Below are 101,381 nucleotides of genomic sequence, written 5' to 3'. Positions count from 1 at the left end.
ACACATGGAATGTACCTATATAGATATATATAAACCGGTAAACTCCAATAGTGCCTTTATCAAGAGCATCTTAAGGCATTCAAACACTTTACTATGACACTGACCCAATCTATTGTCTTTTTCTTCAGCTGAATTAAAGCAAACGGATTAAAGGTCTGATCTGAAACACCAGACATCTGAAACCGAAGCCCATCTTGGGTGACAGCAGAGAACCCATCCCCTACACTGCCTATTAGCTGAATAATATTTTAAAGGAATCTAAATAAATCATTCCCACTCACAGCTTTGCAACAGCAGAAGATAACATCAGTCTCAAAGAGACTTTCTAGCCATCTATTTTATAGATTCTATCACAAGTTGAAGATAGAAAAGGTACAGCAAGAGGGCCTGCCTTAGGATAGAATACCACGGAATATCAAATAGTATTTACAGTACAGCTATAGGATAATAGAACATCTTATAAACACAATTAATATGTGTACAAGGGCACATAAAAGATAAATTTATTTTCATGCTTTACAAAATGAAAGTAACCTGAACTAAAACTTACAGCAGAATTCCACCGCTGCTGGTTAAGGAGCCTCTGCTCAACTGCCCGTACAAACCAGTCCCCACCACAGGTCACCAGTGGAACACCCACGTGTGAAGCAGCAGCTATGAAGGACCTCAGTAAGACTCTGAATCTACCTATGAAACGTGAAGTTTCAAAACATGGGCAAGGCAAACCATGTTGGAAAGTTCTGACAACATTTACGTATGAGTAACTTCCTCAGATAACCTGGACTGTGACTCGCTGCATTTTTGCAAAGAAATATATAATACTGCAGCATATAGGCGGCAAAATTCAAACAAGGTGTATTACAACTTCTAACACAAGATAACAGAAAATGCCAGAAATGTCTACCAAATTCTAAAGATGTGAGCCCTTCCTGTATTTGTTTCAAAATAGCAAAATAATATTTAATATTTCAGTAACTTGCACATGTCCTTAAAAGACTGTATATTTTCCTTTAATAAAAGAAATTGGGTTTGCTTGTATAGAAGTATGGTGCCCTACAGGACTTTTTTTTTTTTTTTTTTTTAAAACACACTGGCCAGTTAGTGTTAAACAGGAATATAACATAATACAATGCAGGCAGAGGAGAAATATACTCAGATAAAAAGGCAATTTTAACAGTCAATTTAATGAAGAATTGACATTATTTTCTCTGCACACTTCACAAATGGTAGGGCAGGCTTGATTAAATTACCTTTAACCAGTAATATATTATACTTTACTCCAAGACAAGTAGACCAGTTTTACTGGGATACTTACTATGAAGGAGGATAATCTTTAAAGATTTATTTACATGGAAAACAATCTTTTTTACATAATATATAAAATGGAGTAGTTATACACTGCAGCCATTTTATAATATTTAAGCTAAATGAAACTAATCTTAAACTAAGCTTTTCTATTTCAACAGCCGTGAAACAAGCAGACAGAACACAAACTGTTTGATTAAGCTACAAGCCCATTTTCATTATAGAAAGTAATTAACTACTTGCTGGAGAAAACAATTTTTCATAACCATCATCTAACCATGACAAGCATTTCACAGGAGAGGGGTGAACTTGCACAAACATTCTCTTCCATGAAAAAGTCCATTTAAGAAGTTTCCATGCTGCCAACCCTCTTTACTGCAGTTCTCTCCTTCCTCATTTATGCCAATATAAATAATTTTTTGGACCACACTAGAAACTGGATCACGCAAATGTGCCTGCTTACAAGAAAGAAACCTCCAAATGCTGAACACCAGGCAGCTTTGTCACTGATCCAGTATTTAGCCCAGTACTGCAGACAGTGGCGCTGGCACAGAGAGACACTGAACTGGAGCACAGAAAGGGAACAAACGGCTAGAAGTGCACAAGAATTTCTGAAACCATCTTGGTGAGAAAAATAAACTAGTAACTGGCGCTTGCTGAAAGAACAGCTATGACCACCAGTTCCATGATGTTTAGACAGCCAACAATGCCAGTGCAACGGCACAAGTAATAACTTAAGAAAGCAGTAATGCTTACAGGCACATTATTAGACTATCCATTGGAATTCAATTCCAAGGAGGAGGAAATGTTTTAAAAGACATGAAGTTTACTAAAAATAGTGCATTTTCTTTACCATTGTGTTTAGCTTCAGGAGAAAGGAGAGACAGAAAAACCGTAATTCTTTCTGCCTCTCACCTGTAAGGCCCTGGTCTTGTCTCACGGAAGCTACCTATAGGGTTGCCCCCCTCCCTGCTCCCAGTAACCTCAACAGGCTCAACACCCTCCCACCACGAGACCCAAGGAGATGCCTGCTCACCTGCTGCGGGAAATTATGAGAACAGTCATGCAGAAGGCAGCAGACACAGCTGTAAGTTCCTAACTCTGTTCTGAACTGGGCTGTGAGAGGCGGCCCACTGAAACTGTACTGACAGCTCAGAGGGGCTGGGGCAGGACATTTCCTCTCTGTCCCTGGGCGTAACTAAGAGGAAAACCATTACAGGCGAGTGAAACTGGTCTCCACAACAACTGTCTCAAAAGATATAATTTATAAACTTTTCCCATTACTACCTCAAACATATAATAAAGAAACTATTTAAAATTTATTTTTCAAACTAAAAATTCCAACAAAAGCAGAACTGTACACACTTTACAGTTGGATTGTAGTGAGAAAATTAAACTAGATTTCAGAAAGCGTTTTTCCTGCAACTCTTTTCCTCTCCTAAGAACTGATGACAGGAGACAATCAAGTTGTTTCTGAGTGAGCAGTCCTTCTGCTTAGAGAGTACCAGTCACACGCTACCGTATTACTAATGCCAAATTCAATTACGATTTAATAAAATGCTCATTCTAGTGCTTCATCACTTTACAGTCATACTATAGCCAAGACTGACACTTTCTTATTCTAAAGCTGAGAATGATGCCACTACTGCAGCAGCTGGAAACACTTCACCAGATAGATGGTTCTGTTTTTCCAATACTCTGAATAATTAGGATAAATGCAGTGAGAAGTGACGGTACAGCAGCCTTTTTTTTTTTTTTCTCTTCAGAAATGTATCAGAGAGCTTTATTAGTGTAAAGTAGATTTTATATTTGGTCAATGCAAGGAAAAAACCGTAATTAGAAATTCTGGAGCAGAGCTTTGTTTTCTAAAATTATTCAGTATATGTACAAATAGATACCAGGCATCATCTTAGGGGGAAAAAAAAATAATAATAAAAAAAAAAAATCACTATTTCCTATTTTGAGTACTTAGAGTACAGAGAACCGATAATAAAATTCAAGTGATTTTTCACCTAACATCAAATCTCTTCTAAATTAAACAATTAACAATGCTGGAATAAATTAATATTTGAGAAGGATTTCCCTGTATTCTGGGGAAACAAAATGTACAGAGAGGGAAAGAGAAGACACAATTTTCTTAGTGTTTTAAAAAAAAAAAGCATGTATTTACTCTAGCAATCTTCTCTTGGTCCTCAAGAGAAGAGACTTTTCAAAAACTGCAGCTGCAAAATAAGTTTATTTAGCTTTTCATCTTTATTCCTCTACTAAACATAAACCAGGTCACGATTTTGGACCCCTCTGCCTGCCTGTTCATCATCATCATCATCATCATCTGACTGCTGTTCTGAGCTGTGGGAATTACTGTACTCATACTCAATGGGCTTTGGATTGTTGTATGGGTAGCCATTGTCATCAAAAAACCTTCGGAAGGTGAACTCATAAAAAGCATGTTCAGGATGTTTTCCATTTTTGTACCACCCATTAAGTGTATCATTTCTGTTCCCTTCCTTATCATCATCACTCCACAATTTATCTGGATCAACTGGATCAAAGTTTGACGTGTCCGTAGGATGAGCAATTTTGGGAATATAGAAAGCAGACTGTCGCCGTAGATCGCTTGAAAAATCAATTGTTTTAAAAAAGGGATGAGCTTTTATTTCATCTGCACCATTTTTGCCTAAACGATCTTCTGGCCCTCGGCAGAGTTTAATAATAAGGTCGGAGGCCTCTGGAGTCAATTTAGCTTGAGGTGGAATATGAAGTGCAGTTTGCCAGTTGATAACCTTTAAAGCAAAAAGAGGTGTTACTTTATTTACAATTTCATAAAAAGGAAAAAACACAGTGAAAATTAGAAGAAAACAAATTAAAAACCCAAACAGCCACAAAGCAATCATTCAATATGTGTGTTTTCACACTAGAGAGGGGAAAACATGAAGCTGCTTTTTCAGAAAATACAAGAAATATTTTGTCTGGAAATCTGGCAAGATCCAGGTAAAGTTTATTCACATTCCAAATCTAAACTAGAGTCTGGCACCGAATACCCCCGCTATAAACCAACAAAGATACCATTAAAAACAGTGCCTGAAAACTGAGATCAGACACTTGGTTTACAATCTTAAAAAGAGATTAATTAAGTTTTGATTTATTTGATGCACTGGGAAGAATAACAGATTTAAAGTTAAAAAAATCAATACTGCTCTACATTTGAGCCAACTAGTATCTTGCAGTCTGAATGCAGTTTTGGCAGGTGCCGTTTTCTGCATCGACTGCCCCGGTGGCTTCTCTGAAACAGCTGGGGCTCAGAAAGAAAGGGACCAGGGCCTCTGAGCTGCCAGTAACCCTGAGCAGCCACGGTCATCTGCTGCATCTCCACCTTTGCGTGCACCTGCATGTCCACCTGCAGACAGGTCACCAAAGGGAATCTTCCGCAAGTAAGCGGGCATGGAAACCAAGTGGTTTGGAAGGAGAAGAAAAGAAAGTGGAAATAAAAACTGGACAGATGCAGGAAGTGAAAGGGAACGGCTGAGATCTGATATGTGATTTTTAGTTGGCATTTTTACTGTATGACCAGCTATAAGATATGAACGTGATCCTTGAAGTCCCTTTACAAATGAAGTGCACTGCCACAGCAATGTGAAGTTTAAAATCTTGCTAATTTAGAACACGCCTGGATAAAGCAGTACTCTCAAAAATCACCTTCGATTCCATAACAGATTAGAAAGACTAAATTTCAAGCCTGCTTTTTCAGACTGTTAATACGAGCCTATTAAAGTTACCTTCATTTGTGTTTCCAGTGGTGTTTGTGCCAGGAATGGAGGCTGCCCCACTAACATTTCAAAGAGAATTACTCCAACGCTCCACCAGTCACACAGCTGTGTGTAACCTGAAATGAAGTCAAAACAAAGTAGTCAAAGCTTTAGTATAATTTTAATCTTGTATTTCTAAGAATAAAAAGGGTTCACAAGAGAATTCTATTCAATATTTAAGATTTCCATGTTAACAACCATTTATTTTTTGTCAAAATATATAATATTTGGGAAAGGTGCAGAAAGGTACCTGAATATCAGTTACTCTGCCGTGAGATTACAGTGCGAGAAGGCATTACCTGTTCGTAACAATACTTCTGGCGCGATGTAATTGGGGGTGCCCACAAGGGAATGGGCCAGACAGCGCTGATGCTGACGCGCAGCCCTTCGCTCAAGCGGCTTCAGCCTATCTCCACACCTGCAATTTGCTGGGTCACCCCATTCGTTGCTGAAATCCATACTGTCTTGACGTGCATGATCACCTACAATTGAGCGAGAAAGATGACAAAATTGAGGAAGATTCCTTCAGTTCTTAACTAGTACAAAATCTTCTTTACCCGTTAACAATTCTTGTAAGACAGAACCTTTCAATTTCAACACTCAACTAAAGAGCTAAAAAGGTCATCAACATCAGGATTTTGACTTTTTGCTTATGATATAAAATACCAACTTTTGAGGACATTGGTGTTTTAAGTTACTTTCTCATAGTCATGTCAAAAATTGAGTTTGACCTTTTCTCAGTTTTTCCTTAACATAACTGCATTGGGGATACAAGGTGCATATTGTTCTGGTTCTTATATAAACAGAAAAAAGCCAATATTTAAAGCATCAAAAAATAAGATCGAATTTTAAATCTTCAACTTCTCTCCAGAGACTGCGTAACAGTCTGGCCTAAGATACATGATATTTTGATAGAAACAAGTCAAAAGTAATTTAAAAATTGTTTTTGAAGATATGGTCTTATTTTTGAAAATTAAAAATGTTAGTAAAAAATCCATATTTTACCACTCTCAGAACTGTGAAAATATTTTTTTTTTTGCTCTAACTTTTTTTTAGCTGTTGTTTTAAGTAAACAAGTAGGATTTTTAAAAGCCTACTTAAATCTTTTTCAGAAATCAAAGGTTACACTAAAAGGAAGTACACGAGACACTCAGAACTTGGGGTAAGGTTTCCAAGAACAATTAAATTTAAAACATCAGTCCTATCTTCAAAATGTCTATGTAATTATCTTGCTACCACTGTGATTTTCTCTCTCCAAATTTCAGAAGCCACTAACGGGACAAACTTACAGCAGCATAGCTCATGCCTTCTCCCTTAAGGAATCAATGCTCATACTTACAAACTCTCTAACTAAACGTTGCTTTCTATAATTTGAGTGATGCACAGGCATATTGTTAGATGCATTATTATTCAGAAAAGCAGCAGCACAGTCATCTTTCTACTCATTTATTATTTAATTCCTTGCAAAAAAAATGACACATCAGCAAAATAACAAAGAAACCTTTTCTATTTCTCTTACCACTCTGGTAGTATTTTGAATCGTGGGTCCATCGAAAACCTGTACAGAGCCCGAAGTCGGTCAATTTAATATGACCATCGCGGTCTATCAAGATATTATCAGGTTTAATATCTCTGTGGATGAAGCCCATTTTATGAACACTTTCCACTGCGCAGGTCAGTTCTGCTGTGTAGAACCGTGCCAGATTTTCTGGAAAGACACCCATTCTAATTAGGAGACTCATCATATCACCTCCTGGAATGTAGTCCATTACAAAGTACAAATTGTCCTTATCTTGGAATGAATAGTACAGGCGAACCACCCATTCATTATCAGCTTCTGCAAGGATATCCCGCTCAGCTTTAACATGAGCAACTTGATTTCTAAGCAATACATCTTTTTTCCTCAGAGTTTTTGTTGCATATAAAGCATTAGTATCCACTTTTCTTGCTAGGCAAACTTCTCCAAATGCACCAACTCCCAGGGTTTTAATTTTTACAAACATCGACTTGTCCATTTTAGCTCTTCTTAGCCGAATATAATTAGACTCTTTCTGGCACAACATTTTCCTCATTTGATCTCGGGCTTCGGGTGACAATCCAACCTGTGCAGCAAACAGAATTAAATCCAAGAATGAACGGTACTCGTAATTTTTGGTGATCTTCTTATAATTACAAGGCTTAGGCATAACAAACCAAATACTCATATACAGCATGGGAAAGGGCTTTTGTTTTGCTTTTTTTTTTTTTAAAATTTATACATTAGGACTCTATGAAAACATATAGGAGTGATACAAAACAAAATGTGATCACTTTCAACAGCAAGATGCATGAGGTGCCATGCACCAGAAGGTTCTTGAGAAAGGAGCATGTTCTCAAGGGCAGAAAGGGTAATTTACAAACTACTGATAAAACCCACTGCAAGTAACACTTATCTGAGTAAGTCTGCATCGTCTCCCTGATTCTCTTTGCAGAGTTAAAGGAAGCCAAGACCTGCCTCAGAGCCGTAAGACGCTGAGGGCTAAGCTAGGGAGCTGCAGTGGGAAAGGCTTCCAGTCTCTAGACTAGTTAGAGCAGAAGTCACTACGCTTCCTGACCATGACCGTGGACTTTCAGCTGCAGAAGGGAGTACACGACTCTCTCGCGCTTCCCTGCGTAGCTACACAAACCAGATCCACACGCCACTGCCTCCTACTGTCCACCCACACCAAGCACATCTCTGCCACAAGCCAAGACCTGATCTTCCCTCTTACCACAGAACCCACCTCTCTCTAACAGGACTTCAGCCACACTCTCTCCACTGCTCCCCACTCGACATACCAACAAGCTGAGCAGAGCAATTTTGTTGAAGCGGCTCACTCCTCCCCATGGTATCAGCTCTTGGCTCCCGTCTGTGTACATATCCTTATCTTGAACGAACATGCCTGGAGTTGTGGCCACCACCACTAGCATTCTGACAGCTGAAACACTCACAGGCCACACGAAACTCATCACCTACAGGGTGGAAACCCTTATCTACAAGAACCACACTGAGCATTCTCAGAGTATTCCAACCTGGGTTCCTCCTAGTGTATTTTTCCTGGCTTCAATCCCTTTGAAGTGTCATTCAACTTCAGTGCCATCTTTCTTGGCAAATTTCAGGCCCTGGAATCAGAATATCCCTTCTTTTTGGTTTTAATATGAGCAGGATCTTTAATTTTTTTGTGTTCTTTTCTCTGTGACGCTACACCCACATAGCTTTATGTTCATTGTTTGTTTTCTGTCAGCACTTTCAAAACCTTATGTTTCCTTTTTCATAGCATCTCAATTATTTTATCTGCCTACCTGGCTTGAAATCACCGTCCTGCAGCACTGATTTTCAAGTTCAACCTACAGTATATTTCCTTATTTTCTCCTGGATGTTCTGATTGAACATGGCCAAATTGACTCCCTGAAAACACCACAACCATTACTCAAGCACTACTCTAGAAATCTTCTATTTCTTACTGTTACATCTTACTGATTCCTGATACCAAATCTTGCTGCTTCCATCTCCTTAATGTTTCAAATGTTTAAGATACTGTGTAGCAGTACTCAGGACCATCATCAGGATTAGGCAACGACTAGTCTAGGCCTGTATGAACTGCATGTCAATAGAAGATTTCTACTTTGCCCAACTTACAACATAACTTGGAACAAAATATAACAGATGTGACAGAGAAAAAGGGTGAGAAGAGATTAATTAGATATCATTCAGTATCTTAAAAATGCTTTCAGGATACTATACATCACCTATTAAAAGAAAATACTGTTAGAACACAGAAAATTTCTTACAGGCATCATAACAAAAATGGACCCAAAGGAGATGCAATTAGGAAAACGCATACAAAATGCTTGTCTACGCGAACAAACTTCACAAGGAATATCAACTCAGTAAGATTTAAATGGGAAAGGCTGTCTCAAACTTGAGACAACATTTTTTGTTTACATCAGGCAGGCAATAACTAGGACTAGGTAGCAGTAGTTTCAAGACTGGGTGTGGGAAATAGATAATTTCCTGATTTGCAGTAGGGAGCTGAACCTTTCTCAACACATTACTGCAGGAATACCCAGGCACTCTCTTCCGGGACAAAAACATCTTAATTCTTCTGTGAATGAACATGCTTAAGGCATGCTTCAAGGCAGAAGGAGGGATTTTTGAAGACTTACAAATGTCAAGATGACATTTGAAGACCTGATTACCATAAGTAATGAGCTAGTTTCCCTTTCTCCTTCTCATGAAGGCCCAAACTATACTTCATTATTGTGAGATTCCTCTCCTATACCCTGATGAAAAAGGAGAGGTCTGCTGCAGCATGATAGCCCATTTTCCACCCTTCACCCTGTAATTAAACATCCCAGCTTTAAATCTAGTATAAATATTGTAAATTGCATTTCATGTAAGAAAAGACATTTACTAGGGTCCTTAAATGCACAAGAAAATATCAAGAAAAGTTATATCAGTGCATTCATATAAGTAATACTTATGCTCGCAACACTATGGAACACAACACAGTAGGAAGGGAAAGTGAAGTTTGCAAATCAACATTAATTATAATACATTTAAAATACTCAAAAATAGTCAAAATAAATTCATGCTTAATGTTGATGCAGGATTGCATGCAAAGCCCTCTAAAAAGGGATCATGCTATTCTTAATAAATACTGTTTCTCCAAAAATCTTACTTGTCTACACAGGGATGGAGGCTACAGAGTTCAGGAAAGCTTCCCACACCTTAACAGTTTAAATCAGCTGTTAGTGGAAGTGAAAAGGAAAGAGAGAAGACTAAGAATAAAGATCTAGAAAGAGTTCCAGGAAGAAATCTTGCTAACATTTTATATATTCATTATTAAGAAAACACTTACAAAACACTACAGCTTACAGTAAGAATTTTCAAAGAGTAAGAAAACATAAATTTAAAAAACAGCACTTCAAGAAAAAGTGGCATACGCCAAATACATTCTTCCATAGAATAAATTGAGGTACATATACTTATGTCAAATTTCCAACAACAATTGTTAAGAAATATATATAAGTAATCCGCCTTAAATTTCCATTTCTGCAAATCTTATTTACACTACTTCTCACTATTTTCTCTTTTGAAATGACATATCCATACACCAGCTCCAGTTTTTACCTTTTTGATTTGTTTTAGTAAAATACTGAAATCCCAGAAATAGACCACTGACTTCACGTAGGCACAAAGAAGTTGATTTTACATGTTTTTGTTGAAGTATGTTTTTTGTTATCCCATTCAATTACCCCTTGTTTAAACAGATGCCCTTACAGTCTGGATTATACAATACTTAGGCAAAGAGTACCATGTCTCTTTCATTCTAAAAATGTAACTTTTAAATATTGATTTTATTTTTTTTTATGTGAACTTAAAACCCTGTATCACTACTGGAAATGAAGTGCAGAATGTAAAAGGTATTGCTGTTTGGGTGACTATACAAATGCACTAACCAGCTTACGACTCGTCCCCATTTTGCTACTTGAACTTGCAGCGTTTATTTTAAAAAAAAAAGTATTTTAAAAATCATTAAAATATTGAACATTACTCAAGAATTAAGATAAAATAGAACCCATAACAAAAACCTACGAGCCATGTAGTTAAATCTCAGTTCATGCAACAATGGTTTTGCATCTGCTGCCTTATCATATGAGCCAGATGAACTATTTAGACACACAAAAATCTTACTTAAAAAAAATAATTTCTGAGAAGACAATGAAGTATGTAAACAAAGCAACGAAGAACTTGCCACATCTTAAACATAAAAACTAAAAATAAGACTTCAATACCACTATGTTCTAATTATCTGTGCTATTTAAATATATTTCTTAAAATTCATACAGGAATAGTTCTAGTCATAGATTTAGAAAGAAGGAAGAGTTTACCCGCATCATTTCATTCTCTAGTTGTTTTTTCCGATGCAAACGCTGCTGATGTGACTTAAGTATATTCTCCACATGCTGCTCCATGAAGAATTTAAAGGCCTGAGGGGAATAGCTTTGAATGCGGGACTCTCTTCTTTCTTCATCTTTCTTGTTTTTTCTAACAGGAACAGGTGATGTTGTAATTTGTTTCTTTTCTTTATCTGTTGAATCAACACATTCATAATTCTTCTCATTCTCATCCTCCTTGGACAAAATAGGCGGTTCCTCCTTGTTGAGTTTGGGTCCCGTCTCATACAGATTGACAGAAGGGTTCTGGTGTAACAAGTGTTTTGGGTAAGGTGGTGGGGGACCCTGGTAATTTGGAGCCTCTGCAACAGGAGACATAACTGCCATATTTGCAGAGGGACTCTCAGAGAAGGGAATGGTCTGAACGGTTTGCACCGGTTGCGGCATCCAGGAAGGGTGAGTGGGTGCTAAGGCAGTCTGTAGCTCTGGTTTTAACACACGCATACTTTTTACCGGTTGCTGAATGGGAGCTGGCGTTATAGCTGTTACTGTCGTAGCCGAAGGCTGAGAGCTGCTTGAGTGACTCTGCCTGTTTCCATGATGGTTGTTGAAAGAATTTGACCGTACGGGAACGTTGGGTTGCCATGTAGGCATGTCGTGCCCATTGCCAGGTGAAGACTGCGGTTGAACAGGGGAGGGCTGTGACCAGGACGCAGGTATTCCAGCTACATTTGTATTATAGAGTTCCATGTTGTGACTATTTCTATTTGGCACCATCATTGCCTGAGGAAGATTCCCATTGGTGTATGCCGAAGGAGGAGCAGATCCTCCTGCCTGCATCTGTAGTGCTGTGGGACTTTGCCTGTTGGTTGGATTCATGGGGTATGGGGGTGGCTGGCGACTCACCGAGTTCCCAGACACCACATTCTGGTGAACTATGAATTCTGTCTGACAATTGCCGTTTTGCATTCCAGCTCTTCCTGTGGGAAAGCTATATTTGCTGTTGGCAGAACTCTGCATGATTATTGGCTGCCGGCCAATGGGGACAGCACTCATACCTCTCTGACCCTGCGTGGAAGAATTTATGGGTGGAGGATTCATAGGTGGAGGTGGATAACCATCCTGCCACGCTCCTGGTGGCACTGGAGAAATACGGGAGATCACATATTCCATGTTCCCAGAGTAACGCTTTGTTTGAGAGTTTGGTTCCCAGGAAGGAGGTGGAGGAGTAGTTCCCCTTGGAGGGGGTGTCTGTCCTCGAGGAGGTGGAGGAGGAGGAGTGACACTCCTTATCTGCGGTAGAGGTGGGGGATTCACTCTTTGTCCGTTGCCAGGATGAGCCTGAGCAAACGCTGCAACGCCCGATCCAGATAAAGGCCTTCCTACATCAGGCTGAGAGCTGGGACTTTCTGAGCGATAAACTACACCATCTCCCAGGGAAGGGCCATGCCGCTGAGGAACCAGGGACTCCTTAGAACCCTTCCAGCTCTGCTTGCGGTTAACTGATTGCTGTACAGCCCCTGCTTTTACAAGAAAACACAGCATTTATATTATTAGAAATTATTTCCATTTACTGCTTTGAATATTTTATTCTTCTGCGCTAACTACCACAGAAATAGAACAAGAATTCTCCAACAGCACAATCCACTGTACTTCACATAAAAAAATTTATCTCTGTCTAGTAAGACACAGCATGCAACGGCAATATGCTCGGTACACTGTATAAGAGCAATAAAATGCAATGAAAATACAGTATCACAGTTTTCAGAATCACTTTTCTGAAGATGCATTTTGCTTGAATACAGATGCACTCAATTATTAATTGAAAAAAATGGTAATATGCAAAATTATTAGGCAGACTAGGTATTTTTAATCATGCATACAAGCAACACTCAGAAGATATTCATTCAGTACAAATGCAAAAGCAATAGCACAGAAAAATACGTTTAGTCATGTTGCTATTCCTTTCAGTTTAACACTTATAAAGACTTACAAAACTATCCTTAAACTAGAATTTAATTGAATGCTGTAAAATCAATCTGCCTGCTTACATCCTTGTACGTCTACAGTTCATCCAAACTTGTTATATTCCAAACATGTTATATTCCTTGTTATATTCCAACATTTGATTAAGTACTTTAATTTTTAAAGTCATGTATTTATGAGTAGAAGTGTTGTATAGAAGCAAGAATTATAACTGTATGAAAGCAAAACTTACGGAGCCAAACTCTGCAACATATTTACTTCATAGATATTATTTTGCATCATATAAACAAAATAATATGCAAGGAACTGATAGTGCACACAGTCTTATTGTGCTTTTTACAATGTTATTACTGAGTTACTTGTAAACACATCCAGTACCGCAACTGCTGAAAGTCACTGTGTGCTCAGTAAAAGAATATGTTAATTACTGTATCTTTGCAAGTAACAATGAAAATCATGGCTAAATGGTGGTATTTAGCTAGCAGCTTCATACAAGCACTGACTAAGCCTGCTTCAGAGACTAAATAAAAATAATGCTGTATTCTGCTACTCTTGCCTACTAATTTTTCCTCAAACCTATACAGTCAATTAAAAATGTAACTTTACAGTGCTAGCAGCTCAGCACTCAACTTTGGTCAAATAAAAGTTCAGTACTTCTGCTGCGTTTAAAAGTTATCATTTGTTTAGCTGTATGCTACTAGAACCTGTTCAAAAAAAAGAAAGCATTAAGATGTATTAAAAATGTACTTGCATGTGTTAAAATACCAATAATAGCAAGTGGCAAAATTCTGACTCTGTTGCTATTAAAGCTATAGTCTGTCTCCCAAAATCTATAAAAACCATGAAGTCTGTCTTGAAAACCATCCAAACAACATCTGGAACCAAGTGAAAAACAAAGCTGAGAGAGGGACCTTGAAACAGGACATCCTAAAATACAAATATTGTAGCCATATGATATATAAATATATATATGTGTACATATATACACACACAAAAATACACATACGTAGTGCTGCTGTGTGGGAGACTGTGGGAAGAGAGACAAAACATTAAATAAGAATTCAGTGCTCCCCGCTGACTTCTAAATGGCACCCGACACCAAGAACAAAATATGGGCATCACCCAGCAATGAGAGACAAAAATTACTGAAACGAGATCCGAATGCCATTCCTTGTATAAAATACTTACATACAATACTAAAGGTATGCCATTATAAAAAGAAACATTTAAGAAATTCACGTCAAATGAATGTCAGAAGAATTCATGAATTCTTGAAGAAGAATTACATTCAGAAGAGTTACATTATATACTTTACATGCTATTTTTAAAAGCAAAAAACTCCTGTATCTCAACATTTCCTCTGTCCCATTGTGAGCACATGTGAGCTATTTTATATTTTTCACCTGTAGGAACACACTCAGTGAGTTACTGTGTTACCGTGGATACACCTACCTGGTGGTTTCATACCTGCATTGACAGGTCTTGCTGCTGCTGCAACCATCTGTTCCCGGCGAGGATCCTGGTAGCTCATTTTACTTATAAATTCGATGGCAGCTTCTATACTACGGTTGTTAGTTTGTCTAAGAGCTTGTATAACCATATCCTAAAGAAAAAAATTATATGCAAAAAATAATTTACAAGAAAATGGCAAAAATACAAAAAGTCATGATTATTTAGCCAAATGCCCTCCAGTAATTTTACCGAAGTACATAACTGATTTCCGCCAGGAGATTTAAAACTAACTTTAAAATGTTTTCTCCACAATAGATCTTCCAAAACACTGAAACACAGTCTGGATCCTCAATAAAAAAAGTTAACTTGTTGAAGCATTGTACTTTGATGTAAGTTGTGTCATCTTGCTATTGGTACAAACAGTTTGCTTACATAAGCATTTATTACTGATACGCAATCCCCATGTAACAGCTAATTACATGATCACTAGAGGCCCCTTCCAACCTAAATTATTCTATGAAAGATACCCTAATGTGAAATGCAGAACCTTGGGGTTTGCTCATGTTCCTTCAACTCAGCATGACTTTTTGTCAACAAATATCCATTATTTTCTCCCTAAGAATTCTTCCTGATGAAGACAACATTACTGGTAGAAATTCTATTATTTTTGTGGTAGATTTAGGGTCTGTGTTCTTAGAGATTCAAACACAAGTTTTGATCTGATGGCCAGCCCCAGCTCTGTCAATGGAAAATGTATTATGGACCAGGGTTTTTTCCACTGACTTGATGAGATCAAGGTCAAGCAACAGAGGCAGAGTTCTAGAGACAGCTAAAAGTCAGGCGCTGCTCTCCCAGTTATATTGAAGGAGATTTGCGCAGCTGACTCAACAAGTTTGAAACAGATCCACAGCATAACTCTCTATAATCAAGCATGCTGTCTGTAGTGATTTGTTATGGCCATGCTTTGTCATATCGAAGCAATCATTTCAGTTCACGTTATGTTTGAACAGGTTACCTACGCAGACAGCATTCACCTCCTACTAAAATCAACGGCACAACAGAGAGCTCAGATTTCAAATTCAAACCCACATTTATACTTTCAGCATGCCTATATACATTTTTAACACTACAAACATACAAAATTACACACATCCTTCACAAACAATGATAAAATTCAGTGAACAAAGCAGAATCTTAAAAAAGGATTTTAAAATAATAAAAAACCCCAGATATAATAAGGTGCTCACAATCCTTACAGACCAGACTACATTATCAGAAAAAGCAGATACAACTTTTGACCTCATAGTTCCTTCACAAGACAGTTACTTCAGCAACAACAATACTGTTATAGACAAGACCGATCTGTTACATTCTCAGCACCAGTATGCTATTTGATCATTGTGTAAAGAGAAGGTTAAGTCATCCAGAGTATTTAATTTCCAATTTGAATATACTTTTATAGGACCATAGGATTCATTTCTACCTACAGACTTTAATTAATTTTCTTCTTAATCTGTTTCAAATCCAATTTTACTGTCCTTTTAGGCAAGTAATTCTACAATATAGAAACCTAAATCCACATGTTCACATCACCAAGCCATAAAGACACAGAATCTCAGCAATATTTTAAGAGATGAAATTTAGATCCCTCTCCGCTAACCAGAGGACCTGAGTAAGGATCTCTCTCCCCTCTAGCTGAAGAAGAAAAAAAATGGTCACCGATGTGACATTAAGTATTCAGTGCCTTGAAGACTATCACCTTACAAAGAACATAGGAGGACTGAACTTGAATCCTAATAAGCAAGACGGATCTCCTGTAAATTATTTAGGATTAAAAAACAAACAAACAAAACACCCCCAAAAAAACCCAAAACACCACCAAAAAAAACCCCACATACGGGTTTTCTCCCATAATTACTATACATATAGATATACATATACTATATATACTATACATATATATAATATATATATAACTATCTATATACATACACCTGATACTGATATCTATCTTTATGTTCAGCTTTAACTCTAATACTACCTACTACTTGATGGATGGTGGGAATAACCAGAATGTTTGTGACATTCAATATATTTTTTAAAAAAGTAAAAACTATATTCATTATGTTTCCAAACTTCAAGTGGTGACTGAGTCACCAAGCGGCAATTCCACAATATGGCAAATTTGTATTGTTACTTTAAATCCATTTTCAACACCTTAAGGAAATATCATTAAAAGCTGAGATGAGGAAACAGTACTTATACAGACAGGTCCAAATCAGAGCAAATTAAAACAAAAAATGGACTTGGTACCTAGTAGCTCTAGTTAGCCTCTAGTATAGACAGATTAGGTAGGTTAGTCTCTACAGAAAGCCAGTAATGCACCTGAGCTCATGAAATTAAAAAGTTCTACATGTGATCTGCTAAATCACAAACATGCCTGATGGAAGTCAGAAACAGCCCAGCCCAGCCGCTTACAGCTGGCCAACACACCCCAGCTATGATCCAGTCCATGAAACAATCCCAGCTCAAAATACATTCTCATTTCATTCCTACCTGCTGTCTCGAATACCCCCCACCAAGAGAAATGCTTTCTGTTCCCGGTGGTGTTCCCGGGCCAAAGCCATATGGACTATTGTGGCAACACAACTGTGGCTTAACACATGGCAGAAATGGCTGATGCTGGCACTCTGCCTGAAAAAAGGTCCATATAATCCCAAGTGTCCTGGGAATTCTCAGTTGTATTCAAGAACAAAAGGTAGGAGCAAAAGGCTTCAAGATACAAAGGATGTAAAAAAAATACCAATTCGAGATAATTTTTTACTTTGTTACCCAGCCACAAACTATTATTCAGTTTGCAAAAATGACTGCAGGTTCAATCTGTAAAAAAGGATCTGAGAACCTATCTACTTTAAAATAAAAAAAAAAAAGAACAAAAACACGCAAAAAAACCCACACACAAAAAATTAACCTCAGCAACAAACCACAGAGCAGGAGCAAATTATTACAAAATCATTTACCATCATAAAATCCTTCCACTCTTACTGAAAACACAGCCTGGACTGTGTATTTGAGCAAGCGAAAGGAACACAAAAAAACACTATGAGCACCTGACACTGGGACATGGCTGAGGAAAAGTCAGTTGATAGTTTTGGAGAAGCTCACCCTTGGTAGAGCAATCCCTGTTGTGGTACTGTGCCTTTTTCCTCTGGAAAACATGAGTAGCTTGCTAGCTTTTTTTTTTTTTAAAACCTGCTTTTGTACTCAGGTTTACAGGTGTAATTTACTTTGATGTGCAAGTCTCAGTAAAAACACAGAAGCTGTAAGTGTATTCATTTTTTTTATTCCTGGAAACCATGTTTCAGACTCTTTTCACTTATTAAAATGAATGAATGGAAATAAGTTTAGTCGATAATTTAAAAAAAAATAATAAATTGAACTACTATTTAGTTCCCTGTTCTTATAATGAAAACAGCAGAATAATTACTTATGTCCAAGATTTTCAAGGGACTTGACATTTTTGTCTTGAGAATATACCAGAGAGAAGACACCCTGCAACTCGTTTTGTCAGATACTTCCTTATTTTATCTGTATTTGACAAAGTGCTTAAGTCAGTCAAATTTCTTTCTGCACAAAGATTGAGTTTCTATTAGCCAGAGATGTAAAAAGCATATTAAAATTAATTTCTGAAAAATTTGGTACTTTCAATTTAGAATGGCCATATTTTATCAACATATTTTAATGGAGTACAATCCAAAATTCCGTTGAGTATCACAGGCAAAATCCATATCCTAGAGTGCCCATTTATCTCTGCCTAAAATTACATAAATAATTAAAACCTTCCCCTATCACATAAGAACTGCACAATAAGCTTAAAAGAAGAAAAACAAAAACAAAACCAAGCCTCTCTAAATCCTTCTATTCCTCTTCATTCCCCACTATTAGCAGTTTCATATGCTAATTAGAAACCTACCAGATTTTGAAGAAACTATTTTGCTTATCATATGCTGTTCAAACATTCCATGACCAATACCCCCTCCAACACGCACTAGTAGCTTATAGTTAGCAGAACACCAAATCTTGAAAATAAAACATTTCACCTCATCAAAGCCAGCAGCTTGTAAGTCTTGCAGCATTTGTCGATTAACTTCCGATGTTCCTTTGACAGCTGAGGTTGTTTCGTTTGCAAAAGGCAGAAGTGAGTTTCTTATTTCCTGCAAAACTTTATGATATGTTACAAATTTAGGGGGATTTCGGCCTTGCCTAGGATCTTCAGATAACATTTTGCCCATGCTGTGATCGGCTTTAGCAGCATCTGAGGGTTTAGGTAAATTCCTGAGGCTCTCTCGTATTTCCTGTAGCATCTGCTGGCTGCTGCCAGTATAGTTACTGGCAGGAAAAGTCTTAGGCCTCATCTGTCTATAACCTTCTGGCTTCTCACTTCTCTTCATGAAAACATGTATATATGCAACCTCCACCAAGGACTCGCACAAACCAAAACTGAAGGAAGACTGGCTGGTAGTTTCAGAATTTGTGACAGCAGTGCCTCTTCACTGTGAAACTGTGGTTCCCGTAGTGCTGGAGTTCGTCACAACCCAAACCAGGTACCCTGTTAACGACAACAAAAAAATCCCGTTATACATACAGCAGTGAGGAAGTTCACAATGTAGCATCGGTGGCAGTGAAATGTTCCCATGCAGCACTGCCTTCACAGTCACTAATAGCACGCTAAGCAACTTCTTCAGGCAGTCTTTACTCAACCTAAATCATAAACTGTCCTGGGCTTCTAACAGTCCGTTAACAAAAAAACGTTTGAGGTGTCTCAAGTCCAAACAGCCCTGAATCGCAAAGGACGTGGACAGAGCAAGGAGGAACTCAGTGTGGCGGACAAAGCTTTCAAGAGCAGATATGAACTGCTGTGTGTGCTACCCCATCACTGCTGCTTTGCCTTCCCTCTCTGCTGGGTGCTACCTCCCTTCATCACCCACCTTCTCTCCATCAACACTTTTATGGCTGAAGGTGCCGACTCTACTATCCCGTTAGGTAGGATATGGACCAAATATCCTAGCTGTGCAACAATTCTGACATCAAGCTCCACAAATAAACAGACGGAAGTGAGAAGCACAAAGTACGCCCGTAAGAGTACATAATTACCATGATTTTATCCATCCTTTAGCAGTCACAGATGTAAAAAGTAAACACCTGCCTAGCTCATCGCATGCAACTGTGTGATTTCTTGTACCGTCTGCCACTTAATCCGCTTTCAGGGTTCAATTTCCTAAGGCTGTCAGAGTCTCTTGAACCAGTCTTTGTCAATAGTTCAGTAATTTTTTTAATTTATTTTACATAAGGGAAAATGAGAGCAGAGGGGAGAAGAAAAGAAAGAAAATTTAATCGAACTTTTTTACCGTAAAATTGTTTAACAGCTCAAGCATCAAATTCACTGAGAGCACAGCTGTGACATTTGGTAAGGGAAACAGAACTTTCTGCCAAAAACAAATAAATAACATTTGCATTTTGAAGGAGCTGACTCATCAGGGAAAGAACCCTGTGTCTGCAGAGAACTCAAATCTCTGCACTCGGGCTGGGCACTAGTTAGCACTGTAACTACTGTACCTGGTATGGTAAAGGATAGCAACTGAAGTCAAACACTGAAGAAATTACAGAGCATTTGCCCCTTTGCGGTATCATGAAATAAAACTTTTGCAGTCGCTACTGCTCCAAGGAGGAAGATCACTTACAAAGGTAACGCAAGATATAAAAATTCCTTATTTTAGCACTGTCTTTTCTTCACAGGCAACTAGAAGAATGTTAGAGCTCAACTCACCCTGTTCCTTTACTATAATGCAATGTGTAACAGTAGCAATACTGAAATGTTCTTATTTTCTTGCTTCTGTTTCACAAAGTGTTAAAAATTTGCATTCCTACTTTTCTGAAGGATTATTTTTGAGGATTCAGATGTCTGTAAGCATCTTTTGTCTCTTAGAAAGTAGTGTATAGGTAAGTGTTTCTCGTATTAGAGGTGAATTAAACAGGTGTCTAAGTTTTACGCAGTACACATAAAAGTCACTCTTTCTTCATCCAGGTTTCAGTTCTACAATATTTACACTGTCATAAACCAATTAATGATTCCACTATTGCAGAAGATTATGACAAAAAGTTAATAGGAAAAAGAATCCTCTAATACACATGCAAATTATTTGAATTAAATACACATGCTAACCATACATGAATAAAGCCTGAAAGCTTGAGGTAATACATAAATAAGAACTTCACTTTATCACATTCTCCTTGTGATTCTCACTTAATATAGTTTCTCTAATAGAACTATCTAACTCTTAGGTGCTATAACTGTACCTACAAGCTTTCTTTGCCTTGTGACAGGTTTGAAACCTTAAATAAATGTAAATTGGTAGTTATATTAAAACTTTTTTTCCTGCAGTCTGAGAGCATTCAATTCTTCAATGGTCACTGAATAAGGAAAAGATCATCAGACTTGTAGGTGAATTTTAATAATAAACAGAGAAGTTTGGCCCAAAGTATTAAGAAATCTAGATTCAGCAGAAAGGACGGCCCGAGAACAATTAAAACGTAATTTAATTTTGGCCACTTTCAAAATCTTTTTCAAAACATGCCATATTTAAGACCACATTGAAAATACTTTGTCAAAAACACTCTTTCCAAAGAAAATGGAGTAACTATATTTAGACCATTTTACTAGTTCTACTATGGATGTTCTTTTTCTTTCCAAGAGACCTGCTTCAAAAAACACATGCTGGATACCCAAGTTCGAGGATATATGCTAATAGCACTCCACCTCCAGAAAAGTGAAACCTCTAGCATAAACTCATCCCAAAACATGGGACAACAAGGCTAAATATCTTACAGTTTTAGTAATGTAGATTACTTGTTCAAATTCAGTCGAAATTAGGAGTAATGGCAGTTCTCCCCTACCTCAAGGGGTAACCTAGATAAAACCAAGTTAGTATTGACCTTGTGTCACACATACTAATGAGAAAAGGAGAAAATGTCCATACATGTTCCAAAGGCCTGGAATTCTGGAGAAAACAGTTGTTTTGCACCTATGCATTTTACCATAATTTAATCTGGTATTTCAATATTCACTTTATGGTTACACCACAGGTAGCTGAGATAAACAAAGGTAACACCCCCAAGAGAAATCAAGGTTAAATTAACAGGACACTTAAACCATAAATCAGGAGACCTAGAGTCTACCACCTGGTGGGGGTGAAAATCAGCTGGTGCTCCCATTTCTTTAGGTGCAAAACTGAGATAATTGTATTTCTTTCTAAAGTGCTTTGAGAGCTTTAAGACAAGGGATGCTGTTAAGTGTTTCATAGCTATTATTTTGCTGGCAACTGCAGCATCGCAGGATATGGACTAAGCAGTCTTGGAAAATAAAGCTGCACTTTCACATAAACGTGTAGCAGAAGCAGAGCTTTACCAGTGTAAACCAGCCAGTCCACTTATCTCCCACCACTTGCTAGCGCCAGCACAACTGTTTGCAAGGCCACACAGAGCAAATCAAGCTCCGGAACTTACCCAGATAAATAGTAACTTTTTTGGTGGTTTGTTTCTTTCCGCAGAAGCGATGTGTAACAGCAGTTGGATGTGTATGTGAAAACTACAGTCTTAATCGCTCAGAAACTCAGTTAAATTGGTCCTCCGGTTTAATGAAGTACGAGAAACCAAGCATCACTACAGTTCACCTTGCTTTATGTATGAACCTCAAAATTCAGGAGTCAACTCCTCTTACAGACATTTATATACATTTTAAATCAAGAAAGTTTTGACTGCTCAGTAAGAAACCTATCTCAATTTTGTACTTTGATACAGTTAGTGTATCCAAGGGAACTGACATCTATTCCCCCTTGCAGTTTTGTGTCATTAAATGTAAACGATAGATCTGTTTGTTAATGCAGCTCTTTCTGCTGATGAAGTTCTCCACTTCCCTAAAGGAGTTAAGAAATAGTTTTTCCTTTCTTTTCAAAATATGGGGATTTTAAAAAGGGGATATTTTTTAATGGGGATGAAGTATTTTCCTCTACAGGTCAAACTGTAAGGAAAAAATACTTGCCTTTCTAAGTATAGTTGTGAAAGATCTGACTTTAAAATAGGCATTTGAATGAAAACACAGAATGGTTGGATGCAACTGGCAATGACTTCCAAGTGTTTCTGGGGAAAAAAGACACAGCTTTGCAATAGATCTGTAATATTTCTTGTCTCTAAAAGTTCTGAACATACTTTTAAGTACCTATATTTCCCAATAAGCATTCAACGCCACATATTAATCTATTTCGGTTCCCTCTATCATGTACCTATTCTAATAAACTTATTTTATACATAATTGCAACACTTTATCGCTAGGAAAAAATATGAAATCAAGAATTACGTTTGATGGAGCTTTGTTCAAAGCAACAAAAGGAAGCTGTTCTTCAGATAACAGGTCACTGAGCCGTAAAGCAGTTTGTCAAAGAATATGTTTCCAATGCTAAAAGTTTCCATAAAATGAGGAGAAAAGCAGACCCTGAAATTAGTAAATAAACACAACTACACATGTTCGGGGAAGACGAAGCTGGAAATGACCAGAGGGTAGCTGCACACTGGGAACATTGTGCATTCGCTCCGCTTGTTTCCATTCTTACGCTCTGCGATCTCCTTTAGCAGGATACAGCTCTTCTTACGCACATATTCCCAGTTGTTCTCGGGAGCAGCAGTGGTTGTTTCCAAGAGATCTTTATGGCTACCAGCAGGACAGCCACCGAGGACCAAAGCGTAACCTGCCCTGGCACAGAGAGGTGCGAGGGAATTCCTACAGCACGGCGGGACCCGCCGCTTCACGGACCCCCCCCACCCCAGACCCGGCGGGTTTCAGCGCCGGGATGAGCGCTGGGTACGCGACAGCCACGATTATCCCGACTCCATCCCACCACACCGCGACACCTGCGCTCCTGTCGCCCGGCCAGCCCCAGGCCCTGACCCGAGCTCGGCCTTGTGCAAGCGCCGCCAGTCCCCCCAGCACCACCGGTCCCCCCCCGCGCCGGCCGGCGGGCCGATAGCAACCGAGCACCACCGCGGGGGCGGCGGGACCCTCGCCCGGCGCAAGGGCCCAACCGGCCGCGCCGGGGGAGCGGGTGGCGCGGGCTCCATCTCCCCTCCCCGAGGAGCCCGTTCCCCGGCGAGCGAGAAGCCGCCCTGGGAGGCGCCAACCGCCGGCGGGGGAACCGGAGCCGGCAACGTCTCCCGCGGCCGCGTCCCGCCCGCTCCCAGCGGGGCGAGAAGCGCCCAGAAGCCCCCAGTCGGCCGTACCGGAGAGGGCTCGTTATCGTCCCCGCGCCGCAGCCGCGCCTCGGCTTCTCGCCGTCCCCCCCCTCCGTCACCGCGGCACAGCAGACCTACCTGTGGCGAGAAGGCGGCGGCGGCAGCAGCGCCCCGGGCCCGGGCGCCCGGAGCTCGGTCCCGCCCGCGCGGCGACGACGACGACCGCCGCGGCCCTCCGCGATTGCCGGCAGCGGCTCCTCAGTCCCTCCGCCAGCGCCCGCCGCCGCCGCCAGGGGCCCCTCAGTTCGGCGCCGCCATTTTGTCGGTGTCTCCGCCGCGGAGGGCTTCCCGGATATGGGCAGCTCCCGGCCTGCCTTGCGCGCCCGGCGCTCCCCCCGCCACCCCGACCCGGATGGAGCTCGGGCGGCCGGGCCCTGCCCCTGCCCCGGGGTATGGGGGGAGCTCGGGTGGAGCAGGCCCCGGCGACGGCGGCGGGCTGCTGGCCTGAGCGGGGAACCACAAAAACCAGGCGCCCCTGCCTTTCCTTTCTGTGGCATATTCGATGGATAAATACCGATACATTTCTAATGGGGAAAGGAGTTTTGCCGAGCCTCCGTGGTCCCCGGACTTGTTATTGACCAAGGTGTGTAAGTGGCCAGGAAAAAAGAGGAAAAAAAAAAAATCAGTTATCACTCAGAGATGCATCTTGACCATGTCTTTTCTGGCAGAGCATTGCATTTCAAACGATTTTGGAAGCAAAATTTAAGATGCTCGTACATTGCAGTTGGAAAGGAGGAGAGCCCTGTCCCATCCCGTCACCATCCGCCTCCTCCAGCCATACACACAAGAAGTTCAGGCCAAGTACAATGTTCTTACCACAACACATTAAGAAGGCTTTTTGCCAACATGGAAGTAAATTACACTCTAAAGTGGGTTTGATATAAAATATCATGTAAAAACCTTATAACTTAAATCTGCTGCTGCCCAAATCCAGAGGTTTCCCTCCATCCTTCAGATTGCATTCCCAGGATCAGTCCAAGTAACTTCAAGTTACTTGCCTTCCTGCAAAGATGAGTACATCTGTTCAAACTAATTTAGTAAGTCAGACCAGTATTCTTGTGCAAAACTTTTTATTAAAAAGAGAAAGGGTCCTCTGCAACAAAAGGTAGATACAACACTAATCATGAAATTTAACTTTTCAAAGATTGAAACAGACCAGATGTGAAATTTTGATTGTGACAAAGACTATGTCTCAAGGTTAGAAAGTTATTCTCACACCTGAAAACACAGCCAACGCATCTGTCAATTATGACATCTTAACTATAAAAAACACTTTTCTGTTGAGCGTTAACAAGTCTTAACATGCAGTGTTGATGATGATGATGTCAGTAATCCAAAATAATGTTACTAAAATGCTAAGATTCCTAGAGAACCTTTCACATTTCACAGCTTTAGCAGTTTTCCTTTCCAAGTCTCATGAATTAACATAAAAAGTTATGTCCCCCTAAATATATAAAAAATTTGGCTTAAAAAAAAAAACCCTCTCTCTTAGGTGACATAAAAAGCATTTCAAAGAACCCCACAGTTTGGTCTTGGAATTAATACTTGAAAAATACCTTTGGGGATGAGAAAATGAAAATCAGGGGTTTACTTTCTCTTCCCTTTGCATGCGTGTATTATGGACATCAGTTTTATCTTGCCTTAGTGACTACCTTCCTGCTTACCAAAACCAAACCAGTACTGAGGAAGAAGCAAGAGCAAGCTTACATGTAAGTTTGTTCAGTTACCCATCCCGGAGCATCAATAATGACATCAACAACAAGTGACAGCTGTCAGAATCTGCGGCACCTTACATTTCTTCTGCAGTACCAGCACCAAGCTGTAGGCTTCTCCCCCGCACACCGATAACAGACTAAGAGTCATTAAGGATGAATCTGACATTTCCTTGTAGTTCAAGGCGTTCAGTACTTCAAAGGGATACCGGAGTGGTTTTCATGCAAAAAGTTGTCTGTTCACGTAAATAGCCTCTGCGTCAGTACCATATACTAGGCATGGTCCTAAAACATCTAAACTATTCACAGACAAAGTCTGATTTGGAATTAAGTTGGTGATTTCCATGCGGTCTTTGGTAGGATCATTGCTTAGCCAGGCACTTACTACAGACTGGTTAACGGTATTGTGGGGAAAATAGGTAGTACTTCTTCCTCCTGAAAGAAGGAGAGGGGAAAGAGGGAAGAGAGGGAATTAAGTTCCTATTTAGTTTATATATTCTCAGATTTTGGAGAAACATGGTAGGTATGGGACAGGCATAATGGGAATATCATTTTACATTTAAGTCAGTTTTCAGACTAGTTAACAGATGTTGTCATCTCTTTGGTAAATGAAGGAAAAAAATAGCTTTAAAAAAAAAAAAACAAACACACAAGTACTTGAAATGATTACAAGAAACCTGCTACCAGCTCTGTCCTCAGTTAAGACAAACAGGTCAGTACAGCTGTGAACTTATCTTGCTGAACAAACAGCCTAACTATCTACAAGTTTTTCTAGGCAGAGACTAAAGCAAGGACAGAAGAACGAAAGTCTGTTCATACAGTGTCTTGCTATATTTGGGGCATCAGCTTTGCTTTAGTAACACTTATTCCCTACCATCCCTTCTCCCTACTTACTCTGCAGTAAGGGATATACCTGGATTTTTGAATTATTTTTTTCCATGTAACATTTTACATTCAAACTGAAGTCTCAGTTTGAGAACCATCATTCAGCATAAAATTAACAAGTGACTGAAAAGGTCCCAAAGGTTTTATGTACCGGAAAACATGCAGAGTGGAACTTGAATTGGTTGTCCTGTTGTTTCCTTACATAGAACTGAGCTTTGAATGGCAGCTTTGAGGCCAAAGGCAGCAGATGGCATCTGAAAGTTCCCCCACTGTTTACAGTCTGAAGTGACAAGCAATTAAACAGTCTTTGTGACTAGAATGTGAAAATGACTGTTTATATTAAGTCAGTATCCTATCTTTAATTAAAATTCTGCTATGATATAAAGGGATCTAATTTCATTCATTGAAAGTTCCAATTATGACCTTGAATAGTAAATTCATAATTCCACTATCTTACTAAGGTATAAATTATTTTGGTACTATAACATTTTGTATATCTCCCTTAGAGACTCAAATAGTAATGTGTCATTTAGGCTGCCTCCATGTCTTTTCTATATACAGGTGATTTCTAAGTGAACACGATCTATCTTTGAAATACTGGATGTGCCCTTTCACACTCTGGACAGAGTACATCAAATTAAAAAACCCACAAAACAGACCACAAGAAACTCACACAACTGTTAACCTCATAAGTAGTTTTCCTGAAATGCCTATCAGGGCTTTCTTCCTAAGCAAAGAAACCAGCTTTTAATTATTCTGTATTAGGATTGTGTTATTAATTGGGTCATGTGAGAACATCAACCTTAATTATGTTGCCAACTGACAAATTCAGTGCAGGCTATTTCAAACATCCTTACCTTGATGAAGAAAAGACGGTTTTTCAGACACATCTGTGGAAGTATCCCAATGCCAAAGAGATCCATCTTCAGAACACGTAAATAAGTGATCGGGGTTGGAGGGATGGAAATGAACTTCCCACACTGGAAGTATCAAACCAAAACCAGATAAAAACACTTCAGAACAAGTATCAAGTACTTTGCTCAGAGCACTTTGGCAGTATGATGTGGATGCGCACTTACAAGAACCCAGGCCCCAACCAAAACCTTCCGTTCTTAAGCATGTGTGGGTAGGAGACCCAAAACCCCACCCTTAGTTATTTACTGTAGTTTTCCCTCCCCTGGGAGAGAAAAGAGAGACTATTTTGTTGCATTTTCAATACTGTGAAAATTGTTAAAGGTTAAAATCTTATCAGAATTCAGGCATTCCTTCCCAGCACACACATTATTATTTTGTGTCTAAATACCACAACTGTGAAAAAGATGTTTAAGTCAGTAAAACTTAACATCTCAAAAAATATTTTTACTCCTTAAATATAATTGTGGCATCAAGTCAAGAAATTTTCAGCACAAAACGAATTGCCATCTTGTTCATACAAAGTTACCAGGAAAGTGAGCTGTTTCAGCATTGTGGAGGCACCAAATGGATCTGTATTATCTTCATTTTCCCCCTCTTTCCTCATGTTTTCAAGTTTGTTAGTAACTGCATTCTGACTTTACTATACCTGCACACCACAGCATCAATTTCTATGACTATATTCCTACCCTTCTAGACGAAGTCTGATTAAAAGCATCTAATGACTCATTAAAGAACTGCTTACTAAGTCTAGCTTTAGTTTAGACAGAGTTGGCTTTTATTTAAGAATAGTCTTATATACAGAGAAGGAACAAACTGAAGCCAACTGAATGAAAACACATTAAGTACCAACTACGCGATTGTTTTCTATTATAGTTACAACACCTAATTTATTTTATTTTTTCCTCTCTCTTTTTTTTGCTTCTCTAAAAGGCTACCTTATCCTCCCCCCTCCATTCCAGATACTTACTTTCTGCTTCATGAGCGTTCAGCAGGGACACTGGTACGGTGCCTTGCCTGATGTCCCATATACTCAGCATCCCATCCTGGCCCCCCGTGGCCACGATGTACTGCTGGTTGGGGTGCCTGTCCACACAGTGCAGTGGAACTCGGCCACCTGTCCTGCAAGGGAGAAATGAAAAAAAAAAAAAAAAAACCAACTGAAACATTAATTCTTTATTCAGCCTGGTCACTACAGGCTGAAGCCACATGACATCTACTGGAAGTGAGAGGTATGGCAGCAACATACTGCCATACATGCTCTGGGCAATCCTGCTTTGGCAGGGGAGTTGGACTAGATGATCTTTATGGTCCCTTCCAACTCTAAAAATTCAGTGAAATTCAGTGAAATATGAAGCTGCAGTTGGATGAGCATCAGGTTCTGTGCTGTATGGTATACGGGCACCTACACTGTATCTGACAGCTTTACAGGAGTGAGAAAACAATAACACTCTAAATATACGTATAATAATAATAAAGTTACCCTGAAATTCATGTTATAATTACAGTTTCAACATTTACTAAGAATTACAAAAGGGAGACCAGACACTACGAAAAACAGGTACCTCAAACACAAACTATTAACAGCAATGGGAATTATTCCACAGACAACAACAGGACCCAAATCTAGCTCAGTTTGTTCTCTCACAATACCTTCTAAGGCACAAAATTACCATTCAAATGCCACAAAAATGATATTAGGCCTGTTGAGATAAACAGATGTGAAGTATATTTAATTAGGGAAAGTGAAAGAGATCTGGGTTGAAGGTTAGTCTTTTTTTTTATTATTTAAAAAAAAAGCAAGTGTACAGGTGCGATACTGTCCTTCAAGAGTTAAATCACAGAACAGAGCACTTAAATACATTTAACACTTGGCCACAACAGTAATTCAGCCATTAAGCAGAGTCTGCTTTCAGTTATTTAAATACCATAGAAGTTAAAAGCCTTCTAAAAAAATAATCAATCATTTATCATCCCATTGTCAAGAAGGTATCAGGAAAGACTTAAATCAGATCATACCAAGTAGCACATGCTTCTCAGTAAATATGCAAAAAAGAAAAAGGTCTTACAACGAAAATATTTGAGACGGCTCATTTTTCTGCTGTCTGAAGTCCCATATTTTTAACTGTCCAATTGAATTTACTGTCAAGATCTCGGTTGTGCGAAGGAAAGTCACTGCATGGAGCGTACTGCTGTCTGCATTGTCTGCAAGAGAGAGATGAGGAAAGCATTCATGTAAGCCTATAGAAATGCTAGTCTCTGTTTAATTACAACAAAACAAACTTTTTAGAAAATAGAACACAGCTGCTTAAACATGGTTACAACCTCTGCATTTTCAGAGGCAGAGACAGAACAGCGTCACGTGAAATTTTAAGTGCTGCAAGGGTACCCTGTGAAAAAGGAGCCCTTGCTTCCTATATCAAACATTACTGAGACAAATCTGTAAGATGCTATATTTAATTAATTCCGCTGCTTACAGAACCACCTATTGATCTATAAGATTTCTTTCTATAGTTCCTAAGAGGAGGAATCAATTTAGTCAGGTCCGTGGTTTATGAGTGTTCTTTATAGGCACTGCCCCTATTGACGCGAGGCAAGCTATGGAGCTTCACATAATGCAGTTCTTTTCAACACAAGAAACTAACTCCAGCTGAGAACATTAAGCAGTGGTACACAGAAGCACTTAATTCACCAACTTTCCTTAGACCTTTTCCAAGAACTATCAATGTGACATCCATCCCTGCCCCTGAGGCCAAACCAGAATTATGCTTTGCTCGTTAATCTTAGTAACTAAATGGCAAAGCTCTTTTTTCAGGTCCTTTTCTCCGGTGCTTCTTTTGGTCAGAATAATTTACAGTGTCAAACATTTCACAGCATGGAGGAGAAACCTTTAAGGCTTCAGGAGAGAATATACTTATATTTTGATTCTGATACTATATATAAACTTTTCATCTTGATTATGACAGGGTAACATTGTTACATCTACTTTCACCTCAAGTGTTTTAATATTCTTTGTTTAAGTCCATACTGAAAACACAGGTGATTTTTTTTTTTTTCCCCTGCATAAGATGCAAACCTTTTCTGTTATTGAGGCAGACAAGTTACACTGATGCCTGGTTACAGAAATTTGAATGAGTTTTCTTATCTGCCTACTATTTAAATGAAAGCTGAGGGGAAGGAAAAAAACAAACCACAACCAAAACCTCTTGAAAAAAAAAAAAAGATTACTGAACGCTGAAGTTCTAAATGATTTAAAATTTTGTGACAGAATAACAGTAAGTGATTTAGCAATGATACATCTTTTGGCTCCAAAAGATTTTTACATCTTCTCTAACCTTGGAGATTTTTTTCCTACTACAACTGACTATAAAGATATACTTTGTATATTAGTCTTAAATATTTCATAAGGTACAAGAGTTCTATCTTCATGCTAAAACATGTTGAGGGTTCAGCTCACCGCCTGGAAAATGTCAAGGTGTCATTGAACTGGGAACCAGTACAAAGCATTGCTTACACTATAGAACTCCATCCTGAAGAACCTGAAAGCATCTTCCAAGATGTTCTCTCCCCTTCTCCAACTTTTACTGCAGAATAAGCTCTAGTCAATGAATTCGTGCTAGTCCCTCCCACATAACTCCAGGTAAGCTTCACTTACTAGGTCATAGGCATGATTGACTTATTTATGGACCATTCCTATTTTAACATTTCCCTTCCAAAATGAAATTTCTCAATTAATTCACATGTAATTTCTTAAATGTTTATGCACCAGCAGATCTCAGTGCAAAGTCTTACCACAGCGTAACACTGGCTGATGCTACCACTACAAAGCAAGCATTTTTACGTAGTGCTATCAAGGGAGCACTAAGAAAAATAACAACTTGCATCCTGCACATTATTACATCTGTGTGTAAGCATCTGAGCAATTGCCCAGAGAAAAATACAGATTTTTTTGGTGGACATCTGCTTCCTGTGAGTCAGCAAAACATTCTCTTTATCAAATTTATATACAAATATTAACACAGAGTATTCTGGTACAAGTAAAAATTTTACAATAAAATAATCCTTTTTAGCTAGTTAATGTTCTCACCCCTCAAAGGGGAAGTGGCTGTGCTTTGTGGGCATCTGCTAATAAAATCTGCCTCAGGCCCCGCTATCCCCCCCCCGCCTTTTTTTTTTTTTAAGGCATAGAAAGGTTTCCTACCTGAATTCTCAAGGAGCTTCTCATGCCCTGCTACTCCCTTTTATTATTTTTTTTGTTTAGGCATCGGAAGGTTTCCTACGTGAATTCTCAAGGAGCCTCAGTAAAGGACTGTATGCAATTAATAGGATTTATCTTGTGTGTGTATATACAGCCATGCACACATAAGCATCCCCTCTAGAAATCCCAGAGTACTTCCTTCCTTAATTGGCTTATCACTGTGCAAATTCCTTCATCTGTTAAGAGGCAAGACTTTGCTTGGGGAGAAACACAGGTGCTGTGTCAAACTGAAGTTTCCCGGAGAAAGTCACATTTCAATAATGCCACTATAAAACATCGTGTTACTGTCCTTTAAATTACTTCTGCTGTTATGTTTCATTTTCAACAGATGCTACAGACTTGTATTCTCTTTCCATGAGACTAGCATGACAGAAGAGCTGAGAATAACCAGGTTTTGACATCTTTCACAAACATCTTACTCTATCACATGATCTATTAGTCTAGGAAATGTGGAGCTTTTTCACTAAGGGAGAAATGATCATTATAAGCCACGATACCTGGCAGAAGAACAGGGTACAAACAGTGGCTTCTGGTTCTTGGTGTTCCTTTAGACACAGAGAATGATGTGTTTCTGAACATGGACACCATGAGGGTTAATCTTAATACAAATAGTGAATTGAAATGACCGTTTCACTGACCTCCAGTTATGAAGAACCTGGGACACAATACTTCTTGAAATCTAACCATATTTCTTGTACACTGTCATAGCATTTAACAGCTCTAGATGAAACAGAAGCCTACAGAGAACATTAGGCTTGAAACTTCTCCATCAGTTAAAAGACTAACTTGCAAATACCTGAATGAATATAGAAATATACCTGAAACACAATTCATGTATTTTAAGCGTGGAGAAATATAGGAATAATCCAGAGCGAACACATTCAACTTGGAATATTTAATTCAATTCTCAACTGACTTCCTACCTTTTTTTTTTGGTTATCATTTGAGAAGCTATAAACCAAACAAACTACTCCAAACTAAAATAACTTGAACAGTTAATTGGCATACCTATAGTTCTTACTGCATCCTTTTGGTCAACTCTGAAGAGATTAATTCTACCATCTTCTCCCACGGTGACAATTTCTGGTTTGTTGCAGATGACTCCGGTACATGCTGCTCCACCGCAAGATGTGTCTTGATCCACATGGTAATGGGCTTTCTCCCACCGATGGTTGGCAGATAAAGTCTAAATAGCAACAAGACATGAAATTCTGCTGTTAAATAATGATCCTGATAGACCAAAGCTTCCAGAGTACTCACAAAACCAGGAACAAGCTCCAGGAAAGTCACACTACCTCACAGGAACAAGAATCTCCTATACAAATAAGAATCAGAGATCTAAATTTTCCTCAACTCTTGAGCATGTAACCCTTCAATGAAACACTGATTATTTCTTCTCTGAACCAGTTTTTTCAAATGAGCAAAAAACAGAAAGAACACACTTTATTTACGAACTGTGAAATGTCTTTCACTAGTGTTATCCATTCAGTTTTTCCCCAGGACAAGGGAAAAGAGCTGAGACCCTTATGAAGTACATGGTCAGATTGAGATTTTGATTGCCAAGAATTCAGTTTATTTCAGGTACCGTATCAAACTACTATCAGATTTTAGCCTTTACTGTGTTGTTGTGAATATATAAAGAAGTCATTACCATTTATTTTCAGCGATTTATAATTAAAGCAAAAGACTTGAGAGTTTGCATATCTTCCCTCACACGACACTTGTGAGAAGAAATTCAACACAAGTCATTTAGTTCAAAAATGCAAAAACTCTATTAAGGCAGGCACAAGTCCATAAATATCTGGTGCCTCAAAACAATCTAAACTCTTGAAGTATGTTTTCAGTGAATGGACTATTTGGCTACAGATATATACTAGCAGATACCCCAGTCTATCAGGCTCTGGAATCTAATTTATGTCATATGTGTGCAAAATGCTTTTTTCTTTCCTTGTATATATAAAGCCAATACCTTTTCTAACAGACTTAAAAAAAAGTCATTTTGGTATGCAGATGTTTCTTGCTCTGGCAGTTTTGAGAAATCTTATGCTAAGATCAAAGTGACCTGTGTTACACAGAATAGCAGCTTAAAGCAAGCTACTTACCTGGTTATTTTGATGATGACGGAATACAGTTACAGTTCCTGTTGATGAAGCCACCAGAATTCTCTCTTGATCCAAAAACTAAAGAGAGATAATAAGCATGCTATTAGTTGATGTCAGTACCATTCTGATTTTAGAGTAATCTAAATTATTGGTAACTATAGTAAAAACAAAACAAGCAAAAACCCAACAAACCCACAAACTGATACTGGTTTGTTTTGCCCTTCTTCTTCCCAAGTATTTCTTTTTGGCAATCTCAGCATTTTGACAGCTCACTATCACTTAATTTATCTTAATATGAATCTGTTCAGCACAGATATTTTACCTGCATGTCCATAACATCACCGTTGTGCCTGATGTCACACAGCAGCTGAGGCTCTCCTTGATATTCACCACTGAGGCCTGCATTTCCAAGGTCTCCAACAGACCAAACGGAGATCCTGTTATCCTGTATGGGAATGACACCACCAGCTTTACTCGAAAACGCTTTTCAAAGTATCTAACAAGCAGCCAGCACAGATGTCACGACCTTCTCGCTACAGCCGCGGAAAGCAACAGGCTGCAGGCTCCGCACCGCTCCGGAGGAAGCCGCCGCCGGACGGAGAAGGGGGGGGGGGGGGATGCGGGATAACCCTGCCCAGCAGCGGGCCGGCCCCCCACCTTCCACCGAGACGCGAGCAAAGCACAGTGAAGCGACGGCCGGGACGGGCAGCTCTCACGGCGGCCTCCGGCCCCGCTCTCCCAGGCCGAACTGAGGGGGCCGAGGGGGCGGAGGGCGGCGCCGCCGCCTGTCCCACACCCCAACGGGAAAGACGCGCCGCGCCTCCGAGCCGGCCCGCCCGCTACCTCGTTGTCCCAGGAGCCGGTGGCGAAGACGTCGGGGGTGTGGAGCGCGGCGGCGGGCAGCGGCCGCCAGCGGGTCTTGCTGATCTTCTGCGAGACGAACTTGGCGCACACCTCCTCCATGGCCGCCCCCGCCGCGCGCCGGCTCCCGCCCGCCCCGCGCCGCGCCTGCTGATTGGCTGCGGAGCGACGGCGAGCGCGGAGGGACAAGGTTGGGGCGCGGAGGTGAGCGGAGGCGCGGGCGGGGCGGGAGGGGACGGTACCGGGCATGGCGGGGAGCGGGGAGGCGTCCTGCCCGGCACCGCCCTATGTGGCAGCCGCGCGGCACCAGCTGCCGGCGTTTACCGGCAGTCCCGAGCGTTCGGTCACCGGTAAGGCCGCAGGGGGCCGCGGCGGGGGGTGCCCGGCCCGGCCCGGCGGGCTCGGGCCTCGCCATCACGGAGATCAAAGCGCTACACCGGCGCGCATCGCCCGGGCGTTATTAGCGGAATCGGGTGCGGGAGAGGAAGAAATAAAGAAGTGGGTTTGCCGGTGTCCTTACCGGTCCGCTCAGCCTGGCCGTCTCCCCCCCCCGAGAGCGTTAGGTGTCTATCATTTCTGTAAGGTCGCCAACTTTTCATTTTCTCAAAATCAATGACTTTTACGGCAACTCATCGTCTCTGCTCTAGATTTGCTTTTAAATATCTGCGAGTGATGCTCTCCTCCCTCCGTCAGATTCCTGCCTGTACGGAAAGAAGTACAACAGTAATTTATTTTTTTTTTCTCTTCCAAATAGCGCATTAAACCAAACAAGAGCACACATGTACTTTCTTTATCGTATTTCACTCGAGACCTTAAACAAGTGTGCAATTAAAAGTTCAGAGGTTAGTTGTAAAACGAGCTAAAGGCTGTCATTTCAGAGGATTCGGTCACTGCAGTGCAGCAAGGGACGTTCTCACAAGCATCACCCTATTTTTAACAACCTGATTTTTTGCTGCATTTTTTTTTCAAAGCTGCCGCTGCCAGCTCTCCGTCAGGGGGACTCAACCAGCATCAGCAGCAGTGGCTTGGTCAAACCTTCACCCCTGTTATTGCGGTTTGCCTGCCAGAGCCATCTGTCAGATTTTTTCTCTAGAGCATTCTTGAGTTCCTCACCAAGTCCGGTGTGCCATCTTGTAATCTTTCAGATGTGATACCAAATCGTATCGGAATGTGATACCATAATATTTTATATGCTTTATGCATCATTTGAACTTCAATTGCGAGGAGGAACTTTTATTTTCAGCTACAGCAGAATCCAACACTGAAAGTATTCAAAAAGCTGGATGCTATTGTAGCCTGCCATACTGCAAGCCTTAAAAGAGCTTTGTTGCATGCCGCAGTAGCATTATTATTGTACGGAAGCCAATACCTCTGGCTCCCTGTATTAAGCTGCTAACAGCAATCCTGCAAGTCACTGTCAGCTCCAAGGGTATTTTCAGCTAATTCTCATAACACTTGTGAGACAGGTCAATAGACAGCTTCAAAATGCAGCTCAGCTACAGACCAGATAGCTAAAAGTGGAAGAGATAACACTGTAGGATTACTGAAATGTTTTATTAGGCAAACCTTTTTAATTATTATTTTGGTTACCGTATGATTTCTGTGTGTATTTTTTCTCTTGTGCTCTTGGATGCTTGCTTTCTTTGCTCAGGATTGCTTGCTCAAAAGCATTTGGGAAGTATCAAGGGGAGTAGGTTGGACATAGAGGCTTATTTTCATTAAGAGGGAAAGAAGAATCACAATTTTCCTTCCCCGTCTTACACTTTTTCAAAGAAAATGTTGGCAGCATGTAATGTGATGGAGGTGAGAGCTGTGATGGATTTAGGGCTGCTCTCTAAAGCTATAAATATATTCTCTGTGTTTGATCACTATGAAAGACATGTAGTGTGTTAGTTTCAGTGTAACATAATAAAAGGAGAAAACAAACACTGGGAGAAAATATGCCTCATCGAGTATTTCTGAGGTTGTCAAAAAGGATGTTAAGTTTAGAGGAAGCTGACTCTGGGCATTGGGTCCAAACACATTGGCTGAGTCAACAAGAAGTATCTATGAATTATGTTTAAATGTGGCTAAAGCCGGGAGTGTGAGTGAAAGGGAAGAAAACTGAAAGTGTGCTTCTCCCTCTGCCAGAGGTTAGGGGGCCTGGGAATGAAGGCACTTACTGGATCAGTGGATGTACTAGGGCAGGGTAAAGCTAATTCTGAACCCTATTCGCTTGTCATCTGTTTTCCTCCAATTATCACTGAAGAATATTTTAAGAAAGTTATTTGGAGACGCCATATTTACTGCTGCTCATAACTGCTGGAGTTGGGCCCTGTTCCATCCCTTGCACAAGCGCGGTTGCTGTGCAGGGCACTGCAGAGCAGATTTAAGAGCAGAGTGCCAGTTCATCAGCCTTACTTGCCCTCCCCTAGGGCTCCCACCTGGGCTGGGGCACCAGCTCCTGGCCTGAGCTGTGTTGTAGGAGGGTCTGTGCCCAGCCACGTCCCTGCCCTGGTGACTGGCTTGACTCGGGGCCTGACTTATCACTTTGCTTTTTCTTGATGGCAAAATCATTACCGTCCCCAGCCCTGCTCTGCTTGCCTTGCTCGGACACTGCGGGATGGTGTCCTGCTGTGTGGCACTGTCATCCCTGGCTCCAGGCTCACCTGCTCTCACGAAGGGGTCCCAGCCCTGCTGCTCCCTAATGCGGGGAGTAACTGATGTGCCTGGGTCCTTCTCACCTCCCCTTTGAGTGCAGGGCTGGGAAAAGAGGGATGCCGAGTTCAAAACAACGTGAGCTTCTGAAATGGAAATACAAAATGAAGGCACACACCAAACTGGCTTGAGATTGCAGGAAAAGAGATGAGATGAAGGAGAGTGATTAAGTTAAAAACAGAATGGGGGCAGGGAGAGGAGTGACTGTAGGTGTAGAAGCCAATTAGTGTGGGGTTTGGGACATAACTGCGGAAATGTTCAGCAGGAATATTTCACAAGGAAATTTCTGCTTGTGGTATGTATATGCAGAAGCAGATGGGATCAGACAGTGATGATCAACTTTTCATAAGCGTTTTAAATTCAAAGCATTTATAAAATCTAATGGGTTCATGAGGTGGGAGGGAAAGGATGAAACAGAAATAGTAGCGTGGAGGGGTTTATATATAAATGTATGTAAGTACTGCTAAGGGATTGAGATGTGGGTGAATGTGCGGAAAAGGAGAGAGATCCGACATGTGCTTAAAATTAGTGGGATCTCCATGTCAGAACAATCAAGTGACGGCCCACTCTAGCTGCTGGCATTCTCATGCCTCTTCCCTAACGGGGCTGTCCGTGCACCAGCACGGACCTGGAGAGTCCAGGGAGATGGCTGTACCCGTGGTAGATGGAGGTGCCTGCAACTGGCAGTGGGGATCCAGGGACCAAAGTGCTCAGGCCAGTTTGGACAAGTGAGGGGGAAGAGGATACAGGAATGCTGAGTGTCAGAGCAGATGGTACGGTTGCACGCGAATGCTGATGGCCAGAAATCACTTTTTTTTAAAAAAAAAATTCTGCTTGTCTTTTACTCTACTGTAGAATGTTTATGTTCCTTTTAGTTTTATCTTAATGGCTATGCTCCTAATAAGTTTAAGAAATGCAGTCATGGCCTGGGGTTATAGAGCAGAAAGAGCTAGGGACCCTCATGCTCGTTTACTGCGCTGATGGGTGCATCCTGCCACTACTGGTGCATGTTAGTTTCTCAGGGCCCTTTGAGGCGACTTGGCTTGTCTTAAAGCTCCCGAAAACGTGCAGAGCCAAATGCTGTTTCCTTCTCACATGCCTGGTATCCATCCAGGACACCCCAGCTATCGCTTAGGAAGGCTCACACTCGTGTTCTTGTCATTCCCTTGAGCAGTCATGCCAAGAATGTAGCCAAGAGATGAACAATAGGTACATTCAGTCCAAAAGCGCCTGGGCAAGTCTGCAAGTTCCTGGGAGATAAAGGTGGGCTCTTTCACTGTGCTCTGTGACGAGCTTAACCCTAGTTCAGGCTGGTGCTGGTCAGCAGCGTCAGTTCCTGTGTAAATGGTTTCTCTTGTGTTTCTGGTCTCCCAAGGGGGTAAGTATCCCTGGAATGCTTTTAAACATGAGCCAGCTCATTTCTTGCCAACAGCCTCTCTATGTGAGAGCAATGCAGTTTGCTTGCATCTGACAACAGAAAATGTCTTTTGCCTTTAAAACAATGAAGTATTTTTGTGTGTGTATTTTTACAATGTCTGCCTGTTCTCTGTATTTGCTGCTCTTTGGGAATTCCTCTGACTCCACGGCTTCTTTCCTTCTCTCCCAGCCCACTGGATATAACAGGGAAACTTTTTATATTCTGGGGCAGGCTGGGAGCCTCTCACAGACTGTAGAGCAGTTGCCAGATCATGCTTAGGAGAAGTTAGATGGAGAATACAGAATGAAGCAGTGGTTCTGTCTCCAGGATTAAAAGTCCCAGATGGGAAAGGTCTGGGAATTCCATGGATGGGACCTGGTGTATGCATTGGGCAACCCCCAGATTTGCTCTGGGTTGACCGCTAGCCCGAAAAACAGATGCCCACCTTCACCTCACGTTCTGCAGCTGAACCAGTGCTGATGGGATGGAGTATATGTGTTGTGTGCAACTGGAAAAGGCTCGTCCCTCCCAGGATGTGTTCTCGCACAGGAGACGATGTTCTCTCTGTCTCCCATGGTGGTACGTTAGGCTGTGTGCGTCCTTGTACCAGGAAGGCTTTCAAGAAACAATATAATATTTTAATTTATATCTACTGGATGGTACCTTGTTTTCTCTAATGTTTACACAACGTACTATTGATAGGGGATATCCATTCATAGTTACGTATTGCTCTTCTCATGTTTCAAAAGAAAAGAACCAAAACCCGTGCTGTCTGGTACCCAGCAGATGACATACCTGCACTGCTGCGTCTGGTTAAGAGAGGAAAGGCTGTAGGGTTGGGTGTGGAAGCTCCTGCCCGCAGGGACCAGAAGGGGCCACAAACGCAGAAGTCACAGCGCTGACAGGAGGTTCCCCAAAATCAGCTGCAATAATGGAATTTGCTTTCCCTTCAAAAAAAAAAAAAACAAAACAACTACCAATGGAAAACACGTATAAATATCAGGTGGTAAATGAATTTTGGTGGCAAAATTAATCATGAAGGAGTTCAGGAGTACCAGGAACACCACAGGACTGTAGGAAATTAATTCTCCGCTTTTCTGCATTGATGCCACGGGCTGTGGGAGGAACCAGAGGTGCTACTTTTCCCTTAAGATTGCTATTTCATCGTGTGCCTACGCTGGGACAGAGCAAAGGCCACGTCGGAAGCGTCACTTGGGCATTTATTAAATTCTGAGTCACTGATTTTATGACCTCGACACCTTTTAAAAGGAATTTTAATTTGTAACTTTGCCCTACCACAGCCTCGCGCTCCTAACAGACCGTTGGTGCCCTGGCAGCGTTCAGCTACACACTCGGGTGTGCCAACTCCCATAACCTCCCACCCATCCCCATTTTTTAATATTTTTTGGTGTTGTTTTCCTGGGGTTCGGTCACATCCTTCCCTCACACACCCCTCCCCCCCCCCACCCCCCCACCCCCAATGACTGCCGCCTGCGGGGCGGGGGCGCGGCGACCGGCCCGGGGCTGGCCAATGGCAGCCTCCGACACGTAGGCCTGGCCCGCGCGGGCTGGCGGCGGCCAATAGGCGCGCCGCATGCAAAACACCACGCCGCGGGACGGCGGTAATTGGCTCCGTCGCAAGGGCCCGCGCTGGGCCGCGGCGGCGGAGGGGAGGGGGGCTGGTGGCGGCGCCGCCGCCGTAACCGACAGGCAGGGCCCGGCGGCCCCTAGCCCCCCGCGCCCCCCCCCCACTCGGTACACGGCGTCTGCCGGTTCATTTCACGACACGCTAAAGCTCGGGGGAAGGAGGGGTGCGTGCCGTTTACCCTAGCTCCATTCATTAACGGAGGTCCTCAGCCGACACAAAACCCGCGCCCGCAGCCCCCGGACACCGGGAGGGGAGAGGAGGGGGGGGTGGGGAACGGCAGACCAACAGCCGCCCCCGCCGCGCGCGCGGGGATCTCCCCACGCGCGGCCCCGGGGGCGCATGCGCGGGAGGGGGGTGCAGCGCGGGCCGGCGGAGCGGCGGCGACGACGACGGGAGGATGTCGGGCGCGCGGGGCGGTGGGCGCGTGGCCCCTCCCCTCGGCGGGCGCGCGGCAGCCGCAGCGGCGGCGGGAGGGGGAGGCGGTGGCGGCGGCGGGGAGGAGGCGGCGCCTGTGTCGGCGCTGGAGGTTGTGTCCTTCCTGGGGAAGCTGCTGTGCGCAGTCGCGGCGCTGAAGGCGGCTCTGTACCTGCTCCGCAGAGCGTGTCTAGCCATGGCCTGGAAGTCGGGCGGCGCCAGCCACTCCGAGCTCATCCACAACCTCCGCAGTGAGTCCCGGGGGGGAAGGGCGGCGGGCGGCCCGGGCGGGGGCCCCCTCTCGCCTCAGCCGCGGCGGGAGGGGGGACGGACCGCTTACCGGCCGCACGCACTTGGCGTTCCCGCGGCGCCCGCCCAGCCGCCAACTGTCAAGGAGCGGCGCCGGCGGGGGGAGGAGGCGAAGGCGGCGCCCAGGCGGGGGGTGTGTGTGTCTGGGTGTCCGTCCGCGTCCCTCCCGTGTGAGGGAGCGGCGAGCAGCCCCGCCGCCGTCCCGCGGGCGGTCGGCCGGTCGGAGGGCGGCGGCCGCTGGCGCAGGGCGGGCCCGGGCTGTTGTTGCGGGAGGAGATGCGGTGGGAGGGGCGGCGCCGATGGCGGTCCCGAAGGGGAAGCGCCGTGCGGCGGCCGTGGCTGTTGTCAGCCCGCCGCCAACCCACTCCTCCCCCCTTTACCCGGCCCCCTTCCCGCCTGCCCGTAGCGCTCTTGGTGCGAGCTGAGGCGGGGCCGCGGCGGCAGCTCCGGAGGGCCCGTGATCCTCCTCACGCAGCGGGCTCGGCGTCCCCTCTGGCTTGGCTCCGGCCACCTCCGCCGGTCGGGGGGGAGCGACCCCCGAGGCCCCTCGCAGTGCGGGCGGGCGGGCGGGGGGGGGAACGGTGGTGTCGGCGGGCGCGCGGCGACCGTCCTCCGGTCCCTCAGGCCCCGGTTAAACGCAGTAGGAGCTGCCCGGGTTTGGGAGAACGCGCCGAGGTAGTTTTCGTTGGGCTGAAGGAGCGTGTGGCAGCAGTCCACTCCTGAGGTCCGAAAGGCTCGGGTTTGGCCCCAATCCCGAGTTGCTCCCTTCGAAGGGGTGGGCTGGGACCGCTGGGAGCGGAGAGGAGCTGCCGAGGCTACGGACTCATGCTGTCGCCCAACTTTTCGGTGACTGCCCGGGACTTGGCGTTCCTTGTTCCTACGGAAGGTTTGCGCTGTCCCCCTGCTGCGGGTGGAAGGTGTCGGGTGGAAGGTGTCGGGTGGGTGCTCTTCACTGATGTTCTTCGGCCCGAGTCTGCAGGGTCACTTACATCTGATCCAGGCTGAGAGGACAGGGTAGTAAAACCTTCCCTATTCAGTTTCCATTTTTTCTAGTAGTCTCGGATTAATCTGTATTAGATACGCTTGTAGCATCTCTTTTCTTTACTCCTGGTCTTTCTCTCCTCAAGCTCCTGTCCTAGGCATAAAAGGATGTAGATTTGGAGCCTGTATGATGGCATTTGTCTCCTATTTCAGTGGTGCTGCAAGACCACAGACAACTTCACCTGTTTTGGCGTCCTCGTTTTTTTTGAGACCTAGAAGAATCATCCTTGTTGTTTTCTCCAGTCTGCTTACGTTAGATCCTCTGATCCTGCGGTCTTTTCCAGTATTTTCTTTTGCCGCTCTTTTGAGAACACTTCTGTCCAGTAGAGCAATATATGCTGAAGTGATTTTCAGGTTCACTGTAAAAACTACCTGTTTATCAAATAGATAATGATTTTTCTAGTTACGAGAGTTGCAGTGCATTTTTTTTTTGTTTTGTTTTGCAACTATAAGGGCAAATACTGTTTTAGAGAGATTCTGTTCCCTTACACAGCGGGGGAAAGCTTTCTGACGTAAAAAAGAATGTCAAGCTCCGAAATATATCCAAAAAGTGATTATTGCCAGAATTGTCTATGGCTTGCAGAACCTGAAGGCAAAACGGATTTCTTTGTTGAGGAAAGCAATGACAGTGTTTTTCAACACATGGAAACTGTTGAGGGCTTTGCAAATAATAATAATGGAAAATCTAAAATCTGTTATAGTACATAAGAATATTAGTATAGGAAGAGGAAAGTAAACTGGAGTGTTTAGTACTGTAATCTCAAAATACACAGTGATGGTAATTAGTTGGAAAAGAATAGTCTGTAACTTTCTCCCCCCTCTGTTTTGCGTACCTATGCCAAAATATTTTGAGGAGTGTTAAGTAGCGAATTAGAAATAAAATGTTGCAAAAGCACGGATGCTTTTGATCTTGCAGCAAGATTGCGTTGTTGACCTCCGTGGGACTCCAGTGATGTCGTAGGGCTTTATCAGTGCAGAGCAGTTGCAGGATTAAGACCATAACTTTTAAATAAGAGTTCTCCAGGTAAGATGATAGCTGGTTGCTGAAGTTGTGAGCAAGTTTAGAAGAAAGTACCATTTTATATGATATATAATTCTCTTGTGTATGTTTTTAACAAAATTAAAAATAATTGGTTACAGAAAGACTAAAATGTTCTAGAGAATTCCTTTTGAGTAGTAGATCCCTCAATGTATTTAACTTTTTTTTTCTATAAAACAGCTAAGTGGCATAGTATTTCTAGCATGTTTATGCTAGAAGTAAGAATGCAGGCAAGATGAGGTTAATTTGCTGTTGTCTGAGTGTTTATCTTGCATGTAACTTAGTATGTTATTTAGTGTGTAATTGTCACTACTTAAAGGAAATAACGCAGGTTGTAGTGACACAGTGTATTTTCTTCTGCAGGGAAGCCTGGTTGAGAGGTTCTTGCTCCTACCCTTGTGCCACAAGTCTAATAGAACTAGGACTGCTTGTGAGGGAGGCTGTGTTGTAAGACTGGATCACTTTCTTATTACTCCCCATAGGAAACATGGAGTTTTAAACTCCTCAGTATCTGTAAGATGTTGTACTACTGTGGTTAGAGAAGCAGTGAGCTTTGTTATGGGTATAAGTGGACTGGGGAGAATGGAAGCTTCTTAAACTGGTTTTGCTTCCAAATAAAAACATAAATGGAAAAATCCTGAGGCTACATATTCTTTTCCTTTAAAAACAGCTATAAAACCTTATTTTTCTTTGTAAGTTTTTATTGACAGTTACTAACAGTATTCACAGTTACTAACACTTCTATTTTGTGGCAATAAAGTGCTCTAATTTCATGAAACTATATTAACATATGCTCATTGCTCATTTCATTGTTGCCTTGACTATAGAATTAACCTTTCTATAAAGGAAACGATCATTGTGTTAGAGCAGTGGTAAATGCTTTTGTGTATTTGCATGCAGATTTAGGCAAGTATTCTTCACAGTATCTTATCTTTGCTTTCATGGCTTAAAAGGCACAAACTAATGAAGAGGGCCTGGGAACTCTGTATATTTTTCAGTGCATACTTTAGAGACAAGTGACTGAAGGATGTTGCGTGACTCTTGTTTTGATTTTTAGCTGCTTGTTACATTGTAAACATGTTCTTGCACCATTAATTTAAGGCATCATAAATGCATAACTTGTCACCTATACAAAATAAACTTGCTTGAAAGTTGAAGCTTTGTTTTCCAGTGATTCTTGAAACTACTTTAAAAAATTTTTTTTTTCTTCTGTGAATTCTTGAAGTATTAGAGCTATTTAAAGAAATTCTTTTCACATTTACAGAATACTTATTTCAATCTTCACTTCTTCCTAAATGAAAATAGTTGAACACGTGCCTTCAAACTTGAACAAACTTTTCCCCTAAAAATATTTAAATGAAGATCTTTTAGCAGACAATGCTTCTAGGAAGCTATCTAAATGCAGGTTACTGTAGGATTTTAAATTGTGCTAAACGTAGAAATAATTGACTGTGTTTAAATACATAATTGTGACTGGAATTTCTTTTTGTTGTAACTTACCATAGAGGGATGCTGAGAAAACAGTAAATAAGCCACCAATTACCCAGTCTTTTCCCTGCTATCTTGCTTGACTGAAGATCTTTGGATTCTAAATCTGTATCTTTTTTTTCTCCCTCTCTTTATCTTCAGTTATCCACTGTTCTCTCAGCTCACAATTGGGTCATTTTGATCTCCTTCTGTCTTTCATACTTGGGCTCTTGCCAGGTCTCCTGTTACTTTACACACCAACATCTTAGAAATTAGCTTTTCTTCCCCACCTGCAGAACTGAAAAATTGGTCCCTGTCCAATTCACAGTTCATCAAAGTTAATTAAGTTTCCTTATCACACCTCTCTTTCTCTCCTCCAATCAGTATGGTATGCTGCCATATGACAATCTGTCTTTGCTTATTTCTCTGATCATGTTGTGCTGATGGTGTTATAACCACATACACATGCTTTTGAATCCCCGTTTCCAGGTGAAAGTGAAGGTGAATTAACTTGACTGTGGCTAAAGTGCTGCATAATGTTGTTAACCATCTGTGGGCTTGTTTGCTGCTACACTGTTTTTCTCTTCCTCATCTAATAAACTTGTATCACAAAAGTCAGCAACTGTAATTTATGAGATGCCACAAATTTCATAGAATTTTGTGCTTCGATTGAGACCAGATCTCTAGTTTTTCAGTGCAAATGGTGTTGCGAATCAGTATATATTCAAATATTGTCAGGCTTTGCGGATTCTATTCTTAGACACGCTAAAGGTATTTCTCGGAGTGTTTTATTACTTAGATGTTAAATAATTAAAAATGATGTCTTGGCAAGTGTCATCATGGTGAAGGCTTATCTACAGTGAATCTGCACCTTTATTGCGGGTTTCTGATTGCTGAGGACAAACCTCTTTGAGAACTGCCATGAATGTGAAGGCATTGAATGTGGCATTGCGAAGCCTAAGCTAGGTTCAGCAAGAACTAAACGTTGGTTTGGTTTTGGTTTTATTTTCTCCTGCTGTGCCATTTTCCTTGGTTTATCCAAATCGCTTCTACATCTGGCTAGTTTTGCTCAGTAAGGAGGAGTGAGGTAACTTGGATGAACATGAAAAAGCAAAATAGCAATAGAAAATCACAGTAATAAAAAATGAGTGACCCAAATTTAATACTTCCACTGTACAAGCCGTTACACTGCCTGTTGTGTGAATTCAGTGAATAAACTTTCCTTCAACCTGTATGTTGTATTGGGGCTTGAGTGGCTAAGGATTGTAACTCATGGCCAGACAGTGAAACAGTTGAAAATTGAACTGTATTTTTTAATTAAAAATTATCACATCTGCTGATATGTTAGTTTAAGAATATCTAAATTTTCTTAAATTTAGTTAATGTCGCAGGTGGCATAGAGTTGAAATCCGTGATGCTATTTTTTGGAGCATCAAGGGTTTTTTTATTTTGTTAGCAAGTAATTAAAATAATTGCCTAAAAAAGTTGCCACAAGATTTTTTCTTTATGATTAATATATATATTAGTGATTTGCCCATTTCAGTGAAATGTTTTGAGGGAATTTCTATACCCTTTACCATTTTAACAGGGAGGTCTTCAAGTAAAACAAGACAACTTAACATCCAAAAAAATAAGAAATGTTAACAGAAAGGAAAAATAACTTCAAAAACATTCACCACATTTTATCTGTGTATAAACTAGGATTGTGTTCCTAACTGGTTCTTTGTTGTTGGCATTTATTTTTTTCACTTAATGTTAGACAAGGTGTCAATGTAATACTAAAACCATACCCATTCTTTCCCACAACAGCCCCAAAATTTAATGCAACAAAGTCCTCAGTCATCCAGGGGAAAAAAAAAAAGAGTACATGATTTTGGCTACTTACTTATATCACAACACTTTATAATTAGTCATTTTAATTTTAAAAAGTGTTTAGTTCTTTTGCTTGATTGAAGTTTTTTGTTTGGTTTTTGGGTTGTAGGGTTTTTTTTTTTGTCTCTGGTTGGGTTGAATGGCGTAATACTGCTTTTCTGGTAGTCTGAAGCTGCCTAATAATCCATAGTAACATGGAAATAATTTTGCAAAGCTGTCCCTTACAGGTGATTACTGTTGCTTGTGGGTGTATTAAAAAGAGGGAATCTCATATGTTTTAGTTTCAATATAACTCTAAGCTTTTCTTTCAATATTAGTTTCTTTCTGTACTGCATCCTGATGTCATACTAACAGCTACTGGTAAGCTTGGAAAGAAATGCATAGTGTTCGTGCTCTTTTGAATGAATGTTTCTGTGAATATAATACTTCAAAGTCATGTTTTTAGTGTTATGATAATACTTTTTCAGTAAAAATTTTTCTGAAGACTGTTACAAGATGAGGTTCATTTTACTTGTTTCTAAAACTTTGATTTAAATTACCAAATTTTGGCAAAAATGCAGTAAACACTCTCAGAGCTTGAGACCATTAAGTTTTTGGAATGATATCTTTCCTGGATTGGTTGACTTGTGAGTTATGTTTTAAGACTTCACAGCCTGAGTACTGCAACATTGGACTTGAGCACAAAATAGTTTTAAATGCCTGCACTGTCAAAATGTGAAGGAGATGGTCAGACAAGTAAAACTTCAGAAATTCTTCTTTATTTCTGCTACTATGACAGCTTTCTGTCATTTTACCCTAAGAGTCAGGGTCATGGTTTGATGATCTCTTGATCTTCCTCAGCTTTTGCGTAGTACTAGTGCGTGTTTTAAGGAAACCACCTTCTTAATACCAGGCTGTTCATGTGGTCTGGCTGCTGGTGGTGACAGCATTGGCTTTTCTGAAAATGGATCAGCAAAGTGGTTGCAGGGGATCTGCTCAGTAAGGTGTAAGATGTGCAGCATCTGCCTTTCTTTAGAGATCTGCTAAAACTATTGAAGTCATCTTGCCTCAGGCTTTAATGTGAGGAGGTTTGCTTATCTATCTGTCCTATCCAGCTAAGTTTGTCTTAACCACTGCAGCAGTTCTTATTTATTACTGATGATTGTTTCCACTTTGTATTGAAGTGTTCTGTTTTGACATTCCATGTCATTTCTAAGTGAAGCTCAGCCCTCTCAAATGTAGAGGGATCAAGGTGTGCTCAGAGATGAAATCTTCTTTGTCTGCACACAGGCATTAAAGTTTATTGGAAAGTGTAGTTCTATGTTCCTGCAGGCTGAACCCAACCTTGAAGTCACTTCCTTCTTTCATGTACTTCCCAAAGTTTCTTCGGTCAACTGCGGATACAAATTTAGACAAAATCAACATAACTGTTTCAATAAATGTGTGTATGTTATGGACCTAACACAGCTTTTGTGATAAAGATATGTGCTGTAGGACTATGAGGCTTTCTCCGCCCCCAGAGAAAAGAAAATGGTTAATACCAACTTTGCAATATTGGCTTAGAGTATGAGGGAGCAATACAGCTGTGGTTAAATATGTCTAAATTAGTGATCTACAGACTTTCAGATCCATGAAAATGAAAGGAGCACTCTTATCCATTATACCAAAATGGACAGGTTGTTTTTGAAGTTGGTCATTATTAAACAGGGAAGGAGTACTCCCTTAAAATAGAAGTGAAATTTTGGAAGGTAAGTTTGTATTTAACTGTATTCTAGTTTGTTATATTGAACCTAGTTTTTGGTTCCATGAGGTTTTACCTCTGCATATTTTGAGTAGCATTTAGATGCTGATTTAATATTTTAAGTTTTTTTTTTTTTTTAATTTCTGCCTCTCTGGGATTTTCATGGGATTCAATCTTTGTAATTAATTTCTGGACTCTTAATATTAATTCTGATGGACCCTTACTTTCCTCGGTCTTTCTGTTGTTGTGTTTCCGAACGACAGACTCTCAACTAATCCCTTCCAGATAGCTGTATACAACATCCTGTTTGAGTAATGTGTTGTTGTAAATCCAAATTGTAGTGATAACCTATGTGCAGCTGAATGTTTGAGGCAGATACTCTTAAATTATCAGGAAAGCACAAGAGGTTTGTAAGTATGAGTGGTTTAAAAACCACTTGTTTGCAAACACCTACTTTCAGTTTCTTTAGCACAAATAACTTTGTGTGTTTTGGGGTCAAATGTCCTTTATTGGATCTTGGGATGCTGATCCATCACTTTTTGTTCAAAGTGTTTTCTTTGTGTTCATGGTTTGGAGTGAAGTTTTCCCATGCTTGTTAAATAAAATTCTGTTAACTGAATTGCTTGCATTCCTGTCTTTTTTCCTTCCTCTCCCCACACAAAAAGACCCTGACCATAAAAACATAATTTGATCAGCTGCTTTAAACCAACTAACTTCATGTTGCTTGAAAAATCAAGATGTGGTTCTGTTCCAGCCCACTTTCCTCTTGAAAGTTGCTGGCTGGTTTGTGTGGGTCAGGTGGAGACGTCTGGCAACTGTTACTTGTCATTTAAGTGATTTTAACCTACTTGTTTTCATCTTTTGTAATATAGAGCTGCTGTTTGTGCTTTGCATCATGCTTTAAGACCTCTGTATGATTTTAAAAATATCACTGTTTTGCTGAAAAGTCATCTCCGTAAGTGAAATACTCAGCAGTGGTTATGGAGAAAGTAATCTGGGGAGAAACTGAACTATGTGGATGCTGAAATAGTCACACAGTAAATGGTTTTGGGATCTGCTTGAGCATTTTGTTTATGTAAAGCCAACAACAGGGAGTGTTTGAGTAGCTGTTTATAGTTTGTATAGTAAGCTTGTGTGCTGGATTTTATCATGTGGCAATGAGACATCCTTTTTTCTGATCTGGAAGCTAGTGTTGGTGTAAGTGTTGACTGCTAGTGTTTTATGGTTTGGTTTGGTTAGGAACTTGTTTGATCAACAGTCAGGATACCATCAGTGATGTAGGCAGTTCTTTGAAAGATAAGCACTTCAGTAATGTATAACTAGTAAACATCCTCTCTTATTATTTATTTGTTGCAAGTCCATGGTGTCTTTTCAGACTTCAGGTCTTTCTTCCTTGCTCTGACAGCCAACTGCCCAGTTTCCCAGGTTGCATTTAACAGTGTTGTATTTCCATGTTCAAATCCAGGGACTGCTCTGTGAGCAGTTTTCCTGTTTTCATGGTGTTATTTGTGGAAAAGAAGCAGACGAGTGAGTTTTCAAAACATGCTCCAATTATGTCAAGTCATCATTGCCACAGCCTCTGCACAAAGTAACTCTTGAACTCCGCGGGCCCTGCTCTGCTCCTCAGTGGTGACTTTGCGGCTTCAGCCCTTTGAGGCTCAGGAGTTGTGCCGATACAACTCTATTTATTAGAGTTTAGTTTTGATTTTAAGTTCTAAGGTAGTGTCTTTGTGCATTAGCCTTTGCTTGCAAACACTTCATAATTTAGCATCTGATTTGTTTGCACTACTGATTATCAGAATTTTGAAACCCAGCAGTCTCCTGAAGGAGTTCACGTTATCATTAGAAAGGATAATCAACTTATATTTAATTGTGAATTATTTTCTTGTGATATATAGATTCTGATTTAGAAAATGTTTTCATTGGCATTTTATTAACAAGACAATAAAAAAAATTTTTTTTTTTTTGGCACTGAGAGATGGCATGAAATTAGAATGTCTTCTTTGCAATATAAACTCATATTATTGGCCTTTTCAGGGGATATACTTGTTTTCTGGACTTCAGAATCTGACAGACCTTTGTTCGAGACAGAATTAAGACCCTGGCAGTTGGTCGTCTTGGGACTGACTGCTGTAGGGAGGAAAGGACTTTCATTGGAGTTCTGTACCGTGCAGTTGCTGTGTTTCTCTCTATTCAACCATGAGACTAAGAAAAATTCTCTTTGTTATCAATGCAGAGAAAATTACTACAAAGTCAGTAATGTTTTTACTGTTTAGGGCTTGATTGCCTTTCTTAATTTCCACCTAAAATTTGTTTGTTTTACTTAGGACTGAATAGCACTAGTATTCTAAGAGTTCTTTTTTTTTTTTTTTTTTTTTTATTCTGGCGCTCTCCATTTTATAATGAGCAAATCTGAAAAGCAGACAATCTATGGGGGAATAATGTGATGCCCTGTAATTCCACATTCATAGCTGAGAGGGTGTATTTTTTATGAAAAAGGAGCATTATTCAATAATTGCAGTACGTGGCCGAGACACAAGCTCTAGCTTCCCCCCTGGTTTCTGCTGGGAACTCTGAGTATGGGTAACTTGCTTAACTTCTCATTCACTGATGAAAAAGATGACACTGATCAAAAAGTACAACGTTCAGCAAATCTCAGGAGTGTTTGCTGAATGAGAGCATCCTGAATGCTCAGGATCTGTATAATATTAGTAGCTACTGTTTCCAATTTTGGGGGGCCATTTGCTTTTAGCATAAGCATCATACTTGGTAAAGTTACATGTACTTTGGCTGAAACAAAGTTTTGTGCTTTGTTTTGCACAGACATCCACAGACAATCTCTGCCGTGATGGTCTTATACTCTGATTAAACAAGTTGGGGGAATACTGGGTAAAATACATAAGTAAAGTAATAGGATGGAGACAGAATAAAATCTTTAAATGCTGTGAGGTGAATTTACTGATACTCTAAGTAGAAAGCTGACAGGAGTGGATGAGAGAGTAGTGTGAAAAAAGAGGTTTGGAAGAAGCCTATAGTCACAGCAGCATAGAGGAGGTCCCCTGAAAAGTAGGGGAGATTCTCGGCCTTACCATAGAGCCCTGCAGTTGTTCTTTCAAGCTGGAAGCTTGATCTGTGTATTCTCTGCACGTTTTTTTCCCCAAGGCACAAAAGGAAAGAGCAGATGGCTAACTATAGCTTCTAGAATGTATGCATCTGTCTGCACAATACACGTTCTTGAGCAATAAATGACTATTTTAGATCTTTCCTGAGTGCTTCTCAGCTACTGCTTTTTGACCCCTCTTCTGTCCCCCATAATGTCTATTTTTTTTCATTCTTGTTATAATCAGCTTTGCTTATTCTCCTGACTCTTTTTTTTTTTTCTTTAAAGTACATTTATTTAAGAGATACTAATTTCTTGGTGATACCTAATGAGAATCTAACAGTAGAATTTTGATATTTTTTTGTTTGTTTGTTTGTTTCTATGCCTTGTTCATAGAACTGATACACAACTTTTTTTACTATGTTGTTGCTCAGTAAGTAAACTTAGGAACTGCTGCAACTCCCTGCTGTCTCAGAAAAAAACTTGCATTGAAGTGAAGAGTTTCCTCTAACTGGGACTGTAGCATACAGTTCCAAATGAAGTCAAAGACAGGATATCTGTAATATGTGTGGTCTGTGAAGGGAGTATATGTGTTTTTCTGGGACTTACCAGGTATAGAAATAATTTTAAAAAAGAATTTTCTTTTAAAAGAATTGTTCTTTTCCTTAATAATCGGGCAGTATATTCCCATTGCAGTTCTATTTGATACTTTATTTTCAGACTGAAAATCAAAATGTTTTGGGGGGATTATTTTGCTCTCTGAATTCAAGCCTATGTTATATAGGATAATTAAATCCTGGAAACAGGTAGTAGGTAAGAAAAAAAAAAAAAGGTAAGAAAATCCATAATTGATAAGAGTAGTTGGGAGAACACTGTAAAGAGTCAGGGAAGCCTCTGCAGAAGTTAACACACCTGTGCCCAGGACTGGGCTATTGTTGGTGGTACTTTAAAAAAACGTTGGTGCGACTTCAGTTAGGACAATCTTACAGATTTTTATGTTACTTCATTTTGGGATTTTGGGTTAGATTTTAAAAGTAGTCAAATTATATAGTTTTTTCCTTTTAAGTATAATTTTCTAAATAAATCTTCCTTGTTTAAAGTAAGTAGTTCAATGAAGAAATCCGTTGTTGAAACTTCAGTTATTTGTAGCTTATACTGTATCTTTTAAAGCAAGTGGTTAATCAATTTCTTCCATTTGTTTTATAAAGTTTTCTGCTACTTGTACTCAGATCTTTAAAAAAATAATTATCAGCATTAAAAAACTTCAATAAAATTGCAAGGAAAAATGGCTGCACTGCAGAGGGATTCTGATGTTTTACATGCATGTGCATTTATGTTTTATTTTGAAAAGTGAACAAAAATTCAAAGTATTTTGATATGAAAGCTCTTCGGCCTCAGAATTCTGATTCTCTAGGATTTTCTTTACAAAAGGATTTTTTTTCTTTTGCCAACACAAAAGAGAAACAGATCTTGAAAATAAAATAGTGACCAAGGATGCTGCAGCTTCACATTTCTAGCCTGCTGTTATATGTTTTTCAAGAATTACTCACTTACACTTCCATATTTCTAAGAAGCTCTATATCTCGTTAGGTGTGTAGAGTAATATCGGTTTCTTACCGACTATGTTTTCAAGAATATCAAAGGTGTGCATGAAATTGATTATTTTTTTTTCTAAGGGATAGGTCTTTGCAAACGGTATCTACTGTTTCAGAAAAGCATCTGTAACTGCCAGGAAAGTCTTGTTCCAAGTTCAGTGGCTTAAGCATTGTTTGATTTATGGAACACAGTTTAAATTCTAGTATGATGAGGGTTAAAATGTTAGGTAAGTAGCATGGTTTCTCACACTATTAGGTATATATTCATGTATTTCACATGCTCTTGCATTGCAGAAGAGAAACAATGCCTTCAATTTTATTTATTTATTTATAGAAAATGGAATAATCAAATCAGACAAGGTATTTGAAGTTATGCTGGCTACAGACCGTTGCCACTATGCAAAATACAACCCTTACATGGATTCTCCACAGTCTATAGGTAAGAGCATCTTGTAAAAATGATTGAGATTGTTCTAATTTGCATAACTGACTGCTTTTGTCATATATGTTAAGAATGTAAATATAGTTTTTGAAATTTGGAAGGGTGTTTAGTTCCTTATCAGTTTATTCAACACCTTTTAACTAAGTTTCAATTTGTTAGGGAATGCAATTGGCATACTTGGGTATGTCAAGTACATGTCCTTTAGTCCTTATTACTATTTGTAAATATGTATTTATTAAACCACAGCATTTTGTGTTGGTGCAGCTGATGTTTAAGTACTTAAAAATTACTTGTATTCAGTTTACGTCAGAAACAGTCTTTCTTTACAGAAATGATTCTGTTGAGATCAGTGAGGAGTTCCTCAAACTTTTAAATGAGATTTATTTATTTATTTATTTTAATATGAAGATAGGCTTTACATGGGAAGATCTGCTCATAGGACAGTTGTTCACCATCCATATCCCAATTTTGTCTTTCTAAGACAGGAGAATGAATTATGCGAAAGAACTAATTTCTTTTTTCTTGATTTTTTTTTTTTTTCTTTAATAGTGGGTGGTGAGAACTATGAATTGTAGTGGGATTTTATTATTTGTACAGGAAAATGCTTTTTTTTTCTCAATAGTGGGAGGTGAGAATTATGAATTGTAATAGGATTTTATTAGTTGTATAGGAAAAATCAAAAAAATCTTTTAAGATACATACTCAAAAGCTTATGTCTCTCAAGAAACAAGTATAGGTGAGTGTTCCTCCATGTTTTCTCATAGGTGTGTGCTGTTTGCAAAGTAGATGAGGTTATTGTCTCCAGAAGTTCTATGGTCCTCACCACAGAATCACATGGGGTTGGAAGGGACCTCCGGAGATCATCTAGTCCAACCCCCAGCCAAAGCAGGTCCACCTAAAGCAGGTTGCACAGGAACTTGTCCAGGCGGGTTTTGAATGTCTCCAGAGAAGGAGACTCCACCACCACCCTGGGCAGCCTGTTCCAGTCCTCTGCCACCCTCAAAGTAAAGAAGTTCCTCCTCATGTTTAGGTGGAACTTCTTATCACCACATCAAACTCAAACTAACAAATCCAGATTTTTACATAGGGACCGAGTGAAAAAGGCGTTAGGTTATTCTGGGAGACATTACTCTTCTGAATTCAACATACTTGATCAAGCTAAGGCTATATAGTGGCAAAATGGAGATTGTATCTAAGTCAAGGATAGACCCCCTTTTTTTTTTTTTTTTTTTTTTTTTTTTTTTTTTTTTTTTCCCTGTCCAGAGTTGGCATGACATAGCTTTCAGATGATGTATCTTAACTCACTTCTGAAGGAAGAGTACCTGTGTAACCATTGGGGGGTGTGTGTGTAGTGTCCTGAACAAGGGTGGCAGTTAAGGTATTGCATTATACAGTCAAGGTAATAAAGATGGCAAGGTTGCTGTCTGCACAATGATCAACATGTTCTTCCATTCTCTTGTTTTACAGGTTTCCAAGCAACAATCAGTGCTCCACATATGGTAAGCTTTAAACCTATGTGATTGGTATAGATGATTTTATAAACATCCAAAAGGTTCTGAAATAAAATATTTATCCTAGCAAATTTAATTAATAGTTTATTGCAGTGATGCTGTTGTGAAATGCCTAGCGGGAGGGCACAGGCAAGGCTGAGCCAGACTTTCCTTGGAGGTACGCAGTGATAGGATGAGGGGTAGTGGACAAAAAAATGCAACATGGGAAATTCTAATTAGTCGCTAGGTTAAAAAAAAAAATCCCATTGAGTGTAGTTAAGCCCTAGAACAGATTTTGTGGATTGTGGAAATTCTGTTCTTTGTACAAAGAATCTGACTGGACAGGACTCTAAGCAGCCTAATTTAAATTGCTCCTGTCTTGAAAGAGGGTTGGACCACAGGATTTCCAGAGATCCTTTCCAAGCTAAATTACTCTGACTCTGTAATTTATAAAAATATAAGTATTCAGGAGTAGCTAACAGTGATTTCTATGGTATGATGTTGTAAAATAGACACTTAAAAATATTTTGAAATTTTCTGTCATCTTCTCTTAGCATGCATATGCTCTTGAACTTCTGTCTGATCAGTTACATGAAGGAGCCAAAGCACTTGATGTAGGATCTGGAAGTGGAATCCTTACAGCATGCTTTTCGCGAATGGTGAGATACTTAGTTTAATCACTTGATTGTCAGAACTGCTTGAACTGTAGCATAACTCTGAATTAAAGGGGGGACGGGAGAGCATCCTTTGTACAGTGGACTGATATATATTATACAGAAAATAATTTACTCTCCTGGGTGTGGTTAGTACCCATTTCTTACCCTAACTGGTACTAGATGGATGAGTTAAAGGGTTTGGTAAATCATGTGGTGGTGAAGAAACTGCCTAGAGGGAAAGTTTTTTTGGTTTTTTTTTTTTTCTTGATTAATTTTAGTGGTTCCTTTTTAGCTTGAAGGAAGGAGGTGTTTGTCTTGTCCAGCCCAATCTTTACATTATCTTGTGCGGCTGTGAATGTGATCGATTGTCATGCCTTCCTGCTATGATGAGAGTTTACTGAGACCTAAAAGAATCCTATTTCTACAGGAAAATATGTGGTCTTTATGTAAATTGTCTTTGAATTTAACTTTTTTTTTCTTGTTACTATATTGTGTGAGCATCACTATAAGTATCCATTTAATCTTTCCTAAGATATTAATTTATTTTCTCTTCACATTCTTCAAGTAATTTAATCTCTGTACATAAGGAATTCTCTGTGGTTCCACCCTATCTTACATCAGGAAGATAAGATGAAAAAAGTTGTTTTATGATGGTTGTAACTACACTACTGTTAGACGAATTTATGGAGTTGAATATAATCAGTTCTTCCTTCTCTGTTCCAGGACTTTATCATTGCTTTATAACTAGCAGAGACCTTCATTAAACTGCCAACTAGACTTTTTGTCTTTCTGATAAGTTAATTTGGAATATGGTGATGCATATGATAAATTCTCATATGAGTTTTTTTTGCTACTTAGTTTTCTGTTTTCAAATACTGATCTGTTGAGTCTGCGATCACTTCTGGTTTCCTGTGTTAAGAATTAGAGAAGAATGTTTAGGACTGGGCAATGCACAAGCAAAAAAATATTTAGTTGTTTTAAGTGCTAGCTGCAAAATCAAAAATAAAAAAATTGAAATAAGTTAACCAAAGTGCAGTTTAGAGGAAATCTTAAATGTCACTTGTTCAACTTTCTGCCTTTTTTTTGGGGGTCTAATTTGTAGTCAATAATCAAGTGCTAGTAGCACTTGGAGTGGGAACTCCAATCCTACAGTGCTAAAACTTTTGTCAAAGTGTAGCGTATTTCTCACTAAAAAGTTACGAATGCATAGAGGAATAGCCATTTTTGTTAAAGTGTGGTTCTGCCCTTTTTTCTTTTAAAACATCTATGGAAGAAAAGCTGAAAACATCTGCATAGATGTCGGAATTACCACAAAAATGAAATCTCTTTCCAATTTTGCTGAGGTTAATCACACTATCTTTTTATTGCTATATCAATGTCATGTTCCTCTTCTGAATCCTCCTTGGTGCTATGCTGTGGAATGCCTTACAGACTTTTGTGAAATATTGGATAAATGCTTTTGTTCTCTTTGATAGCATTACTTCTGTGCAATATGGAACTTGCTTCATCCACCTGAATGAATGTAGATAAGACAATATGTACTGGTCTGACTTTCTTTCTCTGTAAAGTTGTTTCTAACAGTAACAAAAGCTTGAAATATATTTATGGGCAATGATGGGAAAGTGTTTTGCTATCAAAATTCAGTTGGGGATGTGCTTACTGGATCATATAGATGTTGTTTCTCAGTCTACTTGAGTTCTGGAACAAATAGCTCCCATTTGTGGCTCAAGTGCCTGAGTGCATGTGGATGTCACGATAGCTTTACTACTATGATGATCTCATTTATGGTACTTCTGGGAAAGCTTTATGTTCACTTAGACTAGTAAAGCATCTTTAAGATTTTTTGGTTTTCATATTAAACGGCTGTGATAAACTTATCTACATAACATACAAACGTAAGTTTATCTACTTTTAAAGATTGCTGGCAAATTAAATGAATTGTAGTTTTAATCCTGTAAGTACTGGAATTATAAAAAGAGTGGGGTATATTTTTATTCCAAACAAACCGTGGCAATACCAAAAATTTTATCATTTTGCTATTGTCTCGATTGTGCACACTTCAAAGTTCCAGAGCAATAGATAGAGATAACTGAGGACTTGGAAGTAACCTAAGGGACTGTGCCATGCAGCAGGAGGTTCACTTACTTTTATATCAGGCTATTTCATGCTATGACCACTTTGCTAAATTTTAATTTCTGTGACATTACGCTTTGTTGAACTACACTGGATCTTTTGCCAGCTTCTAGTACAACTGACTGTTGGGCATTCCTCCAGATAGCAACCTGTGGTTGTCATAGAGAAAACTTGCTATGTGTCTTGCTCTGTTTCAAAGGCTAGGCTGGTGGTCTTCCCCTTGAAAAAGAAGAGATAACACTGCTCTTTTGATGTTTCTAGCATAGGACTTGTCCATAATAAAACAGGAAAAAAAAAATAATCCCCATTGTAGCAATAACCAGTTATTAATTTCCATGTCTTAGCAACATTAAAATGTAAGATACAGAAAAATGTGTCCAAAGACTAAGTTGTATGACAACATGGGCTGCTAGGACATAATCTGCCATTGTGTTCTTTGAGCTGGATCCTGTTAAAAATGGTCAGATTTTAAGATTTGAATTCTTTCTCCTCTCTCCAAAATTGGAATAATTTTTCTGGAATAAAGACACGATTCCAGAAGAAATCCCTATAATGGAGAAGGCTTTGTTAGTAAGCCTTTTTTTTTCACTCAGAATACACAGATTTTTTTGTGATCTTTTGTGAGTTATGAGCTCTCAAAAGTTCCACTCTTCCTGTGGAAGAGAGCTATAAATCTGAAAGGAGATTCATGAATGCAAGGGTAGGTGGGAAGTAGTTTATCCCTAACCATTAATTGCTGCATTTGCTTCTGAAAGAATTGGATTCTTGAGATAACTTAGAATAAAATGCACGACTTAGTATTTTCCTTGAAGTAAGGTCTTCTCTAGAAAGATCTTGATCTCTAAGTAAGTTTTTTCAAATTGAAATGAGATTAGTTCTAGTATTTGTCCTTGAAGTTGTTACTTTCTACTGCAGGTAATGCAAACACGATCAAATTCAACTACTAAAAATTCAGGGAAAAAATCTCCGCTAATAGCATAACTTAACTGAATCACATCTCAAAAAGATGGCTCTAACAAGCATTTATAAGATTGTACTGACAAACTTGAATTACCAGTTACTTCTACCAGTCAGGATGTGTTATTTCAAGCAGTAGTTCTAATAACATTGGGAAAATATACTACCACTTCACTGGTTTTGTTTTTATTTTAGAGAAATGGGATCAGGAGATAGAAATACTCATTCTATAAATAAATCAAAACTAGTAGAAATTATTCAACTGTATATTTTTATTCCAGGTTGGTCCCAAAGGACAAGTTGTAGGAATTGATCATATCAAAGAACTAGTAGATGACTCAATAAATAATGTCAAAAAAGATGATCCCACATTGCTGTCTTCAGGAAGAGTGAAACTGATTGGTGAGCATCAGACCGATATACTTACTAATTAAACTGATATTCTTTCTAGCAGCTGGTTGAAAATGACTGGAATTGGATGTGATTAAAAATTCTAATATAAGAAGTTAAACCAAAGAAAGAAGAGCCAAATGAAATTTTTAAAATCCAAGTCATCTTTAGGCCTCTGAAAAATGTCATTGTCACACAGTTTTGAGAATATGACTTCTGGTAATCTTAAAGAATATGTAATCATTCTGTTAGAGAAGCTTAACAAGGAAGTGTTTTCTGGTGAAAATACATGCTGAAAGTCTGTCATGTTAACTTTGCTATTTAAAATTGTGTTTGAACGCATGACTTTTCATGAGTTAAATGTACTGTTATCTAAACTCAAGCGTTTTAACAAAGCCTTCGTACTTCTGATATAGTAATTGAGAAAGCTGCACATAGTTGAGAGAAAAAGTACTGGACTGGCAGTATGCATCACTGAAGTTGCTTTCACTTGTTTTTAAAATCAACAATATTTGTATGTTAGGGAAGTGATTAATTGACACCAAACTACTTTAATTCAGTCAGTGTTACTGAGGGGAAATAATGCAAAAATTATACAAGGACAGTGAATTGGTTTTTTAACTAAAAAGAAAAAGAAGTTTGGTGTTTTTTTGTTTGGTTGGGGTTTTTTTTTTGTTAGAAGATGGAAAGCTGACAGGAGGAAAGCTTTCCCTTCATTATTATTCTATTTGTTCAGTTTAAGAAGAAGTTGAAAGTCTGGATTATTTTGAGGCTTCTTACAAGAGCACTTGGAAAAATGATTATTATGTGATGTTTGGCTCTTAGCTTAATCACCATTTTGATTCTTGGTCTTTTTTTTGCGGATGAGGGAGTCTTCTAAATCTTTTTAAAATAAGCCAATCAACACATGTACAAGTACAAGTGTATAAAATGCAGCGTCACTCACTGAGAACACTTATGCCTTAAACTTTCTTGGAAAAGGACTTATACTGAGACTGTTTGGGCTGGAGAGGGGGAATGAGGGGATAATTTCTATTGTTCCTGTACAAGAGCAATTTGGACTTACGCCTTTGGTTGTACCTGAAACAAAATCTGATGCTCTTGGGGGTCTAAAATTCTGAGTAAACATCATAATCTATATTATGTTTGGCTGTGTAGCAGGGTGACTAAGAGACTTCTATTGTGAGGTACACTTAAAAAAACTACAGATGGATGAGTAGCACTTCTGTGAATTAGGTGGAGAAGAAGAATGTTTCAACTCTGCTGGATTCCTGGGTGCTCTTTGATGTGGAGCTAGAATCCAGACAGAGCTGTTTTTTAAAACAAAACAAAACAAAAACCCCCAACACCCCCCTCCCCAACACACATACAAAAAACCCTGAAAACCCAGGGTTGATTGGTGATGGGAACTCTATGACAGCTCCTGGCTTTTCACAAGTAGGCTTCAAACATTCTCCATTGCTTTGTCACACCTCAGGTATGCCATAACTGCATTTCAGAAGCATCAATATTATTTCAGGGTGAATTAGTAGTAGAACTGCACTGAGAATTTGGGAATAGGTATACGAAGGGTGTCTATTTTAGTTTGTTGGGGGTTTTTGCTTTTTTGTGTGTGTGTGGTTTGTTTCGTTTTTAATTTAAATCAGGAAGGTGCCTTTGAGGTCAGTCTCTCAACTGCTTCCACTTACCATGCTTTGGCTCACATGAGAGTACTCCCGGAGAGCACAAACTTTGATTTCTTTTGGATGAAGCTAGACTGGATTATGTGCTCTGAGAAGCAACCAAATATTTTTGATACGTTAATGGGTATTAAGCCAATAAGACTAGAACTGGACCAGAGTGATCATTCTGAAATGCGCATGTTGCATGGACATCAAGTTCTCAGCAAAAACTGATCTGCTGTACAGATCTGCTTCTATTGTACTGTACATTTGCTGATGCAGATGTAGCCAGAGGGGATGAGGGCATTCTAACCACAGCAAACTAGTTTTCTTCTGGTTCTGTGCTCATGCTACAACTCTGTGTGAAACAGGTCTGCCTAGACACACCGAAGGCTTGAGTACCATGATCAGCTTATCGGGTCTAGGTTCAAAAACAAGCTGCAAAACCCTTTTACATCAGAAAGTCCTGACACTACTTTCCTCAGTCATCACCAGCCACTGCCATGGTTGCTTCATTAAGAGGCTGCATGTAACTGGAGATCTGAGTAGGGTGGGTGATGTTATTCAGGATGCAAGTACAAGCTCAAAATTTGGACTGATGTTTCCCCTTGGACATTGAATAATATAGTAACTTGTATCCCGTTGAATGTATGAATGCTGCTTTAACTTTTTTTTTTTTTAAACCTTCTGGATATTTAAAAGTGTGTTCCCATTGTGGGTGGATACATACCTGACTGCTGTAGCCAGGAGAATTTTTGTGAATATTAAAAGGGAAGAGCCATGCTGTGCTTGATGCATATAAAGGAGAATAAATTTAAAAATAAATAATTAAAAAAAAAAAAAATCAATCTTTTGTGTGTGTGTGGAGGTGCACTGATTCTGAAGATGGTAGCTTTGGTTTGGACTGTTGATTCTAAGAGCAAAAGGTTTAGATGTTTTGTGTCCTTTTCACCACTGTCAGCAAAATTATAAGATGCGGAAGTCGCATTCAGACTTCTCTGGACAGTGCACAAGGTGCGTTTAAGTCTCAGAATACATGTGTTCTTCAGAAGACAACAGCAGTTTCTTTCACACTGTTTCTTCAACTTAGCAATCTGTTCTTCTTTTGCTAGCAGTACTGGAGATCACTCCTTTTAATGCCCACTGCTGCATCTTAGGGAATGAGGGTCTGTCTGCCCATGTAACGTCATTCTAAGCATTATTTGTATTTTTGAGCTGAAGAGGTCTTTCTCCATTGCCTTCTCTAATAGAATAGTGGCTTGATACGGCTTGATACGGTAACACATCACTGCTTTCTCTTTAAAGGAGGTTTATAGTGCTACTAAGATATAAGCAAATATAAATTATACACTTGACTGCATTGAGATAGTTGTTCCAGCAGAACCTACTTTGGAAAAGTCAGAGAGATTAAGCCCTGGAAATACTGGAACTTTCATCTTCATTACTGGCAATAGTAATAAAAGCTGGCTTATTGGAATTGGTGATTGATAGCACGGAGTCTTTTGAAGCACTGGTAGTTCTTGCTTGGCAGCTTCTGCCTGTGGCCCTTAGTTGGAGCTTGTCCTGATGTTGTGGTTTGGGCACCTGGTCAGAATTGATGGTACAAGGAAGTCACTGAGCTTTAAGGGGCTTCTCAGCTACTGGGGAAATGTGCTTTCTTATAGACCTTAAGCTTTGGGTGTAGAAAGTCCTTGCAGGGTCTTGTTTCGGGACCTAATATGAAAGATGACAAACTGCCTAATTTTAGTTGTTTCAAGGAGCTATCCAGATCTTTCTGTACACTCTTGGATACTTCTGTGTGTTGTTACTGTCCAGGTGGCCCTCCCTGTCACTGGAGTCAAAGTGAAACCTGCTATGGCTACCATGTATTTTTTTCCTGCCTTGTGAGTTGTTGGAAGGGAAAAAGTTCACAAATTTTCAGCCTTTGGCAGAGGCTTAGAACTTCTTTTGACTCATTCAGCCTTTTAATTAACCTGTGGTAATAATGATTGCACAGAAGTTGAAGCTCAGTCTGAAGACAGGAAACCCCAAACGTCTGCTTGTGCTGAGAGAAGACTATGTTCATTAACCTCCTTGCTTTTTCTTCTTGACTGATTACTGGGACTTTTGCACTTACTGAGTACAAATTTATGGATGGTTTAGCCTCATTCACTACTTTTGTTTCTAAGTAACTCCAGAGAGCACTTACCTAACTTGCTCTGAATTTCCTGTTGGTTTCCTGTAAATACTGTGATGCCACATTCACACCATCTTCTTTCAAAACTTATCTCAGGGTCTAGTTTAGTTTGCAACATTTCAGTAGCTTAAATGCAATCTGTTCACCTTTCATCCTGCATGACTGGGATGGTATGAGATGTCTGTAATAGGGTGCTTCTCAGTTCTCCACCAAAGCTGAAGCTGTGTCGGTAGCCCTCTGAAGAACTTAATTACTCCTAACATCTTCAGGCAGCCACCTGGAGCTTTAGCTTAGAGCTTTAGCCACAGGTCTGACCTGGTTATCTGTGTTAGTCGTGCAACTGTCTGCAGGAAAGGTAGCGAGACCCATCTGGCAAAGGGGGATGCGTGGGACCACTGTGGTGCTGCATTAATGTATGAATGTAGGTGTGGACTTTGATTCCAACCCGTAGTGCAGCTATAGGTGTATAGTCCATGTGAATACTTGCTTTGTCTTTTCCTCACCTTGGAAGTCTTCTGATGCGCGCTTCTGAGATTTAATGCCTTAGATTTATGGTTTGCATTATATTTAGGGATGGTCTACATGAAAGCAAGGCAAAGTAAAGCGTTAACAGGCTAAATAAGAGGAAAAGTCACCTGCATTGGAATGGCAGGGCACAAAATTATTAAGTGTCTTTTCTGGGTGGACCCTGTGTCTCCAAGAACTTTTGGTATAAATCCATGCTTTGTAATTTCAGGCGCTTCAGTAATATTTCGTATCTTCTGTAAGTGTGTGTATGTACCTATGAAGGTGTTTTGTTCCATCTGTTTTACAATTGTGTTATTTTTAAACTGACTTCATCATGCTATTACTGCTCAGCAATTTTAGTTGAAATTTGAGGATAGCTTTTTATCTACCTATAGATATGGCAGATCAGCTGTTTTGTCCACTCCTTTTGAAAACGTTAAAAAAAAGAAAGTGTTTTCTTGCAGTGGGAGATGGAAGAATGGGATATGCAGAAGAAGCTCCCTATGATGCGATTCATGTAGGAGCTGCAGCACCAGTTGTGCCCCAAGCAGTAAGCCTTTATGTTTTATGTGTGTGATTCAGTGATCTCTAAGCTGTAAAGAACATTTTACATACATATATATGTAGACTTGCACTGCTGGGAGTATCAGAGGGCTGGGTGGTATTTCTCTATGGTATGGGCTTTTTTTGTTTCTGTAATAATTGGGCTTCCTGTTGGTTTGCAAAAGTTACATGTTCTAATAACTCTACTCTAAATAAACATATCTTAAAATGACTTGTGCACAGCCCTCTCCTATGACAATTAACTGGAGCATTTTATCTAACAAATGAATTTGGGTTTATCAAACATCGAAATGCAAAATTGAAGTATTTGTTTCCCAGGTTCCAAGGCATTGAGCCTGCTGGAAAAGTGATACGCTCAGCTGGAAATACAGACAATGCCATGTGTTGGTAGCTTTCAGAGTGGATACAGGGCAGTTCTTACTAGAAAAGCTGAGGAGTAACTTGGGACTTCAGAGTGTGCATACATGAAGTCCATTCTTGCAGATAGTATTTTTTTTCTCTTCCGTTCATCGGGTAAATGGGAATATTTAATATGATTTTGATATGCTAGTTACCAGTGAAGTTGTGTTTTTTTAAATGAGGAATAGTGAAGAACTGGAGATTTGAGGTGCTATAGACACATTAAACATTTCCAGACATTGGCCATTGTTTTATATTTTTTAAATTTTATTTTGGGGTGGTTCGGTGTGTGTTCCCAGCAAAGCGTTGACAGATGACAATTAAAAAGGTAACTTAAAGCCTTATTAGTGAGCAAAACAGTTCTTAATTATAACTTCTGTTAGTAAGAGGGCTTAAGATTTTATTTTTTTTATGGGGGCTGGGAAATACTGAATTTTCCTTAAGACTACTGTGATTAGCCACCTTCTTCAATTATGAAAGCAAACCCAAAAATAAATCCAAACATTTCTCTTGTACTCTGTTACATGTCTTTTATCTTACTCATAATGATATATTTTAGACTAGTTTCATAAAATGCTGTTCCATTTACAGAATGAAAGAGGAGCTGTTGAGTAGGGAGTGTATTCAAACAACTAAAATTATTCCAGGAAGATAAATTTTAAAAAGTCACAAATCTCAAATCTTATCCTGAGGGCTCTAGGGGAGCCCAAAAATGTTAGACAATAGGCCTGTACTGATGCACAATAAGTATCAAAACAATTAAAACTGGCAGTTTAAAAAGGTTGAACCTACTGTAAAAATTATTTGTAATTTATGTGTTTTTCCCCCTCTTAGGTAGGAACTAAAACTGCAACCAACCCAGTTAATCCAATTACTATTTTACCTTCTTTTGGAATTATATGAAATTATTGTGAATGTTTCTATAATACCAGTTGTTGTACCATGTTGTTGTGATACTCTTATTTTTGCATTTTTTATTTTTCCTAGTTGGTTACCTAGTCCATAACAGTAGATAGAAAAATTGTGGCAAAATTATTAATCTAATATAACGAACTTTGTATCCAGCTTGTCTGAAGTGGCTGGTTACATTCTAATTTCTGTGTTGTGTTCTAGCTTATAGACCAGTTAAAACCCGGCGGAAGATTGATATTACCAGTTGGTCCTGCAGGGGGAAACCAGATGCTCGAACAGTATGACAAACTAGAAGATGGCAGTGTCAAAATGAAGCCTCTGATGGGAGTGATATATGTGCCTTTAACAGATAAAGAGAAGCAGTGGTCCAGGTGGAAGTGATTTTCTGTTCCACTTACTTCTTCCACACACATGCAAGGTGAAAGGGTGTGAATTTTAAAGCAGATAGACTGCAAAGCCTGCCTTTGCTGCTGTCATTGCTTTCTGCTCCTCCATACCGTGAAAAGTGACTCGGTCTGCATTACTGCATCACCACAAGGAGGTTATGCTAAGTTTGAGTTAATTTAAAAGCAGAAGAAAAATATTGCATGGGTTGCACTTTGTCTCTTCTGGACATGTTTTCTTTAGTCTTTGGTGTGTTGAAGTTTCTTATTTGTTGTTTTGAACACAGTATTTTCTAAATTTAAACATCCCTTCTAATAAACCTTTTATAACTAGCTTGCCCAGTAATGAGGGTAAAGTGTAAAATGCTACTTAAGCATAATTAATAAATATTATTTTGTCCTGTAAGTTAGTGGTAATTCTGTGTTCATTTTTTAATTTTTCTGAAATGTCACCAATGAAGAAAAATCTTTGTAAAATCCTTTGTGGGAAATATAGATAATCTTGCAAGCACTTTTCTCTCAGCCTTCAAGTATCAGGAAGTGGAGAAGATAATCCCTTCTTTTCTGAAGTATAAATGTGATTGAGTAGAGTTCAGAAAATTCTCAGCCATGTTATTAAAAGTCTGTCATCTGTCTCTGATGGGGACATATTTGTGTTTGCCAACAAACTCTAAAAGCCTTTCTAGAGGTAGTAACCCTTCCAGTTTGCTGAACTGAATGGCCAGTAACATAGACATAACACAGCTGCTGGCTTAAACCCTACTAGGCATTAGTGTGTCAATGAACAAAGCAGCAGTCCTGGTTTGCTTCCTGGCAGAAAATGCTTGTGAATGTATTATCTACATTAATGAAGTGCACAGATGTGTATTGAGTTCTGAAAACAATGTTTGAGCTTTATAACTCCTAAATCTAGATTTTTGAGTTTATTCTGGAATATAGCTTGTGATTTGGACACATGAACACTTAGAGTTTAAGCTATGAAAATGTCCGTAAAAAGTCTAAATAAAGCAATTTGTGTTACTGCTGCTTCCTGAAACCTTATTTCAGTGTTTCTTGGATTGCTGTATAGCCACCATGTACAAATTACTCTTAGAACTACTTTAATGAGTTACTGCTTAGTTCAAAGCTTGTGAAGCGTGCTGTTTTGTATTTGTTATGTAAATTAATACTTTGTCCTCGAATATTGCCAGTATTCCCTTAGTGTGGTACTCAGGGTTTCCTGCCTCTTGTAAGGCTTTGGAAGTCTTGCTTTGTGGTCAGTTTCCTCCGCTGGCAAGTGTGGTGGACTTAGACAAGTTTGGAGTCCATGCTCTGCTTACTCTACAAAAGAGAAAGAAGTGTTCTTCTTAAGCCTTCCTTTTTGCCTAGAAGTTTTATAGATTTTTCTGCATTTCCACCTGATCTGATTATAGTAGCAATTACGGGGTTTTTTTTTGTAGCAGCAATGTGTGTTCTTATAAATAGTGTTTATGGAAGGCTTTCTGGAATGACAGTGGTTATCCTGTGCTGCTAGTGAAGGTGGAGGGGTGTATTAAGGACTAGAATTCTAAGGTCTTTGCACCTCTTCTGTGCAGTTTTGTACTCTGATCTCTTTACTAGCTCAGGAAGAAGTCATAGATTGTTTTTGGGCCTTCTGCAGTCCAGAGTATTGTGCAGTTCTCTTCCCCAGGTTTTCTTAGCAGTTTCTGTTCTTTTCTGAAATACTTTGATTTTATTTAGTTAGTTTAAATTTAAGTGTTAAGAATATACATTGGTGTTATCAGAAAAGTTAAGTGCTTAGCCTGAAGGGTTACCTTGATCACTACAGTAGCATAGACACTGTTCCTTGCTACATATATTTAAATTTGGTTCAGACTTGGAAATCTCTGTTAAAGGAAATCTCAGAGGTCCACTTTTTGTAATGTTTTTTCTTTAATTGTTCTTTTTGTGATCTGAAGAAAATTCCCATTCCCTTCTCAAGGATAACTGCCAATGAACTGCTACCCTTACAGGAGGCTGAATCTGTCTTTTTTGTAATTTTTCTTTATTGGTGATTCCAAAGTCTGTGGTCAGCCAGCTGCTGCTAAGGAAACTCCTAATTATAAATCAGCATTTGTTATCTATGATAGCATCAAAGATGAAAGATATTTTTTTTTCTGCACTTCCTAGATTTCAGTTTACTTTTCTGAACTTGTTGAAGAGCTGTGAGCAGAGATCAATCAGAGACTCCTCTGAAAGAGCATCTTTAAGTTTTTCTATAATAAAAGCTGTAGTGCATGAGAGACTGTTGTAAATCTAAAATCCATTGGACAACTTGTTTTTAGAGCAGCTCAAGAATCCTGTGTGTATAGCTTGCCATTCTCTTAGTTTACATTATGTTATGCAGTTTCATTTCCTAATGCAGGTAACTGTTTCATCACTTTAAGAATTGGCATCCCTTCACAAAATACAATCGATAGGCCAGTAGCATTTTCCTAGGCTATCAGACCTTCCAGTTGGCAAGAAACCCCTTGAATTTTTGCTTAGCCATTCGCGAATTGGAGAAGTTAGTGCAGTTCCTTACTAGGGCTGCACAACAGTGAGTTGATCTCTAAGTGGTATTTGAGGTCAAACCTACCTTCAGATGTTTTGCATCATTCTTCACTGTGTAAAACTGGAACTGCTAGCAAAAGAAAATCTGGGCTAGCTGGAAGGAAAAGACTCCTGGATTTTGATTAAATTGGTGTTGTGGTACTAAATAAAGAATCTTATTTTGTGAATATTGTTGGATTTCCTTAAATTTAGTCAATAATTTTCAAGTTTTTGTTCAGCTGCAGTAGTATTTTTAAGCTCCAAATATTAGTGGGAATCTTCTCTAAATGTGACTCCATGGGACCTTTGGAAGGAGAATATACACAGGAACCCTCTCTCTGGTACAAAATGAAATGCATTAGTGTGCCAGAGATCCAGCAGTAGGTGCCCACTTATGTCATTAAGCTGGCAAGGATGTTTATCTTTTCACATAAAACTTCCTAATTACTAATGTTTTTTTTTCTTACTGATAAGTAGGGAGGAGAGAAGGCTTCTTGTGCCGCACGGTTGAGAACACAGCTTATTGGCTACCGTATTGGCAGTTCTTGTGTAAATTAGGATCTCTCTGGTTTTACTTCTCTCTGAGAGTTCACTTGCATGTGGAGAGATGATTTAAAGAGAATAACAATGTAAGGAATGCTTAGAAGTGAGTCTCTTGCAATCATGCATTTTATCTCTGAACAGGCAGCTGTTTTTAAAAAGTTAACAAATTTTTTTTTTAACTTAAATAATTTCCACTAATGCAGTATTTTATAAATGACATGCTAAATTCATACTTGCTGATATACTGTCATTATAATTCTGCATTTTAACATTTCTGAGCAAAAACTGCAGTGACTAGACCTCGGCTGTTACTGTATCCTGCTTACCTGTACATACAACATGATGAAGCACCCTTTTGGAAATAATATTTATTAGGAAATATTTTAATATGTTTCTGCTTATAAACTCTTATTCAGTGTTTCAAATGCCCCTGACAAGCTAGTTGTCCAATTTCAGTTGAAATGAGCAGGAATTGTTTGCCCAGAAGTCCTTAGGCTATACAGCCTAATGATTATGGTTAAAGTTTCTATTTTACTTTGGCAGAAAGAATCTCTGCGCAAAATATTTTAGGTTAAATTTAAAATCTATGTATTATGCAAAAATGCATGTGTTGTAACTGATATAATAGGTTGCAGAGATAATTCCTTTTCTTAGTCATTTTAACCTCCTCTCTCAATTTGATGATTGATCATAGCAAATAATAAATACTTTATAACAGCACCTTTCCAGATTAAAATGCCACAACTCCAAGTTACATTTAAAATGTTAGTTACATTTAAAATTACGAAGGGAGGAATAATTGGCTGCTGAAACACTGAGTGGATACTGAAATTCAGAGTTTAGCCTTATACCAATTAGAAATACAGTATCAGTAATGACAGCATATTTTTCATAGATGAATGGTGTATCAAAAAGGGAAAGTCAAATGCTGCCTAATGACAAGAAAATTGAAGTGGATCAAGAAGAGCGAGTTACAGATTTCAGATAAATTTATAAATGCTCATTCAAATACTTAGTATGAATGCCTTCCACCAAAGAGATAGAGACAGACCTCAAAACGTCATGACTTACCTGTATCCCAACTTCTATTATTGCTTATTGTTGATAAGATTTGGGATTTTTTTTTCCTCCCGATAATGAACTCTGACATTTACCTGAAATGCTACCTATTAGATTTTTCTGAGAATGTTTTTTAGTTAGATACTCCCAATGTGAAATGTGCAGTATGTTTTCCCTAATAGTAAGGCAAAATTTTTCAAGCTTTCTTAACTTTATTTTTAGACTGGTAATTTTGAGCTAATGACTTCTGACATTTGCTTTAACTTGAATTTAAAGTTGCTTTGATGCCTCAATTGACAATATTGGATGAGTGATTCTCTTGTTAGAATTTCAAGGGCCTGAGAAGGACTATCGTGATGACTTAGAACCTAAATATATATATTGCTTACTAAGCAGGAGCTAGTAAGTAGATTGGAAGGAAGGAGTGCATATATGGAGATAGAGGGAACTTAGGTGAGTTGTTTAAGAATCACAGCAAATAGTTGTGGCCTGAAAAAGGGAGAAAAATACAAATTAGTTAGTACATCCTTCCTATGGCTCTAGAGGACAACAGGGTATTTTTAACAGGGAAATAGCAGTTGTCTTTGAATATGCTTTTAAGCTTTGTAGCAGCACAGATTTCTTTTTTTTTTTACCGCTGGGAGAATAGGCCAGTATCCTGGGTTTTACCAGCAGTTGAACCCTGGTAGATTTCATAGCTTGGCAGCTTCTGATCCCTACAACTGAAATTCATATCAACTGATGCTGTTTTGCAATGTATATTTAAGTCTGCAACCTGTTGGCGTTAGGTGGAAAGCTGAGAAGTGTTGCCTACTTGATGATTTATTTAAGACTTTTCTGTAACTTCCTAATATATATAGTACTATAGTGCACATACAAGCTCAGCTTCTCATAACAGTAGAAAATAAATGCTGTGTAATTTTAACAAATACATCCCATTGTTTCGGGCTGGCATGCTGCTATTAGAATAACAAGTAGCAAAGAGCGAGTGAAAAATCTCTTGAGGGAAGCTGATCCCCTTAATACAGTAAACGTTCTAATAAGCAGAATATGAAAATCTTTACTTTGAAAGTTACATCTAGGGATATACATAACTTACAGGAACATTATTTGCTCAGGAATAGCTTAAAGCAATGCAAAATACTAACAATTAAAATATTGGCATGTTATTATCACATATTTGAATTCTTAAGTACAAATACTGTTTTGTAAAAGAAAAAAAACCCCACATTTCAAATACGTTAAGTGTCTCAGCAACATTATGCAAAAACCTTGCCAGTGTCTGCAGTTGGACAAAATTACCGTGTTTAATAGTTTCAGAATAAATACGGAGTTTTTCTTAGGCTCACAATTTCTTGAGGATCTAGCTCGGGTTTAAAGGATTAAGAATTACTTGTCACAGTAGAAGGCCAGGCTTTTACAAAGCTGTGAGAGTATATGGTAGGAATCAGGATGAAGATCACATCAGCAATTGGGCATATGAGACCAAACCATCAATAGCAGTAGTCGTTCCTTACATATGCTTTTTGAAGTTGTAAATATTAACTGATAATGCAGCTCCTAAAAGCATTAAGGATGAATGAAGTCCTTGTCCTAAATTCACCAGCACTGCATTTTAAACCGAGTATCAGATGTTCATTTATTTTTATCTGCTTAAAGTAAGCAAATACCCATTCTTGAAATAGGCAGATAGGGAGAACTTCCAAACCTTTGGCTATAAACGTATATAAACATATTCTTTACCCCTGCCAAGATGTTTTCTTCCCCCTTCTGCTTTTTTCTGCTTTCTGTAATTACCGCAACACTCTGAAGCTGTCTGATTAGTACCTCACTATTAGAAGGCAGTGCAAAGTGCAAAGAATGCAAATATTTATCACTAGCAAATCATACGGTTTGCATCCCAGCTGCAGTAGATAGAAAACTAGTCATTTAAGCACTAGTTGCAGCAGCCTTTTCATTGCTTTTAGAATGTTTTGCATGCTGTCGTTCCATGCTGTGTGATTACTGAAGGATAATGCCTTTGTAACCTTAAAGCTTTTGCTTGTGTGCATGTAGAACTATATTTTTGTGGGTTAGTTTTGCATGATAGCTGGAAATATTATTGTGTATTGAGCCAGCAGTCACATTAGTGAAGTTAATTCAGACAGTGTTTGCTTTGGCTAACGAGGGTGATGCACCTACTTAAAGAAAAATTGCAGCAAACTCATTGTGAGTTTGTAGATCGCTTGTGCCTTGGGGGGAAAAAAAAAAGCAGACACTTCTGTTTGAATTTTCCAGTATTCATAATGGCACGGTGCACAGCTTTCAGATTTGATGGACATTTTGCATTAAAGTTATTGCTTTACAAATGTTTAAACAAATCACTAATATATGATAATTTCACTGATGGAATATGGGTTCTGTGGGTTTCCTGCTTCAATGTGGTTTAAATGTCCTGCAGGAACAAAACCCTGCATTTTCTAGATTCCTCGCAGTGATTTAGAGAGGATCCTTGATGCATCCTTTCTCCTTCCTGAATCTCCTTTTAACACACAGACCCCCACCCTTTCCATAACCTAACCCTGATTTTGCATAGTTCCTTCAGGAACTAATCAAGTTCCCCTGCGAAGTAGATAAAATAGGTAGTACAAACTGCATGACGTCGAGGCGAGATTGTGTTCCTAGCTTTCTTGAGAGACTGCAGCTGAAGCTAAACTTGCCTTTTTGGCAGCTACAGAGGATGTTTTTTGCCAATACTCTGTCTAGTAAGTTGGCTCTGTTCCTTGCCAGCCTGTAGCCAACAGAGTTTGGATGACAGGTAGCTGTGTAACTAGCTGTGTGGTGCAGGGGATGATCATTAAATGAAATGATCCATTAAATGTAAAATAGAAGGACCCATATTTCACAATACCTCACTTAATAGTATGAGATGATACAGGATCGCTGTTGTCCTTGGGGTTTTTTTTTTAAATGCTTGAAGAGTTTTCTAAAGTTTTTCTGATGTGCTCAAGCACTTAAGCATAATGTGATTCAGAAACTTTTCAAATTTGATTTTCAAGGGGAGAAGAAATATAACTGCATGTGTTTTTTCTTTCTGCAGGGATGAATTGTAAAAGCTACATCATCTTGACCCAAACATAGTGTTACAGTGGACTGCTCATCTCCAGTTCTAAAAGCTTTTTGAAAACCAACAGCATTGCAGCTTGTTTTGGACTTCGTTATACTGTTGTTATCAGCATGGAAAAGCGTGGTGTTTGTTTTATTTTTTTAGATGCTCAAGGCAAATCTGATAAAGAAATGGTGGAAAGTTTTATGTGGGCACTGTTTTATTTAACATGCCTTTATTTTACTTTCATCTGTTCAAAGTGAATTTCTGCAAAACTGCAGATGAAGACCTATAGCTTGTGAACTCTAATTTTGATGGGGGTACTTGAACACTCACTTCTCTCGGCTCCTGTGTCCCTTGGTAAAACTGCTTCTGTGCACCTTACGACACTACGTAGGTAATACCAGGTTTTCTGTGTTCCGATGTCTGCTAGATGCTACTAAAAGGAGATGAACTTCCTTTTTAAGCTTTTGACATGGTGTCATAGACTAGCATGTAGTAGATACAATCAGCTGCTTTATTACCTTAAAACCAGGCATTTGTATATATTAAACTTCAAGACATCGGAGGTGGGTGGCCGCTCTTATCAAGCATTGCTGTTCAAGTTGGACATAACAGACATGGTTTTCCCTTTCCTTCCAAAATTAATTAACGGAGTCATGAAATTCTGTTTTGGTTTATAGCTTGCTACTGATGTGATACGCATGGATTTAACTCCGTAAATATGATGTTAGCTGTGTCCCAGTCACTGAACAGTTTATGCAATGCTGCTTTGCCAAACAACGTTAAAAGCAAAAGGGGGGTTGTGTGTTTGTGTGGAAGATTAGCATCAGTGTGTAGTGAGATACAGATAGCTAGATTCTTTAAAAAAATGTATCCAGTTTGGTTCTAAAAGAAAGTTGCTTTTGGCAAAGCCACTTGCTGTATTAACATTCTCATTTTTTCTAACTGTGGGCACCCAGGAGAAACTCTGGCTTTTTAGAAGATGAATTGTTAATTGCTATACAAGGAGAACATGATGCATGCAGAAGGAATAACGAATTCTGGACTCTTAAGTACAGTTAGAGATGCAATTGTTAAATTTTTATATAGAAGAGTAGTTGGAAGGCTATACACCTTTTTGCTGCCCCAGGTTTTCTTTTTCGGTACTGTAAAATGTCAACAGCAAACGGCAAAGCCGTACAGTGAGGTGAGCTGCTTTGCACAGGGAGGAAGTATATCTTGAGTCATTTTGCTCAGATTTGAGCAACAAGGAATTAAAGTAAACAGCATGTTATCATTGTTTCCTTTTTTATGGTAAAAAGGATTATAGAATAAAGTAACTTGTCTAAAAACAACCCATAGTGATCACTGCAAAAACATATTTGACTTTTTATGGTGGAACAACAATAGTTTTGTGATAGGATTGATCCCTGAAAGTATAAATGTTAAAATTCAAAGGCCTCTGAATATGAAAGAGGAACATTTTAAATAACCTTCCTTTTGCAGGTCAGCCCCATCTTATTCCTATGTAAGAGATGTATATCACTTAATTTATTCAGATGTTTTGAAGTTAATGTACCACCTCCTGATCTGACTGCAGCCTGGGAGCACATACACAAAGATTAATCTTATAAAGGAATTAATATAGCGTGTATTCTAGAAAATACAATTCAGAAAAACCCACTTGCGTCTGACAAATTTGTACTAACCCACAATCAACTGTGAATCTAGTTCTTGGTGTTGAAGTGAAATATCTTTAAATGATGCATGCTAATGTTCAACCTTTTGGTCACTGTATCATTCAGTTTGAGTTCAGCTTTATTTACATCTTCTCACTAATTTAATCAGTTAAATGAAAGATATGAGCTCAACTGTATCCAAATTCTTGTCTCTGGACACAGTGTAATAAGCTAGCCTAACTTGGAAGAAATGATCAAGCTGAGACCCGGCAACAACTTTTTTTGGGGAGAGCCACTTCAGGAGGTGTAAGACTTCAGGGACCAAGGCTGTTGGGATTAGTGCACCCATTCCACTGAAGGGGTTGGTGACAGTCAAGGTACTCGGACAGAAAGGACTATCCAGGAGTAGCATTTAGGAATTGGAAAATGAAGACCCCGCCATGATGGAGCAATGGTTCTGAAGTAAAAACTTCTTGGAGAAGGGGACAAGTAGAAATGCAGAAGATTTGAAGAGCTTGAATAAGTGCTGTGTGAACTGTCTGAATTGCTACTTTGCCAAATAAATTGAGAGGAAGCTGTATCTAGGTGTCTGATTGGTTTTGTGGGGTTTTTTAACCTTCCCATGACTTCACATATCCAAAAAGAATGAAAGCACATACAGATACTGTATGACCAGATCTGTGTGTCCATTTGCAGTTAATATATTGCAGCAGTTACCAAGCCTGCTAATACCGTGTGGAATGCAAGCGGAGTTTTACTTGGCTGTTTGGAATTTCTTTCAGTTCACATCCGTGTGTTTTGGGGAACAGGCTGTGTGCACGGTGTATGAACCCTGCCTACCATCCGTGGTTGAACCCCGCTGGCTGGGAGTGTGTGATCTGCCACTTGCAAGGATTAAAGCTTATCTTTTTATAAGCGATGTTTCACTGGATTGTTAGGATCCCCTCTAAGCCAGAACAAGTTGGGAGGACAGATTGGCTTAACCGGTAAGAATCACTTGTCCAGTTGTTTCCAGGGATCAGGCAGTAGGAGACCTCCAGAGTCTGAGTGGAGGAACCAAGAGCCCACAGCTGCATCTCGAAAGCCCACAAACAGCTGTGGGTGCTGGCAGAGAAGAGCAGTTTGGTGTGCCATGTGGGTACTTTCTCTCTACGTAGCAGGAATTACCTGTTTTTTCACTACTTCCATTCAGGCTGGCCAGATGAGTTGAGGGCATAGAGACCATTACGTGACCTTTTTTTTTGAGGGGAAACTAGGGCAGAGAGAGTGCGCACCAGCACTGCTGACCGAAGCCACCTGGATGATTCCCGAAACGTTCTGCAGTCAGCGAGTTTGAAAGGGGCGCTAAGTCCTGGAGCAGGGAGGCTCTGGAGCGTCCAGCTGGCAGCGGTTCTCTCCGCGTGTGCAGTGTCTTTGTGACAGGGTGACAAGCTCCGGGGTGTTTGAGTGCGGAGGGACTGTGGAATTAACCGTCAGCACAATGAGGTAAACTAAAATGCCCAGAGGAATTTTACTCTGGACTAATACTGTCGCTCCTGCCAGAAATAGGGGTTTTAACCCATTCTTACAACAGCAGGGTTTTCTTCGTTTTACTCGTTAACGTACCCTGGGATGTGCTGCATTTAATTTAAATGCAGTTCACAGAAAGAGGATATGGTTGCAATCCCTTCCTGATTCTCACATGATGCTAAAGGTGAGTAACGCAAACTAAGCTTGTGATTTGTGTCTCTGCTTCCATTTACCTGATTTTGAACACATCATGATGCAGTTAGAAAGATCAGTAGATCTTTACGGAAGCCTTGTTCTTTGCCCCAACTGATGTGGAAGAGGTGTTCTGCTGAAGTGAATGAGCAGTGGTCCCAGCCTAGGAGAAAAGCACGATGAAGTCCTGCAAGCACATTGTTGCCAAACAAAACAACAACAACCAAACAAAAAACCATGGGAGGGGGAAGTGGTGCCCAAAAGGAGGTCTGAAGTTGGTCTCTTGCGTTTGAGGACGTCCAGACTTTACACATTAGGAAGTGTAAATTAGAGTTTAAGTGCTGTGGTATACAATAGATGGATTCAAGCACGGGGTTTAAACTGGTTTCATGGGCTCATACAGTTTGCCTTTGTTGGCTCGATTTTGACTTTCTGTCCTGCTTATAACTGTGAAAGGTTGAAAACCAATTGGAAGTGCTCAGACACACCTCATGTATCATAAAGCCCTTTTGCCTTTGCTGTGATGGATACACACTTGTGTGCTCAGCGCCCGGTGGCAGGGTATGGGTTTCCGGGCCTGAGGAAATCAGCTTGGGCTCAAACTCAGCCTCATGCAGGCAGAGACACTATAAACTTTCCTCTACCTGTCCCGTTTGCCTCCCACATGTCATCCTTGACGGACGGGGCTGCTTTCTGCCCCGGGTGGTAGTTTTACACACTGCACAATCTCGTAACGCAGCTGATGCCTTCCCAGTTTTCCCATGAAAGGCCGTTACTGTCCTCTCGTGCTCTTGGCAGGGTGTTAATGAGATGCTCGGCAGAATGTGCTCAGGAACTAAAATCATGTTTCTTCAAATTATGAATTGAATGGGTGTAGTTATTGCTGAAATACCTATGGAGGAGCTCCAGCCGCCCATTGAAAATGGCCAGAAAGCTTCAGGAAGGAGAGATGGAAAGAACCCACTTTGCATCTCATCACACCAAACTTGAAAACTGGAAGGACTTAAACCTGTGCCTTTTTCACAAAGCTCGGTTTTAGCAACAACAGATTATATTCGTGAAGGCTGTTGATGGAGTTTCTCTGAGATCTCGCTTCAATCTTTCAATGTTTCTTTGTACTCCAGCCGTTTTCGTCATGCGCTTCTGAGGAACTGACCTGATCGATACTCTGATGCTACTGAGAAGCTGAAGTCCTTTTTTTTAGCCATATTTAGGCATATGTTTGCATCTTAGGTGTCTTTATTATGAACAGATGAAGTATCTTGTTTACTGTGTTCTGCCAAATCTTTTTTTTTTTTTTTTTTTTTTTGGCTATAATGGAGAAGGGGTGTCTGAGGTTAATGAGCAACTTTTTTTTTCAGGTGCCTTATGGACTGGGAGGTACTCTCAAAGGCCTTTGTTTATGGAAATGGGTGATTCAGAGCATCTGCCTGGGCTAAAGCTCTGGTCAGAGCTCTGGAGAAGCTCATCTCCTCTGGCTATAGAGGCAGCCTCAGGAAAGTCATCTCTTGTGTGTGGAATTAGCTTTCAGAGATGCTTTCCCCATCGTCCTTACTTTCCACTGTGCTGCCCACTTTTAGGTCATTTCCAGTCCTGCACCCATTCAGGTTTCCTGCTTCCTCTGTACCCGTCTTGTTCAGTCATTTGTTTTGAATTTAGATATCTTTAATGGGTCTCTTTTGTGCATTAGGAGCTGGTAGTTGTGAAGAACTATGTTAAAATTTCTTGCTCCATCCTCTTTAAAATGGGATTAAACATTTCTGTTGGCCAAACAGCTGAGGACATCCTTGCAAACTGAGACCCTCAGTCCCTCACAGCACTGAACCTTTCTGCCTTGTCTGCTGTCTTTCCGCCTGCTCAAAATACACTTTCCATTGATTTACGAGTGGTTTATAATATACTGTCAGCCAGGAGCCTCGCAAATGCAAAACTTAAAATTCTAGCAGGTATCCTTAAAAACTTGTTTCTGAACTGGCTTTTTGCGTTGATTCAGTCCTGGTAGACTTCTCTTTGTTCGTATTTTAGAGCTCCAGTGCAGAGGGCAGTGTTCAGCTGGTGTTTCTGTTGTGTTACAAACATATTTGTAGCGTTACATTCCCACTTTCTGACTTGTTTTAAGTAATTCTTAGTTGAAAAATATATAGCAAAGGTACTTCTACACATGTGGTTTTTTTTTTCCTCTAAATATTCCCTCTTTACAGCATGTTTTCTTTTTCTTACTCCGGTCAAGCCTATTGTTCCCTGGGCTCTTTTCTTTCATACCATGTGCTTGTTGCCTCCATCTGGTCTTTATGTCTATCATCTCTCTCCGAATCTTTTCTAGCTTTTCCCTTTGCTTTCTACTCTTTCAGCTTTTGCCATTAGAAACCAAAAAGTCCCAATTGCTGATGCTCACAAAAGCGGCAGGCACAGACCTCAGGGATGCGTGACTGTGAGTTCTGTTGGGGCTTACTAGAGCGGCTTCTCTCTTTGTTTGGGGTGGCCTGTTTGGGTTGCTACGGGTTCCTGCCGCTGGCTCGCTCTGTGGAGTTTGGAATTGAAACTCTTCTGCTTTATCTAGGATTTAAAAAGCAAATGGAGCATCACACTGACCTATTTCAGCCTTTTTGTTTTGCAAACGCGCCTTTGGAACTGCCCCTGCTATAATCCTGCAGTGCTATGGAAAGGCTACAGCCGGGATGTTCAGTCTAGGATCCCCTGCAAAAGGGGGCAGCAAGCAACCCACATTATGGGAAAAAACCCTGACTTCTAACTATGGATAAAACCCAGGTAAGTACTGCCTGTTACTTTGAAATAACTTACACCCTTAAATGTATGTAAGTTGGTCTGAAGGGCAAAGCCATTGGAAATATAAAAAGCAGTCTAACTGAAATACATATTTCACTGAATTTCACTGAATTTTTTTTTAGAGTTGGAAGGGACCATATAGATCATCTAGTCCAACTCCCCTGCTGAAGCAGGATTGCTTAGAGAATGCTACTCAGGACTGCATCCAGGCGGATGATATCTTGATCAACATTAAAATACACTGACAAAACAAATTGTGATGACCTTTCCCAATACAGGGAGGAGTAATATCCATGGGTATATGCTCTAGGAGCAATCAATATTCTCTGCTTATCTGTCTCAAGCATGCTGGTAGTAAAAGGAGGCGGACTGAGCATACTCTGAGATAAGTGGATAGACACATATCAGCGTTTAGGACAGGAAAAACAGATCTGACAGACTAGTGGTGGTGATACAGTTGGGTTTTCACACAGACTATCTCCCTTCTGCTGCAGTATAACCACTGTATAAAACTCCCTAGCTCCTAAAGGTTGCATGAGAAGCCATGGGAGCAGTTAGCAACGCAACCATGAAGATGGGGTAGAAGCAGCGCCTGCTCTGAGCGCTCCTTTGCGATCGGCGAGGGAGCCCCATCCTTGGGAGCAGCTACAGAAGGGGTGTCAGCAGGAGGCGACGGCTGGGAGCAGCCTGGGGAGATGGGGCAGCACCCCCAGCATCTCAACAAGAGTGTCTTGACACAGCTTTTTCTGCAGTGCTCAGAGGCGCTCTGGCTCAGTGGTTCAGGATCACTAATTTAAAGTCAAATAGCATGTTATTGAGCCATGCTATCGAGACCACTGTCTCTTAATGGCAGGAGCTGCCAAGACAGCCTGTTATTTTGCTAACTTTGTCTTGCTCTTCATCTGGCTGAAAGCTGCCCAGGCTTCCTGGTAAGATGCAAACTTTTTAAAAAACTCCAGCTATGGAGGTTGCAATTCCCCGAGAAGTACCAGGCCTGAGGCTGGTGGTCTGCACAGCACCGACTCCCACCATCCCCCCCCAAAAAGAAGAGTCCCCGGGACTCTGGCACAGGTCCCTGGGAGGACTGTGACAACCACAACACGGGGACAGCCTAGACTCCTGTGCTACGCTTGCTGGCTGCTGCTGTAGCTCCAGCTCCGCTTGGGGGTGTTTATTCCTGGCTGTCTGTCGTGGTTTCGGCCGAATTTACCAAAACCGGACCGACAGATGGCCCTTCCCCCTCCCTTCTCCCCCCCCCCAAAAAAGGAGAGAGGAGGAGAAAGAGATAAGGAGATTCAGAAGTTTAGAATGAACTAAACTACTTTAATGAAGAATTAATATTAAAATAAAAATAAAGAAGAAAATAATGAAATAGATACAATATATACAAAACCATATCAAGCTCCCAGGATGACAGTCACATCACCGGCAGGCACTGGGGAAGTCCCAGACTGGACTCAGTGACAAATGGGAACTGGATTCCAGCTCTGGAGTCAGGAACACACGGATCGGGATCAAAGGCAGATGAACAGACATCGGCCTCTCTGGACATCGGCCATCGCAGGAAGGGGGCTGACCCTTTGATCCCTCAGCCTTTATACTGAGCATGGGGCAGATGGGATGGAATACCCCAGTTGGTCAGGTTTGGGTCACCTGTCCTGTCCACTCCTCCCCACTGATGTGACCCCTTTACGTTTTTTCCATTTCCGACCCTCTAAGGGGCAAATAACGAAATTGGCTGACCTTGGTTGTTATGGCAATAAGTATAAGCAAGGGCCTCCCTGCATATCGTTCCTTGGCACGGAGCACAAACATTGGTCTTATCATTCTGAGAACGAGCAGTTTTCTCCACAATATGCCGTTAATTTCAGAGAGTTAGAGGAGGCCTAGCTAGGATGTAAAGTTACAGAACAGAAAATTGGTTCGGTTTTACTTCAAACCGGGACACTGTCACAGGTGAAACCCGTGAAGGCTGATTCCACTCGTGGCAGCACAGCAACACAGCCTGCTGTTGGGCAAAGCCACTGGAAAGCCGAGCAGCTTCTCGCACCGTGGCTGTAAGGGTTTGTGTTCCGTGCGGGATCTCACTGTTTTCCTGCCTGGAAGAACAAAAAACAACCACTTTTTGTTCCTCTGCTGGCTGCATGCTGGGGTAATGGGTTTTGGTAATAGGAGCACTATGGGCATAGTGAGAAAAGACTACTTTTCTTTCTGCTATGGTAAGATGGTGAAGGAGAATTAGATATTTAATTAAAACCCCAAATTTCAGTGCTGGGAAATAACACCCCAACCAGATGGGCAGGGCATCTTTCCTAGGGGGCTGTATTTAAAATGTGGTCTTTCAGGTCTTGCGCTATTTGCCGTGCCTGCCATAGGCTGGGGTGGAAGAGAGGTCATGCTCCCAAGTTAGAAACGGGCAGCACTGGCAAAAGGTCTCCTAGACCCAATGTAGCGCTGAAGCACGAACAACCAGACTTTGGTTAACGTGGCAGGAGGGCTCTGAGCAAGCAGCACTGGCAACTGGATTCCCCGCGAGGTTGTCACAGGCAGCTCTGCGACTGCTGTCCTGCTAAGCTGAAGTACTGCTCGAGAGACAGGTCGTGGAGGGAGATGGCCTGTTCTTCTCAGTCTTCCTACAACAAAATATCTCAATGATTTCCCCCACCGTACACATTCCAGCTTCTTTTAAGGCTGTTTCACAGAGAGGAGGAATGTACTTCTGTTGACAAAATTGAGCTGGTAGCTGAAAATCACAGCAATGCAAGAAATATAAGAATAAAATAGGTTTATTAGAGCTATTTTACATAAAGTAATCAAGACTGAGCAACTTGAAGAACTATTTGTATACCATGGCAATATTCTCGCTGACTTGAAGTTACTGAAGTACAAAAGACGACATACAAAAAGATGCATGCCTCATCTGCCTCTGTTTTTATTGGGACCCGAGATGAATGTGACATCCTTGGACAGTCAGACAAGATAGACAGCACGGTGTGTGCATATATATATATATGTATATATAACATGTACTGTACACATTTTACTGTTAAACACATCTGAAGTTCACTCACACATATCAATTACTTGCTCTAATTCTAGGAGAACTTCGCTGGGGTGGGGGCAGGTCACCGAAGCTTTCAAGCTTTGCAGGGAGCTACGGGACAACTGGCGGGAATCTTACGCTCCGGCGTCTCGGGTAAAAGTCGCTACGTGCTGCCCTCTCCTGCTGTGGAGGGTGTGGAGCCGGGGGTGGACGAGGCTGAAGAAGCCCTGAGCTCTTGGGGAGAGGATCCCTGAGCTCTGGGGTGGCATGGGACTGCTGTGGAGCACTGGTAAGTCCCAACTCCTCCGCTGAGGACTTGTGTTTTTATATTTTGGCATTTGGTAAGCATGACTCTCCGCCAGCTGCAGAGAGGCTTAAACTACGAATGAAAACAAGATGTTTAGTTCCTTAAACCCCAAATTTCATTACAAAAGCTGGTGCTTAGATAGCAATTGCTTTTAATTAACAAAGCAAGACAAATTCTTTAAGGAAAATACTCCCAGTGCATCAGGTGGAAAGTCCACAAATCTCTCTCTGCTGGACAGGGAAGTAATGGGTTGGTCTGGAGCATCCCGGTCCCCAGAGCGGTGGTGGTGCCAAGAAGAGCAGGGTGGCACAGGCTTCCCTCTATGCCTCGGCTAGCGTGGCCGGGGCCACTGAACTCAGGCTGCTCCGATGCCGTGGGCCCGGGGCACGCTCTGCCACGGCCGGGACCCCAGCTGCTGCAGGGGGGGCAAGGGCAGCCCACATCCAGTTTGGGGTGTCCCCACCTTGCAGTGTCTTCTGCGCAAGAGCCAAGCGGTGCTACTCCCTGGAGCCTGAACGCTTCTTGTTTTCTGAGCACAGGCATCTACCCAGTTTTTTATTTTATCACCGAAGGGGAAGAACACGTTCCTCATCTCACGGGCTTCTTCTACACTTGAAACTTAGCTAAAGGTTTCGGTCCTTTTATAGAGGCAGAGGTTCATGGACACAGGAGAAAGGGGAGAAAACAACTGACCTAAATCCAATTTTCAGAGATACATCCCATTGATGAGGTAATCGGATTCTTCAGATGTAATGGGTCGAGCTTTTTTAAGCTTCTGTCTCACTAAACGCAGTCTGCAAGCAACCATAAGCAGCAGTAAAGCAGTGATGGCCAAGCCTAAGGCTAAGGGTAACACAGCACCTACAATGAGGTTAAGAGAAATTAAACTTTATTTAATATGGTGAGAAATCAGTAGAGAAAATCCGAAATTCTTCTTTAAAAATATAGCCAGTCTATCACTTAGGTGCTAATATTTGGAGCAACTCATGCTGAGAAACTGAACTAAGCAAGTTAGGAACTGTTCAGAATAAGGAAGTACATTATTCATAGAGATATATATATTAATTTCTTGATATTATTCATAGATATATAGATTCATTTCTGGACCTAGAGCACCTGACTGAAAAACTAACATAATTCAAAAGGAATTCATATGACTGGTCTTACCTGTTTCTGGGACTGGACGACCACCTCCAAGCTGATCTCTCTTTGGCACAATTATGCCATTCCCATTTTTATCATCTGTTCTTTTCCCTGAGGAACTGTTATCTGCACAAAGTCAAGGAAGATAAAGGAATAATTAAGTTCAGTGACTTAGGAAGACTTATCTGTAGCACACTAGAACGAAAAAAGGTGAAAGTGCTTAAATTTAGGAAAAAAAAAAAGTTTAAGAACTTCTGACTCCTATTGTATAACTGGAATTTTTGAAATAATGTGAAACTAAAGCTAAAACATAAATGCAGTTTTGCATCGCAAACCACAATGCATCTCAACCAAAGCCAAGTGGATCATTTTCCACGGGATAAAAAAGATGGAAATAAATTCTCTTTTACAAAGTTCCCTAATGGGGTATAGAGCAATCTGGGCTAAAACATTACTGAACCAGTTATCTATAGGTGAAAATGAGGCCATTTCAAGTTATGTTGATCTCCGCCCTTGGAACTTGTAAAACGGGAAGCACACAGGTGGGCTACACAAATTACCTTAATTTTGCCCGTTACCTGACACAGACTGATGCACAACTTAGGTATTTGGAAGACAAAAAAATACGTGGGGAAAACATTTCAAAGAGGATGACTTGGAGTCGCTTCAGCTTTGTGTAGTACAGGAGTCATAGCAGAACACCGTAACTACAGAAGAAGAAACCACGCGTAGTTTGCTGCCAAGAAGTGTCCAGCCTGGGGGTGTGGGCGGCTGCAGTTTTGCCCCACGGGAGCAAGGAGTAACTCAGGTGGGACCCCCTCCTCCTGCCCTCCTGCTAAAGTCCTACACCGATAGCTATGGGGAGACTTCGTACAAGAGTGCCAGCTTAATCACACACCCTCAGAAAAATCAGAAATAAGCCTACGTTTTCAAATGTAATGACTGTATTTGTTTTTTACGGGTAAATATTGAAGAGCACTTTGACTGTGCTGTGATGTATTTTCTGGCAGCTGTCGGAACTGTGGCAATGCCAGTGGAAACGTACTATGCTGCAAGATCTGTAAAATATAAATGTGAAACGTTGTAATTGGGATTACATATCGTGGTGGGCGTTAAGGAAGTGTTTTGAATCAATTAGCTTGGAAGACGCAGCACGCGCAGCCCCCACCCACCACCACCACCAGCAGAACGCATCCCTGTCAGCGGCAGCAGCAAATACACACCACCGTTAATTAAAGCTTAAATTGTTTCGTTGATACTGGTATGGGTTTAGTGCTAATGGTCCCCACTCTAAGGCACAGCACAGCCTTCCAAGCTCTGGCTTTATTGCCAGGGGTGCACAAACACTAACTTCACCCTAGAAAGGAGCCCCAGCCCCTCCCCGTCTCCTTTGGGCTCCGTAAGTTGTCCTGGCACGTAAAGGGGACTTCAGGCAACCCTAAGTGTAAACCATGCTGGCTTTAAGGCACCTGTATGGTATCAGAGCTGTGCAAAATAACCAGAACGTAAATGAGACCAAACCTAGCAGCTGTTTTCTGCTTCTGTCTTCCCTAAGTGAAATTAAATGAGTATTTGTCTTTATTTTGGAAATATCCAAAAGACATTGGCTCTTCTTAGAGCTGTTCCAGCCTTTATGACAAGGCTGGATCTAAAGGCCTGTTTGATAAATTTGTTTCCCTGCCCTTTGAGTAAAGGGAATATTTAGGAAAGCTGCTTGTAAAGACATTTGGCAAATGTATCTGAATATGAAGGGAAGTTCAGCGGGAAAATTTTGGAAGGAATCTTTTCAATAAAGGGCAGGGGGGTTGGAACTTGATGATCTTTAAAGGTCCTTTCCAACTCTAACCATTCTATGATTCTATAAAAGCTTGTAGGGTTTCGTTAAGACTTGTGGCTGTTCTTACAGGACTGGAGAGGCTATCGGAGTCAATACTGCTCAACATCTAATCTGTTATCAACCAGAAAACAGACATTTCCCCAAACAATTTTAGGAGCCCGACATAAAGCATGTTATGTGGGTTTTGTTTTATTTTCACTTTCTCTTCATCTTCTAGTCTGTGCTTAGGAAATTGCAATTTATAGCCCTTCCCAGTTACTCTAAATCAGATATGCAGGTAATGGCCCGTGCTGTTGATGCCTCCCCAGCAAAAACATGACGAAGGGTTGGGTGCGCAGTCAAACGTCGGAATCCCACGACAGCTGGGGCGGGCAGCCCGGGGAGGGAGAGGCAGAGACCCCGTGCCAGGGGAATGCAGGGCTGTTACGGTGATTTATAGACTCCAGTTGGCTACGCCGGGGAGCACAAATCTTCAGGCTGCTGGTGGAGTCAGCCGGCTCCCGCGACCGTGGCTTCTAGACTGGCTACTGCCGCTCAGAAACCAGCCCGTCGCTGGCTCCGGCGTGCTTTGCTGCAGCCGTATTTTTGCTATATTCATTTACAAGCGCAGCAGTGTGAAGAATAGGCAGCTGGGCTTGAGAGCTTCCCTGGAAAGAGATGCCGGGGCACGTTAGCAACAGCCCTGCAGAATGTTGTGCTGGTCTTTGGAGGTGCTGTTTGCTGCTTTTTTGGTTAAAAGTATTGGGCTTCCGGGTCACAAAGGCCTATTCTGTAAGGAAATCCTTACGTATCACTTAACTGAAATTAAATTCTGACTGAGCCTCGTCAAAATAGCAATATTAAAACCACAAGAATTAAAACCAGACATGGTCAGCTGGGTATCTTGCCCATTTAAAATGAAAAAGATGACAACAGCTTCTGGTAGTACACTCATCATATTTTAGTTTTTTAATTTTTTTTTTTGCTTTTATTGTTTACTGCTGTGCAAAAGGCTTCCCTGAGAGCAAAACCAGTGCAAGTAAGTCACTATGCAACGGGTAAACACAGAAAATGACTATGTGAAAGTGCCATGCTTCTACATGCACTTCCAATTATAACCTCTGATTACAGGGTGCCGAAGTTGGTGACTTCAATTCTGGTTTTACTTCTGGATTCACAAGCCCAATGGTTTTTGAGAGCTACTTAGCAGCTGACTTTCCACTGGTGCCTGCAATGCCCTCTGGCAATTTGATGTTTTAGTTTGGGTGGCCCCATGTCAGGTGTCGCCCAGGTCTATGCCAGCGAGAAGGGTTTGGGGCAGACTTGAGAATTTTCAGTCATTCCAATAAGAAGCACTGAGGTCATCTACGCTGCCAGAAAAGGGGGAAACGTTTGAGAGGGAATTTTGCTCTCCATTCCTACACATTCACCGAGTAAGTAAAATTCTTGAAGAATTTTGTTTTCACTCCCTTTGGGGACTTCACAGATGAAATACAAGCATCTGAAGAAACATCGAAGTGCCAGCTAGGGAAGTGCCCTTTACAAGAGTCAGCAGCAGAGGACACCAAGCACTGCTCTGTTGTAAAAAGAAAATGAAGCTATTTATAATTAGCTGCATCTTAAGTAGCAAGAATTAGTCTGAACTCTGAAGAAATAAAAGTGGGAGGTCTCGCACTCATTTTAGGCTCTGTGCACGCAGTTTTGCTTTCACTCAATTGCCATTTCAGATCATTTTAATTCACCAGCAAGAACCTTAAAAGACACACCAGATTCATTGCATCTTCTGGAGTTTTACCAGGGGAAGGGTTGGTGACTCTGCCTGTAGCATCACTACACGCTGACTCCCAACAGGCTGGCGGCCACTGGGGACCTGGGGCTGCTTGTTACCAAAGACTGAGCCTTCTCTACAGCGATAAAATATTTCTCCTGCCCTGGAGACACACTTCAGAAAAAAAGCGCCGGTAATAATCAAGATATTACTTCAGGTGGGAAAAAAAAGTCATTGATTAGCATCAGGACAGGTGCAATTACTGTCACCCAAGTTGAACAGTACTTTTTTATGTTCTCCTGAATGTATCCCCCTTCAGATTTAAAGAGCCTTATACATCAGCTTACACAGCTGAACCTGTGGCAGAATTTGTATTTAGCTCACTGCATGTTTTGTTCCTTCAGACTGTATTTTTTTCCTGGCGTTCATACATTTTAACTTTCTCTTTGCACCTTCTAAGAACCAGACTTGACTTGACAAAGCAATACCTAGTTGTAACTTAACTATTACAAGCTTCTTTTGCGTTTTGTACATTAGAAAATTTTGACTCTTAGCCAGGCACCAAAAGACAATTTCATTAAATTTAAGGTGGAAGACATTTTCTCTCTTTAAAGAGAATGATTTATTGAAACTGACTTGTTTCGATTCTTACCTGGCACAAATCCACTGATTTGTTTCTTTGGTCCCTGAGAAAGCGATTGGTTCGACATGTCAGCATCCACTGAGAGAAGCGGCTGATTTCTGGCAGTGGCTTTCAGGGTGTTTTCTGGAGAGTTTTCATCTGTGTTTTCCGTCAGTCCTACAGTCCTTTGCTGGGTAGTGCCAAGGGCCGCGTGAGTCACCGTCTTCCGGCCTGGGCTCACTGTGTTAACAGAAACAAAAATCTTTTTTTTTAATATAGAATTGAAGGGAATGGGAGCGTTTGGATGGGAGACCCTGTGATATGGGCCTTGAGACATAGTTCATCAGGTTCATCACAAGTTCATCAGGTTCAGACATATGATGAAGTGTGAGTTCCAGGTACAATTGCTGGCTATCAGTTCTTAAGCAAGAGTATGCACGTGAGCCCCAAAGTGAAATGTAGCAACTGAGATATCAATGAAAGCACGGTTAGCCGTCCTGCCAACTCACCCTCGGATGATTTTTGTTCACTTAGCTGAGCGTGGGCACACACTGAGAATGATTAATGAAAGTGAACAGAGCGACGGTGAAGCAACTGGTTCCCCTACGTGCTCACATTTCCAATGTTTCAGTCTTGCCAGGTGCGTAACTGCACTTGGAAGAGAATCTCCGAGACACTCTTTCAGGTCAAGACCAGGACCCTTGTTTCCAGAATCATCATGAAAGCAAAGAACTGATCTTTCAAATGTCGAGAACACTAACACAAAAACTGTCATTTGGGGACTTTTGACAGTTTTGTCTCCATCTCTGGAGACATTCAAAACTCGCCTGGACACACTCCTGTGCAACGTGCTCTAGGTGGACCTGCTTTGGCAGGGCGGTTGGACTAGATGATCTCCAGAGGTCCCTTCCAACCCCATATTCATTCTGTGATTCTGTGATATGCTTTGAAGAAAAGGGAGTTAATTTCTGAGCCTCTGCTGTATGCGGACATTAAACCTTTCCATGAGCTATTTCCAACGAAAGGCTCTAGGGTGGGCACAAGCTGCTTGACATGGGCAGAGAGGCCACAGACGGGGCATCACTCCCCTTTGGTCACTCAGGCTGCAGTTCCTCTTCACAATCCACGCTGTAGCCCGGGGCACTTACAGCTCTGGCAGAAAGTCTCATCTGATCCATCAGGGCACTGTCTCACGCCGTCGCACGCAAAGGTGATGTCAATGCAGCAGCCATCGTCGCAGATAAACTGGTAGCGAGAGCAAACCCCGACACAGGCTGTTGAGAAACAGTTCCCAAGTTACCAAAGAGAAATCCAAGCAGTAAATACTCAGTCAATGACTAAAGTCTGCAGCACCAAGGAAAAAAGCAAAATGATGTCATGTCAAGAAGGACGAAGAACAAGGCAGAAAGTTGAAGAAAGGCAGACTCGGCTATATGATGCTGTTTTGACACAGAAGCTGATAGAGCTAATAGCTATTCCTGGCGCCCTCATCGCTATTCTGGCAATCTCGTTTTCCTACAGGAATACTCAACCTGGAGGCTGTTGCACCTTACACCTTGTGCAGCACCCCTACAGCACTTTAAACTCTGCTGGCCTAAGCTGAAAGGAGACCTTCCCTGGCTTAGAAGACCCAGGACAGTCCTAAAAATAAATAAATGAAATCTCTATGGCTGTAACTGCATCTCTCCAACACGTAATTCCTACTACATATCCATTCTGTATTTCTGACAGTATGTTATTTTACATGCACATATATGGACTACATGGGAGCTTTTACGGCATGTTTTCTGCAACGTAATTAAAATGCTAAAAGAACGCTCATCATTTATTTACGTCAGTAACATAAATCCAACGCAGCACATGCCAGAACAGGACTAAACACAAGTTCTCACAAGTGACCTTCACCAGAAAGAACTGGTTGCTGCCCGCTTGAATGTTTAGATTCCCCTGGAAATGGAGAGTGTCCCTAGATATGTCATTTTGCATACTCAAAGCTTTCCAGAAACCCATTCTCACCGTGCCATGATCAAGCATTTACATTTTGTCTTTCCAACAGCCGTGCAGTTCATTGCTTTGTAAAGCACTATCAAATTCAGTGTTTGGTTAATGTTGTAACAGCAAATCGATTTGCATAAGGAAGTCACAGCCTTTGGTTATTATCCTGCTGTGTATCAAAAAGCTGCTCAATGCTAAGGAAAGCACGGCAGGAACACAGGCGCCTATTTAAAACCCCTAAAATCATACTTAGAAAATGCATCTCCTACACTTCAGCACGAATAATATCACCGGTCTCGCATGCACTAAGGCTCCGTGGACTGGTTTAACTACAGCAGTAGCACACGAATTGCAAACGGACTTGGGGATTTAGAAGAAGGAAAAAAGGCAGCAAATCCTGTCCGTGCTTCTCCCAAAAGATACCACAGATAGATACCCACCGCGGCAAATAAATCAATAAATCAATCAGCAAACCTCTCTGGCTGCTTTAGCTGAACTAAACATTAATGAATACAACTCTATCATCCATTACTGGAATACAGGCATTATTAAACAGACTCATAACTGGGTTTTTTTTGTAATACCAATTTATTGCCACTGGGCCCACCCTCTCATGTAGAGATATTGCAGTGGTGCGGAGCAAAGTTTTTACTGGTTCAGCTGAACATAGCCATAATGCCAGTTTAACCTTTACCTTGTGCCAGAGCAGCAGATCTCTATTAGCAAATTGCTAATTACAATGTAATTAGAAGTCATTACATTCAAGAGTGCAGAACTGACAGCCACTGAAATCTAACTTGCTTGCTACCTTTTATGCTTTTTACGTGTTTCGAGGTCAGAGTTTTAAAACAATGGGTCAATTCCAGTTCCAGTTTCCCCAGTAACATCAGGCGTCGATAGCAACCATTACACAGAAAAGCTTAAATGCATAAAAACGAGAAGCCATGCCATCTTTTAGATGACAGATGCAGGCCAATATTATTAGTAGTATGTGTGTCATACCTACTATTAACTGCTTTTAACTGTGTTTTCCCTATCGCACAAGCCTTGCCACGTTCCACACACCGTCTGACTGTACAATGAACTGATACCTAGGGCAGTATTTCATGTTTCCAACCCTGCACGCTCATTAGCAATACGAGGCTGAACATTTAAATGCCTGAAAGTATTATCGCTCTAACAAACAATGATGCTCGCTTGCTTCCTCAGTTTGAAACGGCAATTCAAAACCGAGAGAGATGTCATCATGTAACGAATAAGGGCAAAATAACACACTAGAAATGCAGAATAAGATTCCTGCCTCCATCAAGACCCTTGCTCTGAGTGTCATACCCTGGGTGTCACACAGGCAACGGCTCCCATCGCTTCCTCACCTACTGCAGAATGAACCATGGGCAGGACGGTCACAGAGACGTTGTCAGAGCTCCGCTGACCCGCAGTGTCTGTCACCGTCAGCTGGAAAACATACCCGCCTTCCTGGATGTGAGACAGTTTCAGCGTTCCTGGCTGTGGTACCTGATTAAAGAAACACAGTAGGAAAAAAAACTGGTATAAAGGACCCATCCAAAAACTTCCAGGAATAGGCAGCTCATTTCTGCACAGTGCTTTTCACAGAGGTTAAATACTTCCCTTAAGTCTAGCCAGCCCCATCAAGCACGTGTACCAACCTGTAATGTTTTGGTCATTGATACCTCCCCCTAGAGCAGGTTGCTTGAAGCCCCATCCAACTCGGTCTTGAACACCTCCAGGGATGGGGCATCCACAACTTCCCTGGGCAACCTGTTCCAGTGTCTTACCACCCACACACTAACGAATTTCTTCCTGATATCTAATCTAAACCTCCCCTCCTTCTGTTTAAACCCATTACCCCTCGTCTTATCGCTACACTCCCTGATAAAGAGTCCCTCCCCATCTCTCCTGTAGCCCCCTTCAGGAACTGGAAGGCTGCTATAAGGTCTCCCTGGAGCGTTCTTTTCTCCAGGCTGAACAACCCCAGCTCTCAGCCTGTCCTCATAGGAGAGGTGCTCCATCCCTCTGATCATCTTCGTGGCCCTCCTCTGGACTCACTCCAACAGGTTCATGTCCTTCCTGTGCTGAGGACTCCAGAGCTGGACACAGTACTCCAGGTGGGGTCTCATCAGAGCAGAGTACAGGGGCAGAATCACCTCTCTGGACCTGCTGGCCACGCTTCTTTTGATGCGGCCCAGGATGCGGTTGGCTGTATGGGCTGCGGGCGCACATTGGCAGCTCATGTTGAGCTTCTCGTCCACCAACACCCCCGAGTCCTTCTCCTCAGGGCTGGTCTCAATCCATTCTCTGCCCAGCTGGTATTTGTGCTCTAAAAAACACCTCCTTCTGTTCACTGTGAGTGCTGGGAGAGCAAATATGGTATTTAAAACTCATGAGCCGTGGAGTCCAACTCTCTTCTCAGTGCAGAGCTAGATTCTCTGAATCTGACACCACTGACTTCTGAATACACCACCACTCCTCCTAGTGACCTCTGTGCTTTCCTTTTCATCTCCGTCCTGCCCTGAAGAATGCCCAACTGTACCTGCTTTCTTACAAACCTTGGCTCAAACTAGACAGTAAATTTCCAGATAATCAGCACTTTAAAAGCCCAAGAATTGCCCACTAGTGTCACAGAGCTCTGCAGCTACAGCGTGTGGGTAGCAATCTGAGAAGCAAATCATCTAAGAAGCAATAATCAGTCACAATAGAAAAAACTTCCACTGGCTTTCTTCTACAATACGACAAGATCTCTTTACAGCAGTCCTTCCCCCTCCTGCGCCTTCTGTTTATTCTTTGGTACCTAAGTGCAGTGCAACAGCTGCCTTTTATCTTATTTAAACACAGCCCCACTCTCCCTCGTAGCTATGGATTAGTATATAGTTTTCCAAGAACAGATGACATGAAATCCAGTAACTTCAGGATAGCAACTAAAGCACTAAAGACAGCAACTGAAGACTGTATAGATAATCACAATTACTAATTCAACTCTAAAAAATTAAATTATCGTGGATAACCATCAGGGTACACATCCGTGAGAGGAAACCCACCCATTTGAACACAACGGAAAAGTATCTATCTAAACATAAAGCTGTGTCAAGATTGTTTTGATTTATCAAATACAAAGCAATCACCAAGATTAATGTTAATTTTGCAGGTTTAAATAAATATGACTGGTGTCTATTTTATGGAGTGACTCTGAGTAAAAGTAAAAACATGAACTTTAAATTTTTTAATTTACTTCTAATTTTTGTGTTACTCTAGATATATTACTACATCACAGACAAATTTAAGGAGTATTTGATTGCTATTTACAGAAAATAATGCTGCAGAGGGTCAGATTAATAAGTCTTGATAATAAAACGTTCATTTTATCCAGATGATATCTAGCAATTATTTTTAAACTTCATTCAGGTCTTTTCTATGTATTATGCTGTTTGCACTCCTTATGAAAGCCTTCTGACTTTTTAATTTTCAAGCCAATAAAATAATAAATGAAGATAAACAAACTCACAGTGGTCTTTGACATAGTTTCAAATGGCAATACAGCCTCAGGTAATTCAGAGCTGGCTGACTGTGGTCAACCTTCCACAGACGTGGATCTAGCAGTAGAAGATAAACCTTGCCAAAGTACATAGCACTCTCTGAACTAATACTTTTGCATACCCCTGCTGAGTTTTCTGAAAGGTGTATGGTTATAAAAAATTACTTGTGCATAAATTTCAGTAATTATTCACCAGAGAAACCCACTTTCTTCTTAGGGTTCATCCAGCAGCATGTTTCCTAACCATGACATGGTGATTTTCAATGACCTACATGTTACCTACACTGCCCTCCAGGAGACTAAGGAATAACCAATTGTTCCATTGAGTTTTTCCATGGATGACAATTTTAGGTTTCAATGCATTTAGCCAGCTCTTTATGTTAGGTAAAACTCTGGTTTGCTCCACCATTACAATTCTTGAGTAACTTTGCTGATGTTCGGAGTTTGTCCAACTTGTCTTTGATGTTACTGAACTGAGCAGAGACAAGCAGGAACCATCAGGTACATCAGGAACCATCAGTGCTCAATGGTGGCGCTGGCACACATGGCCTCTTGGGTCTTGGACTGTTCCCATTGCTCATCCTGTCCTGTTTAAACTCTTCCTACCCATCTCAGCAGCATCTCAGCAACAGCAAGGTCTATGGTCCACACCTTCATCCCTTTACATATCCCTCCTGCTGCAGGTGGAGTCCCTGCTGAGCCCTCAATATTGTGGGCTATGAACAGACTGAGTACACTCTATGGGTTTGAGACCTTTTTCCTTTCCTTTGCTGCTGCTCCTAGAGCGTTCACAAAGAAGGGTAGGATGGAGAATCCCTCTCTTGACAGTTAATATTAAGTTGAAACCAAATTGCACAGATGCACAGAAACTGTACAGATGCAATAAAAGAGTATCTCAAGATATAAGGTCTACATCACACATTTCTTTGCAGTTTCTCCATAAGCATTTGGCAGAAGACTGTTGGTGAAAATATCTTATTATCTTTAGTAACTGAATTACTAAGGTGTCTCTATCCTGGATCACAGAAGCCAAAACCAAGCGCAGTGAGCACATACAATGGCAAAAGAGAGCAGAGTTGAAATACAGTAGAGAAGTAGCATCTGCTTGTTTGCTATTGGTGGTCTCATGCCATCCTGGATACAGATGAACTGTATAAAAAAAGAAATAATCACTGGAACAACCTCCCCAGGGACATGGCAGAGTCCCCATCACTGGAGGTTTTCAAGATGAGACTGGACCAGGCACCAGGTAATCTCATCTAGGCTCCCTGACCCACAAAAGGTTGGACCAGATGATCTTTTGAGATCCCTTCCGACCTGGGCAGCATTATGGTTATATGAAATAAATGCTTGAGTTGTACAGTCATCATAATTTTGGCGCCGGGTAGCCATATCCATTGGGATACATTTAATATTTTAGTTCTACATTTAAAACTGTGCTACAACGAACACAACGATCTGTGAACGACTGGCCATGTGCAAAGCCACGTGTGTACCTTCATTTCAACCGATGAGTCACCTTGCAGCAGCGTCCACTCGTACTGCACAATTCCATGGTCATCTGAGCTTTCTCGGCCGTCCAAAAGCACCCAGTCGACAGGTGACTGCAGCACAATATCTTGTCCCGCCTTGCACCGTGGGGGCTCGTCGTATTCTTCTTCTTTAATAAAAAAAAAATAGAGAATCTCAGTTATTTATCAGGGGAAGCTGAGTGACTATTTACATAAAACACATTTTCTCTTGGTAAAGGTATTGATTCACCACTGTGCAACTTCCTGACAGACAGGACATGTTCATTAGTGCACATTTTGTTAAGCAAAATAGTATCTACTTAAATTTTAGTTAACTGTTCCTTATTCAGGAACCAACATTAGAAGCACCTGGCATAGAAAATCTCTCTCTGTTTCACTAATGCAACAGGATTGTTAGCATCAGTGTGGTTTTTTAACCTGAAGTAAGGAAAATGGATTTAAATATGAATCACATACTTATTCAGATGGCAGTTACTGCACACCTTTTTAGCACTCTGCATAACTTTAATACTCTTTTAATCTCTTCTTATAATACATCATTACAGGAGCGAAAGACTAATTTAACATAAGCTGGCACCCCAGTGAAGCAGTGCACAATAACGTAACGATTAAAAATAATCAGGAACGATCACTGAATTTAAGTGCCTGATTTAAGACATTCAAAGCTTGATTTTCAGACTATTTAGTATCCGTACCATTTTGCTATATGCAAAGCACAATGCCTTTTGATTAAACTTGTGAGTACTAAATACTGTTGCCAATCTGTCCACAAGCTTTTCAGGTTAGACTAACAAAACTGACGGTAGGTTAAGTGACTTGGCCTGTGAGAAGTGGTTTAAGTCATCTGCTCTGCAACCTTCAGGTAGCGCATGGAAAGGAGAGGGATAAAATCTAGTTCTGCAAGTCAGCATTTGGCTGCTTTAGCCCCAAGATGGTATCTTTCTGCAGTTCCTTGCCCAAGCTCCATTCCTTCCCTGCAACCATGAGATGTCCAGCACCCTTAAGTCCCAAGGTGCCTTCTGCTCTTCCACCTCTGCAAAGGACACCCTGTAAAGGATGGTGATGTTAAGCTCAGAAAAGCACCTGCTGAACACGAGGTGAACTGTAACCTCACCCGGTGTGGGCAGAGCTGCACAAGGGAAGGAAGACAAGGCGCTTCCCCACCGGTGCAGGGATTCTCCCTCACACGTGCTCCGCTCCAGTTTCCAGAACTTGCTCGAAGGCACAGAGCTCATCAGTACAATGGGACAATTTTTTTATCACTGACTAAACGGCAAACTTTTTATTTCTCGTTTTTCTCAGCAGTAGGTAAGGCATAGAAAATTTCACAGCAAATGCCTTACTTTAGGGAAACGTACAAATAACTGAAAACAAGGTCTAATAATAGAAAGGATAAACCAGCTCTTTCTCATCCAGCTGGCACGGGAAGCTTTGCCTAATTTGTATACACTCACTTCTCAAAACCAACTATATTTAAAAAGCACCACTTAGGTGCAAAAACCTCCCAAAACCTTATCGTTAAGAAACACCATCATTATGGTGCCAGGGCAACTTTTCTTTGGTATATAGGAGTTACCTACAGTCTTCACACCATGGTTTACTTTACCGATCACTATCAGAAAGAGACCAACCTGGGTATGAAACTGCACAGCCCATTCTTCCACTTCTACCTTGCAAAGAGGTTTCATGTCACCTATCTGGCTTAAATGACTCGATCAATGCCCTGCAAAGGCAGAGAGAAGCCCCGCTTCCCCTGGGCCCCAGGCAATAAGGGTATTCTTTTCCTGGACTAACTTTATACCCCAGCAGCCTGAGTTGCAATGGTAGGAGCACCTCACGTTGGGGCAGGTCACAGAAATTCATGCCAGCTCTTTGCAAAAGATGGACCACACTCAGGCCTCTGGTCCCAAAGGATGGAGGCACCATTGCCTTTGCTTGTAAGCCACCAGAACATCTTCAGACAAGTAAATCAATGGCAAATCAGCTCCTCTTTTGCTCTAATAAAGAAAAAACTGGCCTGAGAGAGACATCTGGCGTGGGAGGAGACAGCCTATGGAGCTAAAGATTCTTTTTTCCACAGAGAAGTTTTAAGCAATGGAATACATTATCCTTAGGGAATGAAATACCTCCAAATCTGGGGAACGCATGCTCCTAAGAAGCCAGTGTAAAAAAGCAAGGAGGCATACTCAGGAGCCGCTTACAACCACCGCTCATGGGAGTAAAGGACTATCAGCCACAGGGTAGCAGAAAAATCAAGCTCTTTAACTTCTGTTTCTAACTTTTATTTAGGTTGAACATAAATAAACAATATGAAGATCAAACAGGTCAACACTCCGAGATGCTGGAACTGGCTGCTTTATAGAAAAGGGGCTGCAACTTTATGAGCAACACTTTTTTCTTAGCGGTGGACATGAGAGGCTTAATTCATTCCACTTCCTCTGTCCTTTATACAGACCTGTCCTGCTGCTAACGAAGCTGCCAGCGAGTTGTCTGAATGAAGGCTTTGTTACAGAAGGTTATTTCACTGCTGATTCCTGAATGTCTTTGATATCAGTTTACCTTAGTGTTGAATCCTCCCATCGCTCACCAGTGGTGAGCAGCACAGAAGGAAAAGTCAGACATTCCTGGTGAGGCACTCAAGTCCTCTTTCTTCCTACAAAGTTTAAAAATTTGCCTAACAAAGGCAAAATTAACTACCTCTTCTTTCAGTAAAGGGCACACCGGGTTTCATTGTTAACACAGCACAAACTGCCTGGAAGTGCAAAGTAAATCCACAGCCTAACCAGCACAAACTGGGTGTAAAGTGAAGAACAAGGATTTACATTGAAATGTTCAGTCTCAAAAACTCATCCCACCGCTGACTGTTCTGGAAGCACACAGAGATACACTTGACCTGAAGAATACAGATTTGTCATTAATTGCTCCCAGAATTAAATAAGAAACTGGGGTTTGTTTACTGAAGATCCTTAACAGAAATGAAACCGCAACACCCTAAAGATCCCTGTATACAAACGCTCAGAAATATTTTTGGGATTATGAGGACACCTTGTTTATGGATAAATGTTGGCTTGGGATTATCAAAAAGGAAACAGCAGAAGACTCAATGCCACAGTACTCTAGAAAACCCCAAAAGCAACGGGTAAAACATGATCCTCTCACAAAAGAAAATCTTGAAATGCAAAGCTGTCTCCCAAATTTCCTAAATTCAATCAACACAAGGGAGAAGTGATGTGCCTTCATCGTCCTGTGATGATGCATTACTGTCCAGGTTAATTTTTTGAAGTAATCCAAGAATGCAGCAGTAACATAACATCAGACAGGAAAATAATTCAATCTTAATTTTATCTCGCCTGGTCTATGTCACGGATGACAGATGTTTGAATAAAAGTTCATTTTCCTTCGTGGCTCTGCTTCAGCTCCAGTGTAATTGCATTAAGAAATCATAATCCCCTGTTTCCGATACCACCATCACCCACAAGACAGACTTTTAAATAAACCCAACAGGACACAAAGCAATTTGCAGATTAGGAACTGAAATTGCCTTGCAAGCCCAGTGCCGATAGTCACAAAAGCTACCTAAAAGGCAAAGCATCAAGAATTCAAGGAATTCAAGATTTATAATAGGCAGAGTATCATTTGAGCAGTAGTATTATTTATATCATGCCATAACTGCACTCTACATTATGGCCAGGTTTTAATGGAATTAAGGCAGTTCAAAAAGATGAAGGACATTTGCAGATATTTTCAAAGGTTTTCAAAGAAGGCTAATTCTCTGTGACATTGATGCAAAATCTAGTCTTAAGCCTTCAATCTTGCAAATAGTACTGTGGAGATCTAATCTTTCCCCACCAAAAATGTCAAAATCAGACCTTGTTTTTTTCTGGTATCTTAAGATCATCTTTACTGACACAAGTTCCTCCCTATAGCTCTCTAGTTTACCTGCCCATGCACTTTGCAAAAAAAACATAATACTTCAGCATCGTAACTCTGCAAAAATTGAGCCCTTGTTCTCTCTTATCTCCAGGGGATTCCCGTTGGCATTCTCATAAAACAGGCAGGACTGGATGGAGGATCAAGCCTGAGGTTTCCCCTGCCAAGGGAGCAGTAATAGCAGGCGCCATCTGGACACACGGCTTACATTCACACCACTACTAGGCTTTCTTCACGTTGCATGTAGTGGCTAATTTACTTAAGTTGAGATATATCGCTTAAGAAGAGGGCATTTAGGAAAGTAGTGTCAACAGAAGGTAATAAAATGTAGACAAAATGAATTAAGATGCAACTGTTTAACAACAGGAGGTGGGGGAGTATGAAGAGGAAGTCCTTTGGATTGGATGCTAGGAAACGGACTCCAAATTTAGAAATCCAGACTTGTTTTCACCCGCAACTGTTTGCTCTGGATTACGTTGTTCTTAAATACGCTTCAGGGCTGAGCAAACTGCTGCTTTTTTGATGTGGCCCAGACTCCAGAGGCAGTGATACGGAGTCTCCATCCTGCTTCTGGACTACCTGTGAGATATCCTTCTCCGGTCTAGCTCTCAAGTTCTTAAGCAGGAAAAATTCTAAATTCAGTGAAGGAGAGACCCGCTTAGGTGGCACCATTTGGAGAGCTGCACCAGAAGAAGGAAGGGCTTCTGCTTGCTCTCAAGCTACTGCACCAGGTTCTGGCGTGGCTGGCACCTGCGGTTCACTCTCTCCGGGGTGACCAGCACCCGCGGGTCCCCCGGGGAAACGGATCCTGCAGCCGGGACCCCTCCGGTCCCCACGGGGGTGCGGAGCCCGTGAACAGGCTCACCCCGCCGGCCGGCTCCCCCCCACCGCCCGGCTGCCACCGCCGCTCCCCAGGTCTCTGCAGGGACAGAGTTGCGAGGGCCGGGTTTTCCCAGCTCGCACCCCCCGCACCCCCGGCACGGCTGGGCCGCCTCTCCCGGCTCGGGGGGGGGGGGGGGGGGGGGGCCCTGCCAGGAGCTCCTCGTCCTCCCCCACCGCGGAAGCGATGCCTCACGACCCGGGCTCCCGTCCCCCGGCCCCGGGGCAGGCGCACGGAGGGTTCCCCCGCCCCGGCCAGCTCCCCGGCGGCGCGGGGCCGCAAATGGCGGCGGCGGCGAGCGGGCCCGGCCGCCGGCCCTGCCCGCCCCCGCTGCCGCCATTTCCCTCCCGCCGCTGGGCCGCCGCTCCCCGGCCCCCGGTGCCGCCCCGGTGCCGCCCTCCCCGCGTGAAGCCATCTTGCCCCCCCACCCCCCAGCGCCCCTTACCCGGCGGCTGGGCCAGTCCGGCGGGCCGGCGGCTGTAGGTGCTGTAGCCGCGGTGCGGGGCGAAGCGGCAGACGGGGCGGCCGCGGTGGGTGCAGTTGAAGAGATAGCAGCCCAGCTCCCCCCCCGCCGCCGCCGCCCCCCGCGGCCGGCCGGGCCCCTGCACCACGGCCAGCGTGCAGCGCGGCTCGGCGCAGCAGGCGTCCAGGCACTGCCGCCAGCCCGCCACGCCGGCGGGGGCCCGCAGGAAGGTGGCGCCGGCCGCGATGGAGTCCTTGGTGCGGATGATGGAGTCGGGCCTGGCGGAGAAGCTGCTGCTGCCGCCGCACCGCTCCCCGCCGCCGCCGCCGCCGCCGCCGCCCGCCGCCGGCGGTCCCGGCTCCTCCTGCTGCAGCTGCCGGCGAAACTCCTCCAGCAGCGACTCCACGCCCGAGATCTGCGAGCGCAGGTCGGCCAGCGGCGCCGCGCACAGCCCGCCCGGCAGCACGGCCCGCCCGCCCAGCGCCGCCAGCAGCACCAGCACCAGCGCCGCCATGGCCCCAGGCGGCGGCGGCGGCGGCGGCGCGCAGGCGGGAGCGGCGGCCGGAGAGGCGGCGGGAGCGGCTCCCCCCGCCGGCACCCGCGGGGGCGGCGCGGCGGCGCTCAGCACCCGCCGCCCTGAACAGCTCCGCCGGGCGGGGCCGTCACGGCCACGCCCCCTCTCTGCGGCCACGCCCCCTCTCTGCGGCCACGCCCCCTCTCTGCGGCCACGCCCCCTCTCCGCGGGCCGAGCCCCCGGGCGAGCGGTGGCCCCCGCCGCTCCCTTCCGCGCCGGCGCTTCGCAGCCCCTAAAAGTAGGGGCTCTAAATGCACCTCGGTCCCTTGGCAAAGCTTCATGGAAACTCCCGCGCACCTCGTTTGCCACCGGGCGTCAGTATTTGTTTATGAAGGCGGGAGTCCGCACCGCGAGGTTCGCACCCAGGGATCATTGGGGTAGGTGGTCACTGGAACCGCTGGTGGTTTCTAAGGTACATCAGTTGTGTGAAGAAACAACAAAAAAAATAAATAAAAAATATCCCGAACTGGGGAAGGCTCCATCCCAGGTGTAGCATTTCTGCTCAGAAATTTAAAAATAAATAAGTAAATAAATAAATAAAAAATATAAAAAGCCAATAGTCAAAAACGTAACGAGCAAAGCTGTGGCTTCTTTGGTTTTAGCAAAATCTCCCAGGTGGGATATTAAGCACCCGAAATGATGGTGAAGAATTGCTCACGCAAGTTTTTGAAGTGAAGGGTAAATGAGTTTTTAGGGAAATGCTCCACATTTAAAAAAAAATCATCAGCTTTACATCTGTCACAACTTTTGTTTTAATTTTGTTATAAAATTAAGGCTGATTCTGTGACACAAATTAATAACAGTAAGACCTCCCTGAAAATCGGCAACCCCCAAACCATCTGC

The 101,381-nt window shown here is 41.2% G+C and overlaps 4 protein-coding genes across 8 annotated transcripts; 1 reads left to right on the top strand and 3 right to left on the bottom strand.

Moving 5' to 3' along the window:
- Window positions 1-1,178: 1,178 nt before the first annotated feature.
- LATS1 (large tumor suppressor kinase 1) lies at window positions 1,179-19,003 on the bottom strand. Of its 2 annotated transcripts, none has more exons than XM_074163878.1 (7): window positions 18,569-19,003; window positions 14,469-14,619; window positions 11,025-12,550; window positions 6,631-7,213; window positions 5,411-5,593; window positions 5,082-5,188; window positions 1,179-4,088 (listed from the first exon to the last, which is right to left on the bottom strand). In XM_074163878.1, the coding sequence occupies exons 1-7, from the start codon at window positions 18,917-18,919 to the stop codon at window positions 3,570-3,572; spliced, it is 3,420 nt and encodes a 1,139-aa protein (XP_074019979.1). In that variant the 5' UTR covers window positions 18,920-19,003; the 3' UTR covers window positions 1,179-3,569. The 2 variants fall into 2 exon arrangements, with proteins under 2 accessions (XP_074019979.1, XP_074019971.1); XM_074163870.1 differs by having other exon boundaries at window positions 11,025-12,553; window positions 18,569-18,919.
- A 5,865-nt stretch (window positions 19,004-24,868) lies between these two features.
- NUP43 (nucleoporin 43) lies at window positions 24,869-34,656 on the bottom strand. The gene is made up of 8 exons (XM_074144530.1): window positions 34,523-34,656; window positions 34,002-34,124; window positions 33,680-33,757; window positions 32,586-32,763; window positions 29,389-29,524; window positions 28,290-28,441; window positions 27,265-27,387; window positions 24,869-25,957 (listed from the first exon to the last, which is right to left on the bottom strand). Exons 1-8 carry the CDS (start codon window positions 34,640-34,642, stop codon window positions 25,743-25,745), a joined length of 1,125 nt encoding a protein of 374 aa, XP_074000631.1. The 5' UTR covers window positions 34,643-34,656; the 3' UTR covers window positions 24,869-25,742.
- Window positions 34,657-40,699: 6,043 nt separating this feature from the next.
- Window positions 40,700-75,006, top strand: PCMT1 (protein-L-isoaspartate (D-aspartate) O-methyltransferase). Of its 4 annotated transcripts, none has more exons than XM_074144526.1 (8): window positions 40,700-40,967; window positions 53,194-53,298; window positions 54,769-54,800; window positions 55,346-55,450; window positions 58,819-58,939; window positions 63,736-63,821; window positions 65,348-65,517; window positions 72,761-75,006. In XM_074144526.1, exons 1-8 carry the CDS (start codon window positions 40,700-40,702, stop codon window positions 72,771-72,773), a joined length of 900 nt encoding a protein of 299 aa, XP_074000627.1. In that variant the 3' UTR covers window positions 72,774-75,006. The 4 variants fall into 4 exon arrangements, with proteins under 4 accessions (XP_074000627.1, XP_074000626.1, XP_074000629.1 ...); XM_074144525.1 differs by having other exon boundaries at window positions 65,348-65,523; XM_074144528.1 differs by having other exon boundaries at window positions 65,348-65,564.
- Window positions 75,007-81,824: 6,818 nt separating this feature from the next.
- On the bottom strand, window positions 81,825-100,478 carry LRP11 (LDL receptor related protein 11). Its single transcript, XM_074169026.1, has 7 exons — window positions 99,947-100,478; window positions 94,656-94,819; window positions 90,983-91,124; window positions 88,763-88,888; window positions 87,645-87,854; window positions 83,433-83,534; window positions 81,825-83,126 (listed from the first exon to the last, which is right to left on the bottom strand). The coding sequence occupies exons 1-7, from the start codon at window positions 100,476-100,478 to the stop codon at window positions 82,972-82,974; spliced, it is 1,431 nt and encodes a 476-aa protein (XP_074025127.1). The 3' UTR covers window positions 81,825-82,971.
- Between the last annotated feature and the right edge of the window lie 903 nt (window positions 100,479-101,381).

This window comes from Numenius arquata, chromosome 2 (assembly GCF_964106895.1).
Source record: "Numenius arquata chromosome 2, bNumArq3.hap1.1, whole genome shotgun sequence".
NCBI lineage: Eukaryota > Metazoa > Chordata > Aves > Charadriiformes > Scolopacidae > Numenius > Numenius arquata.
This window is presented reverse-complemented; position numbering and strand designations above follow the sequence as displayed.

Bases quoted from the DNA above. Each gene is read 5' to 3' on its own strand.
- NUP43 (XM_074144530.1), bottom strand. From the start codon at position 34,642: ATGGAGGAGGTGTGCGCCAAGTTCGTCTCGCAGAAGATCAGCAAGACC. The intron at 29,525-32,585 runs GTATGCCAATTA...TCTCTCTTGCAG, and splicing joins GGATGCAGTAAGAACTATAG to ACAATGCAGACAGCAGTACG. The intron at 27,388-28,289 runs GTAAGTATCTGG...TGATACTTCCAG, and splicing joins GAACGCTCATGAAGCAGAAA to TGTGGGAAGTTCATTTCCAT.
- LRP11 (XM_074169026.1), bottom strand. From the start codon at position 100,478: ATGGCGGCGCTGGTGCTGGTGCTGCTGGCGGCGCTGGGCGGGCGGGCC. The intron at 83,535-87,644 runs GTAAGAATCGAA...GACTTTGTGCAG, and splicing joins AATCAGTGGATTTGTGCCAG to ATAACAGTTCCTCAGGGAAA. The intron at 83,127-83,432 runs GTAAGACCAGTC...ACCTCATTGTAG, and splicing joins TCGTCCAGTCCCAGAAACAG to GTGCTGTGTTACCCTTAGCC.
- PCMT1 (XM_074144525.1), top strand. From the start codon at position 40,700: ATGTCGGGCGCGCGGGGCGGTGGGCGCGTGGCCCCTCCCCTCGGCGGG. The intron at 55,451-58,818 runs GTGAGATACTTA...TTTTTATTCCAG, and splicing joins CAGCATGCTTTTCGCGAATG to GTTGGTCCCAAAGGACAAGT. The intron at 63,822-65,347 runs GTAAGCCTTTAT...GTTGTGTTCTAG, and splicing joins CACCAGTTGTGCCCCAAGCA to CTTATAGACCAGTTAAAACC.
- LATS1 (XM_074163870.1), bottom strand. From the start codon at position 18,919: ATGAAGAGAAGTGAGAAGCCAGAAGGTTATAGACAGATGAGGCCTAAG. The intron at 12,554-14,468 runs GTAGGTGTATCC...TTCTTGTAAAAG, and splicing joins TGCAGGTATGAAACCACCAG to CAGGGGCTGTACAGCAATCA. The intron at 4,089-5,081 runs GTAACTTTAATA...TTTGCTTTAAAG, and splicing joins CACTGGAAACACAAATGAAG to GTTATCAACTGGCAAACTGC.